The sequence below is a fragment of the Centrocercus urophasianus genome, unplaced genomic scaffold (genome assembly GCF_019232065.1).
Source record: "Centrocercus urophasianus isolate 14NV4802_14NV808 unplaced genomic scaffold, USGS_Curo_1.0 seq_10, whole genome shotgun sequence".
NCBI classification, from domain to species: domain Eukaryota; kingdom Metazoa; phylum Chordata; class Aves; order Galliformes; family Phasianidae; genus Centrocercus; species Centrocercus urophasianus.
This window is the reverse complement of record NW_024884142.1, coordinates 63,519,563-63,661,835: the sequence shown is the minus strand read 5'-3', so window position 1 is coordinate 63,661,835 and position 142,273 is coordinate 63,519,563. Positions and strand designations below refer to the sequence as shown.

Genomic DNA, 142,273 nt, shown 5'->3' with positions numbered 1-142,273 from the left:
CTCTTGAAGTCAGAATGTCTGAAAGTACTCTATTTTTCATGAGGCATCTGGTTTTCATCACTAATGTGGAGGAAGAGAGATCATGCTGTTCTGTGATGCTCCAAGAATGCTGTAAAATGTGGCTTTCTGGGTAAGGGGAATTCAGAAGATTCTGGCATAACTGGTGCACAATACATGACTCCAAATCCAACCAATTTTCAGCCAATGATCATTCAACTCTTAGGCACCATCAGACCAGATCAAAAAGGGTTTTTAAATAAAATTGTCAGGAGTCCCAAGAAGAATCAGAGAAGCTAAATAAAGTGACTGGTACGTAGAAATGTGTGTATGAATAACAACTTCTCCAATGAAGGCATATTCCAGTCAGCAGTAATGTTCATGTAGATAAGTTTTTCCTTTTTGTTCATGTATCATAGAATCATGTAATCATCTGAGTTTGAAGAGAACTTTAAAAGTCTCCTAGTTCAAATGCTCTGCAGAGAACAGGGACATCTACAGGTAGGTCAGGTTGCTCAGAGCCCTGCCCAGCCTGTCCTTGAATGTTTTCAGGTATAGGGCATCCACCACCTCTCTGGGCAACTTGTTCCAGTGCCTCACTAAATGGCAGCTAATCTAGCCTGAGCTCTGTTCCCTCTCTCCTTTTCACAATGAAGATTATACAGATTTCTTAAATAATTTATGCACTGTAGAAAGCAGTGATAAGCAGTACTGAAATCTGAAGAGCATGGTGGCAAACAACCAGTTGCATTTCTGCAATCACTACGAGTAATTCCTCTGTCTCAAGGATTTTTTTTTACATTGTAATCCATCACCAAATGCTATGGGATTGTGTTGTGGAAAGAAAAATAATCAAATTCCATTCTTTTATAGCAGAAATTCTGGTTTAGGATTATGTAAGGATCATGCTCAGGATAAAGAAAGACTTGATCTGATAGTAATATTGATGGGAATTAAGATAACCACCATTTTATTTTCATGATAGTGTTGAAGTCTGTCTTGTTCGTGTTTCTGCTTAACCTTGGCTCATACTATCAATCTTCTCCACAGTACATCACTCTGTGCTCTGCAACATTGGTTTTAAAATCTCCTTGCTCTGTCCCCTCACTTTATTAAATTAGATGTAACAGCGTCAGTCTTTTCTTCCTACCTCTCCAGTCTCATGAATTCTTTCCAACTGCATTAATTCTAGCAGAAAAGATTTGTCTCTTAGGCTACACCAGCTTCATACTGTTTCCACATCCTCATCCTCAGAATTTCTGATGCAGTTAGCAAAGAGAGTATTTCATATGGATGTTTAAAGCAAATCCAAAACGAAATGAGAAACAATGGTGTGTTGTAGGAATTAATTACTGCAGTGTTATTTGAAAATTCATGGCAGTGAAAGATCGCAACAGAGTTTTATGGGATAGTTATGTCATAATCTGGCCTCGTGTCCACGGCTCTCAATGGTGCTGAACATCTTCCCTTAATCTCCTTCTTCTGTGTCAAAAATATAAAAGAAACTAAGGATTTCAAAGTGCATTTTGATTCTCCCCCACCTACTTCCTTTGAGCTCAATGTAGTTCTGATAAGCTTTGGGCTAAATCATTTGCCTCTTCAAAATGGTGGCTTGAGGGGGCCCTTATTGCTACTCTGCTGTGCATTCAGTCTGTTAGCCCCGCTACAAAAGATTGCTTTCTCCAAGCATACAGACACAACTTACAGTAACAGCTTTCCGGAATCTGATTACCAAAAGTAGATAGCCAAGGGATCAGAGCTACAGGCTTTAAAGGTATTTGTCCTATTATCCCAGTGACACTGAGCAGACTCTTTCCTTCAAGTGAGATCTGCATCGGGGTCAAACCTGGTGGATGCTGTTTAAGCTGTGCCAAGGTCATCTGAGGTAAAAGCAGCGGATGGCCTAAATACTAGGGCAAAATTGCAGGGCAGAAATGAAGTGCTGCTGATGTGCAGAAGTAGCAAGAATGATTGGGGCTTACAGATTGCAGAATACTGCAGATTCCCATCGTCTTATCTGCATTTTTGAGTGGGGAGTAGTAACCTATGTTTTTTTTTCAAAAGAATTCAAAACGTTCAGGTATAAGCAAACATGGAGTTAACTATCATGTTCAACTAATGTTAATAAAGAGATCATATCTCTTGCTTATGTGTTCTTCATTCTTCAAAACACAAAAATCTGGTAGACAGCACATTTCCATAAGAGAGATGCAGATTGCACTGTTCAGAAGATAATTTTTTCTCTTCAGCTGTGAATGGGTATTACATTTGCTCATAAAGAGGTGTGATTTTATAGTGAGATGTAACTGTGCTCCTGAAAAATGACCTTCCTCTTCCACAGATGCAGTTAGACAGATTTGTGCTGAATAACAAAACGCATAACTGAAACCACAATAAAAAAATGTAATCATCTCCTCCAGTTAAGGTAGGCCTAATCCTGCTGTCACGTGGCACATCAGGCCTGCACTAGGCTACAGCCGCCGGCTGTGTGCAGGCCTCAGAAGGGAGAGTGAGGAGCTGATGGCAGCTCATCTTCCCGGCAGCTCAGGCTGCATGGAGCTGACGAGGCTGAAGCACACAGCCCAGAACAAAACTCTGCTGCTGAGTGGTGGACGGGCTGAAGTCTGCATGTATCCTCAAGTGTCCTTCTGTGCACCCGGGGCATTGTAACTATTACTGAAATTGAGCCACCTCCGAGGCAGGATGAGGGCAATAACTTAGCAGTGCACAGCATTCTTTGTAAGTAGTTTAAAGGAGAAAAGTACTCTTTGTAATTGAAAGTTCATTTAGGTAGATAGAATGTAATTATCTGGCACAGTTAGAGGAGCAAGGCTATTGTGAGTCTCTGATGAAAAATGTCATCTGGTTATTTAATGGCCAACAAGCGATTAGAATTTTTGTTTCATACTTCATACAGGAACAGCACATTCAGCAGCCTGGTGACCCCTCAATTCAATGCAGGGCACTGAGCAATTACTGACTCAGAGGCAGATGTTCCTCTGGCTGAGCTGTGATCATTGCTTTTTGCAGCACTCCGCTATGTGGCAACAAGGCTGAGCCTTATTTAGTATAGGAAATTGGCTTTTATAATGTTATAGGTAAAGGTATAACTCTAAAATACAACCAGGATTTTAAACTGAAGTATATTCCATACAGCAAACATAAAGCTTGAAAATAGCTTCCTGGCTTAAGTACCTGTGATACCAGATTTTTACCTGAGGCAAACCTGTCAGAGAAATGCCATCAAAGCAGTTTACATTTCAAAACAAATTCACCTCTCTTTTCCCCCCCCCTTTTGCTATTCAAAGTGTGCCTCTCAGGCCCTTCCAACCGACTGGCTGCTTCTCTGACTCTATCCAACAACTTCATCTGAATGCACCAGGAAGGAGCTCTCCTGCTCCACAGCACAACCCTTCTTGGTTTATTGAGTGCAGGCAGGTGTCACTGTCCCAGACATATTCCTGTCTACAAACATCCACAGTGCTGAGGCTTCCAGGGCTTAGATAATTTCACCCTTGTGAACTCTTCTGGCTTCCTTTGCTTCTCAGAGTTGTCCTTCCTTGTCAGAAACACTGGGGAAGAACAGTAATGGCAACAGGCAGAGTTGGTGAGATGTTTTGGAGTGCAGTCATTCTTGCTGATACCTCAGGCAGCTGTGCTATTGTTGGAGACAACCCAATGTGCAGCAGGATCAAACCACATGATAATTCAATAATTTCCTTCTTATGTTACAACAAGGTGCTATCTGAACATCTCACAGAGCCTTAAAAAATAAAATAAAAAAATAAAATAAAAAAACATCCACTGTATATGTTAAGGTTGCAAAAGGAAACAAAAAACTAGAACATAACAAAAGATAAAAACCTCTCCAGAAGGAAATGTGATAACAAACATATACAAAGGAGGGAAGCTGTGGAAACCAGACGTCTGTGCTGGAAATGCAATCAGATCAAGCCAATCACTGCAGCACTGATTAGTCACTGGCAGGAGCAAACAGGTGTACAAACAAGTTAGAAGGCAGGAGCATAGATTTTTGAAGTATTTTGGCAAGACTGGCAAAATAAGAATCATTCTGTCAGGGCAGATATGGACTTAAAGAGTCTTTGTCTTTCTTTGCTAAATTGGCCAAGGAAGACTGAAGCCTACAGATATTGCATGAATAGGAATCATCAGAAACATGATTGCTATCAATGACAACTCCTGCCATGAAAACAAGTTTCTGATGAGGAGACATTGAACAGGTTCATGGCTTCATAGATTTCATGTTTATTTATTTCTGCATCAGTAGCTAGTAACTTCGTACTGATGTATTATTGTTTTGGAGTGAAATTCATTCTAAAATTTCATTTTAGGGCTCAACGATGAAGCATGGTTTCTATATCACAAAAGAGCGCTAATGAGGCAGACGTGCTGAAAATCTTTTACAGCTCTTGAGTTTACAGGTCTGAGAGGCAAAAGGAGAAATGTGCCTTCCCACCGACCTTTCTTTCTCAGTTTCTTTCTATCCTGTGACAGAATAGAAACAACATAATTTTACAAGGCCACAAAATCACTACAATGTGAGAAATACGGTGTGGAATGCAAGGCATACATGCTTTGAGTTCACCATTTCATTTTTATGTGGTCACTTTTTGGAGTACAATTGATTTTTAATTACGAGTTTTCAGAACTTTTTGGAATACCAGTGACCTGAAATAACTTTAATATACCTCATAATTTTTGTCAATTTTCAACTGTAAGCAAAAAATAGGAAGATCTAGCTCTTTTATGTTTCAAAAGTTATGAAAGTGTTCAGAATAGAATTAGCATTATTCTGTCAGTGCTGTGAGAGCAGCTATGTGCATCCTGAGGCACTTGCTCCTTTGATGAAGTTGTTTATATTTACAATCTCTGTTCTTGCTGAATCATTCTTTGCTCTCATACTGCTTTGAGACAGCAAGGGAGATCAGATGATAATTTTATATAACTTTGGTGAACTGTTACGGATCAGAAGAAAAACACGTAATAACTTCTAAATACCATGATTTTTTAATAATTTCATAACTTAAATTTCTAAAGGAATTAGCTGAATTGGTTGCAGAACAGCCCTCCATCACATTTGAAAAGTTGTGGCAGAGTCTTTGGTGACTAGAAAATTGAAACATTACTCTCATATTCAAGAAAGAAAGAAAGACCCAGGGAACTACAGGCCAGTGAGCCTCACCTCTGTGCATGGAAAGATCATGGAGCAGATCCTCCTGGAAGAGATGTTAAGGCAAATGAGGGATGAGCATATGATTTGAGACAGCCAGCACAGCTTTACCAAGAGAATGTTGTACCTCGCCAATCTGGTGGCCACCTATGATAGAGTGATGTGAGCGACTGATGGGCAACTGATGTCATCTACCTGCATTTGTGTGGGGCCTTTGTCATGGTCTCACATTATATCATTTTCTTTAAATTGGGGAGGCACAGATTTAAAGGGTGTGCTATTAGTTGGATAAAAAAATTGATTGGATTTTCGCAGCTGGAGAATGTCAATGGCTCTATGTCCAAGTGAAGGCCAGTCATGAGTGGTGTTCCCCATGGATCCATCATGGAACCTGTGCTCTTTCAATATCTTTATCGCTGGCAGTAGGATTGAGTGTACCCTCAGCAGGTTTGCTGCTGACACCAAGCTGAGTCATAAGTAGCACTCTCAGCAGTGAGAGGGATCTGGACACACTCAAAAAGTGGGCACATGAGAATCTAATGAGATTTAACGAAGCAGAGTGCAAGGTGTTGCACTTGGTTTGTATCCCAGATATGAGTACAGACAGGGAGAAGAACTCAGGGAGAGCAGCTCACTCTGCAGCGAAGGATTTGGGTATCTTGATGGATAAAAGGTTGGACATGAACCAGCAACGTGCTCTTGTACATCGGACGACCAACAGTATCCTCGGCTGCATCAAAACAGGGGGGACCAGCAGAGAGATGGAGGTGACTTCTTCAATTCTGCCTTTTTGAGACCCCATCTGGAGTACTGTGCCCAAGCCTGGGGTCAGCAGTACAGGAAGGATATGAGGCAGATGGAGTGGATTTAGAGGATGCTGATCAAATGACTGGATCACCTCTCCTATGAAAGTTGAGGGAGTTGGGTTTGTTAAGCATGGAGAATACAAGGCTTCAGGGAGACCTCATTGTGACATTCCAGTACTTGAAAGGAGCTTACAAGCAGGAGGGAGACTGACTTTTTACACAAATAGTGATAGGGACAAGGGAGAATGGCTTTAAGTTAAAGGAGGGGAGATCTAAGTTGGATATTAGGAAGAAAATTTTTATTCAGACAGTGAGATGTTGGAACAGGTTGCCCAGTGAGGCAATCTGTCTGTGGGGGCATTCAAAGCCAGATTGGAGGAGATCCTGGGCAACCTGATCTGGTGAGTGGAAGCCCTGCCCATGGTAGGAAGGTTGGAACTAAATGATCTTTGAAGTTCCTTCCAACCTAAGCCATTCTATGATTAAATGATTAAATACATTTCTGTCTGTTCTAGTCTTGTTTCTGAAAATGAACCACTTGTGAATCTCATTCATTTGATGAAATATCAGCATAACCATAGTTAGTTAAAACTGAAAGAAGTGTGCAATTTAAAATAATTTCCAAGACTTTGCTACTATTTTTGGAGACTTCTGGCATTCCTAAGGCAAGCCACACACAGTCTGATCCAAACCTTGTTAAAGCCAGTGACAACTTCTCTGCTGACTTCAGTTATAGAGGGAGCAAAGAGATGGTGGCAGAGCTGGAATAATCTCCCCATAGAGGCCCTACACATGTTCTGCTCATTATGCATTTTTTCCCCAACCTCAAAGTTAAGCTTATGCAGGCTTTTAATGAAGGCAGTGTCCTGATTCTGCCCTCTGCATGTGGGTGCATTTCACTGTGGGGCAGGCAGAAGGGTTGTTTAGTGTTGTGTGGAAAGGGAGTGGACAGGTGATTTGGGACAGGGCTGAGGATGCCCAGCGGAAATGCTGATTGCACAAGGCATAGCTCATTCTCTAGCTGGTGCTGTTTAATAGCTGGGCAACCTCTGAACAATCCTCTCAGAAGGATTATGCAGCTGAGGCGTCCCGAAGTATTGAAATACTGTAACTGAAAGCAGGGGAAATATCAGCCTGCTATACCTCCTCTCTTTCAGTCTGTTTGGACAAATGTTCTCAGTTTTTCAAAACTAGATTTATAAATACACTACAGAGGCTAAGTGTAGCTGTTGCAGATACACTACTGTTATTTTTCTTAGAGTCAGAGTAACTTGAGTGTGAACATGCTGTATATCAAGCAGCGTGTGGTCTTCTGGAAAAGAACAGGTAGAAAATGTCAAATAGACCACAGTACCAGCAATAGCATCTGAATTACAGATGTTTACAGTGCATAAACACAGCATAGAGACAAACTGGTACACATGGAGGATTTTTTAACCCAGCAGTGAATGCCATTGTATTGCCAAGGGAGGCAGGGCCTCTTTAGCATCTCATCCTGAATTCTACATATTCCTGAGCCATATCTCAGACCATTCTTGGGAAAAATGAGCTTTTGAGGATCAGCACAAACCTGCAACATATCAGTGTGAGATATGTGCATGCAGCCTTGATGTGCTTGGGGTTCCTTCTTCATCTCTGGAATAAACAAAGGCAGATGGAGCTGAACAGAGTTGGTCACACTGAGCACTGTGTGACCATTCCCTCAGCCATTAATCCCTGATCTTAAAAAGTAACTGAATGTCTGCAGTGTCTGAATGTTATGTTTCAGATGTAATTCAATCAGTTTGCTATGTTGCCCTCTTACCTTGACCTAACAGAGCTGAGAGCTGAATAACAGGTCACATGAATAGAGAACAAGAAGAGAAGGGATTTTGTTGAACTAAATGTTGGTGGAGATGTTTCATCACATTCCACATGTATCCACTAAAACGTTTGTTGTTGTTTAGCTGAGGGCAGACACTTGCAAACGGCAAATGTTCCTACTCATAGTACCAGTGATATGAGATGAGCTGAAGGATTGCAGTGACCATGCCCTAGGCTGTCGTTATAGATAGCATCACTGCTACTCTGCCAGACTCCCAACTGTGCAGATAATCTGTCTTGAGCACAGTCCTGACTGGTTTTCAAGCTATTACTCCTTGCTGATACAACTGAGTGCACCTCAACCTTTCTCAGTTTTAATCTTCTTCAGCTTTTCTTCTTTTTTCTTTTTTTTTTTTTTTTTTTAATTGACATATTGCAATATCTTTAACACTGCAGACTGGTTTGAAACAATCCCTCCTTTTCCTCAAAACTTGTCCCAGAAGCATTAAGTGTGCTGCCATATCCATTTGACCATCAGCGCTGTGGGAATATACAGCAGGTTGCATAATGCACTTCTCTAAATCAACTTGAGCAGATGGGAAGGCAAATAGCTTGAGCCAGCAAAGTGCAACTCCCCTTGGGCACTTCTCAGATGGCAGTGGAAGTGCAGACCAGCAGTGTCCTGCTGTCTTAATTTTGTCCTCTCAGGTGACAGAGCCAGCCAAGCCTGAAGAAAGCTTTATCCCCCTCTGGCTTTTCCTCTCTTCCCAGTCTACAGCACTGCACAACTACATTCTTTTAAATATTACTTGTATGCTATTTTTTTCCCAGTCACCATGCATTGCTTCATTTTGACTGGTATTTAGGTGAAAAAAAAAAAAAAAGTATAAATAAATAACAAGCCACTCAATTAAACACACAAGTGAAATGTAAACAAGAACAACGTAGGTTCAAAGATGACTAAAAATAGTGCTATTAGTACATCTTTTCATACTTCATGCTCATGAAGTAGGGAGCCCAGAGCTGTAAGAGAAGATTAGACCTTGTTTTTTCCTGTGTTGTTGGTTTATCAAGAAGCTAGCACCACAACTGATTAATTGATCAGAACCGAAACATAAATATCAGAGGAAGGAAGCAGTACCAATCCAGGCTAAGCACATCACTGAACAAAACTCTATTGAAGTCATACTGGAATAAATTTCTGTTCAGCTGTCATCATGTTTCTGGAGGAGAAGCAAATGGTTATATAAAAACAGTAGAAAAATCTAATTAAAACTGAATGTGGTAATGGGCCTGTGGAGAAAACAGGCTGCATGTAAATACCATTGAAACTGAGTCCATTGACTGAACAGGAGTTTCACCTGCCAAATAAATTGCATATATGAATGTCAGCAGTGGTATCATGTGCCTTTGTAGACTGGGTGAGCTAGTCAGAGAAGAAGGGTGTAGGTGCTGTGCATTCACACTGCCTCACACTACAAGGCAGGAGATGTTGAGGCTGTTTCACATCCTTTGCTCAGACAGAGCCATGAATGACACCTAAGAACCTGTCTGAGGACTGTAATATGACAGACCATTCTCTTGTCCCAGCTTTAGTAAGACAGAAGCTGTATCTGACCACTTTTTCTTCTCAAGCTACACCCAAGGATTGAACTCATTTCCATCCCACTTTTCTCATATAATTTATTTATGCGAGTGGCTGGGAAATTGCTAACTACTTTAAGATTTTAGGATTTACAGAAAGACTACAGCCTTGTCTGCAATGATATTCCCTTATGAATGTCCTCTGCAACTTAAACTACGCTAGACCTACTTTGGGATGACTGCAATATGGGTCAAAACACTAAGAAAACTGCAGAGGGTTGAGGATGTGAGACTTTATAGTCTAAGGACAAGCACTGAGAGAGCCCAGAGTGTCAAGGTGCCGAGACAGACTTCAGTCTTTCTCAGCTTCCTTGGTTCTGATTGCCTACATATGCAACAGCTGAGTTAACTTTGAATTTCTGTACTCTAATTCCTCCCTGCTTTCTGTTTTTGCTGTGAGGTTTCCAAAGTTTTATACTACCCTGTTCTGCCTTATCTTTGCATCTTAACCCAGTGCTGTGTATTTCCATGGCACTCCTGAAACTCCTTTAAATGAATCATTCTGGATCATTTTGCTGTATTTGCTTGTCTTGCAAAGGTTGAATATATTTATCCCCGTCTTTGTGAAGCCTCGGTGTAATGTGAAGCACCAGGGGAGCCATTCTGGCTTTTATTTTCTCTGTGGGAGTCCATGCTCAGTTTATCATCTTTGCAGGATGCCATGTGAACATCAGAGTTCATAACAGACACGGGAGGCTTGAAGGGGCTATCGCTATCGGTGCAGGTAGACCCTATGCATATTTCATCAGTTTGGCAGGGATTTCTGCAGGTCTTGTGATCTTTGCAGGGTTCCTTATGGCAAATGCAATGAGGAGAGTCTCAGGAGGGGTTGGAAAATGAAAAACATAAGGACAGCTTTGTGCTGATTTTGTTGGTGGTGGAAAAGAGAGAATGGCATTGAAAAAGAAGTAGTGAAGAAGAGATAAGAAGAACTTCTTCTGAGGGTAAGGATTCTACAAAGAAGAAGGAGCTGTGCTCAAAGAACACTGGGGCTTTGGCTGGAACAACAAAATGGGGAAGAACAAGGAAACGTCAAGTGCTTGTTGAGGGAATATTGCCCCAGTAGCAGGGTGAGGTGTGTAGCAACTGATAATGAGAGAGAGGTAAGAAAGAAAGATGTGCCAAATGAAAATGAAAACTTTGCTGGTGCTGAGAAAATAGGATGCTCAAAACAATTATTAAATAAGGTCAGCAAGACAGAAAGAAGCCAAAAGAAGGGGGAAAAAAAAAAAAAGAAAAATAAGAACAGTTATGCTGAAACACTTAGGGGAGAGAATGCACTCTGATTCTCCTATTTCTTCCCGAATTTCAGTAAAAATACATAATGAACAGCTTTTATTTTTTTCACTCACATCTCTTTGTATCTTTGCACATACATTTTCCATAGTTACCCAAGTCTACATAACTTCCTTGCCACCATCCTGGAGTGTTCCCTCAGAGGCTGTGGCAGGATGCAGCTGCCAGAGCCCTGTGATGGCTCACACTGTGAGCAGTCTGTGCAGAGCACAGACTGACAGACATCTCTGGCACTATGATACTAACACGAAAAGTTCCATGAAGCATTCTGATCAAAGGTAAGGCTGACACATGCTCCAGCTGCAGATCTGCCAATTTGCTTTGAAACTGTGAGAAGAAGAAGGTTTTCACCACTTTACTGTGCTGCTAAGCAGGCGGGCAAACAGGAGTGACAGGGAGTTGTGGGAGCTGCATCTATACTTCTGGCTGGACCTCTGGCTTATGAGACCAAAAGAATCACCTCTGTCACTGACAGCTGGTTGGGGCCTGCAAACCATGTGCCTGGAGGTAATAGGCTGTGGCTATATAGTGGACCTGGTGAAGACATCTTCTGTGTCATGCTTTGGTCAGGCCAATGCAACAGACAGGCCTTGAGAGACAAGTCACAGTTCTGTTTTGTTCACTGGGTGTTTGTCAAGAGGAACATGGAACGATTGGATAGACAGGCTTTATTAGATTGTTTTTTCTGGGAAATGCTGTGTCTTCTGTCTGTGAAAAGGAATGCATTTGGAGATGTTATTATTATACTATCTATGTGTAGTAGGTCTGAAGATTCTTGTAGACAATGCACCCTATCTGTCCATAAAATTAGTGAGTAGGTACATGTTGGTACTGCACAAACCCAGCATCTGTGTCAAGAGCTCAGCTCTCCATTGACAAGCAAAGCACAGCTGATATTTGCACAGGTCTTTGCAGAAGCTCCTCACACAATATTACATAGATTGGAGAAAGCAGTCTCTGGAGAAACAGATTCCTCAGGGATTACTTTGTGACAAGACTTCAGTACATGTCAGGGAGCAATGTGAAGTGTCTGTATCCAATATTCAGAAAACATGAGCAGCTCTGTTGCCCAAGGCACTGCAGTCACAAGCGGGCAGCCCGCCTCTGTGCAGCTGGGTGGGAGGGGGGAGAGAGTCAAAGGCAAACCCTGACATTTGGAAATTAGTCAGCTGCTCCCTGTCACTCCTGCTTGCCCGCCTGCTTGGCAGCACAGTAAAGTGGTGAAAACCTTCTTCTTCTCACAGTTTTGAAGCAAATTGGCAGATCTGCAGCTGGAGCATGTGTCAGCCTTACCTTCGACCAGAATGCTTCATGGAACTTTTCATGTTAGTATCATAAAAAATAACAGCCTGTCTTATCATTTAGCCCCACTCTTCCTTGTCTTGCTCCCTCCCCCAAGGAGCCTCCAGCACCTCTGCTGATGGGGAGGCAGATTCAATCACACATCTCACCAACCACACACGAGGACATCCTGGGGCTTTTACTTACCTCCACTGGCACAGTCCCACCTCAGAATTCTCTCAGGCACCCAAATGATTTTAAGGACAAACCAATTCCCACCCTACAATTAATTTCATATCCCTATGTAGTCCAAACAAGAACTCAGGACTTGGTCTTCTCCAAGTCGTTGCCTATCTCCATCAAATGCTACATTTGCAAAAATACTCAGATAATCCATTCCTTCCCTATCCCTGTCCCACTCCATTCTTTTCCCAGTATCACAAGTAGCTCAGGATCTCATCCTCAACTCAGGTCCCTTTCCCACGAAGGGCACAAGTCCTCAAGCAGGAGGAAGCTGCTGCTGAGAGATGAAGAAATGCTGAGAAGCATCAAGCCCTGTTCACATGAGGTGGACAAGGCTCTTCGTGGCTCTCTGTATGCTTTCAGTTGTGTTTCTTGTCAGTCTCGCAGCTCTCAGGAGTAAGTGAGAAAATGCTTTTTTCATCTTATTTAGTTCAGGCAACCAGATAGTCAGGCCGTGCAGATAAAAGTCTGATGTCACCACAGTCAAACTGCACAAAGCCAGAGACTGACTGTGAGAGAGTCATCAGACAGCTTTGTGCTATGGCTAATGCTGGAAAATAGGCTTTTGCCATTGTTGTATTCTAAATGTTGGGCTTTGACAAATGCATCTTTCAATTTTCCATTTCTTCTTTCTTTAACAGAGCTCTCCCTCAGTAAGTCAAATAAATTCTCTTTGGGAGCTGCGTTTCTGTATTGAGATAATTGGAACTTAAATTATTCCTATAAACTGTTAGACAGTGCATTATCAATCCTGTCTGTCAGAAAGATTACTTCTACTGTAAAAGGAAGACTATTGTCTCAGGAGAGGTTTGCAAGAGAAGCAACAGATAGAGAGAGATATAATGCTTTATATTAGAGCAAATGACACACTTGAAGAAAGGCCTTTGCATCAAGAGCTGTCCATTTTCTCCAATTCCACAAGTTCTTCTAATAAAAAACACTGCTTCTTCCTGCTAACCTTATGTTGTCTACAGCACCTGTGCTTTGATGAGGGTCTGATGCTTGCTTCACTCATCTCCCAGGACATTTTCTTGTTTTAATCACCACTGGCCACCTCTTTTGCTATCAAAGGAGTTCCTTTTGCTAGCTTTTGATATGGAGAATGCATTACTCTGTAATCAAAGTGATGTTAACTCGTCCCTGAGCATCTGGAAAGAAACCTTGAGCAGCAGTTATTGGCTAAATGTAAAATACATATTTATTAACAGCTGTGCAGCCTGAGCTCTGTGTGTGTGTATAGCTTATACAGATAGCCTGTATGTATATGGTTCATAACATTTTATTTTTGTTGCTGGAGTATGAAGGCAGCTTCTTTTCTATATTCCAGATTCAAGGCATAATATCTTTACTTTTTAAATACAGATGTAAAATTCTGAATTTTAAATGTAGGAAAAAGTTTGATTTGGAAGTTTGAATTTCTTATTCTATTCAACTGAATGGTATTGCAACATCTTGAAAGCATGCTTTAATACTTCCAGAGATGTTGTGAATATTGTTGTAGGTATTAGTAGTGGACTGACAAATAGCACAGTCAAGGTAAATGAAAGAAGCAAGTAGAAGAAAAAGATCATCCTGGTCTCTGTTGGTCACCTTAACAGCCTCTTCCAGGATTCCTGTGACCCAATTCCTGCCCACCTTCTCTAGATTGTGGTGAGGCTACAAAATCAAGCTGAAAAATGCTCAGAACTGACAAATGAGTATTTCTTATGTAAACATACTTACATAAAGAAGGTACACATGATAAAAAACAAAACAAATTACTACCAAATTGAGACCTGCATAGTCTCAGATAATGGCTTCAGTGACGATGCTACCACAAGGGCTGCTCAAAAAGTAATACCTTCTCTTTCATGATGTCAGCCCATGACATCAGAGGTGGATGTTGGTGATAACTCACTAGAAGTTGAATCTTTCCAGCAATATTCTGTTACATGTTGTTGCTGTGTGACCGATGGCAGCAGAGGGGCATTCTGACACAAGGGCATCTGACATGGCAGTGCAGATGAAGCGCAGGTGTGTCACTGAATTCCTCCATGTGGAAAAAATGGCACCCAGTAACATTTATCAATGCTTGCTGAATGCTTATGGAAACCAAACAGCAGATGTGAGCACAGTGAGGCGCTGGATGGTGCGTTGCAGCAATGGCGGCAGTGGGTCACCTCCACTGGTACATGTATTTATGAGCACAGAATTCAGGCTCTTGTTCATTGCTGGTGAAAATGCACAGCTTATTGTGGTGACTATGCTGAAAAATAGTGTTTTGTAGCTGAGAATTTTCTCTATCCAACGGTGTTATTGTGCTCTTTGTATCTATTGCTGCTCCTGGGCTCATGCCCAGGCACACAGCAGGGCCAAGTAGACCTGCACCCTCACATACCCCTGGGCATGAGACCTGAGGGGTGCTGCAGACACAGTACATGGACTATTTCAGTGTGTTTAAGGCATGGCCCTTCTTTGCTCAGCCCTGTGTCCTTGAGGGATGAGAGCCATTTAAGCTCAAACCTGCTACCCCGAATAAACATACATATATGCATATGTACATATGCATATACATACATACTGCTACCCCATGTATACACAGAAATGGCTATGAGCAAGGCCAGAAACAGTACCAACTGGTGTTTTGACAAAAGAATAACACACCCTACTCCTCTAGTACTCATAGCATCTCTCCAGCTCCCAGCTGGGGCTGTCGCTGTCACCTCAGCAGGCAGTCCGAGGGGGAGCACTGGGGTGACCCTGAGTCTGATGGCTGGTGTGGGGTTGACCTCGTCCTCTGGGCTCCCTCTGCTGTCAGTGAGAGGCACGAGCCAAAGGTATATTATACATTATACATGTACTTACATATTATACTGTATACATTTATAAATGTACCTATAGAAACGTACAAATATCTGCAGGGCAACCAAGGTACCTATGTGAGTACTGACACCCTTACCACAAGCTACAGCTGGTGAAATGCATCCCACCCTCCACAAAGACCTCCAACTTGCTAGTCTGTGCTGTGTGCACATCACAAATGGGAAGAAAAAACAAACAACCAAACAAAAAAAACAAATTAAATCAAAATGAAACATAACAACATTCAAATAGGAAGAATTCCAATTATTACAAGCAAATGTAAATCACTGTACTGCCCTCATACAAAACATTTCCTGTGCTGCTAAATGAGCCGCTGCAAACATTTTCATATTCCACTGAATTATGCTACTCAGCAGCTACTGTGGTGGTTCAGCAGTGAGCAGGGCAAATTGCATTTTCCTAGCATAAAAATAATGAAAGAAAATGGAAAGAAGGAGAAGGAGGAAGGAAACGATGAAACTGGTGCCAGAACAGGAAGGAAATGAGGAGCAAATGGGAGCTCAGTGTTCTGAAAAGGTTAAGCTGCAGGCAGAACACCTGGAAAGGGATCAGGGGTCACCATCCTATGAGGAGATCAAGTGGTGAAGCAAAGCAGAATGACTATAAAGAAGGAGCTTGAGAGGGACAGGTTCGAACAGCACATTGTACTGCCAAGGCAGAGATGTGTTGGGCTGGTGACAAAGGATTGTGGGGCAATCCCAATCTTCTGACCAACTGGGTGATTATAGAAAGATGCCAACACATTGAAAAGACATGACTTCTGCTTGCATTTAAGGCTAGTTGGGGAAATAGCTCAAGAGAAAAATAAAAAAAAAACCAAGCACCTATGACTGGCAGCTCTGCCAGTCAGTCTCCCTTCCACAGCCAGATGACAGAGTGCCTGCACACAGTGGAGCTGATTTCTGCAGGAGCTGATGCTGCATAGATATGTGCTCATCTGCATGAAGGGAGTCTTGCACTTATAGGATACTCAGATATAGCTGCCTGCTAAACTGGGACTTCTTTTAGCTCTAGCACCTGCCTTAACTATTTTTACTTTCTCCTCATATTCTCTTTAGGATTTTTTTTTCTGTTTTGTTATGCTCTTATTTTGTATTTTTCCCTCAGTATCCATTACTGCTGCTGTTAAAACAAAGCAGACCAGATTCATCTTTGGGCTGCTGGCTGCAGCCTTTTTTATCTTCTTCCTTTAGAAATGAATTGCTAAAAATGAAATCATTTGGTAAAAGGATAAGTGAAAGAATGGGCTGGGGTTCTTATTTTCTTAGGGTAACATGAAAACACATATGTTTTATTTTGTTTACATTAAGGCTCTAATCATATACCCACTGCCAAAGCTGTTATGTTTCTTAAAGTGGCCTCTTTATTTCCTGCACATTTCTCTTTGTGTGCGGAGCTTTTTCTTTCTGTTAAATTGTATATCCATAGAGAATTTTGGGGCACTCAGCCAGTCAATCCAATTTGGAGCTGGATAGTGGCTGTTGTGGGCTAAGTCTCTTATCTGTCCCCTTCAGCTGTTACATTTCTCTGCTATTCACAGAAACACAAAATTAAAAGTGGAATCAACTCAGAGGCAAGAGCCCAGCAAGACACCTGGGAGGAACAAGTTAAGGGGGGAGATCCTGACTAATCTCTCTGCAACTGGAGTAATGTGCTGGCATTTGTTTTTAAATATGCATGCCATAGATTCAGTACTTCACAAATATCAGCATTTCATTTATCTTTGTGGGTAACACAGCAAGTATGTGAAGAAAACTGAAATCAGGTTGGAAACAATTTTATTTATTTATTTATAAGGTTGGAAACAATTTTATTTATTTATTTGATTGTTTCTTTATTTTTTGGAAGAAGGATTTATGGGATTCTTCGTTACTACATCCTGTGGGCTGAGAAAATCGTTGAACTAGAGGAATGAATAGGGTCCTGAAAACAGCTTAGCCATTCTTATAGGGCTAAAGAAGAAGCAGAAATAGGAACTGGTTGGAACATATACTTGATTTTGAGCATGCTCCATGTGATGTGCTCACTATGGTGAAAATGCAGATCATACTATTGAAATCAGCTGTTACAATAGCATAAAATCAATGTAAATAAGAATTTAAATATAAGGGACCAGACCTTCTGGTGTGCTTCAGAGCTATCTTTTCATCTTCTGACTCTGGACTGAAGAAGGCCCTGCTTTTCTTCTAGTCTAGTGCTTCCCAATAACATGAATGACAACAGCTTCTACATCCATCTGTGGCCAGATTGCAGGAGATGCAAAGGGATCAGTCATACTGAAAAGGGAAGCAGCATCTCTGCTTATTTAATAATGCTAAAAGACACTACCATAGATGAAAGGAAAACATAGCAAAGGGAAAGAAAGAACAAAGGTAGGAATAAGCTGCTTCTCAAATCAGAAAATATAATGCCAAATGAAGCAATAAAACCTGACACAGCGCAATTGATCTGGTTGGCTTCCACCTCTTCCCTCCTGCAGAGTACCTCAGCCAGCTGCTAAGGGAAAGGGATGTGCAAATCTCAAGCAGATGAGACACTGGACTGCTGAAGAAAAGGTATGCAGGGTTCATAGTTTACAGACCCTATCTCCCCACCTGACTGATACTGAAATCTCAGACAGACAAGCCACTCTGTTCCTTGTACCATGCTCAGTGCTGCTGGAGGTACTGAACTGCTTCCCCCCTCCTGTCCCTGGTGAGGCACCAGCACTTTCATTCAGGAATGCTGGAAAGCAGCCTTTTTGGGGTGGGTTAGTTCTTGTGAGAACAGGTGGTGTGGTTGTGGCACAAAGGCACCTCCCTTCACAGCTGTGGTATGGATTTACACCAAATTACAATGCCCATGTGGCAACTGCGGGTGAGATGTGAGTCCTAGTTGAGCCTGGTTCTGTGCTCATGCAAGGTCTTCTCTATCTTGAGTCTATGGTATGTAATTATTTATGAATTCTTATTTGTTTATCAGAAAACAAGCTAGGAGAGAAGAGGAAGCCTAAGGTAACTCTTGCTTCTGCAGCCTGCTCTGAATGTACTCAACCTAGGCCTCACTTGTGATTATCTCCTACAAGTCCTCCTAGTAATCCTGCTTTCTTGACTCTTGCACTTTCTTTCTCTGTGCATCTTCTAAGCCTAGAGGTCCCTTCCACCCTGTGATTTTCAGTGCTTCTGAATGACGCTGCAGGGTGTACAGGAGGCTTTGGTCAAACCCACAGAAGTCTTGTCCTAGTAGCTATAGCCAACAAGTTGCACAGGTCTCTAGGCCTTTCTCCAATTTCAGGAGGCCTTGTGGTAGGTTCTGATCTCTAAAACAAATAGAAATAGAATAGAATACAAAAACAAAGTCTATCTGCTAGGGTGTTTATAGATCCTTTAATGGTTCAGGGAAATTTCCTCAGTATCTGTTATCTTTTGCTAAACAATGATAACATTTTCTGTCTTCTCTTATGTTTAGCAGAGCTGGAGAAAAGCTACTTAGACTTCTCTTCTTGATAAAAGACCTTTCTCAGATAGCCACAAAGCAATCAGCTACCTCGTTCAGTGCATAGAATATTGTCTGCTCTTTCAGGGACAAAAATTCACTACCTCATTTCTGTATTTTCTTTATGTGTGGAGAGATTGCCACACGGTGGCAATTTACATCCGCTTTATGACAGGATGCATAAATGTCTAGCCTGGTTTCATTTTCAAGGCTTTTTCCAAGGTGTCTTTCAAGCCTATCTTGTGTGTCTTAGGAAATGTTACCACTTCAGTGTTAAGATAATTCACTTTTTTTTTTTTTTTTTTTTTGTCAAAGGCATTTGTCCATCTTCTCTCACTCTTGCCTCCTCTTATGCTTTGAATATCGTCATTTTATCCTACCTCCTCCCAGTCTACCTGCCAAAAGCAAATGTAAGAACAGGTTTGGATTTTACATACTTCTTAGCTATCTTTTTAGGAAGCCTGACAGACAAACTTCTTCTCTTTCTAGTGGTGTGACCAGAGGGGCAGCAGAGCAGGGAGGCAGGGCAGGACCAGGGCTGAGTTATGACTGACTGCAGGTCTGTGTGCAAGACAGCTTTCTGTAGCCTCCTCCTCAAGTGAGCATGGTGAGTGCAAGTTTGTGAGCTGAGTGCAGTAGGCTCGTGTGCTATGGCACAGGGATCCCCAGTGTTCCCTGATCAGACTGTTTGTTTGGTCCTGGTGATAGTGAAACACAGAGGTTGTTTGAATTCAGAGGTGCTGTTGGAGGATACAAATTGGAGAGACATGATCTGATCTGACATAATACCTACTGAAACACAATAATCTCTCTAAGAAGTTGGCACACTAACTCAAAAAAAAGAAAAAAAAAAAAAACACCCAACAACAAAAAAGAACAGCAAATGTCATAATAGCTCTCTATAATAATCATATTATGAAGGTGCTGATGATAGTTCCGTAGTCAATTGTGATCTACAGTAGGTTTAAAGCAGGGCACAATTTCTTGCTCTCCAATACATGTGCGGATGCATGGTCCACTGCTCCCTTCTCACCTTTTCAGAGTTCTGAGTTCTGAATTTTAATAGTAGGAAAGGCTCTTGCTCCTGAAACAGCAGCAAAGGGAGGATTCCTCACATGGCAGAAAAGCCAAAATATGCCTAGAGTTATTCTGGAGGCTTTCAGTCTGAAGGATTTTTATAATGCCACAGAAACATGAGATTTATAATCAGGACTCTTGGAAAAAAATAAGATTAGTGCCTTTGATGAAAGAAAATCACAAAGAAAGCATAGATACTTACTAAAAGTTCCTCAAATGGAGCACTTACTGATATTTGTGTCAACCTATTTTTTTTTTTTTTTTTTTTTTTTTTTTTTGCCTATATGTTTAAAGCAATGCTTTTCTCTATATAAAGTTTAATTCGCAGATTGCTAGAGCAGTCCTAGGAGTGCATTTGTCAATAAATGTTTAGGATCAAACATTAAGTTCTGCCACTTAACCATAATAATGAACATTACAATACTAAGCAGACAGTCTGAATAAATTTCCACCCTATAGAATTGTCCTCTGTTGTGAATTATATTTTTTCCTGGTGGATTTAATCCTCTGACAGAGAAAATTCAATATGTAGATGCATTTGTGTTACAGATATAGTCTCCTGCTAGCCAACAGATAAGCTTGCTATCAGCAGCCGTGCTTCTGTGACACACTTCTGGGCTGCTGCCAAACTCTGCCTTCTCTCATGAACAAATCAATGTGCAAACATTTAAAAACCCTAAATAACATAATAGATACTTGAATGCAAGCTGAAAGGAAAAGAACTTTCGAAACTGTTGCACTGAAATGATGTAGCTAATGCAAATCTCTAAAAACAAGGAAATAAGGGAGAACAGTAGCACACAGCTACCATTTCCAGAGCTGCCCTGCCTCACAGACTCCACACATCAGCTTTTCCTCTAATCCCCAGTGCAGCAATCTCCTGTGCCACTGCCACATCACCCCCCAAACAGAGCACACAGCACCAGTGATGCTGGAAACAGGACTCTGGGTAAAGACTGTGTGGTGTGTTGTTTGTTATAAGAGCAATGCAAAGATGTAACGTGTATCTGTATTCACTGTTTAGAGCTCTCACCTGTTTTGTCCTCTCTGGTTTTTGTGAACTCTCTCTCTCTGTAGTTCTTACTGCAATGACACAGGCACCTATAGAGGAAAGATCCTTTTTTTCCCCCTCTGCTACCTCTTAAGCTACAAGATGCATGCTTTGAGTGATGCCTGTTAGTGGGAGCGGTGCTGGAGCGCTGGGATCAGAGAGCTCCCCAGGGGTGGGCAGACAGCTGTGGTAAAAGAAGAGAGCTGAAGAAAGCAAAGTGACCTCAGTGGGCAGCTTCTGAGGAAAAAGGCTGAGGGAAAAAATAAGGGAAAACTAATTGGGAAGAGGTTAATATGTGAGGGCAGGAAAAAATATAAAATAAAAAAATAGAAGAAATGAAAAACATGGAAAAAAAAAAAACAACAGAGAAACAGAATTAAAAAGTATAAACAATAAAACAAGAGAAGCAAAAAAGATGAATCACATCTCTCTCCTTACTGAGAGTCTGCTTTTTTTTTTTTTTTTTTTTTTTTTTTTTTGGTAAGTGTATTTATAAACTTCATTAGCTTTTTTTATTATTATTTTTTTTTTCTGGCTGGAGGATATAAAAGATGCTAATGAGTTCTTATGCAGGGTAAATAGTTTAAGGGGATGATATTAGTGATACTGAAGTATTAAAATAAAGATCAAAGCAATGACTGCCAGAATAGGGTTTCTAGGCTATCCTATACAGTTACAGCTCCAAGAGATTAAAGACTCATTTGAACATGAAAAGAGGAAAAATCATCGGGTTCATAGCCACTGTAAGAATGGCTTGGTTACAAAACATGATAAAGGCCCGATTCTATCAGGTTGAACAGAGCTTTAGGAGTAACTCCATCGACATCAGTGGGGCCTCCTCAGTAGGATCTGATTCTCAGCAAAATGAAGGGTGACCCCAAATGAACCAGTGGGGTCTGTAGAGAGCACTCAAGCTTGGTGCCAAACTTCAGTGCTTACCTCAGTTTCTGTTCTGGCCTCCGGAGAAAGAGATTTGACAGTAGTGCACTGGACCGCACTGGGCAGCTCTTCTTTCTCTCAAAGCCAAATCTCTCTTGGGTGTAAAAGTTTATAGCAAGTTTATGAAGTAGGTGAAAAACGATCTTGAATGTCATAGAAGTCACAACACAGGACAGAGAAAGCCAGGTAAAATTTTTGTCTCTGTTGCAAAGATCATCATTTATGGACATGTGCTCTTAGACCACATCAAGCTTTTAGAGAGGAGGAGAAAAGCTCAGTTTGGCTGATCATAACGGCACTTCAAAGATGCTGTACTTCTTGCCATTTCCCTCTGTAGACAAGGGAAAACAGTACTACATTGTAGTGCAAACCGTAATGTTTGAGATGGAAATCCAAAATTCGCTGGGTTTCAACTCCAGAACTTGTCAGCCATAGCTAAAAAGCCACTGTAAATGTGTACTCTTAGGGTCTGGTGTTCATACCTATTCATTTTCATCCCTTCCTGTCTGATATATCCAGCTCTGTTTATATGTCTCAGATCTGCTATTATCAATGTGTGCTTATGATCACTGGCATAAGATTGGTAAAAATGAAGCAAAAGTCCAAAGGAAAAAAGCTTATAATGCCTTCCTAATTACCTTAGGATTATGGCTTCCAACATATACTTGCACACTGTCATTTGCATTCACCTGTACATACGCAAGAAATCTTTATTATATATCACTCCCACTGCTGACAGATGATAAAGTAGAGAATAGAGGTTACAAAGGTAACAGCACTCCACCCACAGTTTTTTCTTGAGATACAGTAGCATAAGGTATTTTTGAAATAAATAGTATTTCATAACCTTTCTTGTACTGCCGAGGCTTCCAGGTGGAGGCAGCCCAAACACAGACCTTCTCTCAGCTTTGAGTCTTGGCACAGAGGTCACATGAAAGAAAAAGATTCCTGGGCAGCAGACAGGCAGTTTTATGTGGGTCATTGCTTTTGATTTTTATGTGCCAGGGGACAAACCTGCCTCTCTCGACCCTACACTAAGGAACACAAAGCTTTAACCCATTTGGGATTTTCTTTTCCTTTAGCTTGTCATGAGGATGTCCAGGCAAGTTGCAAGTAGGAGAATTGCAGAGAGGAAACAATGAAAACAAAATGGAAGCTTTAATATATTCATGCTCTCTGTCCCCATCCCTCCTTTTCTACGCACCAACAGTTTAATAACCTTGCAAAAACAAATCGGAAACTAGAAGACCCTTTCCTACCCAGTGTCACAAAATGCACATCGTGGGCTAAGAAGTGTTATGAAGAGGGGTGATTTTTAAAAATGTTTATTTTTCCATCTGACATGAGTTAGGACTGCATCTTAAAAGCTGCTCTGACACAATAAGCTTGTATTTAGAAGTAAAAGAAAAAAATCTGCTTATGAAGCTCAAGTTAAAACAGACGTGGCATTTAAAGGAGATACATGAACAGAAAAAAAAAAAAAAGAAAAAGAAAGCAGTGAAATAACTTGTATAATCTCTTCACTATGAAAATAAACCACTGTTACATCCACGCTCTTCCTATGTAGGGTAAACAAAACAGATGGGGGATTTCCCACTGCTGGTTGCTTGCTCCTGAAAATAACTGTCCTCAGTTTACAAACTTTCAGCTGTCATCCCCCGTTTATTTTTCCAGCAGTTTCTGTTGTGTTTATACAGTGACGACAGAGGTGATGCCGCACGTCTCCCTGCTGCTTACCCCTTTGCCCCGTGTAGCCAGAGAATTCCATGCCGGGATTCCCTTTAACTCTCTTCCATTCTTCCTTCAGTGCCTGACGTTTTGTGCGTCCTTGTCACGCTCAAGTAGGGTAAGGCACGGGTGAAAGATAAACACGCTTGGTTCATTAGTGGGAGATTCCTCCTTTCTGCTTTCCTTGGGGCGGGGAGAAAAGGCTCCTACGGATAGCGGAACCCCGCCTGCGTTCATCCCGTTGCCTAAACAATGGGTTTACTTGAACGTATAAAGACATCGCCGTAGAGAGATCCTTTAAAAAAATGTTTTTGCTGTCCTCAGCCGTAGGGCGAGCGATCCCTCATTTGCTGGAGAGGGCTCCCTCCGCCCCTTCCTCCTGCTGCCCCCGCCTCCCGTGCCCATATATCACTACTCCCGGCACGACCACGCACCCTGCCCAGCGCTCCACCCGCCCGCCCGAGCGGGGAAGCGGGGCCGGAGCTTCCCCTCGCCCCGGGCACCGCCGGCTCCCGGACAGCGCCCGCATCCCGCCGGCTCCGCTGCGGCCCGGAGCTGTCCGCGCCCGCCGGGTGCTGAACCTCCCGCAGGCGCCGCGGGGGATGGAGGCGCCCGGCGGCCACGACCCCGCGCCGCCCGCCTGAGCCCGAGCCCGCGCACGCGAAACCGCGGCCATGGAAGAGGAGCTGAAGTGTCCGGTGTGCGGCTCGCTCTTCCGCGAGCCCATCATCCTGCCCTGCTCGCACAATGTCTGCCTGCCCTGTGCCCGCACCATCGCCGTGCAGACCCCGGAGAACGAGCAGCACCTGCCTGCCCTGCTCCAGCCGCGGGGCTCCGCGCCGCCCGCGGCCGCCGCGGCCGCGCCGGGGCCAGGCTTGGGGCCGGGGCCGGCCGCCTCGCTGGACTCGGAGTGTGCGGCGGGCGGCGGCGTAGACCACGCGGACAAGCTGAGCTTGCACAGCGAAACTGACAGCGGCTACGGCTCCTACACCCCCAGCCTGAAGTCTCCCAACGGCGTGCGGGTGCTGCCGCTGGTGCCCGCACCCCCCGGGGCGACGGCGTCTCAGAGGGGCGCCGGCCCCGCCGGCTCGTCCCTCACCTGCCCGCAGTGCCACCGGAGCGCCTCCCTGGACCAGCGCGGCCTCCGCGGCTTCCAGCGCAACCGGCTGCTGGAGGCCATCGTGCAGCGCTACCAGCAGGGCCGCGCCGCCGCCGCCGCCGCCAAGTGCCAGCTGTGCGACCGCAGCCCTCCCGAGCCGGCGGCTGTGCTGTGCGAGCAGTGCGACGTGCTGTACTGCGCCGCCTGCCAGCTCCGCTGCCACCCTGCCCGCGGACCCTTCGCCAAGCACCGTCTGGTACCGCCGCCCGGGACCCCGGGCCCACCCGGAGGGGGCGACGGCGGAGGGAAGGGGGCGGGCGGCGGGCGTAAACTGCCGACGTGCGCCGAGCACGACCTGGAGAACTACAGCATGTACTGCGTGAGCTGCCGCAGCCCCGTGTGTTACCAGTGCCTGGAGGACGGCAGGCACGGCAAGCACGAGGTCAAGGCCCTGGGCGCCGTGTGGAAGCAGCACAAGGTAAGCACGAAGCACGTGCCAATGGCAAGGAGGAGCTGGGGGGCCAGCAGGACTTTGTCTCCCCACTGTCAGTTCAGAACTTCTGTGTCCATCAACATCCCAGGTGTTTTCTTCCTTGCACGGCACTCTTTGCTCTTCAATGTTCTCTCCAATCCACAGTCTCTGCTCAGAGTCTTGTGGTGTTGCACAAACTCCTCCTGCTGCTGCCTTCCCTTACCTTGGCCAGGCTGAACCAGGCCTGGACGGGCATCTGGCTTTAGCCAGCCTTGCTGTGCTCTGGACCATCCCATGCAGGCCTGTGGGCAGCAGGAGGAGGAGGGGTGGCCTTTCTTTCATTTCTCACACCCCTTTCACCTCAACAGGTGCTGCCACAGATGTTTTTCACCATGACTTCTTATCCACCTGTCAATGAGGGAGAGTAACCCTCAACCACCCAAAGTTTTTAGGTGGAAGGCATGACAGGAGCTGTCAAGAGATGTCATTTTGTCTTCTGTGCCTCAGAAAGATCTTCACCTCTCCTCAGTTCTCAAAGCATCATAGAAACGCAGAGCATCCTGAGCTGGCAGGGACCCACCAAGATCACTGAGCCCAGCTTCTGGCTCCACACAGCACCACCCAAAATCCAAACCCTGTATCTGTGAGTGTTGTCTAAACACTCCTTGAACTCCAGTGCTTGGGTCTGTGACCATTGCCTTGGGCAGCCCATTCCATGCCCACTGCCCTTTGGTGAAGAACCTTCACCAAAGAGGCCAGAAGGGATGGTTGGAGGGACCTTCATGACATGAGTAGACAACAATAGAGTGGGCTCTGGGGACAGGTGCAGCTTTACCAGATTCCCACTGCATTGCACTCTGGCTTGCTCTTCCCTTCCCTGGTGCTCTGTAGTTCTGGAGGCCCCTGGGGACAAGTCAGAGGCCACTGCACAGCACAGGCAGCAGTTTTTGTAGATCTGCTGGATCATGTGGCAATGCCTACCTTGCAAAAGTCTTTGCAGCCATTTGAATAAAGAGCAAAACGTGACCATAACAGTTTAAGAAGTATGTGATGTTAGCTCATTCTTATTAAGAATGATGGACCCTCTAAAATGATTTGTTACGACAGATGCACATACAGAGGGGAATATACATCTTCAGTGCTGACAGTGGTACTTTGGAGCTTCCAGATAGAGGGAAAAGGCTTTTCCCACAGGTCATGTAAAGAACACTTGGCTAGCTTTGCTGGCCACAGGATTCCCTTCCTCTCCTGCAGTTAGCACCATAGGAAACCCAGAGAAATTCTCTTATCCAGGGAGAACCACGGGTGGGGACAAAGGCAAGAATGGTCTCTTTGTTTTCCAGCCATAGAGTGGGAGAGCACAAACCTAAGACTTTTAGTAAGAGAAAATTTTGACTTTTGATTTTAAGAATTCCCAAAAGAGGCTTGGAGTGAGCATGATAGTTTGTGGATCTGAGAGTCCTTCAGTATGCATGCCAGAGTTTGCATGCTCTTTGCCAAAGGCTCTGCCAGCTCCTCCCTAATGTGACTGTAGGGGAGTTGTTCTCTTGGTGCAGAAGGAACAGATCATCACTACTGCTAACGGCAGGATCTAGGTCTGTACAGAATTACTCAAACGAGCAGTGACTGAGCTCACTGTTGAAACATGGTTAATGTTCTCTGTGCTGTGAGAGACTAGCTTGTGTTGTGTTACAATTTACTTTAAGATTGGTTGAAGCCTTTCTGAACAGTGTGATAAACTTTGGTGTAGTAAGTGTGTGCTGACAGTCATTTTCCTGTTTTCCTGTTGTTGAAAAAATGAACAAGAGCTTGTTGGTTTGTCCACTTCTTTTTTTTCTGGAAGTACCTTATCACAAAATGTGATTCCTCTTGATTTATAGACTCGTGGTGGAAGATCTAGTGGAAGCTTAAATAAGCTTCAGAATTAACTGATTTGGGGACTCTGACATTGAGCTCTTGTAGCTACTACTTTTCCTAGAACAATGTACTTGGCAGAAAATAAACGTAGTGGAATCATAGACAAATAGCCTAAATCATCAGCTCACATTCATTTGGATAAATTGCCCTAGAATTAGATACTTACGCTTCGTGATAGTTCTCACATACAGCAATTTCTACTGGTTTATTACCTGAAGTGACTTCGGCCAAGCCATAAGTTACTCATACTGAAGTATTACTGCATGCAGTGAGCCAAATGGAATTCAAGCTGTGTGTGTTCTCCCCAGATAGCCTGGCAGAGGTGGTAGAGCAGCAGGTAGAAGGGATTCTCCATGAGCCTGCTCAGGTGGCAGGTCAGCACCTGTTCCCCACCAGGTGATAAGCACCTGCTTATCTTATCCTAAGGGAAGGGGCAGCATTCTTCCCCTGTAAAGAGTTCCACTGCCATGCCCCCTCCTCTCACAGCTCACAGTTCCATCCCATAACAGAAAATTAAAAACTAACAATTTTCGTTCTTCTGGCCCTAGAATTGTTTTTCAAGTATCACTGCCCATCTTCTCCTTCAGGATCTGTTTTCATTCCATTTGTGCATTGTCCTTCTCTTCAAATTGTTTGACTTCCCCTTTGCTTGAGTCTTACACAGGGAAGAAAACTACACACAGTAGAAAACTACAGACTTTTTGGTGTGATGTCTCAGACCATGCAGTGAGAAGGGCATTTACTCCCAGCTGTGCCAATGGCTTGATGGCTGTGCAGGAATTTTTGGCCTTTGTTAATGGTACAGGTTTGCCCGTTGCCCTGCTATATGTTTTTCAATAAAATAAGAAATGGTGGAAAATATAAACAGGGCCACAACTGCATAAATCAGCTGTAAATCCACTGACATAGATGGTCTTTGTTACACTCGATTACACTACTTGCCTATCTGGACCAACAACTTTTGGTTAATAAGTAAAACTTTGCAAATCTACTGCCAGAGAAGTTGGTTTAGGTCTTCACAGAAAGAAGGGATATATGTTTGTAGGCCTTTTGACCTATGGATGTGAAAACAGATGGTGCATACTTTTCACAATCTGCACACTGGTTTTATATGTATAGAAATGCCAAAACAAACTTCACCTGGACAGGTGTGTGAAAGGCAGTCAGGCAGCTGAAGGCAAGTGTTGGAGTCTGCATGCCTGCTTTGATTTGCTGGTAGGAAGGAGTTGTGTTCCCAAAAACATGAGGGCTCTTTCAGCTTGCAGCACCAGGATAAGCTTGTCTAATCAATAGCTAATCTGCTGCTGAAGAGAGATGGAGGGAAAACAAGTTAAATGAGCATGAACTGCTCGGTTGAAAGAGGGCATTGGCATTATCTGGTTCATTTTCTAAAATCAAAGGAAGCATCAGTCTTCTGTGCCTATCTGGATTTAATTACTCACCCTCATTATCTCTCTGTTCCTGTCTTTGATAGAAGCAGGAACCTTGTGTCTACCTCCAGAATCTTTGCTTTTTTTCTTGAAAAACTAGTATTGAAGTAAAGATAACTGTAGGTAGAATATTGCTTGTCAGGAATCATTAATTGTTGTAGTCAGTGGAGCTCGTAACATTTCAGTTTGGCTTCAAGTGAATATTCAGCAGCATGCGAGATCACTCTGAGTGTGCAGGGCATTTTTTATGGTTTGGTTGGTTTACTGAGGGCTTAGTCATGTAGTTCTGTTTGGTTTTAATGGGAAGTGCATGACTAGATTTCACTGCTTTGTAAGGTATCTTTTACAAATGCTTAGAAAAACAGGGCTATTACCTCTAAGTGGGTTTCATAAATAGAGATCTGATCTTCTCCCTGGTTCCACACTGTCGTCGTATTAATGCAACCACAGTTTTTAATGAGCACAGAAATTCACTTTAGAGTCATCTGATCAATGATGTTGTCAAGTTTCTATTCCAGACTCTTGGAACGGTAGAATGCCAGGAGCCAGACATTACTGCACCAGTTGATAGTAGTGCATGTTGGTTAAAATTCATTGGTGTGATTTTGGATTTTTACCTGATGACCATCTGTAACTTTTGGCTCTTCCTTTCTGGTGAAATGCACCTCGATTTGAGAGTAAGGGCTGATGTGGGAGAAGTGTAAGCTTTACTTTTGTTGGGACCAATCCTTGAAACACTGGTATGTTTTTGTTGGGCCAGTCACTAACAGAGCACATGGTGCTTACATGCCCTCTTTTTTTCTTCTGCGTCTCCACTACTTTGTCACATGCAAGTTCCACCTTGTCATACATCAACTGGACAAACCAAAGTCCTTGTGGGTGGAATGGGAAGTGCAGTCAGCAAGGGTGGGCTTTAAACTATGGAAAACACATCAACCCAGAGAAAGAAGATCCAAGTCCTGATCAGTTGTGTTGAAGGAGAACAGGACCCTTTTAAGGAATTATTGTTTGTTTTTGTGGCCTCAGATAGCTTTCATAGCAAACAGAATTGCTTTACAGTTTTATGATGTAGCAGAAGTTTGTGCAAGAGACTATTAAATGTTCAAGCATCTAGCACTGTGATTGTTGTACTCCCCACTACATTTGTTACAAATTAGTTGTAGTAAAGCATATTTCATTTTCAAATATAGCACTAATGGAATGCCTACTAGTGGGCATAAAGAGGAAGGTCTGTGTGAATATGAGGGGAAAAAAATACAAATATGACTTCATTCTTTATAAATCAGTTCTGCTTCCAGTAAGGGTGTGCTGGTGCCCCCTGCCCACACATCACTGTAGGGCTGTGACCTCAGAGCTGGGGCACGCAGTGCGCACAAGGAGGTGCTGGTCCTGCTCCTTTTTGCCCTGAGCACCCAAGTGAGTCCAAGGACAGACTGTCTAAGGGCATTCGGGTGGGAGATAAGCCCCAAACTTTGCATGCATGAGGAATTGATCTGTGCCCTTTTCAGAAGTGGAACAATTTACTCTCCTTCAGGAAAAAGGTGGAAGCAGGGAATGAGTGGTGACTTGTGGATTACAGTTGGGTCTCCTGTAAGAAATTCTCATAGCTTTTGTGCCTTCCTATGCACAAAGTTCTGTCTCCAGGCACCCTCTACTCCTATGGAGTCAAGAGACTGCAACCTTTTGGAAACCTGACTTTAGCAAGGAAGCTTCATTTTCTGTTTCTTTATGTCAGTTGAATGTCTGTTTGATGAGGATAATACTTGGGCATTGGCAGTCTGATAAATAGCCATTGTGGCAAAGAAGCAGACCCGTGAAAAGAGAATCTAACCAGTAGGACTTGGCATAGGAGCCCACAGCCCAGCATTAGGTGCATGCCCTGTGAGAAAGGTTGAGCATGACAGCAAAAAACATCACCAATGTCACTCAGATTGGGGTCCATCCCATCCCTCCATGTTATGCTGGCAGATACCTAATGCTGGATTTGGACTGGCCACGGGCTGACGGATGGAAAAGCATGGTTTCTGTAGTCTCAGTCAAAGAAACTGTGCAAGGACTGCACCTTCAGGTTCCTCCTCCTTTCTCCAGACCCTGAATGTCCTTCAAGAAGCTGCTTGTTCACTGTAAAGATCTCAGTTGCAAGCTAAGCAACAGGAAGCTGGGTCTTCAGTATGGGCTTACAACAAATGAACTCCTCGTCCCTCACCTGCCAAGAGCAAGGGGAAGAGGTTGTTTTAGCTATTCCAGAAATACTCACCCATTTGTTGGATTGGAGCACAGAAAATTGAAGCCCTAAAAGGACATAACAGTGAAGTCTAAAAACGCAGATTTATCTCTACAGTCATAGGTTTAGTAGAATGTACTATGCTTATAAAGATTTCAGGCTTTGATGAACAGAAGCACTATTTCGGAAAGCACTTGAGAATTTCACAGCACGACAGATGTATCTGTGTAAGACCATTATTTCCTTATATATGTGGGTAGTAGTCTTGTAAAAAGTATTTTGACTTACAGAATCACTGCAATAACGGGGAATGTGCAGACACAATACTTAACTGCCCCCACATGCATATTTCTCCTTTATTAAATCTTACTACAATTAAAATCTTAACTCTTCTCTTCTAGCATAAGCAGCCTGCATGTCTAAGAATATGTGTGACAGCAAGTAAGCCTTTTAGGTCATTGTTACTTGTTAAAAGCAAGGATTAGTAAGAAACATATTTACATTTTATCTCCAATTTTTCCTTTTATTGTTTTGTTGTTTGTTTTTTTTTCTTTTCTCTTGCAGGCACAACTGTCTCAGGCTTTAAATGGTGTTTCAGATAAAGCAAAGGAAGCTAAAGAATTTTTGGTTCAGCTGAAAAATTTATTGCAGCAGATACAGGTAACTGTAGAATGTTGGCTGTTTTGATGATATGTAATCAATAGAACTGAGTGAATAATTTATCTGATGGCTTTGTTTCCTTCACTGTTCTTCTATTTCCTGGAATCATGTAACCTTTCTTGGATATAAGCATGCTAGGCAAAATTACTCATCAAATAATGCCTATAAGCCTGTTTTAGCTTCTGGATTGCTGTTTATTGCAAGAAGCTGATACTCAGTACTGGACACCAGAGCTGAGTCGATTTGCATTTGATTGAACCCCTCTGCCATGCTTTCAGCATCCTTCCTGCTGGCTCTTCCTTGAATTGGACATTTAGGATAAATTTTCCTTTTTACCCACTCAGAATTTATTAATCGTTTTTCATCTAGCATTTTTAAAAAATGTACTTGTTGCTGGATAAAATCCAGTCAGCCTGTTTATTAGACGATTTGTAGGAAGTCAAAAAAGAGGAAAGAAACACATGCTGCTAAGTCAATTTGATTGTTTATTAAAGGAGAAGTATTTCCATGCACGCAATTGCGCAGCTTGAACAGTCAGAACAGGGCTCACGGTGAGTGCAGTAATTGAGGGCACAAACCCCAAAGGAAGCAAGTTCTGTTTCCAACCAGATTTGCACTCTAATCAGTGCTGGAGGTCATATGGTCCTCAACTCCCTTCTTGCCATGCAGAGTGGGGCTGCAGACATGCTGCTGTGCTCTGAGCTTTGTGGTGTCTGGAAGGAGATACTTCCTATCTGCAGTCACATTGTCTGCTCTACGATATGCGTGCTCTTCTTTCATCAACAAGCAAGTCTTATTTCTGTTGCTAACAGAAAGCCAAAGCAGAATTTCAATGATCTGCGTTTGGTTTAGGATTAAATCATTTCAAAAATGTCGCTTAACACTGCAAATTATGGATTTGTACTGCAAGTGCTGCCAAAGCTCTCAGATTGCCACAGAGCAGTACAATCACACACCCTCTCTGCCTTCTGCAGCATGGTGGGGAAGAGAACAAAGAAGGATGAAGAACCTGGTAAAAAAAGGGCACATCTAGCTGAAAGAAACCAGTGTGAAGACGCTGGGTGGTGCCTGTAACGTGCTGTGTTTTGAACACATTGAGGTTTTTCTCAGCTGACCTTTGCTATCTGAAAGTTAAACAGCCCATCTAGCCTAGTCACCTGGGCTTCTTTCATTGTCCAGGAAGGATGGACACCTCTAAGCGTACCGGCAGCTTCCTGTGCATACTGGCAGCTATTTTTGGGCTGCAATAAATCATCTAAAGCAATAGCTTGTTGCCACTCTTTCCTTGATTCACCTAGCTCCATTAAATAATTTTTCCCCCTCTTAAAACCCAAAGGTTTTTATTAAGGTCTATTATGACTATTTATGACTACGATGTAAAATCTCTTAATGTGTTTCAATAAAATCACTGGCAAATTGTGTGCAAAGCAGCACACAAAGCTGCATATGTGTGCCCAAGTGAAACAAGACTAGGGTGTTACTCTGGGTGCTAGGTGACAATCACTCACACTGTCTGGCTCCTGTGGAGCTCCTTGGCATCATTTTGTCTCATGAGAAATTGCACTCTTTCCAGGTGAAGGAATTGGTACAGGGATTGTTCCCATTGGGCAGATTTAGTGCAGTCACTTTGTTTAGGGGAAGGGTTTTAGAAATGTCATGAGCTGATCTGTACCTTTTGGCTGTTGGACCAAAGAGTAGTTCTTGGATTGTTTTTTTTTGTTGTTGTTGTTGTTTTGTTTTATTTTTTATTTTGGCACGGGGACAGATAAACATTTATACATGTAGATTCATACCCAGAACCATATATCTCAGGTTATCTCTATATATCTGCAGGTTATTTCTAATAGGTGTTTTCTGGTGGTCGCCTCACGCATACATACAGACACTTACTCCTCAGCAAAAATGCCTTATAAATTAATTTTTACACAAAGGAATGAGCCACACGTACATTTTATTATCTTGTTTCAGTGCATTCCAAACCACTTAGCCATCCGCACTCTTTATCTCCTCACTGTGAATGTCAGAGCTATGAGGAGCAGAGCTTTTGTCTTACCCGGGGCAGATTGCAAATTCATAATCTCTTTTTCCTTTTTCCTGTTTTGCAGAGCTGTTGCTTTCTCCTCTTCTTCCTTCCCTTCACCTTTTTGAGGTCACTTCTACATCTTATAGTCTCTTTTCACAAACTTCCTGTTCCTCATCACCCCTCTTGTTTCCTTGCTCCTCCCTAATGCTCTCATTATCTGATTTTCACATTTTCCCATCTGCTGTAACAATTTCATCCTTTCTCACTTGGAAGAGGCATATTGCCAAGCACCCTGTTTAATGTGTGAACAGAGAATTAAGAGAAAAATGGTGCACCACCGCCATGTACAGACTCACACTATATACGAAAACAGCACATCAAGAGAAGCTTGATAGAAAGAAGCTTAAGAGAGAATCAGGTGTGATAAAAGCTGAGGAGGGAAAGATACAAACAGGAGGTGTCTAGGATAAACTTGTATACAGTAACCAAGCTAGCTGGTGTCTCTCCTCAATCCCTTCTTGCTGGCAAAGGAGTAGAAAAGAGTGGCATAAACAAAAGAGTTGAGAAACAGTAACGAATTAGAGATGTGTGATGGCTTTCCATTGACATGCTTCTCCTTAAGCAGATGTTTAAAGTCTTTTTTTTCTTTTTCTTTTTTTTTTTCCATGATTTGGGAACTGGGAGTAAAGCTGATAGGACAGCAGAGCATCTTGTGGTAATAGGACCTTGAAAACTTTTTCCTGATTTCCTCACCAGCAGACGAAGTGAGGGAGAGCTTTCCTTCAAATGGGTGCTGCAGCACCAATTCCTCAAGCAGGGAAAGTTATCACCTGCAAGCAGAAGTCATTTTTGTATCATTCACCCAGATTTCTTCAGCTGTACTGGGAGCTGGTGGTAGCACAGTTTGTTCCTCATTTACCCTATGGAAGTTGATGGAGGGCTGAGTGATAGCCGGGCTTTGTAGGGGGTACAAGTTGTGCACCACACTTGCTGACCTCTGCCCACCAGGGTTTACCACACTGTCAACAAAAGACTGTGAGTACTAGCTAGTGATTTCATAGGAGCTAAAATGGGTTAATTATGCAGAGTGGGACAGACTCCTCTTATGTATGAGTGTGCAGTAGGTTTTGATTTTATGTTATGGTGTACTACATCTGCAGTCTGAAAAGTGCCAGTAAATCAAGGTTTTCATAGAAGCCCACTTTGCAGCATGGCATCTTCCTGTTTCATCTTATAGCATGCAGCTATTAATGACACGGCAGTAATGAAATCAGAAAGGCAATAGGAATGAGAAAGCCTTGAAAGGATATCTCTGAATGGAAAAAAAACAGGTAAGAATAAACAATAGTGTAGCTATAAAGCATGTTTTCTTTCATGAATATGACTCTTCTTCTAGGAGAATGGATTGGATTACGAAGCCTGTCTTGTTGCTCAGTGTGATGCCTTGGTTGATGCATTAACACGACAAAAGGCCAAACTGCTCACAAAAGTGACCAAGGAACGTGAGCACAAACTAAAGGTAAGTGCAGCTCTAAACAGCTTTAAGTATTCAGCTCAGTGTGGCTGTTGATACCTGGTATTACTGTGCATTTTGCCAAGTCCCCAGCCATTTACACAGTGCAAATTCCTAACGACCCAATCCTGAAGTTCTTCAGCAGGTTCTGTTCAGCAGTTTAGTAGAAATGTGCTTGTACACTTAACATTAGGCATGTGTGGATCCTTCCAATGGCAAAAAACACTTCTGCTCAGGTATAACCTTGGGGATTTTGGTGTCTCTTCAAATCTTCAAAATTCAAGCAAGCCTCCAGATGCCCATGTGCTACTTAGAAGATATTAAAGAAACACTGTAAAGGAAGGAAAAGAAAGCTGTAAGTGGATGAACAAAGTGGAAGTGAAAAAATGGATAAGTTTCTTGAAATGTGGAACTGTATAAGTGATTCTGAAGTATTACAGTGTGGGTAACATTAATAGTATCTAAGACAGGAGGAGATATAAAAGTGAAAAACAACATGAAAAGCAATGAATAAAATCAACCTGAGATCAGCGTTTGGAAGTCTCCATGCTTAACAAGAGCCAACAATAAGGAGATGATTCTAACAGTATTGCTTATCCCACTGTTTGTTGCTGTTATCCTGGGGTAACTGAGGAGTTGTGCTACTGAACACAATGCTACTAGGCCTAATTTACAGCAGAATAAAGTCTGAAATCTGAAAAAAAAAAAAAAAAAAAAAAAAAGAGATGCCTTTTACAATTCTTAATTCTAGCAGTGCATCCTTAAGCTGAACAGGATTGATGATGAATTGTGAAGAGAACAGTAGAGTATAATCTGCAGTTATCCTCTGTAATATTTGTCTTTTAAGGCAAAGATTTTTCAAAAGCTCAAATTTTTAGTGAAAGCGCAATTGTAAATGTGAATATTGCAAATGCAAAAATATGTTATGTGCTCCTTCTGCCCCCAGCAAACCTGAGCTTTGAGCAATTAATCTGCTCTGAAAATTGAGATTCCCCGTGCGCAACATTTTGCCAAACTAATTATCGGTATTTACAATACGGAGCAAGCGAGCGTAGCTGATGGAGTTGTGGCAATGGCCATATGGCAGCTAAATTAAGCACTGCTTTTACACGCTCTCCCATTTGTTGCCTCTTCTGAAATAATTTTATACATTTCACTGTAAGCTGAAGCAATTATCAGAACTGTGCTGATGCCTGTTTTCCAGGTTGTTTGGGACCAGATAAACCACTGTACGCTGAAGCTACGTCAGTCAACAGGGCTTATGGAGTACTGCCTAGAAGTTATCAAAGAAAATGATCCCTCTGGGTTTTTACAGGTATTTTCCTTTTGGGTGAACTGGGGTAAAAAAGATCTAAAAAAAAAAGATTTAACACGTAAATATAGAAGTATACAGCTTTGCTAATTAGTGTCTTCCCCTTCTAAGACAGATTCCTGCTGATAACGTCTATAAGGCCTAGCCAAAAATCATGCCAGTTACAATTTGAATATCATTAAACCTTATGGTTTCATTCCATCCTTTCTGCAACAGACAACTTATTGGAAGCTTGTGCTAAGGTCTGAAGAGTTTTCAAATGTGTAGAAGCTCCCTTGGAGTCTGCCTCTGTAAATATATTGAGAGAGATTTTATGATTGGATCCCATGTAAGCCTACATCAAGGAAGACTGACAGTATCTCTTTGCTGTCTGACTCCCTCTGGCTCATTTGCAGGAGCTGTGCAACCCAGGTCCCAGGGAGGAAGCAGGATGAGTCTTTCATGGTTATCATCACTGAGACGAGGGAGAAGATGGAGCAAGTCATGAAAGGGTCAATTGATGAGAAAAAATACGTGTTTTGTTATCCAATCAATTACTTGGCCTAACTAATCGCATTTTATTAACTATTTTCCTTAATTATTGTTTTGCCATATTAGTTTTATTGCCTTATTATTATTAGTTTTATTGCCTAAGAAGAAATGGCTCCAAAGAAAATGGCCAATATGTGACTGTCAGCCAAACAGGGCATGCCACACACATGAATGCATGAATGCAAGGCCTCTCACAGTATCCCTGAAAAACAGAATGAGAATTATCCAACATAAACCCATTAGCACTCCAGATTGATGGTTACTGTCACATCTGGTCTCAAACAAGAGTTAAGACTGTGTGATGTATGTTAATCCCAGAGACTGTGTAGCATTTTAGCAGGCTGTCAATTGGATACTACAGGACAAATGTGGCCTTTAGGTCTAACAAACATACTTAGGTACTTCAGATGCTTTGTTTACCACTCAGCTTACTTTTCCTATAAACTTTGGGTCTTCGTTCTTGGCACTCACCTTTCATATAAAAATGTACTTTTTTTTCTTTTTTTTTTTTCCTGTTCATTTTTCTGGTTTATCTGACAATAATTTCAAGGTAACCAGCAAACACTGAAGTACTGCATTACTCAGAGCAACTGCTCCTGCAGACAGTATATAGAAACACAGCCAAGAGACCCAGCAGCCCTGTAAGTGACTCCAGGGTTACAGGAAGGCTCCTCCTTACCACACAGAGTGGCTGGGACTTTCTGGTACAGTAATCCAGACAGAAGGATCTTCCAGTGACAGTAGTGAGGAAGGATATCTGAACTCCTACAATGAAGGAAAACCCACTCTGACCTATCCAGAAAAATTTTACTCTCTTTGATTGACAGGAATGTCACTCAAAAGGATTACAGGTACTCAAATGGCATAACTGAACTCAAGGAGGTTGAGTTCAATGATTTGTGTGGAGACAAGATCTCACTTACAGAGGACATTGTGATCATCTTATTCTGACTTGTGGCCTAAGTGATTATAGGCTGAGCAAGAATGAAGATTTAAACACAAAACTGTTTTTGATGTAATGATAGTGAATCCATCATGTTCTTAGGAAATCTGTGCGACAACCTATCTCCCTTATTGTGAGAAATAAACACCTTCTCTCCCATTTGATTTTTGTATTTCTTTCAACTGAATCATCTCTGCTAAATGGAGAGAACCTCTGACATGTCAGCCTCTCTTTAAGCAACTGGCTGTTTGAACAGGAGAGCAGAGCCATACAGTGCAGATCAGAACAGAATTCTGAAGTGACGAGGCATTCAGAGATGTGATCTGTAACAATACTAATGGCCTTTACAAATGCAGTTTTTATTTTTGTACTCTAAGATGAGAATGTTTTTTGAAAGGAGGAGACCAAAGGATGTAACATAAATGGAACTCCCTTCAGAATTACAGGATCCCATCTCAACTCTCATGCTGTCGTACTCCTGTTTCTTTTGTGCTGCATCTCACAGCTGTTCTGTCACTTCTCATGTCTTCTGATGTGCTTCTGCATCCGTAGTTTCATCAAAAGCTTGATGGTCTCTTTCAGATTTCAGATGCTTTAATCAAACGTGTCCAGGTATCTCAGGAACAGTGGGTCAAAGGAGCCTTGGAGCCAAAAGTGTCTGCCGAGTTTGACCTGACGCTGGATAGTGAACCCTTACTGCAAGCCATTCATCAGCTGGATTTTATCCAGATGAAATGTAGGGGTGAGCTCTTCTGATTTTTATTTATTTTTTTTTTTTTCATGCTAGTGTTGAAATTGTGCTGGAGAGAAGGGAGGTGCAGAGGAAGGAAAGAGAAATGGCTTGAGATTTCTGGGTGTTTTTAAAAAGTTTTCAAGCAAATTCAGGTTATTGGGTGTTTCCTAAAATGGTGTACTCACCTGGTATGCAGTGACCTTGACAAGTGATGCCAGGGCTAGTTAAATATTTGAAGAGATAACAGAAAGTCCTACTGTGAAAAATTTATCTTTGATTAAGAAGAATCTAGATGCGTGAAACTTTACTCCATTTTACAGCATTCAGTAGGTTGAACACAGCTAATTGAAATGCTGGTCATCCCCATCTGATCAGGAACAGTTAAAGTAGTAAATAAATATTTCCCTCAGCACACGTATGCTGGAATAGGGAAATAAGCACTATAGGGAAATAAGCCCTATAAACCCATGTAAAAACTGTGTCATGATTAAAATAAAATTGGGAGACAGAAGGAATGTAGTCCAATTGCTAAACTGTTCCTCGATTCCAGGTGTCAGAATCATCCTGAGGGACACAGAAAAAGGAAAAGGAGGTAAAGGAAATTACTTAAAAGCAGAAGCTGATAAACAGCAGATGCTAAGGGCAAAAAAATATATATTAACAATCACATGCTTGTAATGTACTTGGTTTATACAGAGTAGATTAGAGAGATACATAGACTATCTAGATGTTAAACCCATTGTGATCCCTGGGAATCATGCCATGATCTTCACTCTGTGGTGATTCAAGCCTTAGTTATGTGAGTAGATGATAGAGTAGAGGCTTTCTGAAGTTAATGAATGAGTTATGGGCATTCATGTTGTGATGTTGGATGTGGTGTTTTGTATATCAGCTTTTGCTGTTCTTGTTGTTTTTTTCTCTAAATAAGTATAAGGATTTGTGTTCAGTTTATCTGTTCTCTCTGGGCCTAATTCTGGACACGTGATACTCAAGATGGAGTAATTAGGGTGGATCACTTGGCCGGTGAATGTATGGAGAAACAATGGGTAAACAGTTAAAGGCCACAGTCTGCTCACTAGGAGTGGCCTGCACCTCCACAGAAACAGCCTGTGCTAAGGAAGTTTGTCAAAAACTGTCTGAGAGTTGCTCCTCTGAAAAGCAGACGAGAGACTGAGTAATACTGATAAAACTTCCCCGAATACTCTCTGCATTTATCTGTTTAAATCAGTTTATATCTAATGCTGGCCATATTTATTATTAAATATATTTAATACTAATCTTGCACCACTCTCCCTCCCAAACATATAAAGAATTTAGCTAAACTATCCACTTAAGTTGCTAATTAACCACAGGTCACTTGAGGTGAGAACAGCTTAGGCATTTGGCTTTTGGATGTTCATCTGTCAGTAAGCTGGAGGACTTAGAGATTTTAACTGAGCCAGATTCACTGGAGCTCTATGAGAGCTGCTGCAGTCTGTTGACATCCTCATTTGATGTAGAATCACAGTTAAGCTCTTGCACAGAGCTAGACGTAGCCTGAGACGCAGAGGACAGGACTGGACAGCTTCTGCTCAAACCTGCAGAGAGGTTACAGACCAGGTTGAGTATTGCTCCCCAGTGGCACTTAAAGAGTTATCCCTCAGAAAGGGCTTTTCCTGGGGCTATCTTGGCAATGACCAGGGAATACGCTTCATGTCCCACCAGTTTTGTCACCAGCTGGTGTACATGAAGGCCAAGCCTGGCTGCAGATACTGCAAACAGCAGTGGAAATGCCATTTATAGAATCATAGAAACAGAATCATTTGGAAAAGACCTTTAAAAGTCATCTAGACCAACTCCCCTGCAATGAACAGGTACATACGCATCTAGGTCAGGTTGCTTAGAGCCCCCTCCAGCTTGACCTTGAATGTCTTCAAGGAGAGGACTCCCTCTACCTCTCTGGGCAACCTGTTCCAGTGCCTCATCATCCTTATCATAAAAAATGTCTTCCTTATGTACAATCTAAATCTCTCCTCTTTTAGTTTAAAACCATTTCCCCTAGTCCTATCATAACAGACACTACTAAAGACGCTGTCCCCTTCTTTTTTATAATCTCCTCTTTAGATACTGAAAATCTGCTATGATGTTTCCCTAGAACTTTCTCTTCTCCAGGTTGAACAGCTGCAGCTTTCTCACCCTGTTCTAGTAGAAGAGGTGTTCTGTTTCTTGGATCGTTTTTGTGGCCTTGCTCTGAAGGCACTCCATCAGGTTCACGTCTCTCCTGTATTGAGGACTCCACATCTGGATGCAGTACTCCAGATGAGGTCTCACCAGTGCAGAGTAGAGTGGCAAGATCTCCCTTACCCTACTGGCCACACTTCTTTTGATGCAGCCCAGGAGATATGGTTGGCTTTCTGGGCTACGAGGGCACATTGCTGGATCATGTCCAGTTTGCCATCCACCAGTACTTTCACATCCTTTTTGGCAGGTCTGTGTTCTATCCTTCTGTTCCCCAGCTTGTACTGGTAGTGGTGGTTGCCATCACCCAAGGCCTTACGCTTGGATTTGTTGAACCATCTAAGCCCACTGCTTGAGCCTCTCTAGGTCCCTCTGGATGACACACCACAAAGCTTGGTGTCATCTCTCACATCTTTGTGTCATTTTTCCTTTACCATTGCTACAGAGGCATAAGGGACTGTGTTATTTTCTTTTGCACCTCCATGTCCCTGAGCAGCACAAGCCACTGACTAGTCCAGAGCCAACATCCATAGGTACCAAGGACAATTTAGTACATACGGATGTATTTATATTTTCCAGCTTATGACTAGAAATCTGTTTGAATTACTCAGTCTGATGTGTTGGCATTTTTGTTTCCGAAATTTACATCCATTGGCATCCTTTTGGACATATTTACCTCTATGGACATCAACCAATGTTGTGTTATCTTCTTATGCATTAGTGGTCTTGCATCTCAAAATACAGGTAATACAAAGGAAGCATTGGAGTAGGGGGGGATTCTCCACTAGGAGAATCACTTTGCAGTGAGAAGAGCTGGTGTTGCAGGGTGCTGCAGCAAAATCACTGGGACTTCTGAGCCTCCAGCTTCACACACAAAAAGATCTGTCTCTTCACCTCTGCTCCTCCTTCTCCAATCTTACCTACTCCAATCTTAGCACACCCATGTGTCATCACTCTTTGCCAAACACTTGGTGGTGAGTGGGGAGTGTTATAAACACGCTGTACAGATTGATCTGTCAAGAGTAGATGCACTACAGGCATCAGAGAACATCTGTAAAGGGATTCTGGGGAGAGCCGAATAGAACAAGGTCAGTGCAGCTTTCCCAGCTGCAGGATGTTTCATGACAAATGCTTTGTGAACCAAGGTCAGTAATACTGTTATTGATGCTTAGTGCATGACTGAATTTCTAACTTTTTTTTTCAAACTCTGGCCTCATTCAACCTCAGTGCACTTGCATGGATCATTTAGAATGAAAGCTTGCTTGTAAGTAAACATTGATTCACTGTGTTGAACAAAGAAGAATGAAAATGAGAACAAATCACATTAGATTTGCTCTGATGACTTGTTGATGTACCTTACTGGTGGACGCTGTAAGCCCACATCTAAAGCCAATCTCAGCAAATAAAGATCAGGGAGCGTTTTGTTTTTTTTCTTTTTACAAAAAACAAAAGCAATTCAGTACCAGATTAGATGTGCATGGGCCAGAAATGTGATAGATGCAGAAGTGATGCTCAAGCAATCAGATTGACCAAAATGTCTCACTGACTGCTTTGGTAAGAGTACCACAGTCCCCAGGCTGGCTGACCTGCTGAGACACATGAATGGCTCTACTATTTGCTGCTTTGCTGATCTTTCTGAGATCTTCTTCCTCTGTCTGAGTGTTTTTCTCTTTCTTGCTTTTTCTCAGTGCCTTGGCACGTAATTCCTCTTTCTTCAATGAGTGGCACATTGTGTACCAGGCATTTTCTCAGTTCAAGCTATAAACAAAGGCAAATAATATGTGTTCCTCATTTTCTTTGTTCAAATAGCTGGAATGGCCATGCAATCTTGATTTGTTGTAAAAGGGAGACTAGGTATAACATAGGAAAGAACATTACTACCCTTTGCTTATCTGCGCCACCTCCGAGAAGTCGGTTGTATACTCATTGTCAGGAATGGCTCCTTCCCTCTTCCACAGAACAGTCCCTGACAACTCCTCAGAGACATCTTCAGCTTCTGCTTCTCCAGCCACTAGTTGCACAGCTCTGATAATAAAACAGTAATGCTTCATACTAGGTTTTATCTCTGGCTCTGCTTATTCTGCATCACAAACAGGTCTTTGCCTCTGGTCTTTCCTTCTCTCTTGATGACACTGTTTTTAGTGCTCTTGCTACAACTCAGGGTATTCTAAGGGTCTCACTCTCCCACTACATTCATGTTCTTAAAACTCAATCTGGGAAGGCAGAGGGTATCATTGCACTACTTGCTTTGTCAAGATGACAAATAATAAAGTCTTAGAACAGCCCTATTCTATTATGAAGCGAGATCAACTTCACAAAGCAATGTGTTTTGGGTTGACACAAGGCACATTTTTTAGCTAAGCATGACCTCTGTGAAGTACTTTCAAAATAGCAGGATGTTATTCAAGCTCATTAATAGGTCTTGCTGTGCCAAAGTAGTATCATTTCTCCCTTTATATTTTTAATCTTTTCCTTCAGAAACTCTCTAGGGGACTTTTAAGTTGAGCAATAAATGGGACAGTGCTGTTATTTAACATCTGAGACAACTTCTTTTCTGGTAGTTAACCTATATTTGTCTTGTCTTTGTGCCATCCCATGGCTTTTTACTCTGAAGTGTATCCCAGCGTCCCAGTTATTCAACACCTTCCATATTTTCTATGACTTTCACAAGTGTTCAGCCTCTTTCCTCCCTGAGGAAGTCTGAGGTCAGGGTAAACCTCTGCCCATCTGTGTCCGGCTGCAGCAGGAGGGAGACAAGAGGGCAAGCATGGCAAGTCTAATCCAGCAAAGCTGAACACCTGCTCTGTGGGATTTTTTTACCCATGGACTTCTGAGTGGCTGTACAGCTCAGAAATTATGGTGGTTTTGTACTTTACAAGCTTCAAGAATGAGTTTTTCATTTAGTTCTGCCAGAGGAAGATTTGGAAGTTGGAGAGACCCAGTCAATGTCTCTTGAGAGTTAGTTAGCCATCTAGCTAACCATTTAAATGGTTAGTTAATCAGCCTTTATCTCTGAATTCATTGCCCTCCATTTTTTGGCTCCCACAATGCCACATTTATGTTACCTCATAGTGCCTTCCAGAGAAAAATCTGAACTTTTCATGTGTAAAAAACAAGTAGATGTTTATTTATTTATTATACTCTTTGAATCATTCTTGAAGACTAAGAAAAAGCAACAAGATGGGGGTCTTTTTTGCCTTTTTTTTTTCCTTCTCTTTCTGCAGAAAATTCTTCAAGAGCTGGTTTATAGAGCTCCTTTGTAACACACCACGCTCATTCTGTTGGGCTACCAACCTCCTGGGTTCTCTGCAGTGATGGGTAATGCCAGAGGGTAACTTCTGTATTATTTATCACTAGTGGAATGTTGATTTTTTGCCCCAGTTCCAATGTGGGGGTGAAGCGTTAGACCCTTGATGCAATAAGGGGCATTTTCCCTATTTTTCCACAATGTTTGTTACATGAAGAGTGAGCAAACCTTTTTTTTACACTCAGGGGTTAAATGGGATGAAGGGAACTGCTCAAGGGCTTAGCTCTCATGCAGGCAGAGGAGGAAAATAAACTAGAGGCTCCAAGTGGAGTATATAAAAGAAGAGCAAATTGACATAGTTGAGAGCTCAGTCAATGAATGCTCAGAGCACTCAGCTTCATGCGAGACGTCATGCAGCTCTGAAGAAATGATCTTAGCACTGAAATTCAGCCTTGGGCAGAAGAACAGACAGGGTTTGTACGTCACGTTTATCCCACTTATCCTGTGTGATTTCAATCGTGCACAAGACGTGCCAAATCTCTCTAAGAGATGGATATTTCTCATTATAATTTCCAGCAAGGCATGAACAGGGAGGGTTTAGGTGTGCATAGTAGGGAAAGTGTGGTGGAGGCCTCATTCCTCACAGGGGCATGGCTGAATGTTATATTCTGTTTACTTTTATTTTGAAATGCTTCTCCATAGTCCCTTGGTGCTTTTCCTATGCCAGTCAGTAAAAAAACATTTCTGTAGGTAGCATTGCAGCTGTAATTTCTGAAAGGACAGAGCTACAAGCAGTCTCCTGTGATACAGATGTTCCTTTTGCCAGCTGAACTTAGAGAGTTAGATAAACATTGCAACTGGAATTATTTCCAAATATGTTTGAATTTACATATTTCAACCAAATGGTTTGTCTAGCTAAATAATGACATTTTGTTATTTATTTTTTACTGGGCTTTGTTTCAAGGGCTCTCTTCAAGTGTCGGACTACATCAAAGATCCCTTCCAACCCAAATCATTCTATAATAACATTGACTCCCATGAAGGGAAAGAAATGAGTGATTGTGGTCCTCCTCCCGGCACAGACCGAGGAGCTAGGACAGAGCTACACTAATCTGTACCCAGTTCCTGTTACAGTGCCACCCGTCCCACTACTGCAACTGGAGAAGTGTTGCACCAGAAACAACAGTGTGACATTGGCCTGGAGGATGCCACCTTTGAGCCACAACCCAGTGGAGGGTTATATCCTGGAACTTGACGATGGAGATGGTGGCCAATTTCGAGTGAGAATTTAATTCAGCATTTATTTGTATTTCTTTGTATATAAGTTTCCTCAGGAAATAGATTCATGTCTGAGAGGAGGGTGAGAGGAGCCAGGGAAGGTACAATTTATCAAAGCATCCCTGCTTCCGTCAAATAGATGTAGAAAGCCTTGGTTGTGGTTTCTGCTCATTAGAAGTCCCGGCTGTGATAGGAAGCTTGGTTGAAACTTTTCCTGGGTACTGGCAAAGAGGCCTTGTGGATTTGAAAGATAGAATTTCAAGTCACTGCCATATCTACTGCATGTCCCTCCTGGAGAACGCCCCTACAGAAAATCCCATACCAGCCTGTAAGATCTGAAAGTGGCTCATGCCACATATCAAAGATTTTTTTGTGGTCCTTCCTCTTGCCTGTTCATAGTGGCCTCTTCTGACAGATGAGATTCTTGGTCTGGAAGTGCAACTCAGTTTTTCCTATTTTTCTGAGTTAAATTGGCTTTCTGTGTAAAAAATATAGGTTTGCTAAATATTTTTTCTGGAAGGGAGACAAGGCTGGGGGAAGTGTTCCTCGGGTATGCTGCAGAGACATTGGTAAGTATGGGAGGACACCCCAAGTGCCATTCTCCCAGAACTCTGGTGTGATTCCATGACTGCTTGCTTATGCCTGAGGGTACTGAATACTTCCAGTCTCCCATCCTCTCCCTCTACATCCCAAAAAACAAACCACAGAAATAATTCAATCAGCTTTCTGCCAGCCATGTCCTGCTGGAAGCAGTGGTCTGCAGTGCTGTGGCTTGCTGCTGCTGTTCATGCTTCTGTTACTTCAAGACCATGCTAAACCAATGCCATCCCTAGAGGCTAGTGCCTTGAAATCATTACTGCAGAGCACATCTGCTCTCTTCACAAATGGGAAATCATGCCAAACCATGGGATGTGATTTGTCCAGGAGCTGTAAACTGACTTCCCACTTGAACCCTGAAGGTTACTAAAGGTGAAAGTGGCCTGGAACTGGCCTGCCTGACCTCCCTCAGTTGCCTTCCTGTGCCAGACTGCTACATCCACAGCCAGCAGAGACACCTCATTTGGATGCTCCTCATTAGAAAAAACAGCAGTGTTGGTACTGCATTTTGAGAAGTATGCAGTGTTTCTGGAATTTCTTGATTCCTTGGTCCAAGAACCATTTGGCATATATTTGAAGAGGCTGGTCTCTTCCACTGGAGATGTGAAAAGGTTCCTTTGTTCGAGAGCTGCTGACACAGTCAGTAGGTAAGAGTGGCATAATGAATGAGGTGTTAGGGGTGATGTGTGGCACATTCCAGCTTCACAGATAAAACATTTCTAGTATTATTCACATCTAAATAAATACTTGTGAAATAATTTCAGCCTGCTGCCTAAACACAATTGTTTCCTTTTCTCTCATATTCTATTACTTTGTTTGATTTTCCAATAAACGTGAGGTTTCTAGGCTACTTACAGTCATCACAAACTATCATCTGTCTGATCCTCTTCATTATTTTGCCTAGCATTTCCTCCTCCTGCAATATTTCACATTACACCAATGCTTGCTCTTTAACAAATCCTTGCAGACTCTTACTGCATCTCTGCTGTCCAATTGCTGTTTCATCAGGTGATGCATGTGGTCCTAACCTTTAGGAGGCTGGCTTCTTCTGGCCCTGTCTTAGCAGGTTTCAGAATCATATATTAATGCAGGCATGAGGAAGCCTTTCCAACAGAATGAAACTGTACTTACTCTTTTTTTTTTTAATTCCTCCTTTCCCTGTTTTTATGGTCCTATATAAATATTAAGAAGGGCTATGGTGGTTAAGGTTCTGGGACTACTCTCCAAAACAGTTTTGGAGTAAATGTTTTGAAGTAAAAGTTATGGGCAAATAGGATTAAATATATATATATATATATATATCTTTATATTCCCTTTAGGTGCTGTACCTTCTCAGCTTTACCTTCACCTTAGTGTCTCCACTGCTGACCTTACCTCTTGTCTTCACTTCTGTAGCTGTTCATGTTATAACAGCATGCACACTGCATTCTCTGAAGCCATCATAAGCTATTTACTTATGATTTATGTTTACAAATCTTAATGTGATTATGAGGCAGAAAGGAACAGTTGTGTTTTTTGTTTTGTTTTGTATTTGTGTGTGTGTGTTTAGGAAGTATATGTTGGCAAGGAGACTCTCTGCACTATCGATGGCCTTCATTTCAACAGCACCTATAATGCAAGAGTCAAAGCTTTTAACTCATCTGGAGTTGGTCCATACAGCAAGACAGTTATTTTACAGACATCAGACGGTGAGTTTGATGTTGAATCCAAGCTGCATGCGAATGACTGATGTTGTCAAGTGTCAGTGCCAATACCACAAACAGCTGTGGGTGTATTCTGATGTATTCTGATGGCTTCTGTGGTGCACTTGGGCTGCACTGAGCCTGCCATTTCTGGGGGAATAACCTAGACTGAAATCCAGTAATGATAATGGTCAAGTAGCCCGTTTCTTTAAACCTTAGGGAATTTTCCATTGTAGGTAACTCTTCAGGTTTCAAATAAGTGCAATTTTACTTTTGGGGTCTAATTAAGTTTTTTATTTGTTTTAGCATATGGAGGCCATTAGGCACTGGATATTTATATGCCACTCCGCCTCCACTTCTCCATGAATTTTTGGATTTTTTTCCTCACTTACTGCTTCAATTTCACAGCAAGGTTTGATAAGACAGAGATGGGAATTCATGCTTGTTCCTCTGTAATTATAGTTGACATCCATGCGGGCATTACAGAAGTTCATCTTCAGTAATGCTACCATAATGAATTGGGAAGTACGAGCTGTCCTTACATGCACTTTTATGCTGTTGCCAAAATAGGCCAGTATAAAACTTTTATACTTTAAGTGCTTTTTCTGGTTGGATTTCTTTTTTCCCCCTTTGATAAACTGATGAAATTTGTCCTAACCACTGTGGACACGTTGATCCTCCTTTTCCATTAGAGGCAATCCTGAACAATTCACATCTGCAAATGGCTTTGTTTCTTCAATGACTTTCTTCTTACTGTGTGAGAACAGAAAGTCACTCTCCTTAAAAACCTACACTCTGATATGCAGGCACAGATGACACAAGACACATGAGTAATTTACACTTCATAGCACCTTCAAGATGAATGGACTGAAAGGCACATTTCAGTTATTACTGGGCTATGCAGATTGCACGAAGCATTCTTTCCTTTCTCTCTCATTCACCAAAGGGCAGTCTGAGCTGGGTCACAGTGCAGAGCAATCTTGTGTAACTGCCTTTTTTAACAAGGAAGAACTCCTTGTTATTCAACAGTGCCATGGGATCTTTAGGAAGTCTCAGTCTCATTTTCCTAGTGGAAATAAAGTGGCTGATGGGTAGTGGCAGCCCATTCTGCTGTAATCTTGCCTCTCCTTTTCCCTCACACAGTGGCATGGTTCACTTTCGACCCCTCCTCAGCTCACAGGGACATTGTGCTGTCAAACGACAACCAGACCGCCACCTGCAGCAGTTACGATGACCGCGTTGTCCTTGGCACGGCCGCCTTCTCCAAGGGTGTGCATTACTGGGAACTGCACGTGGATCGGTATGACAACCATCCTGATCCAGCCTTTGGCATTGCCAGGATTAATGTTGTCAAGGACATGATGCTAGGCAAGGATGACAAGGCGTGGGCTATGTACGTTGACAACAACCGCAGCTGGTTCATGCACTGCAATTCTCACACCAACCGGTAAGCACTGTCTGCATGTTTCTCTCCTTACTGATTGCTTTTGTTGCTTGTCATCAGAAGAAGAGATCTCAGTAAGCTGTAGTCCATCTCCTTGCCAAATAGAGTTATTTTATTCCTAACAGAAGTCTGCATCACTTGTTCTTACAAATCACCAGTGATGGCAATGGCATCTTCTCCCCTAGCAATCTGTATCTGTGTACGTTATCCTCTCTTAGCATGTTTTTCTTGAGATCTGAACTGAATCTCCCCTGCTTTGTTTAAGCCCACAGTTGCATGTCTCACCCTCAGTGTCAATAGATAGGAGTGCCATGCAGTCATAGATGCAGGATTTATTTCACTGCTGGAAGAACGCAGGGAGAAATGCGATCCATTCTGTTCTTTAGGAAGACCTTTGGCTACAGGGTCATTAGGCAAACTCACTGGTGATTGCTTGGCAAAAATGTAGGTGTTTGTGAGTCCTGAAAGCAGACTAAGTGCTGTGCTGTAGGCCATGACTGAGTGTGATGTGGACACTAGGGCTGTGAGGGTGAAGTGTCTGCCTCCCTCGACTGAGTCATTGTGTTCAAAACCTTTGGAAGATGTCTCAACCATGACAACCAATACTGACAAAGGAGGATTTGGGGATACCCCCAAACCATAGTTACCAAACCCCATTTTGTCTCCTGACTAAAAGAGAGGATCTGCATGCTCCATACAGCAGAATGGTGGGGATAGATCTAGCTGAAGCTGGTTCCAGGGCTGAATCCCTCAGGGACATTGCACATTAGCATGGATTTAGTGTTGTGCTGACATGGAGGCATGGCTCTTAGAACTTGCATAGCTAACTCTGCGAAGTGCTGATTGTTTTCCTTGATGGGATGCTGCCCCATGTAGAGGAAATACAATCAGCTTCACATGAGGGCCCCTGGGGTACCACCAGTGCAAGAATGCACTGCTCACTCTGTGCCCAGAGGGAGGGTCAGGCCCTAGTTGAAGCTTACCTGGGTATTACAGGGACGGAGGCCCTTGAGAAGATCTCAGCTAAAGGCTGAGATTCAGGATCCTAAATCCTGTGTGTATTTTGGGAACAGTGTTTTTGTGTACCTACTTTACCATGATGGGAGATGGATGTACAAAGTGACTGACTGGGGATATACAGCAGGTCTTTGGCAGACTGGGAATCAGTTTTGGTTTAGTTTTCCAATGACTGTCTCTGCAAGTTTTCCATACTCATGAGCTCAGACATTGTTTCTGTTATATCACATAATTAAAAGGGAAGTCTGCAGTGTTTTTTAAAATGCTCAAATGCTTGTGTTATCTTCTTAGAGAGAGAAGTTCATGCCAGTATTCATGGCATCCTAAAGCCGCTTGTAATGTCTCCTGTTGAATAGTCACTCATACTCGAAAACATACTTGTATTTTAAGTGAGTAAGAGAGTAATTTCTGTTTGAAGTAGTTGGAAGAACCTTGTAACTGGACCCAAAGCTATCTGAAGTAAAGGTGAATATTTTCATTGGCCCCAAAGGCCTTAGATAATGTCCTAAGTAAATATGGAAACCATGTCCTGAGCAAACGTAGAGTAAAATAACATCAGAATAATGAATGTGTCCAAAGCTTCTCTGTTCCTTTAATATCTTGATTTGATTTGATTTGATTTAGGGTGGAAGTAATGTTAAGCTGTGTTAATTTTAATGCTCTATGAAACAGCTTATGCTTTCTGGAAAAAAGCTGGCAAACACTGTGTGTGCTGCTGTCCCAGAAACCTATTTTTTTGATTTGGTCACAGATGTGCTCCTTCCCACAAGCAACACATGAGCCAAGCAAAATCTTTCCTTCTGAGAAGCACAAACAGTGGAAATACTTTGAATTTCCAATCATCCTGCTTAAACAGGAGAGCAGAGTACTTTCTGTTGACAACAGCTTCCCTGTTTTTACTGGGGAAAGCCCAGAGATTTTGCAGGCGTATCCAAGGAATGAGCAGACCAATGAAATATTCTTTCAAGTGAAATACACTGACAAAGGGCATGTAGTCTCATGGAATCACATGCGCTTCAATGAAATTAGGTCTAAGCATTATATTTTTAACTGTGGCAGTCAAGTAGGTCAGTTTTTTAACTCGTTAGCTGTGGTAGTCTTGTGAAAACAGTTGTTGCTGCCTCGCCATTTTCCCACTGGAGACAAGGGCGTGAGAACACACTGTCACAGTTCAAAGAAAATTTCTTGCCAACTTCTAGCCTCTCAGATGCTCCTGTATTGGAGACTATATCTTAGTAATCGTATCATTCATTCAAATCTGCTCAAAGTTAAATTAGAGTGACAAATTAATGAATGGCTTCAGGGATAAACTGAGGTGGAGCTTGAAAGACCTAGGCATGGGGCCTGCCAGGTTTAGAGCACTTTCCTGTTCTTTTCACTCACAATATGCACCATGAGACCTGTCTACATCCTTAAAAACTGACAGTCTTCAGCAATGCTAGAAAAAAAAGGCATGAACAGATGAATCTAATGCTATCAAACCCAGAGAGACCTTTGAAAATAGGTTGAGCAAACACCAGTTTAGAAGACAGCTCAGGGACGTAGCCCTGTGAGGCACCTTTAAGCCTTGTTGTTCCTGAAGTAACCAGCTCACACCAGAGACCTGTGCCCATTGCTCAGAGGCACTCATGGCAGTACTTGTTCCTCATAATGTTCCCAAAAGCAGGAGTATCCTGTGCTTTAGGCAATAGTCCAGCCACTGCATTGCTGCATGAAGAAAGTGATTGAAATCGCACTGGAATGTTTTATATTTTATGCTGGAAGACATGGAAAGTCAAAATCTAGAGATAATCTTTAAGCTCCCTGCATGAAGAGAGTCTTCTTACTAATCGTGGAGGTCTTAAGACCAACTTCTCATCAAACGAAAATGTTACAATTGACTGAAAAAGACTGTTCTTGACAGTAGATGCAGCAAAGTTCCTGCAAACCTCACTATATAAATGCTGCTAGTGCAGAGTTAAACTAATTCTTCAGCATATTAAACAGTGCTTATATATTAAGATTGATTTTTCAGTGATAGTGAAACTTACTGCTCTTCTTAATTCCCCAAACCATTTCAGTCCAGCTTTGCAAACTGCCCAAAATGCTGCTGAAACCATCCTGGGAAGGTGAGACTCCACTGCAACAGTCAGTTGCACTTTTCAGGGCAGCCAAATTGGTGTATCCGTACTTAGACCTTCCAGCCTTCCACACAGTGTCAGAGTCAGCACTGAGCCTTGTGCACAGAGATGAATGTTTGTCAGACTGTGTGAAAAGCTGTGTGAGAACTGGGATTTACTTGGAATAATGAAAGAGTGGCGCTTGTCTTCAAAAATGGATCGTCATTGAAGAAACACTGTAGCAGGTGGCTGTGCTTTCCCTTTACACAGCCTGCAGGCTGTCAGGAGACTGTAGCACAATGATCATTATCAGTTTAAAAAGGCATTGCAGAAAGGACTCAGCTCTTGGAGGTGCTGACACAGGCTGGGCCGTGTGCCCTGCCAGCAGCAGCTCCTCTCCAGCACGGCATTCCCTGTGGACTGCAGAGAAGTCACTCAATGTCACTGTGTAGCACACGACTAATTAGCCCACTAGAAGCAAATTAGTTTATTATATTGGAAAGAGCATCGTCATCTCAAAAAGGCAAAGCTGTTTCCCCAAGAGAACCAATGCCATTTAGAAAGATGTCATAAAATCTGGTTTAAAACACTGCTTGATATAAAACGTGGTGCACTACAATCAGAGCTGTTCCCCACTGGAGAAAAAAAATAATGTAACCCACATGTAGGTAGTTCTGAATTGTGGTGCTGCCACCACCCACAGAACCATTATGAATTTTATGATGCATTCAATACAAACATCCTATATACTAAGATCCTGAGGATGGGCAAATGTCCTAACTTTTGTTGGAAAATAGTATGTTTACAGTTGTGGAGAGGAGCACAAGGACAAGCGTATTAATGCTTATAGTACCAGGAATAAATTTAAGGGAGCTCAGAACTGCATAGTTATACGTCTTACATATCTGAAAACTTAAATGGTGATTCTCAACTGTTTTGTTATTGTGTGAAGAGCTTTAAGTGGAGATGTCAGCACACTATTGCCATCACTGTCATGGATAAAGCTCCTGTTACCTTTAAAGGAAATATCATATGCCACATGTAGTTTGAAGGAAACCCGTTTATGACACCTAGTGGACACGATGAAAATGTCTTACCCTGCGCCATGTTTCTAGTTGCATTTGAATTTTTTTTATATATATGCCAACTCTTACAATAAATCTTTTGTTAAAACTGCATTTATCTTGTGAATTTCATGTGCCCAGGGCAGCTTGTGATAGAAAAGACAGTCACTTCCTTTCCTGATGCAAATGATTTGAAATCTGATTTAGCCTGAACAAATTGTGTCAGGCTGTAAATCCATCGCATAGCCCCTGTGACATTAGTGAAGCAGTGGTGCCTGTGGCCAATCTGCATATGTAGCAGATTTCTTGCTCAACGCTCTTTAAAGCGCTATTGGATTTGACTAACCCCCGAATCAAAGTGCGTTAGTGTCAAATCGTTCATGCATGTAATGGCTGGGTCTGCCCTGGCAAGCTCTGACACCATGGTAGCTCTCAGCAGCTGCTCCTGACACAGCCAATTAGCACCAATGTTAATAGCTGTGCCCCAGCTCTTGAAGGAGCTTGGTCATGGACCTGTGCTTGTCCCTAATCTGCCCTACCTTCCCTTCCTTCCCAAAACCACTGCCTATGGACCTATGTGGGCCCCCCAGACCCTGGAAAATCAGGTCCCCTTAGAGACTGCCAAGATAAGCTTCTAGCTGCCAGCAGGTAGAGTGATTCAAATGAGTGCCAAGGACACTAGCGTTCTGCTTTTACATTTTCTGCTGTGCAACAGTATTCTACAGCAGGGGCACTCTCAGGAACTCTGCCTCCAGAAGTCCTGCCTTGCACACTGAGCAATGGACTGATCTACTCACCTGCCCATTTCTTGTCAGCCTAGGGGATTTGGGCGCCATTATCATCTCTTAGCTTACAGCTGGAGGAGAGATGGACATCATTTCTCTTTATGACACCCCTTTTAAGCTCTGATGAACATCTCTTTTGGGTAAAGGTGTGGCATGGTCACAGTCAAAGTGCAGTGGGGATAAGCACTGTGCTGTGCTGCTCCATTCTTCCCTTGTTTTTTGAGACTGCATGTCTTAGAGGGAACAGCAGTGGTGCAGCACTCTGTCTACATTAAACCTCTTTGTGTGCATTTGTACTTCAGGACAGAAGGAGGAGTTTCCAAAGGTGCCACTGTTGGTGTCCTCCTGGATCTAAATAAGCACAGCCTGACTTTCTACATAAATGGGCAGCAACAAGGGCCTCCAGCTTTTGAAAACATAGAGGGTGTCTTCATGCCTGCACTAAGCCTCAACCGAAACGTTCAGGTAAGTCTTCTATAGTTCAATGCAACCTAAACTGTTCAGGTAAAGGGGGCTATGTACCCCTAGCCATTTCTGCTGTGACTGATAGCATCATAGGCAGGTAGTCAGTGTGGATATTGGCTCTTTCCTTGTCAGACATCCAGGCTACTAATGCTTTCTTGAAAACTGATTTCAGCCTTCTGTCTTGCCTCACAGATGCAAAGGGTAGTGTTATAAAAACAAGTCAACATGCCTGCATGCCTTCATCATTCTGCTGCAATGCTCCACTTAGAAAGCAGCAGTGCTAAGGCTTCCTCTGCCAGTTTGACAAAAACAACACAAGGATGTGAATTCCTCTTAGATCTTACGTTGAGAGATAATTAGCATTGGCAACAGACAGAAATCCAGCAGCATAGCAGTTAGTTGAGCAAAGTCAGCATAGGTCAGGGGATTAGTCCAGCAGAGAAGACTCAGTCAGCACATCACTGGTGAAGTTCAGAGACTGCTCTGTTCTCAAGAGGATCTCCTCTTGGAGAAACACTTCAAATATTATGTTTTTTTAACTTCAAAACCATGTCATATGGCTGAAACAGGAGGTAATGCAACAAGAGGTGTAGCATTGAGGGATATGGTTAGTGGGTATGGAGGGGGTGGGCTGACAGTTGGAGTGGATGATCTTAATGGTCTTTTCCAACATTTATTGTTCTATGGAGAGCCAGAGCCTTTACCTGTGGAAAGAGCCAGAAGCCTGAAGACGGTGGCATCTAAATCTTTCAGGAAAGTTTCATAGTTTTATTGTATTTGATGCACAAAAGTAGAAGACACAGGCACTTCCCTGCTATTTTCAATAATGGTTTTCAATTGCAGCTTGCCTTTAATACCTACATCTTGTAAGCAGCTGGCAAAAGTTCTTTCTATGACCAAAATAAAACAAGGCATGGCCAACAAGGTGTGAGGAGGAAGCTATGAATTCGACTTGCTGTTGAATGGTGCTCTGAAATGTCTGTGTGGGAACTCTGAACTTGTAGAAATATTGTCATATTGTAGAAGGAACTGTGCTCTGCCCTGCCAGAACAAGGAAGAAAGGATTTTTTATATATTCAGTACATTGTTTCAACAGTGTCATTGTTTTCCTGAACTACTCTAGAGTCCCTCACACAAAAATTCTGACCACCTTGGGCTTGGGAGTACTGTTGGAATTCTAGAAATAGTGGCTTACTTTAGGAAGAACTGTTGGCACTTGGCTTCTAGGCCCCAAGGTGCTCAGCACAGAGGGGTTCCTGGTGATTTTAGGGGCTCAGTATCATCCCATAAATATAGTTAACTACTTAATCTTGGATCAGAAGCTCCACAGCCCCACTCTTGTCATTTGCTTACTCTGGGCCTTCACAAATGCTTTCTGCTGGAGATGTTCCAGTTTTGATAGTTGGTGTTATTTCTTTTTTATGTAGGTGACACTGCACACAGGACTGGAGGTTCCCCAATGTGTAAAGCAGCCAAAGTTGCCCAGCAACTAATGACACTCCTGCCTGACCCTGTGCTGGATTCTGTAAGCTGTCTCAGTGTGATTTGGCACATTTCAGTAAGTCAGTAAAAAAGCACTCTCTTCCCTAATGTGGAATGTTCTACACCATTGCTCACTGAGCACTCTGCTGGTTACAACTAGCCCACTCCATCTTTAGTTTAACAAGCCATAGCAAGCATACCCACAGAACTGGCACTGGATTACAGATGGGTACCTGAACATATCTGCACTGCACTCATGTGCTCACACACGCATACACATGTATATATTTATAAGGTGAGAAGTTAAATGAGTTTATTTTCTCTCTTGTGGCTGGGATTTGTGCTCAAAAGATATTGTGCATGCTGGAAAACACAGGCAAGGGGAACTGGGGAACAATGGCTGCTGGAACAATTTACCAGTTGGTGAACGAGATTCCTTTGCCACCTGCAGTCCTTAATTGAAGACAGCATGTGTTCTGGCAGCTGAAGTGGAAGCTGTGTGCTCAGTTAAAGAATTCACAGGCAAGATTCTGTTATCTGTTACATCCAGGGGCTCAAATAACACTTAACTATTCCTTCTGGCTCCAAATCGCCATAAGCTCTGCACTACATTCCCCTCAAGTTCAGTGGCAGAACTTGCACTTATCTTCAACAAGAACAAGAACAGTTTCCAGATGCTGTTGTGTAATAGTTGTGCTTATTTGAGCTTACAGCATGGTATGTGCAGAATTCAGATATGAAAAGTGGAGAGGAAAATATTTCTGATACATTTTCATGTATCTTACTTAACTGTGACTGTGTGGACTACTCATAGAGAAATCCATTGATGATTATCAGCACATCACTTGAAAAATGAAGCAAGAGGAATCTTTTTTAATTTAACTAATAAGAGTTTTATTTAAATATGGTACGTGCAAAGTATCCCACATAGAGAAATACTGCTTTCCAGCCTTGATCCCACTAAGTCCTACACAGCTGTAGTTCCAATGTAGCTTTGAGATCAAAAGCCTTAATTTTCTATTAGATTATGATCATGTAACTAATGTCTTGGTCTCCATGAAGCATTTAAACAGGAGAGATTTATGAGATAAATGCTAAATCAATTTTTAAGAATTTTTCTGGAATGGGACATAAATCCTTTCAAGACTTGGATGTATCTTGCATATCCCGTGAAAGCAAGAGGCCGTGTCAGGTCCTGTCCATGACAACATGAATCTGACCACCACAGAAGTTCCCAGCACAGAACAGAGCTCTCACCTGCATGCTGGTGTCCAAAAACACATTGATTTGTGTGTGTTTCTTTTCTTCTGAAACAAGTTAAGATATGCAACTGTGTGTATAGAGGTGATGCATAAGAACAAGATGCAGCAGACTGTGTGTGTCCATGACATTCTGGGCTTTGTTATTTCAATCCTACGTAAGCGTGGTGATATCAGACATGAAAAGCACCAACTCTTACATCCTAGTGATGTACTAAACCCTCTGTTTAATGCTTCTTGTACAGATTTTCCTACCCAAGCATACATATACGCACATGCATATTGTTCTCAGCCAAGCAGGTATGAAGCCTGAAAAAGTGTGCTCTAATAGCAATGCAGCTTACTGCCTCACATTATGCTATGGCCACAGGATCATCAGCTCAGGCCTCTCTCAGAGCAGCCAGCTGCAGGTGTGCATTCAGTCTCAGACACATGGCTCAGGTGGCACAGAGGGCTGCACTGAGACACAGCAGCCAGCACCTCACTGGCAGCATCCTCTTTGCAGCCACTGCAGAGAGGGAAAGGCAACCCATTCTGCAGTAGTTACAGGCGATTTCACAGGTGAATCACAGCCCGTCACCAGTGCCCATACCTGGCAGATATCTCATGGCCACCTCTCCTGCAGAACAGCTGTGCACCTCTAGTAATGTCAAGACTGAAATAGGAAACAAAACCAACAGCAGGAAAATATAACCTTAGCTGTTAAGTGGGAAAGCAACTGTACCATTATACTTTCTTCACTCTGACATGGATTGTATTAGTAAAGTTTTAGACATAACTGTGCTACACTCATCTTCATTTCTTAAAGAATAGCAAAAACCAACTGAGTTTTAATTTTCAGTTTCATTTAATGCCATGTGAACTCATGCACGATTTTCTAATTTAGTGGGTCTGCTTTAACCTACCTCGGCTCAAATGCTCCTGGACCCCAGACTTCTTCCTGAGTGTGCTCATTGCAAACCTGCCTTCAGTGAACACAAGAGCTGTAATCACAGCATTGGCTTCAATTATTGCCAGTCAGAGCAGTGTGTGGGAATACTGTACGTAGGCTGCACATAGATTTTTATATTGGGAAACATCCTGTGATAATTTTAATAGACACTCCCCTTTCACTTTTCTTATTAAAAGCAACCAGGTGTTGTTTGCTTTGGGACTGAACCTCTGTCTTTACTACCAAATTCTGTGAAAGAAATTCAAATGAATTTAGATCTTTCCACTCTTCACGCACCGCCAGGCATTTAAAATTAATTCAGAATGGGTTTTAGAAGTGTTTGCAGTACTTGGTTTTGGTTATCATAGATGCTTTGGTATCGGTTCCTAGTGTTGTACCTTGGGGAGAATGCAGCGAGTGATACAGGTTACTGTGTTTTAATGCAAACAAGGACACTAGGTGGGGACATACTTCAGATCTGTAGAGAAGCATAGAGAAGCTCATTTATTATTCTAACACCTGCACAGATACGTGTGAGGTACAGAATAAGTAACTGCCATTATAGTCTCTTTGTAACCTAGTGGAGATGCAAATAAAATAAAAGGAATACAGTTAAAAGTAGGTATCCTGCATTAGCAACACCAGGTCTGCATCTAAACAAAATTGACTATATGTTGGTTGTGTACACATTCAAGGACTTGGATTTGGCATGATCCATAGCAATAAGCCAAGTAACCCCATAGAGCACAGTCTCATGACTTCAGCTGGATCAGTTTTAGTAGTAGTGTAACAGAGTAAATGCTTAAGTAGTTAGAATTCTGCTAGGAAACCCGTTACTCTATGTGTACTTATGCAGAGCATCCAGGTGGCAGCAGAACTTTACATAAACCACTCTAAACACAGACCAGAGCAGAACTTTCCTTTTACAGAATAGCATTGGGTGGGGAGAAGTGTGGCACTTACTTTCACCTCTCTGCTCAGGCTGGAGATAGCTTGTTTCTCTGCAAGTTAACTCTCCCATTTGGTTATAAGCCCAGCTGTCTGCATGTTCTTCATCTACAGCATCACTTCTGCCAGCTTTTGTTTCCTCCAAATCTCTTCTTTAGAAGGGAGCCAGCCTTTAGTAGTATGTTCCTTGCAGAAATTGTGTTACTAACTATTCAGACTGCTTCCCAGTCACCTAGGTAAGCACAGAGATGCCTTTCATGGGACGCATCTGCCCCTGGAGCACAGGCTGATCCTTGTAAACAGGAGAATAGAGCCTTCTGAGCTGGGATGAATCTTGCCCCACATGGCGCAGAGTCCATGTGAGGCACCTGTAAACCTAATGTTTAAAAAAGTCTTGTTCTACTAAGCACAATGAAGCTTGACTTCTGCATATGTCAGTTTGGAGCATCTGCCTCTGTCTAAGTAAGTACAGTAAGCAAACTTTCTATCCTGCAGGACAATGAGGGATGCTTAGTTTTCATCTATCCATGTGAACCCAAATATCATCCTTTGTGAATCCTTGTCCCAGCTCTTTCCTCTGCAGATTTCCCTGTTGAGTTCAGTGGGACCAAATAGAAGAACTGTGCCATCAGGGGTATTGTCAGACTCCCAGGGCGTGCAGTGCTGTACCATTGCCTACACTTGTGTTTCCCTCATCAACACAAATAAACTACCACAAAGATATTTTTACAGAGAAGTAATGTCAATATGGGCACAGGCCTAGGTGACACTCCCTTACTTCTTCTGAGATTGGAAGGTGTGCACTGTAAAACAAATGTCAGTGAGGATAGTAGGAAACTGTGATGTATCTTTAATTTGGAAAGCAATTTGGCTTCTAAAACAAAGAAGACAGGGAGACAGCTCAGTCATGTCCCATACTTGCTACGTAGTTGAGACACAGTGAAATACATTGGACTAAAATGAAAAAAAAAAAAAAAAAAAAAAAAAAAAAAAGCACAAGGTTACATATACAAGAACTTAAGAGGAAAAGTATCAAATGTGATTTATTATATGCATAATGTTCCATTGTGTTGTAAATAAAGCCATTAAAGTGTATTGCTGTAGTTTGTTCTTGGCTGGTGGTAGAGTTCTGTCATAGTGCTGTAGAAGTCTGTTTTTCTAATTTTTCTTTTCTTCAAAGTGTAATTAGTAAAGATGGCAGAGAGCACCCAGTCCTCTACTTTCCTAGTTGTTCTAGAGCAAAAAGAAATGTGATACGCAGTTTTTGTTCTCCTTTCTTACATGATAATATTTATAAAAGAGGTAAGAATGAGAAGGTCAAGGCTAAGCTGCCTCTACCACCACATGGAAAAACACTGTCTGTGATTGCCAATGAGGTGGTGCATTCTGGACCATAAATAAGACAACCTGTCCCTGTTAGAAGGGATGAAGAGCACAGCAACCTGCTAACAGCCATCAAGTACATCTTCTGTTCACAAAGGGAATGACAAGGAAATACAGTTGTTAAACCTAATCTCAGGCTTTACCAGCTTTGTAGCATTCTGCTTAAATAGCATAGGAAACAATTAACCTTTGAACCAGGCAAAATAATACGAAAACCCAAGTATCTTGGCTAGCTCAGCTTTGCAAAGGAGATTACAGTTACAAGTCCACCAACAGGTTATTGCAACAAATGCATCACAAATGCAAACAGCACTTGTCACGACAATTACCAAACAAAGATCATCTTAGTAACTTTTCATTTTTGAGGGTTTTTTTTCTTTTTTTCTTTTTTTTTCCTCCTTTTTCTTTGAAGCGAGCTGCTTGTAGTTTTTACTGACAACATTTCTGGTGATTATCTTGTAGTACTGAATACTGTGCACATGCAGGTGGCTGGAGTGGCAGCTTGAAGCACAAACCCATCATGGTTAAGAAGCACTCAGTCTTCTTATGTGCAGAAGCCCATATGCAAGCCACACAAACTAAATGTGTGGGGCTTCTGCAGCTTTGCACAATACGGGAGACAGATGTGCACTGACTGCAATAGGTACTCAGCACCACGTTCCCCTTCTGCCAAGCAACCTTCCTTTTGTTCTGTTTGTTATTGGAAGCAAATACAAGCAGAATATCACTTTTTCCCCCCAATTGGAAGATTTCTATTATTTTTCCTTAAATCAGTAGATATAAATATTTATGGATCCGGATTGCATCCTTTCATCATGATTGCTGATACCACCTCCCTTAAATGTTGTCAATAAAAACACTGACCTTTCTAGGTAGCATGGTGAGAAGATATTATGTGATGAATATTAAAATAAATGCATGAGGTAAAACTGCTGTTATTTCTGATTGTTATATGAAGCATGAATAACACTGATTTAAATGTTGGCAACCAAAAAACGTGCAAAGGAATAACATAACGGTGTTCACTTCTGGTTAAGTGAAAGACGAGAAGTTGTTTCTGTTTTCTTTTAACCATGATGTTCTTTTCTTCAGCATCATCTCCCACAGCTTATATGAATTTGGAACTGGTGAAATATACATCTCTTCTGTATGTGTCTGTCACCAGATCGAGAGGAAAATATAAACTTTTTATAATTTTGTATCTGTAGCAAAGTTTGTATTTTTTGAATTGGAAACAAACTGCTTTTTGTCTTTTGGTCTGACTAAAACTTTGTGTATTATTATTATTACTCTTTTGGAAAAACCTGACGTATGAGTTTATGCCATTTTACAATTTCTAAATAAATTCTTAAAACATTGCCAACAAATCCAACATCAGTACTCTGTTCGTTATTACTGAGTAAGCTGTCTTGTGTGGATGTGGCACTCGTGCAGGACACGTACCAAACTGCTGATACCTACTTCATTACCACAGCCAAGAGCAATTCAGAGAAAGCCAGTCTCTTACTCAGATAAACACAGAATCACAGAATCACCCGGGTTGGAAGGGACCTCGAGGATCATGTAGTTCCAACCCCCCTGCCTAGCAGGGCCACCAAACACACACATTCAGATCAGGTTGCCCAGGACCCCGTCCAACCTGGCCTTAAACACATCCAAGGTCGGGGCATCCACAACCTCCCTGGGCAGCCCGTTCCAGGGCCTAACCACTCTCCTTGTAAAGAACTTCCCCCTAACATCCAACCTAAATCTTCCCTCCTTCAACTTGGATCCATTTCCCCTAGTCCTGCTGTTGTCAGCCCTTTTGAAGAGTTTACTCCCCTCCTGGGTGTAGGTTCCCTTCAGGTATTGATAGGCTGCAATGAGGTCACCCCGCAGCCTTCTCTTCTCCAGGCTGAACAAGCCCAACTCCCTCAGCCTGTCCTCATAGGGGAGGTGCTCCAGCCCCCCTGATCATCTTAGTCGCCCTCCTCTGGACCCTTTCCAAAATCTCAATGTCTTTCTTGTACTGAGGGCTCCACACCTGGACACAGTACTCCAGATGGGGCCTCACAAGAGCCGAGTAGAGAGGGACGATCACCTCCCTGTCCCTGCTGACCACCCCTCTCCTGATGGAGCCCAGGATCCCATTTGCCTTTCGAGCTGCCAGAGCGCACTGCTGGCTCATGTTCAGTCTCTCGTCCATCAGGACCCCCAGGTCCTTCTCTGCCGAGCTGCTCTCAAGGACCACTCCTCCCAGCCTGTACGGGTGCCTGGGGTTCTTCCGGCCCAAATGCAAAACCTTGCACTTTGCCGTGTTGAACCTCATTAGGTTCACCCGAGCCCAGCCCTCCAGCCTGTCGAGATAAACCATCCATGTCTCACCTTTACACATATGCCAGATTCAAACACCTCTCTCTTAACACCGCTCCATTAGCTCTGACTCGCATGTTCCTTAGGGCCATGAGGTAAGAATACAAGACAGAAAAGGTAAAACTTCATAACAGTTTAAAATTACATGTACTGCTGATGCTGCAAACCATCATCAAGCAGATGCGTCGAGAGGGACCGAGCACGGCTCCAAAAAAAGCGCATTTAAGCTAAGCAACCCAATGAATGCTTGTTGATAAAGAAGAAAGCACAGTAACACACTGGGAGCAGTGCTAGGGAAAGAACAGAGGCCCATCCAAACCAAACAATTGGCAGTAATCAAAGATAAGCATACAAAAACATCATCCATCATGGTGATAGGGTGTTTTTAAGCAAGAGACAACTTGGCATCAGCTCCTTCACTGCATAGACTTCTATTGGGAGGGGAAAATAAATAAATAAATAAATAAAATCAATGGCTTCAGCATATGGGGAAACAGTAATAAAGCTTAGCGCAGTTAGAGGCATGAGAAAACACAGAAAGAGGCATGAGAAAGCACAGATAAGAAACATTTAAAGAGATCTCCTTTTCTCCCTCATTCTGCTACTTGACTGCAGACAGGACGCAAAAATAAATGGTCCCTGCTTCCCCTTACCTATAATGAATCAGTTATTTTGTCAATACTGGTTTCATGCATCAGCATATGTCTCCAAAACAACTGTTTGCTGGTTGAACACACACTTTCATACTCTGTTAATTAATAACACATTCTAGTTCAGAGAAACAGTAAATGCATAAATGTTTCTCAACAGTTGTTAGCCAAATTGCAGTCATTATAATTTTTGTTAGTCATTATAATTTTTTGTTAATGTGTCCAGTTACAAAACTGGGCTAAAGCTATCATATTTTACTGAGAACATGATCCTGCAAGTATGTAGTACGGCTAACTGAAATCACCTCAATGATTTGATGTTAAAAAGACACAACACCACATAACAAAAAAACATACACACCAACATTACAGGTGTGAGAAACTGTAGCTTCTTGAATAAGCTTTTAATTTTTCCAAGTTTTTTGTTTCACTGTCAAATTAGCATTCCAATTTTCTTCTTTTTATTTTAAGAACTGAATTTCATTCAACTCTAACTCTTTTTCTGGTCTTTTAAAACTTGACACCAGGACTGCAAAATTCAGATGCCTCCTTTAGACCAAGTTTCACTCCCAGAAACATTTTGGCAGTTGTGGAGGTGGGAAAAGAACTTAACCCTTTAAATTACCTAGGCTGAGTGAGGATGAACTCCCACAGCACATAATACCCAAATCCAGATGAACAGAATTTCATGTAGAAGAGAGCATTAAAAATAAACAAACACCAAACTCAAGGATCAACCAGGAATTAAAAGATACAGGTTATTCCATAACATCCAAAGCTCATCTATTGCCTCAGCAAGTTTTGATGCTCTCTACACAATTGGGCTTGATGATTACACCGTCACATGCAATCATGATTTGACATTTCTTAAGTCTGCATATTCAGTAACTAGTTAGGATTGTTAATTCCAGTGCGAATTTGCAACCAATGCTGATTAAGCAATTACAAAGTGTGATAACAGCGTTTAGCAATCCAGCTTAGAGCCATGTGGGAAGAGCGTGCAGAAACACTCCCTTCCTCTTTTTACCTCACTGTTTTCCTCTGGGCTCCCTCCCTTTGAGTCCCTTTGAGTATTGGCACAGTGCTTCTCCAAGACTTGAAAGTAAGGTGAAAGGTACAGGGGAAAGATCGTGTGAGAAAGTATTCCATCCTGTGCTGTAGTTCCCCCACATCAAGATAATTTCTTATCCTGGGAAGGGAGCAGCTTCTGGTGTTGCTGTTCTCATTGCTAGCTGCAAGCTGGCTCAGACTTCACTGTTCACTGAGGTTAGAGATCAGCTTATTCAGGTTCCCACGAGGCAGCTAGGAAGCATGTTTTCAAATCCTCATAGGTAAGCTGAATTTCACTTGTACATTTAAAGAAGCATCTCCAATAATGGCTATTTTCTTTCTCATGTATATCTGCTTCATTGCCACAACTGCTCAATAACCTTAAATATAAAAAAAACAAAGCATGAACTTCTTTCCTTTGCTTTTATCAGTAGGTTAACTGTTAAATGACAAACAAGTTAACCATGAACAATGTGTAGCTACTGGATGTCTGTACCTCATCTGGCATTCAGCTCAGGTCTTGAACATTGCCTGTTTTTGTATACTGTCTTACATCATGATCACCCCCACAATAACCATCTGAAACTACTTATTTGGTGTTCTCTGTAGACATACAAGTTCAGCCTCTAACTCTTACCTTCAGAAGAATCTCATTTTTCATTCTTGAGAAGATAATTCTGAAACTTTAAAAGGCTTTGCTGGGCATGAAAACTGTTTTGTAGTTCCACTCTCCACTAACAACTCAGATAAACACAGAAAAGATGTATGCCTGACATAGAACACCTACTTCAGGTTAAGAGAAAATAAGGTACAGCTTTTGCCATATTTCTTCCAGATGAAAGCAAAGAGCTATACATTTTAATATATAATTCACTAGGTGGATTAATTTTTCACTTAGCACCAATAAGTTAATTCTAGAAAGTAAAGCACTTTCTTTAGCACATATAAAAACAACCCATGTAACCTTCTTAATTATCAAAAAGTCTTTCTTTTATTTATAACATGGTAAATTGTCATATTCTCCCAAGAATAAGAGATAGAAAACCCTGCAAGAAAAAATAAGGTAAATGAATTAGGACATGGTGGCAGGGCAAGGCTTATGTAAGTCTCTTCTGGTGGCAACAGGAGTTCTGTTTTAATGCTTTTCATCCATTTCATTTGGTATCATAAGTTCATTTGATAACTTTAGTTGATTTAATTTTCTTTATGTCACCGCTTTGTAGAATCAAGGTCCCATCTCTGAATTTTCCAACTTGTCCTGCAGGCCAAATGCTGGGCACCGATCTCTTCCTTTTGGCCTTTCTGAAATAGTAACGAAGGAAAATGAATCAAGAGAAACACCAGAAACTCATTAAAACATTCAATACATTGAAAACTATCACCTATTTATGCAGTCAGCATTCATATTATGGAATACCAAATTATAGCATGTATTGGTCCCAAAACATTTATTACCTGTGTTACTGGTCAAAACTTGCAGCACATTACAGAATGAACTACATTAAAAGAAACATTTGAAAACAAAGATTTTCAGATAAAGAAGATAAAGAGTCTCACATTTCAGCTAGCCTGCTACACTATAATTAAGAATGTCACTGTACTTTTCAAGCCTCTATTTGCTGTACCTCGTTGTTTTGCAAAAGTTGTTTCTCAGGGCAAATGCTCTGAGCAAATGTCACATCCTGGCTCCCCACACAGGGATTTCCATCCATCCTAGCTGTCATCTTAAACAGGCCAGGGCAGAACTGACATCTTTTCACTGAGGCTGCATAACTAAAGCCTCTGAAACTGCTAAACATGGAACAAAGTCACCATTTTGTAACGAGAATTCTGCAGTTTGAAAAATTCACATATGGTATTAAATTGTTACACATGGTTACGTAGGGATAATACACCAGCAAGACTATATCAAAGAAACATAACAGCATTAAAAATTTCTCACCTCTCCTTCAAGTCTTTTTTCTTCTTCTTCTTCTTCAGAGAATCACCTTTTTGTACCTGTGTTTAAAGATGCCTATTTTAATGGCAAAGGAACAGGTTTTTTTGGCTAACCACCCCCCCTGAACACACAATATCCAGTTGTTTTTGCTTCACTGAACCAGATGCATGAAAACAGGTTGGGATACCTTTTGATAGGACAAATGATGCAATGCCTCACAGGGCACTATGCCCAGAGCTCTTCCTGTCACCTTGTGGAAAGCACAGACCACCCACGACCAAAATGCTACCCCTGCCACGTAAGGGCACACAAATCCAGCGACACAAGGGGTACAAGATAGATCCTTGAGTCAAAACATCTACTTAGTAGCAGGCAAGTACATCTAGCTGCCTGACTGAGCACACTGTCAGATGACAGGGTTTGCCAGTGTTTGGTCATAAGCTGGGTGTGCTTTAAGCCACGTGATAAAGGAGAAATAGGTCCCCTGAAAAAGAAGGTGGCAAAAGACAAGTTGGTGGAGCAGAAACCTGCCTGGCAGCCTGCTCCCACCCACAGCACAGGCAGGGAACAGGCTTGGGGCCAGATGGACCATGCTAGAGGATGGATGCAACACAAACCTCACCCTCGCTTTAAATAATGAGCAAGATCCTAGATGGAATTGCACTGATATAAAACCAGCTGAACATCTGGCTTCCTGTGGTTAGATAAAATGCAACAAACATTAATTGGAGACCAACCAAAAACCAAAACACAGAAAAACTGCTTATTTTGCATCATCAATCTACCATCCTCGACAGATAGGGCACTGAAACCCACCACAGCACAGTTTGAATTCTGTACCCTTCCTACTGCACATGAAAAGCTCTGACTGGTGAGATGAGTTGTGCTGGAGTCAAGCTCACCTCATGAGAGCAGCAGGTGTCAAACTCAGGCACTCCTCCTGTGCCTGAGGCATTATTGGGCTTTTGGGCTAGATCTTACATGTTGACTTTTTATAGACAAAATGTCACACAAACCTGTCCCTTATCATCATCCTTTGTTGTTTTCTTCACCTTCATTTTCTCCTGGTATTTCTTGTAGTTGATGTGTTCCTTTTTGGGAGGCTGTAATAAAGATTGGGAGTGATACCTCTGCTGAAATTTTCAAATAGATTCAGAAATATTCACATACTTGCATTGAAATTATTTTTCAAGTGGTGGGTAAGCAGAAGTAATAGTTTATTTTCCTTAGGATGAGAGGAAAGGGACTTAAGGACTGTAAAGCAGATACATGATAAAAATGTATTTCTTGGTGGGAAAGATGTTTATATTGTGTAACAGATCTACAAGGTTTCCAAAATAACACCACACCTGGAAAGTTCATACCCTCCTCCCCATCATCAAAGAAGACTTAGAAAAACTATATTTTCCCCCTTTTATACTGCTGGTGATAAACAAAACTGAAAAATTCTTAATTGTCAAATCACTGGGAAAATGGATCTTTATAAAAGCAAGTCTATCCTCTTAGCTGTTCAGTTTTGAAAGGTCTGTAAAATAATCAGTAAATGTTGTTTTCCACCCCAATCAGTCCTATTTCACCTAAATATCTCTGAGAACACAAAAATATTAATTTTCCAGATGTTTACAGAAAACTGACCAGACTGGACAGAAAATGTAAAAGTAAACATGAGGTGAAAGAAGGGGTGGAGAATGGCATCTTGTGTTTTAAAGAAGTGATACCAAAACCTCAGTGTTTCTTACACTTTCCCTGCATTGTAACAGTTGGGTCACCTCCCAGCACAAAATGAGCAAGAATTACCTTGGCTCCCAGCATGATTGCACGTTCCCGTTCCCATAGACGCTGTTCCTGCTTCTCATAGCCAGTGATTCCAAACCTGTGCACTTCCAAACGAGCCTAAAACATTACAGAAAATTGCAAGCATTTTGTAGTTGTCCAGTCTGTTGTAAAATAACCCTTGACAGACCACAGCGAAGTCATATTCCCAGAGACACCTTAGCTAATATCTGAATTCAGTATGCTATAAAATAATGGAAATGGAGTTCTGTACTATACTGCAGAACAGTTGACCACTGTTCATCTAATCTCTGGACAGTGAGGACTAACAGAGGGTCAGTAACTGTTTCTGTTCATTTCACATAAAACTGGATACTTGGGAAGGAGGTGCTTTGCAGAAAAGTGAGTTGTGTTGTGCTGTACACACCAAAGCAATACAGCATGCTACTCACAAGATCTAGCATTTACAGAGCATTCCAATTCCTTGGCTGTAAAGCCATTAACTAGTGAGAAGCACTTTTTTTTTTTCTTTCCCCATATGAGATCAAAAATTCATAACTAACAACATAGGCCTAAAATAACATATGCAACACATTATGGGTACTCACATAGCTTTACACAGCTAACATGCAGTGAACTTCCTTGATTTATCAGTGAAAGATCAGAAAGAAAAGCCAAGGAGCCACAGTACGTTCTCTAACTCGCTCCTCCTCCAGCACAGCACATTACACCAAAATTACACATTAGGAAATCCTCACCTGCAAAAGACAAACTTTTCCAGCAATGCTTCTCAGTAATTTCACTGCAGCTTTCCCAAGCATATAAATACATGCACACCTGCACAATGAAGCACTGAGATTAGGTAGGTGCTAGTGACTTACTTTTTCGAAGTTAAATTCTTGCTTGTTCACATTTTTCTTTTCAGCCACTGTTCTGGTCTGTGAAGAAAACAAAACATTTAATTGAATTTTACCTGGGTGTCCTGGTGGACGACAGGTTGGCCATGAGCCAGCAGTGTGCCCTCGTGGCCAAAAAGGCCAATGGCATCCTGGGATGCATTAAAAAGAGTGTGGCCAGCAGGTCGAGGGAGGTGATCCTCCTCCTCTACTGTGCCCTGTTAAGGCCTCATCTGGAGTATTGTGTCCAGTTTTGGGCTCCCCAGTACAAAAAAGACAGGGATCTCTTGGAAAGAGTCCAGCGGAGGGCCACAAAGATGGTGAAGGGCCTGGAGCATCTCTCCTATGAGGAAAGGCTGAGTGAACTGGGTCTGTTCAGCCTTGAGAAAAGAAGACTGAGAGGGGATCTGATCCAGGTCTATAAATATCTGAGGTGTGGGGGGCAGAATGGCGAGGCCAGACTGTTTTCAGTGGTGAGTGGAGACAGGACAAGGGGAAATGGCCAGAAACTGCAGCACAGGAAGTTCTGCACAAATGTGCGCAAGAACTTCTTTACAGTGAGGTGACGGAGCACTGGAACAGGCTGCACAGGGAGGTGGTGGAGTCCCCTTCTCTGGAGACATTCAAGACCTGCCTGGGCACCTACTGGTGCAACCTGGCGTAAGGAACCTGCTTTGGCAGGGGGGTTGGACTTGATGATCTCTGGAGGTCCTTTCCAACCCCTACAATTCTGTGATTCTGTGAATATAATAAATAAACCCAATTTGAAAGCAGTGAAATGCTAAAATGGGTGGCAAGGAAGAGTACTAAACCTTCCAGACATGTTTTTCCAGCTTCCTCTTTTAATAAGTCAAGGTAAGAGGGTGTCAGTAGCATTTTAAATATGAAGATAAGGTCGTATTGGAACGGCCTTGTAAAATTTACGGGGTGCCATTATATCACAGAACATACATAGCTTTGTCCCGCACTTCATTGTCTACATTATTAGCTAATGCTTTCCAAGAGTTCCATAATTCAGACAAAAAAACAGACAAAATAATAAATTCAATTAATTTTTATAATTTCAAGTTTATACAACGTTTTTAAAAGTGCTATGCATCATGCATACTTCCATTTCAAAATCTCTCCTAAAACTGCTAAAGCAGGATACAATGTGAACTTGAAGTTATTTTGCTTTGGACTTGGAGAAAGGTAACTTTGTGTACTGACAGCTGGTGGCAACACTCAGTACAAAGTTTCTTTTGCTCTCTAGAATATTTAGTCACATTTAGTCCAGCAATGAACTCAGGCTACATCAAAGCACAGCTTCCCTCCGCATACAACAAAGCCAGATGTCTTCTAGCTCTGCAAAGCTGCATGTAGTCTGGCAATCTATATCATAATGAAAACTGGTTGCCTACAGAACATTTCATTAACAGGCCTAACAGGTCTGCTTTTACAGGCAGAAAAACATACAAACAAAAAAAAGCATAAGAAAATGAAAATCTGGAACAGTTTCTGGAGGAAATCATACTGGAAAAAGCACATGCATGCGCACACACACACACAAAAAAAAAGAAAGAAAAAAAAGAAAAGAGTTCAACCAACTGCTCAGTTCACTCTCTAGAGATCCCCAGTCCCACGTCAACCTTCCATAGTGGTGAGCCTCATCAAATGCCCATTAGAACTTATTTTAGAACTGGGCTTCTGATGTTACGGCTATAAGTGCAAATTAAGGCAAACTGCCAGAGAAACACTACAATGCTGACCCATGGTAGACTTCTACCCACTGTGGAAGGCATGGTAACTTCCAGCCAGGCCCATAGAATCATAGAATTGCTCATATTGGAAAAGACCTTCAAGATCACCTTTCTCTTCGTGCCCTGGCTTTTGGTAGTGTAAGGACACTGGGTGCCCATAAACCAATCAGGAGCCTGAGACCTAATGCCTACAAGACACTCCCTCCATAAGATACCCAGCACAAGCCCCTCAAGGTGCTCCTTGCTTGTCGGTGACCTGCAGGCCCCTCACACCCACGAGGTGAGGGCAACACATGAAACATTGAGGCAGAGGAACAGTTAAGAGGCTTTTCTGCCTGTTTTATTTGTAGGACACTGCTAGAGGCTAAGCCTTGTGTTTGGCTTGAAGTAATAAACATATTTATGTAAAAGCATAGCCACTGGCAAGCTGGTGAACTGGCAAGCTGGGTGTTCACGTTTTGTACTGCATTGGCAGCCACATGGATGGGTTTATTTATGTCGCTGGGATTTACTTTTCTGTTTCCAATGCAAAATACTTAATCAGAGATCTTTTGAAATCAGAAGAAAAAGCCATTGGTCATAGAATCCTAATTGTTGGAAAAGGCCACTAAGACAGCCTAGCCCAACCACCAACCCATGCCCACCATGATCACTAACCATATTCCTCAGTGCCACAGCCACGTTTCCTCAATACCTCTAAGGATGGTGACTCTATCACCTCCCTGGGTAGCCCCTTTCAGTGCCTCACTGCTCTGAGTGGAAAATTTTCCTAATATCTGACCTGAACCTCCTCTGGCATAATCATTACCTCTCAGACTGCACTTACCCCTGTTTAACCTGCCAGCAGGGCTGGCTGTCATTAGCTGGGTATCCGGGGAGGGGTCTGGGACTTGTAGGCACCTGTACTGGTGGAGGGGAGATCCTTGGAGCAGGAGTTACTGCTTTATGATGGCAGAGGGCAGAGACAACAAAACCAGGCAAGCACCTAGGGATCTTGCTTGCTTTCTGCTGTACCCACAAAGGCGCATCCCTGTCCCTCAATGTAAAGTCTCTGGCGTGGCTTTAGGGGGAGGGGAAAAAAAAAAAAAAAATCTGTGCTTTAAAGAACTTTCACCACCCACGCTCCTGCTTAAAGGAGGGCAGCACATTTTTGTTGGTAGCTGAGGTTTTCTCGTTTTGCAGCAGCACCAACAGAGCAGGGCAGTTTTGGGACGGAGCCCCCAGCCCGGAGGTTCCCCCGCCTCGGTTCTACCTGGGTGCCGCCGCCGGGCGCCGCCGGAACGGGGTCGGGCCGCGCCTTCCTCTTCCTCTCGCGGAACACCACCACCTCCACCTGGGCGGGGGGCGGCGCGCCGTGGTGCGGCGGCGGCGGGGCGGTGCGGCACATCTCCTCCCGCAGCCCTCCGAAGAAGCCGCGGGCGCCGCGCCTCCCTCTCTTCGCCCCGCCAGCATCGCTCGGGGCTGTCGGCTGCGCTTCCTGGCTGTCCTCCTCTTCCTCCTCCGCTGCCGCCTCGCTAGCATCGCCGTCCCCCGCCGAGCCCCGGACGCCGGGCTCATCACCTGCGCGGCAGAACACGTGCGCGGGTCAACTTCGCGTCGCAGCGAGCGGCCCTCCCTCCCGCGGCCCCTTTTCCCGCAGCCCTCCCTCCCGCAAATCTCCTTTCGGCTCCGCTCACCCACCCAAGTCGTAGAGAGCGCCGAGCACCGCCTCCAGCCGCCGGCAGGGCTCCCGCGACCCCATGGCGCTCAGAGCGGAAGGCCGCTTGAGCCCGAGCGGCTCCCGTCGCCCCTAAGATGGCGCCGCCTACGGCGCTGTGCCCCCGCCCTCCCCCGCGCCCGCCTCAGCGCGCCGGGCAGCCGGGCCGGGGCGGCGAGGGGCCATGGGCGCCGCAGCGAAGGGCGCCGCAGCGACGGGGTAGGGCGGCCGAGCAGGGCGCGGCGAGGCGCGGCGGCGCTCGCAGAGCCATGGCGGCGGCGGTAGCGACGGCGGCCGGGCGGGCGCGGCGAGGGACGCCCATGTTCTCGGTAGGCGGCGTGGGGAGAGGGGCCGCCGCCTGCACGGGCCGCATTCGATCTGAAGTGGGGCTCGGGCGGGGCCTGCGGGCGGGCAGCAGGTGCCGGGCAGGGCGGGAGGGAAGGCCTGCGGCTGTCCCCGGATTCGGCTGTCGGAGCGTTTGGGCAGCAGCGTGCTGCCGCTGGCGAGTTTTCGGCTGAAGTGGCTGTTAGAGAGCTGTCACATGGATGAGTTTGACAGAGCGGGCTGCCCCGTGTTGTGTCACTGAAAGTGAGTTCGCCGTCCTCGTTTTTCCCTGAGAAGATTGAGGTGTGGGGTGTTAAACCTGTCCTCTCGCTAGGATTGGGGCGAAGGATTGAAAAGAGGGATATGGCTCGTAGTTCCAGCTCGGGTTCTTGAACGGCACTGCTGTATTTCTCTGGCGCTGTGCCGCTGTCCCCGGTGCACCCAAGTGCGCTCCTGTTGTGTTCTGAGGATCGTGGAAAGTTGCGGCATCCCCACTCCGCTCCGTGCTTTAGCCGTGTGGGAATAACCGCGTACAGAAGCGAGCTCTCTGGTTCCAGGGTTCTCAGCTGCGTATCCTATAAGTGTGTCTCTGCCAGCCTGCAGGTGAATCCAAGCAGCAGTTTGTGCGGTGCGAGAGGAGCATTTCTTTCCACTCCCTCTGTGCCACGTTAGACCGGGACATGAAAGCATGGAAGGGTAGCAGTTGTAGATCAAATCTGGAAATGTGAAATCAACGGAAGTGGCAGACAGGTGACTTCTCCATTAGCTGTGGCTTTGTACAGCCTCTGTCATCCACAACGTGCTCTTGTATTAATGGCTGCAGAAGCACAGCTGCTGCTGATATGGCTGGTGCTACCAGAGCTGAGTTTCTCTTCTTATTTCTTCCAAAAGTGGTTTGCTTTCTTCTGTTTTATTTGTATTTAGAAAGGTTGCTACAAGCTATCAAGGCCACAGATGATTGACACAAACTATCTCCAGACTCCTTGTCAGCTTATGGCTTCCTTGGCACTTGTGTGACATCAGCTAGATGAAAGCTGTGGAAGAAGAAAGATTGAAAACTTTAATTCTACACTACATAGGAAAAAAAATAATAAAGCTTTTAAATGGATGTGGGCCTACATTTAATATAGCATGTATGAGCTTAAACCTATGACTTTTTAAAAAGTCTGTGTAGAGGGTGGTTTTGCAATTACTATGGGACAGCTCTCTGAACTATGATACTGGAGAGAAAAGTGAGATGAACTACCAAGTACTGATATAGTAAAGGATGGTACCAAAACCTGGCTGTAGCTTATGGGGGAAAATATAACAATGTCAGGCGTTATAGTAGGGGTTTGTGTTCTCTGATAAAATGAAATTGGCTCTTGATTCATTTGGGGTTTTGAAGGGCTTTTTTTTTTTTTTTTTTTTTTTTTTTTTTTTTTCTCTTTAGCATTTCTTCTAATAAATGCTCTTAATCATAACTGTTACCTTTATATTTATGTTCCACTGAGTTTTGCTTGTCTGGTGAATATTGCTGCTATTTTGAGGTTTGGAAGGACACAATATGAGTTCTGGAAAGACTGAAGGGTCATTCACATAGACTGTGCTGTTACAGAAGATAAGAGGAGTCATCCCTCTCTAACACAGACCATGCCTGGTGTCTGGGGGAGAAGAGTTTTGTGAAAGAGATTTCTGCAGTGGGATGGATCCACAGCTAGTTCTAGATGCTTTCTTGCTTAACAGTGACATTGGTTGTTCAGAGACTGTGCTCTCTTTATAACTGTACTGTGCACCGTGTTGCATTCTGATCTTCACATGGCTGGTACTTTGCTTTTTGTTTTGTTCCTACCTGGCTATGCTTTCTGTACCTTTGTATCCAAGCTTGTTGAAAGCCAGAAGAGATCACCAAGGTCGCAGGTGCAGCTTAAAGCAGCAGGGATACTACTGTCTTCTGTTGATGACTGTGTTCTTATAATGTTGTTCCTGTTATTGTTTTCATGCAGCTGTAAGAGGAGAGATCAAAGCTGCTAATACCTATTAATCATGAAGAGACTGGAGGCAAGGCATTTTAGCTTTAAAGCCAAGGTGTTCCCTAAACCTCTTCCTGTTGGGCAGAATTGAGCAATGTGACATATGGTGATCTGGTGACCTTTGCAGTTGGAAACATTTGTTGCTTTTGTTTTGGTTCAGTTATTTATTTTTTTAAGTTTCTAATTGCAGCATTGTTCCAAGCAGTGCATTGTTCATGCGCTCAGAGTATGGAATGCAGACACTACAGAAATATGAAAAGAAGAAAAAAAGAAAAAGTAAAGCAACCAAACAGTGCAAAAGTTTTGCATGTAATGTATTACTACTGCATCCAAGCAGATCACTGAATCACCCCAAATGGTGTCTCATTCTTTATTTGTATGTTCCTAGCAGAAAGAGCTCATATCAAAGAAAAGAGATGAGTTTGAAGATATCTTGGAGGAAAGACGATTGTCCAGTGACTTGAGATATGCAATGAAATGTTATACGCCTGTGATCTATAAAGGACTTTCACCTTGCAAGCCAAATGCTATTAAAAGTGTTGTTCTCCAATCAGAGCAGGTTCAATATGTTATCAAGCAGGTGAGTCTGAACGCTGAGCTGTTAAACAAACTAAATTGAACACAGACAAATTCTGTGTGGCAACAGGAAAAAACAAATATTGCTGGCCTTGTCAAACCCCATAGGTGTAGTTTGGTAGGCGGTCCATTAAATCAGTAACTTGAGAGCCACTCTCTTCTGGCAGGAAAGACAAGTACTGTTTTACCACAGGGTTGCCATTAAAGCTGTTAGGTATCTGGTTTATATTGCAGTGTTTTGATTTTGCTTATTTGACACTTCACCATCCAACTTAACCAGCGTGCTTGACTGTTTTTGTCCCTTTCTCCACTGTCCTTGACACAGAGCAGCATTATGAAAGACACACTCTGCTTAGTAGACACTTCTGTACTTTGAGGATGTCTTGTAGCAATTTTACAGGCTAGCGATGTGTTTATGATGAAATCATGAGTGCTACATTCCCTAAAATGAAAGTTTGATTTCACACAGTTCTTTGAAGTAGAAATAGTAAGATGTGTCCGCATCTTTGTTTTAAGATGAGGGGCACCTGCTACGTTGTATTGAATAAAATATTTTATATTCAACTGACTCGTATTTGGAAATGGCTGGAATAAGGAATACTTAGCAGAATTACCCATTTTCAGTATTAAACAAATAAATAAATTTCAGGCTAGCAAATGCAGGTATAAGATATTTCAGTTAGTTCAGAGTGGGTGGCTGCCATGTTATTTCTATTTTTAAATGGTCAGTGTCAGGTATGATACATCAAAGCTTGCTATGAGGTTACAAACTGAAGCATGACCTACATGTTTCAGTCTTACTGCTATCAGGAATTGCTAAGTAATATTTAATAAAAAAAAAAAAATGAAACCTTTCAATTTGGAAACATTAAAGCATTATCTGAAAGAAAGTATTTTGCATGGTGTTTGTCAGGAAGATGCTCGTGTGATGTTTTCTTCTTAAGTGCTGTTTTTCTGATGGAAAATGATTTTGATAGAAATTTGTCAGATGAGTGTGAAGTGGTTGAAGGAGGTTTGCAGTCTTGCCATTGCAGCGTGCTCCTCAGCTCCAAGCTAGAGATTACTGCAAGTATTGCTGGCCTCCAAATTGAGCCATGCTGCTTAGGAAGCTTTTTATTCAGTCGTTCTTCCTTTTTCTTCCTGTTTGATGTTCAGTAAAAGGCACGTTCCTCATTTCATAACAGCAAAAGATGAACTTTTCAGTTAAATATTTATTTAAAAGGGAATGTAAACTTCTCTTAAATAAATAGATGATTTTTAAGTCTGTTTAAAAAAACAAAACAAACACTTCAAAATGGAATGTGCATAAGAACAGGAAAAAAACCCAACACATTGACATGCAAAGCTGGTAGAGACAGTGCTTTGTTTGCATTTCAGCTAGCCATTGCCAGAGCAGTAAATGAAGTTCTTTGGTTAAGTCTTAAAGTCCAACCCAAATGCACTTCTGAGATCTACTGGAGTATTTCTGCAAGCTTAAGTTTCATTTTACTAATTAAAGAAAACTGCACACAACCATCTTCAGACCAATAATGTAGGAAATATTCTTAGAATTTAAACCTCCTCTGAAGTTGCTACAGGCTAAAATATTCAGATAGTATGTTTTCGAGGAAGAAAAGTTGCTACTCAGCCTCTGTTGACAGCTCAGCTTTAACGTGGCTTTCTCATGCTGTTTGACGCTGAACAGATTCTGTAAGATTAGATGTATGCCTATCAGATAAAACTCTAGAATTACTGCTGCTGTAACTATTGTGGCACACTGAATAGTGTGTGTGGGCAAGGAGAAGGGGGCAACATCTGATTGTTCTTTTGTTTGCTTCATTTCTCTTTAGTTAGCAAAAGAAATGGGAGAATCGCCTGATATTATTCAAGAAGAAGCCATGGAAATCCTGGATGAGATGGGTCACAGTATGCAATTAGGAACTGTCAGATTTTTTGCCTTTACTCTGAGCAAAATATTTAAACAGCTATTCCAGAGAGTTTGTGTGAATGAAGAAGGAATGCAGAGAGTGAGTACTGTTCAAAAAAACAAAACCTGTAGTATTTTCCTACTGATACTTAGGCAGAGGCTCCAATCTTCACTTCTGGGAAAGAATACAAACGATACACGTCTTTAAAAAAGACTGCATTTGTGTTTATTGCTCTTTTCTTAGTAAAGAGGAGAAAATTCAGATGATGTGTATTTGAGGCAAACATTCAGAGAAATATTTCAAATTCTTCTGATGGTAAGGAGACATTTTATATAAAGCTTGCATCTTATGCAGATTATGGAGGCCTTCACTTGAGATGTATTTGGCAATAAGGAATAATATTTCTAAGGTTTTAAAATACATATTATTCATGCTATGCACTTTGATGCTGAGAAAGAACATCCCTCATGCAATGATATGGCCCTGTCTTTTGAGTCCTGTGGTGCCTTTAAACAACAGGGTTCTATTCTGGAAAATATTACTCCACATTTCCCATGGTTCCGTGTTGAAAAAGATATAAAGTGAACAAAGGAACTATACTCAACAAATGAGCTTCTATTCTTCTTAAGCTGTGTGAAGATCTGCATCTGCAAGTTTCAACAGCAATTCTGTAAATACTGGAACAATATAGTTTGTTCTTATTTCTTTTTCCAGTTGCAACGTGCCATTCAAGAGCACCCAGTTGTACTGCTGCCCAGTCACCGAAGCTATGTAGACTTCTTGATGCTGTCTTATTTGCTATATACGTATGACTTGGCTTTGCCTGTCATTGCTGCAGGAATAGGCAAGTATGTTCTTTTAATGGTGTTTTCAGGATTCGGAGAACCAGTAGCAAGGATCAGGTAGCTGCTACTATAAGTAGTTATTTAATTTCTGTTGCGAATACTCTTTGTTAAAATGTGTTTGGATTAGATGTTTGCATAGTCATGCCCCCTCCTCTGTGCTGAGTCCAATCCAAAGTGATTTTTTTTCGTAGCAAGTTCATCCAGAAGTACCTCACCTGTAACCCAAGGCTGGGAAAAGATAGATGTTGTGAAGCAGACTTCTCTATTGTTTTCTTTGCCTGGATACAGACAAAAGCTTGGCCAAGAGTTACTATATACACAGAACCTTTTGTGACACTTGATACAGCTTTAAGTGCCGTCACAGTAGCCTGATATGAAGTGCCAATTATCTCTTGCTAGTTGGTGGTGTGACTGATTCCTTGAAACTGATTGGTGACATCAGGATTAGAGGCTGCCTGAACTGTAGTGACCTTGCAGTGATGGAGTTCACTCTTGAGAGATATTGGACAGGCAGAGAATAAAATCAGGAAGCTTAATTTTAGGAAAGCCAGCTTTCAGCTCTTCATGAGTTAGTCAATAAAACCCCCTGGAGATATGTCCTCAGGGGCAAGGGAGCAGAGCAGAGCTGGCAGATTTTTCAGGAAGCTTTCCTTAGGGCATGAGAGCTCTCCTCAAGGTGGAGGAAGTCTGGAAAGGAAGGCGAAAGACTGGCATGGCTGAACCAGGACCTGCAGGTCAAACTGGAGAGCAAGAAGAAAATGCACAGTGGAATCAAGGATAGGTAACTTGAGAGGACTGTAGTGGTGCTGCTGGGCTGTGTAGGGATGAGTTTGGGATAGCCGAGGCCCAACTGAAATTGGATTTGGCAAGGGGTACGAAGAAGGATAAGAAAGACTTCTATGGGTACATCAACCAGAAAAGGAAAGTTCAGGAGGGTGTAGCCCTTCTTGTGAGCAATACAGACAGGCTTGTAACAGCAGGCAAGGATAAGACTGAGGTACTCAAAACTTTTTTTGCTTCAGTCTTTGCTTGATACTGTTCTGCACACAGCAGTTGAGTGGCTGGTTCAGAAGGTGGGAACTGGGAGAGTGATGCCTCTCCAACCGTAAGAGAAGGTCAGGTTTATGGCATGGACCTGAGGACACCTGAACATCCATAAGTCTATGGGTCCTGATGAGATGCATCCCAGAGTCCTGGGGGAATTAGCTGATGTAGTTGCCAAGCCACTCTCAATGATGTTTGAAAAGTCATGGCGATCAGGAGAAGTCTCTGGTGACTGGAGGAAAGGCCATGTCACATTCATTTTTAAGATGGGTAGAAAGAATGACAGAGGGAACTACCAATCTGTCACCTCATCTTTGTGCTGGGGAAGGTCATGGAACAGATCCTCCTAGAAGCTATGCTGAGGCACAGGGAAGAGAGGGAGGTGACATGGGATAACTAGCGTGGCTTCACCAAGGACAGGTCCTGCCTGACCAACCTTGTTGTGTTTTATGATAGTGTAGCTGCATAGTGCACAAGGGAAGCCAATGATGTCATCTGTCAGGACTTCAGTAAGGCCTTAGACATAATCCTCTATAACATCCTTCTCTCCAAATTAGAAATATATGGATTTGATGGTTGGGCTGCTTTGTGGTTGGATAGATGGTTATCAGATCATACCCAGAGAGTAGTTGTCAGTGTCTGAATGTCCAGATGGAGATCAGTGACAAGTGGTGTTCACTGGGGGTCACTACTGGAACTAGTGCTCCTTAACATCTTCATCAGTGACATCAGCAGTGGGACTGAGTGCACCCTCAGCAAGTTTGTAGATGACATCAACCTGTGTGGTGCCGTCAACACATCTGAAGGATGGGAAGCCATCCAAAGAGACCTAGACAGGCATGAGCAATGGGCCCAGGTGAATCTCCTGAGGTTCAACAAATCCAAGTGCAAGGTCTGTCACCCAGGTCGTGGCAACCTCTGCTACCAATACAAGCTGGGGGATGTAAGAGTGGAGTGCAGCCCTGCCAAAAACAACTTGGCAGTGGTGGATGGCAAGCTGAATATGAGCCCAGAAAACCAACCGTATCCTGGGCTGCATCAAAAGAAGCATGGTCAGCAGGTCAAATGAGGTGATCCAGCTCCCTCTACTCTGTGCTGGTGAGGCTTCATCTGGAGTACTGTGTCCAGATGTGGACTCTTTGGTACAGGAGAGACATAGGCCTGTTAGAGCACCTTCAGAGGAGGGCCACAAAAATGATCCAAGGGATAAAACACCTCTCCTACAAGGACAGACTGAGAGACTGGGGGTGTTCAGCCTGGACAAGAGAAGGCTCCAGGGAGACCTGAGAGTGGCCTTTCAATATCTAAAAAGGGGCTATAAAAGAGGAGACAGACTCTTTAGTGGAGTGCAGAGCTGGTGGAATAGTGTGGGCGTGAGGCAAGTGAAAAGGTGCTTTTGAGTCCCAGTTCCTGGTGTGGCAGTGTGCAGTGGGGAAAAGTGTTGGTCATGGCAGCTGCATCCTGGCTGGGGGATTGATTGGGCAGTAGGAGGATGGAGGTAAAGGAGGGGATGGAGTCTGTTCTGTGGTGAGGGAGGGAGGGTAGTAGTAGAATAAGGGAAAAAGAGTCAAAGCTCTTACAGCAGCTATTGTTGGCCAGGGTCTAATTTCCTTTTATCTTTTTTCTTCATATCTAGTGACTGAATATCCATTCTCAAATGTTTTACTGATTGAGGTAACACGAAAGCTGAAGCAGCAAATGGCCAGTTGCTATGTGGACTCATTTTGAATACTTCCCCTAAATATTTGTTACTGCTGAGCACTTCCTGGTTTTAACGATCTAAGCATTGAAGGATTGCTTGAAACTAGAAAATTATCAAAAATTTTGTCTGGCTTATGCTACCATTCCCAAATTGATGAGTTGGGCTCTTATATGATATACCGTAACGTAATTGGTTAGTTTATTGCTGGGGTTAATTTGTGTCTTCTGAGATGCTTTCAGTGGTAACTGATCTTTCTGGAGATGAGTGAGACAAAGTACTTGAAAAAAAAATAATCCTCATTATGGCTGACATCTAGATGTCTGAATTATAAAAATAAACTGATATGAATGCTATTTACTTACATATATATACATACATATATATATAATTGAAAGCTTATCATAACCTACCAGTCATGTCTTGCAAGCATTGCAAGCAACAACAGAATCCTTGAGAGAGATCTCTGTTATTGTGGTAATTAAATGAGTTTATTACAGAACGTAGTTGGTTCTGCTGGCAGATATTATTAAATTCTCTGTGTGTGGATTTGATTTCTGTTTGATTGTATTTCAGATTTCCTAGGAATGAAGATAGTTGGTGAGCTGCTACGAAGAGCAGGTGCCTTTTTTATGCGACGTTCTTTCGGTGGCAACAGGCTCTATTGGGCAGTTTTTGCTGAATACGTAAAAACTATGTTAAGGGTAAATACATTATTGAGCTCTCAAAATGTACGTTTAAGAAATACTCTATTGCAATGATTCACTTAAAATAAGTGTGACGTCGTGGGCATAAAATTTGAAGTCTTTGCTGATGGAGGAAATGCATTTTACCTCATGGTTAATGCTGGTGAAGAGCATGCACGTGCTGTTACTGCAGTTCAGCAGTGGGCAGTTAACAAATTGCTGCTCATCAGTTGCTTTGGATTGTGTACCCATATCACATGACAGACAAAATGTTTTTGTTAATTAAACTACATAGTTTGGCAAATACAATAGATGAATACAGATTCGAAATGTCTGAGGTTATAGGTGGCATGGCTTCCATTAAAAAAAAATCTGCTTATGTTTTAAGTACTTTAAATTATTTGTAAGCAGTAAGGAAGAAATGTTTTTGTTTTTCTGACCAGCTTTTTGTTTGTTTTACTTTTGAAGAATGGCTATGCCCCAATTGAGTTTTTTCTTGAAGGGACTAGAAGCCGCACTGCTAAGACTCTGACTCCAAAGTTTGGTAAGTTTCTTAAAAACTTGGAACCTCTTATGGTGATCAGTGTTTTCATTAGTGGCTGTGTTCTTCTTGAGTTCTTCAGCCAGGAAGAGGTGTTGAAGTGGTGGGAAACTGGTGAGGTCTGTGAGCAATGGAAAATACTACAGTTGAAGTTCCAAAGCTATATAAAGAAGATCAATACGTGTCTCTTGCATTCTGTTTTCTCTTCAGTTGTGTACTTAATTGCGTAATTCTTCCCGCTTTTCTTTCTGGAAAACAGGCATTCCCTTCCCACCTCAGAAAAACTGTAGGTTAACTCTTTGTAAAAGTCATAGGGAATCTTTAGAAAGAGATGTGCAAGAGCAGAGCAGTACTTTTGAAAAGAGCACAAATAGCTGTGCAAATCTTCTGTTTTAAAGCTTGGACAGTGTCTTCCGCATCTGCTTGCTCAAAGAGGACAAAAACAATGCACACCTATCAGTAGTTTCTGAAATATAAATGTATCTTTTTCAAAGTGAAATTGCTGTTGCTCTTCTTTCCTCGAAAAAAACAAGGGACTCACTTTTTTTTTTTTTTTACTTTTTTTTTTTTTTTTAATCTAATTTGCAGGTCTTCTCAGCATTGTGATGGAACCATTTTTAAAACGTGAAGTCTTTGACACATACCTTGTTCCCATCAGCATCAGCTATGAGAGGATATTAGAAGAATCTCTTTATGCATATGAACTCTTAGGAGTCCCAAAGCCCAAAGAATCTACATCTGTATGTCAGTTCCTTAAGAACAGAACATAAGTGGTTGTATATGCATCATGTAGCTCTAAAAATTTGCTTTTTACACTTTCTGTGTCCTTAGGGGTTGTTAAAGGCCAGAAGAATCCTCAGTGACAATTTTGGTACCATACACATCTATGTTGGCCAGCCGGTATCACTTCGAACATTGGCTTCTGGGAGAATCAATCTATGCCCATATAATTTAGTACCCAGGTACCAAATATTGTTATGGTTTATGCAGGAAAGCACTTGTTTAATTCTCAAAAATATTGAAAAAATTAAGTAGCTCTCTGTTTTACTTCTGTTTCACTTTCTCACCTCCCCATCATCTTCAGTGAAGATGTTCTGTCTGAGCGCAGGGTTATCGTGCTTCTGACTGGCTGTCTCTGAAACAAGTTGTTAATTCCATTGCTTTGTTTTAGGATATCCTATTTCAAAAGTTTATTGTGATATATGACCTAGGCAAAGCTCTATTTTCTGAGGATTCAGTAGTTCTGTTACACAGAAACTCCCCTTTCTTTCCCTTCTGGCTTATTATGTGATCGTGCACTTATGTGATCGTGTAGGAAGGATGATGGAGCTACGACTGGATGTGGTGATTGTGTAATTTGATACATAAGATGTAGTTCTTTAGTTTGTTTATTTTGAGGATAGCAAGTGTACAACATCAATACAAAGTTCTGATTCAAATGTTGTTGTGAATCTACTGATGTTTTGCTCTGTACTACATAGTGCAAAGAACTGCCCTGCAGATGTTAGGATCTGGGAGCGATACATAAGAGAAATAAGGAAGAGTGTGGTATATATTCTAGATGTTGAAGCTTTTTAACCTTGAACTGCACTGTTTTGTGGTTGTTTGTTTTTTTTTTTTCAGGCATCTTCCACAAAAGCCAACTGAAGATATTCAAGAATTTGTCAGTGATGTAGCTTATAAAATGGAACTCCTGCAAATAGAAAACATGGTTTTGAGCCCGTGGGTGCTAGTTGCTGCTGTTCTGCTCCAGAATTTGCCTGCCATGGATTTTGAACTTCTAATAGAGAAGACTGTGTGGCTCAAAGGCTTAACTCAGACTTTTGGAGGATTCATTGAGTGGCCTGGTATGCATTGAAAGTGTTATTTCTATTCCTTTTGTTGTTTGTGAAGGATAGATAATATTTTCCTGAAAGCAGTGTATGGTGATAACGTTACAGATTGTTTTCATAGGTGCTGAGTGCTGCTAAAATGTATTTTAGCATAAGCCAAAAATGACACAAATGTATAAGGGGCTCTGTCTTGGGCTGTAGAATATGCTACCTTGAAAGACAGTTAGACTGATGCAAGGGAGGTATTTTACTGTTATTTCCATAACTGTGGAATAAGGGGGAAATTGTAAGCTGTTTATATTAAGCACTAAGGTTTGCCTAGTATTGTTCTGAACCCTATATGATTCACAGGCAGTTACCTGTTCTGCAAGGGTAACTGAGTAAAATGCAACATTTGTGGCATGACATTGACTAAGAGTTGATACTGTGACAAAGAACTAGCCTGAACAAACATGGGACATAAATAAAATCCAAACTTTCTTCTTCCTTTTCTGAACAACTGTTTTAAACATCTCTCTGTGAGCCAAAGTGTGACGCAGATGATGTGGAGCCTCAGGACATAAGTGAGAAAGTCAGCAAAGAAAATGTGATGCAAATACATTCACCTTTTCCACTGTCGGTATATTTCAACTATGGATCTTTGCTTCTGTAGTCATAATCAAGGATTCCTCTCAGTATTAGATAGAGAAATAAGAGCACACCAGAGTAATAACGGAACTCTGACATTTCTGCAAAAATAGCATTTCTCCTTTCAGGGATCTTCATTGTAGTGAATACAAATGAAGTCTGCTCCTGCCAGACTGTGAAAGGAAGAATTTCATGGTGATGTTAAAACACTATTCCGATTGAATAGAATCCGATTGCACAGTAAAGCAAAAAAACATGCTGAGTTCATGTTTGCTTATTTATTTTATTTTATTAGCAACAATGAATAAGCTTTTGCTTTAGTAGAGTTTGGTGTAGTCAGGGAATGGAAAATGGGCAAAGCATTGAAATACAGACAATAATTGTGAAGATTTTATTTGAGTGTGCTGGCCATGCAGTAGGTATTCATTTGTGTCGAAACAGGATTTGCTATGTGTGTGGGTTGGCTTTTCTTTGGCAATAATTTGAAAGAATAAATGTTTTAAAAGTTTAATTTGAAGGCATCACTAAGACAAGCAAGTGCATGCATCCAGTCCATTCTTCCATCTCCAGACAGCCAGCTGTTTCTCCTCATATCATGAGGGCTGGTTGTTACAGGCAGAATATTTCTTTATATGTTGCAATATATTAAAAATGGGAGCTGCAAAATAACTCAGTCACACCTCTGGTTCTTATTATGCTGAGAGTCTTGTGAAAATGATGGCAAAGCTGGAATACACTAGCCGAAGGAATGAATAAGGTGCAAGGAGGTTCTACATGAAGGGCAGTGGGAAAGAATTTGAAATACATATTTTTGTGAAAGATGGCATTGATTTGATATGCCTGTATTGCTGTGATGGTGTAAACTGTATTTTTGTGTTCATTTTAGTTTTTATTATTTCTTTACTTTCCAAATGCTTTGCGTTTAATGGAAGTCATGTTTAAAGAAGATAGTTTAAAAACAGAAGTGTATTTCAAGACTTGAGATGCTGTTCTCTGTCTGTGATGTGTTATTCTGTCAAAAGGAAGTCCTACCAAAGTATTGCAAAGCTCATATCTGCTTTTGAAGGACTTTATTCCTTAAAAAGAAATGAGAAAACCATGAAATCCACAGAGTTACTTGCTTAAGGCATCTTAAAAGAATTTTAATAGAACTTGGGTTTAAATACCAACTTTTCTCTTTGAGCAAGTTTGTCATGTAATGACACTTATGTTAGGATTTTTTGAACTTAAATTGGTATGAGGAATGCCTTGTATAAGAAAACTGTGGAAAGACTTGATAAAGACTTGTTCATCTGATTGAAAACTTATGGTGCTAGAAATGCCTAAACAAAAGTATTTCTCTAAGGATGAATGTATCCATCAGACAGTTCTAGCCTTTTAGTTGGAGGCTCAGAATCTTTGCTCCAGAGACAAAGGAATTTCATTTTAATGTTAGAAAGTGGAAGAATTTAAAGAGTTCTAATTACAGAACTATCTGAAATTTATTCTCTCCATTGTATACGATGCCTAGGCTGAGAGCGTTTTTCTAACTGAGTGATGTCATAGTTGTCCTCTGTGATAAAGCTTAATGAAATAGCGGTGCCTTTTAGGCAGTTTCAACTGAAACTGTTGTGTTTTCCTGATAGATAATCTGTGTGCCAAAAAAGCAGTTATGTCGGGCCTCACCCTGCACTCCAACATTGCGCGCCTCGTCGATGGCCACGTGGTCCTCAATGACAAAGGAGTAGAAGATGGAGCTGTAGGGGAAGTAATCTTTAAGAAGGCTTTGGTCATCCTCATGTGTAGTACCTACAGAAACCAGTTACTGAATGTGTTTGTACGTCCATCTCTGGTGGCACTCGCCTTGCAAATGACACGCAGCTTCAGGAAAGGTACGTTTGGGTAGCATGGAGAGCCCAGCGCCTTCACTCCCTGCTCTGCCATCGGCAGGAGGAGCAGGAGGTTCCCGTGGCTGATAGGGGGAGGTACTTGAGAAAGTTATGCCAGGACTCTGAATAATGTCTCATGGCATAAAGCGAATGTGTTGAGGGAACAGTGGTATTTTGCTTGACTTTCTTGTTTGTTTACCCCCTGACACTTTTGAAAGTAGGAATATTCTGCTGAGAGAGCAGAGTTATGATGAGATGATCCCCATTCTTGTTTACACTGTTCTTAAATCCAGAAGCAATTGGGTTTAGAAGCTAAGTGTCTGGGAGTGTTTGGGTTTCTTCCCTTGCAGTATGCATTCTGAAACTCCCATAGGGTCAAACGGCCCTAAAAACACCAAACATCAACCTTCATATTTCACCTATTGAAGAGAGCTATGTTTCTCTCCTGCTTTTATAGCAAGGCTTCATTTCATGGTGGTAGTATAGTGGTTTATTTGCTTGTTTTGTTCATGTTCAGCAGGCCTGCTTTTTAGATTACAATGTCACGTATGGTGCAGCCAGTTCTCCATCTTTCTTCTCAGTACTCTTCCTGAAGTGTTTCAGTGTATTCTAGAACTTATCTCATTAAGTAATATTTCAAAACATATACCTTGACTTTGTGCAGCATCTGATTATATGGTATTTAATGCATGTTCTGGGAATCTACAGTCCCCTATTACTTCCTTTTAATAACAACTGAATTGAGTACTTGCTGTTCCACTGTGATGCTTTCAGTTGTACATATACGTAGTGCTCTGAATGACCAGTCCAAATTTTATCTAAGGTGGGTATTGCCTCTAAAATAAGATTCAAATGACTTTTCAATGGCATGTTTTTAATTACATTTTTAAACAACAGTGTATCTTTTTTTTTTTTTTTTTTTTTTTTTTTTCCAGAGGAAGTCTACAGCAGCTTCAGCTTCTTGAGGGATATTTTCTCTGATGAGTTCATCTTCTTTCCTGGTATTTCATTGAAGGTAAAAGCATCCCTTCTGGAGAAATAATAATAATAGCACAGACAACTAAAATGGCATCTGATTTTGGATCTCACCTTAATGTGTGCTTTATGATAAATACCTGCAGAGATAATTGCTTGATCTGTAAGAGGAAGAGCTTAAAAGAAGGTCAGAGCATAGGTATTCATTTGGTTAGTTGCAAATTATTGTCTAAATCCACCAGGTTGCCACTCCTCCCCTCCCTTCCAAGAACCAAAATGCCCAAAAAAAGGCAGTCCACAGAACCAGAACATTAACTCTTTAACTCCCGCTGCTTTATATGATGTTATGATGTGGAATATCATCAACAGAAATCACAAAACCACGACAGCTGGGCCTGGTGCACCCCAGGCTATAGTTGGCTTTTTGGGCTTCCAGGGCACACTGCTGGTTTGTGTTTTATTTGCTGTCAGCTAGAGCCCCCAGATCTCTTTCCGCAGGGCTGCTTTCCATGTGCTCAGTGCCCCAACTGCATACATATTTGCAGGGTTGCCCATCTCAACTGTAGAACCCAGCACTTGCTCTTGTTAAACTTCATATGGTTGGTGATTGTCAGCCCTCCAATTTGTAGATCTCTCTGTAAGGCCTCTCTACTCTATTGAAAGAGTTGACAACTCCTCCCAATTTAGTACTGTTTTTAAGCTTCCTTAATGAACCTTCAAGTCCTGCATTGATGAAAGCACTGAAGAGGGCTGTCCCTAAAACAGAGCCCTGCAGAACCCTACCAGTAACTGATATGATGCCATTTAGTGATGCAACTTGCTATAAATAGTGTCTTGCTGTTGTTTTTGTTATGGTGGGTTGGTTGGTTTGTTTTTGGATAAAGCTCTCTGCGCTTGTTTAGATGCAGTAACAATTCAGTTGTGCTTCTGTCTTCCAGGATTTTGAGGAAGGATGTTTTCTTCTCACAAAATGTGATGCGATTCAAACAACTCAACAGGAAATCTACCCTACTGACAAAGGAAGTGTTGTAGTATCTTTCTTGTCAGCTATGTTCAGACCATTTGTGGAAGGCTATCAGGTACGATGTTTTTCAGAAACTGTGGGGTTTTTTTTATCCTGAGTTTTGTAGGAAAGCTACAAGTGCAGTGATACTTGTGCACTAAATGGCTGGGGAGTGGAAGAATGGAGAAACAGTAGTAATGTGCCCATTCTTCAGAAGCCTGATTACAACTTTGGCTGAGGATTTTCAAAATGAATAAAACAATAAACAATCTTGTAATCTAATAAGCTATTGTGGGTTTACAAGCTTCAAAGGGAGTGTGCTGCTGGCAGGCTCCATTGCTCTTTCTTACTGGGAGTTCTTACTTCATTCCTTTTGTGGGCTGTCCTGCTTGGTTCAGAAATGAGTTTGTATATGACAGGTTCTTATCTCTTTAAATTCTTTTCCCTAAGATTTTAATACAGCTAAATACTTGCATTCCTGTGACTAGTAATGTATACATAAAGAAGAGGAGACTAAAATCTCTGATATATTATCAGTGTAATGCTGAGAGGAATGCAGATGTATGAAACCTAGTAGAGGAGGGAACTGTTAGTGCTCTGGTGTCTGACTTAGGCTGATTGGTACTGACTTGCATGGTTTTTCCCATCTGCAAAACAGATAACACTCTAATAAAATTATACTGCTTTAGATTTCAAGAACAGAAACATTGAATTAATGTCCAAGGTAACTATTACAGTAATACTGAATCTTATTTTAATATCTCACACTTGTTAAACAGTAATAAGAATTTCAGGTGTGCTATTTAATAATACCTTGTAAGTTCCTCTGCTAATTTTTCAAAGTGTAACAATATTACGACTTTGTAAGGACGTGTTTGTTTGTACTTAAAAACCAATTGACAATCACAAGGAAGTGCTAATTTTTTTTTCTTTAAATCTTAGTTAATTTTCAGATATCTATCAAAGGAAACAAAAGAAGCCTTTACTGAGAAGCAGTTTATACCTGGAGTCCGCAACTTTGTTTTTCAACTCCTTGAGAAGGGTACGTATGGCTGTAATGCAGTGTTATTTTACGAGTGTGACCTGTTAATGGGCAGTGATAAAACTTTTAATTGTGTTTCTGCTTTTTTTGTAGGGACTACACAGTGTTACGAGGCGCTGTCTTCTGACATGCAGAAAAATGCCTTAGCAGCTCTTGTGCAATTAGGTGCAGTGAAGAAGAAGAAAATGTGAGTCAAATTGGCTCTGTGGTATATAAAAGACAAAGTGTGGCCTTACTGGAAATTCTTAATGACTGAGCTATTAGTATTAAGCAGAATAAGAGCCATCCAATTTCTTGAACAGCAGCCAACTGAAGCATGATTTGGGTGTACTTGGGTTGCAGTGAAGGCCTAGGTACTTCTTTCTTTCTGTACAGGTTGTGGGAGCAGGATGCCACCCCTCAGAGTGCAAATGCTCCATGGGCTCCAGCAACAGAATTTAATAACCCATTAGTGGGCTTCTTCTGACTCTCCTTTCTGTGCTTTTTGGTTTTCAAAGTTTCTGTCAGGGGCTTGATATGCAAATAGAACAATCCTGCTTATTTTTAATGAAGGAATAGTTATTCTGTGTTTTATAATAAGACTCACCAGGCAGTGCAAGTATTAATTGGAAACACTTTTCAAATATTTTGATTTTCATTTTCAAATGTCACTGCGCTACATGGATTTTTTTATTCCTTTTCTTCCCCTTTTAAATAAATGGAACAAATTGAGTGCAACAGATTTTGAGATCAGCTGAAGATTTCAGATATATGGTTTCAGAGATAGAGTCTTGAAAATAGTATTATTAAAAACAAACAAGCAAATGTTCTTTTATTGCAGTTATCCTTAATGAAAACAGGAAGAGAGACATGGGGAATGTAACCATGAAGAAGGATAGAGAAACCAAAACAATCCTTGAGCACAGTTTGTTTAAAAGTCTACCATGCCCTAACAATGAATAATTTTGCTGGCAGGATGAAAAATATGATGAATTTATGATTATTTTAGTCATTTCTAACAAATAAGAAATAATCATTGAAAAAAACAGTTGTGTGGTTTTGTTTTTGAACCATAGGTCCAATGGATTCTCCTACAGTGTAAATCAGGAGGCTATCCATAAAATCCTGGATGTGTTTGGTAAGTGATGTCTGATTTGTTTGAAAAGCTTCTTGACTTGTACATGAATTTGGACAATGAGCATATGCTGGACCTAGCAATATTTCCAGCTGTTCCTTAACTATTTTTCCTAATAATTTCTCATGTTTATCTGTACAGAAATACAGGTGGTATTTTTTGCGGTTCGGTTTCTTTTTTCTGCAATAGTACTTCCTATGCAGCTTTGAACATCTGTTATAGATCCATTAAGGTAGTAAAAGACCATTAAGGTTGGAAAAGACCCTTGAGATCAAGTGTAACCATTGGCCTAACCCCACCATACCCTCTAACCGTGTCACTCAGTGCCACATCCACATCGTTCTTGAGCACCTCCAGGGATGGTGACTCCACCAGCTGCTTGGGCAGCCCTTTGCAGAGCCTCACAGCTCTTCCTGAGAAGGACATACTCCTGATATCCAGCCTTCTCTATTTGAAACATCACACAACCCAATGTCTGAAGAAAACAGACCAACAAATAGTTTTATTATAGTCTTTTGTTCTGAGCTTTTTGCTTTCCTTGCCAGATGCCAGAACACCTGTACAGAAGCCCATGGCTGCACGGCTCTGAGTACCGAAGCTCCACCCGCCCGCTAAGGCAGCACCGACCGAGGCCGCATCCCCTCAGTGCGCCCAGAAGCCCTGCAGGAACGTGGGGCGGGCCGTAGGGAATGTGTGTGTGTGTGTGTGTGTGTGCGCTTCAGCGGGACTGCTTCGTGCTGCCATTGAGAGACGGTGCCGCTGAGGGTTGCGGTTGATTTGTATACTCACTGTGTTTTGTTGTTTCTTAAATTGATTTTTTTTTTTTTTTTTTTGATACGTATTTAAAGAGAAGTGCACGGGAATGGAGACTCGAATCCGTTTTCTAGACTTGTAACAAGGAACGTGACTGATTGCTTTCAACTATTTCGCTGACGTGCGGACTGTAACGGGGGCCTGAAGGCATTAACATTAAAACTAACGTTCACACAAGTACTGTCGCCGTGTGACTGCGCGGAACAGACGCCGTGTTTTTAAGCGCCCGGCACCGCACCGCCGTTCGCGGCCGTAGGGCGGCGCGCGGCTCGCCTCACTTCCGGCGGTGGCGGCGGCATGGCGGGCGGCGTGGAGCTGGGCTTCGCCGAGGCGGTGGGCCCGGGAGCCGCCTGGCGGCTGCGCAGCGCCCACTTCCCCAGTAAGGTCGGGGGGCGGCCGGCGTGGCTGGGCGAGACCGGGCTGCCGGGTTCCGACGCGCTGCGCTGCGGCCGATGCTTGCAGCCCCGCGCCTTCCTGCTGCAGCTGTACGCTCCGCTGCCCGACCGCCCCGACGCCTTCCACCGCACTCTCTTCGTCTTCGCCTGCCGCGGCGCCGCCTGCTACCGCCTGCCGGGCCCTGGGGGGCCCCTCTGCGGTGAGCCGGGGGCCGCGGGCGGGGAGAAGCGCCCGCTCCGCTCGCCGCCGCCGCCGCGCTCACCCGCCGCTTCTTCCCCGCAGCGTTCCGGAGCCAGCTGCCGCGCCGCAACGCCACCTACTCCGAAGAGCCGCCCTCCGAAGAGCCCCCGCCGCTCCCCGAGCCGGTCCCTCGGCGGCTTCGCAGCGGCGCCGCTCTGTGCCGCGTGTGCGGATGCCTGGGACCCCGCGCCTGCGGGCGCTGCCGCCGCGCCGCATACTGTGGCCCCGAGCACCAGGCGTTGGACTGGCGGCGCGGACATCGCCGCTCCTGCGGGAGGGGCGGGGACGCAGGTGGGGCCGGGCCCGTACGGGGGCGCGCGTAAAGTTGGCAGCAGCCTTAACTGAGGGGCGGCCGTTGGTAACGAGTCGATCTGTGCCGGTCAACGGGTCATACTTTTGAAACGTCTAACAGAAACAGTGAGAAGTAACAGCCCGTAATTAATACCATCGTTATAGAAGGCATATCAGATGCGTTTGTGACAGCTTTTCTACTCGTAGTACGCAATGGATGAAAAATGGTACAGCCTGTCATTAGTATTTATGTTTGGTGTAGCAGTGGTGTAGCTTGTATCTGCCTTTGCAACGTTTGGGCTGTATTTTTGTTTCATAGCACACTGTAGCAGCTACTTCTGGGAAGAAGAGCATGAAACGTGAGCTGACATTGTGAAGTTGTGTCTGTTTTTTTGTTTTATAGATGCCACTGAGGACGCAGAGCCAGACCACAACGAATTCCTTTTTCCAGAATATGAAATTTTGATAGAACCTGAGGAACCAGAGTTTCCTGCTGACAGCACTGTGGATCCTGACGATGAGAAAGGTGCTGGGGATGCATCAAAGAAACTGGAAAAACAAGAGGAAAGCAGAATCACAAGCACTACAAGTAAGAAATACGTTAGCAGCGAAGCCTGTGTTACATCTTTAAAACGTCAAATGCTGTAATTCTTAAGTGTTCTTTGTAAACTACTGGTGACCAAAAGTTACAGCTACAGTTGTTCATGGTGCCTTTTAGTATACATCCCATAACAGAAGTTGCTTTTGTGGGAGAGGCTGAGCTGTGGCCACAGGAGCTGCTGGAGCAGCTGTTGCTGCAGTGAAGCATTGGACATTAGGGTGCATGCTGTACCCTGCTGTGCTTCCCTCAAGAAAGAAGAAACTTGAGTGAGATAAGAAGAGCCCTGAGCATCTGCCATCATACTTAACAAATCTCTTTGTCTGAGCCAGAATAACATCGTTCTGAAGTAATTCTAGTTGAATTAAAAAAAGTTGAAACACAGGCTGTTTCTGCCCAAAATCATTATTTGTAGTTACCTCACAGGCTTTGTACACACCTGGGGTGGAGAGTTTATAGTGTTTAAGGGGAAAGCAAGTGTGTTCCCAGCTGTCCTTTATGGTGTAAAGCTTCCCAGGGATTCTCCATGCTACACATTGATGTGAACATGGGAGGGCTGTGGCAGGGTTGTAACTCTTAGTGATTGAAACTGAAGTCTAGTCCCTGTGCAGTGTGGGTGGCCTTTTCCCAGTGTCACACTCTGCAGGTTGAATGCATTTAACGATCCCTTCTGGATTACTTCCTTCCCTTTCTATTGTTCACTACTGGCATCTATGGCTAAAATGCTACTAACTCTAATGAGTGGATGCATGCCAGAATCTTACTATGCCCCAAAAAGAAAAAATAACGTCTTAAGAGTGATGTATACTGGGATTGACTGAGAGTCAAATGCTCTTAGGGATGCAGTATGACTTTTAATTTTTGCTTTCTTGTGTTAACTTGTAATTCTTGTGTGTTTGTTTTCTTGCTTAGGTGATGCGTTAGATGAAGAGACATTGGAAGCAATGGCAAAACACGAGACTAAAGAAGACAAGATCTTCCAAACATTTAAAGATCGAATAACTGTTGAGCCAGAGCAGGTCAGAAGATAAAGCAGCCTTATAACTTGCACAGTGTTGTGCTCCTGTAAACTGTTTCACTTTCAATCCCTTCATTTCATTCATACAATTAGAAATGGTGATGGGAATGCCTCATCATCCTCTATGCATCTCAATTAAGCTTAATTTTCCATAGATTTCGGCTCATATAAAATGTTGACTATTTAAACAGTCCTGGAAGGACAAACTTTTCTATGAATATGACTTAAAGGAACAGACCTTTTTCTGCAGCCATCTTAAAGCTGTGTCTACATCAGTAACTACCAGTTTTATAACACAATGAAAGACAGCATTAACTTTAAACTGCTTAATTTCTGCTTTATTTTAGATAATTAGATACTGCCGAGGAGGAGAGGGACCAATCTGGGTATCAGGTGAAAATATTCCTGAAGAAAAAGATATCCCAAATTGCTTATGTGGTGCCAAAAGGGTATTTGAATTCCAGGTATGTAAATTAATTTAAAGATAATAGCATTAATAGAGTACAGATTTAATGGAATCTAATTGTGGGGGCATACACTTAGAGCAAAATAGTGGAAATTGCTACAGAATAACAGTGCTGACTTGTACAGAACCCATGTTTACTCTTTCAGGTGCTTTTCCCTATAGGACTTCTTTCACATACATGAGGTAGATCCCCATCTTGTTAATTTGCACCATGCGTAAAATGGGGCAGTTGTGAATATGGAACTGACCCTTAAGTCATAGGAATCTGGTATTGTTTGTTCAAAAATACACATTATAGAAGCATTTGAGATGTGAATTGGAAGTAAACTGAGCTGTAAGCATTCAGCTGTACAATTCTGCACGCTAGAAGCACGTGTAGATTGAATACACTTCATGTGATGCAAAGATGAGCAATATAATCGTGGAGATAATAATTTGAAATGGAGAGTAGCTGCTAAATTTAACAATGCTCACCTACAGAATGACTAGACTTCAGTAGGGGCATGCTTTTGCTTCCCTTCGCCTCTAGTACTCTGTTTCAGGAAGTGTAAACTGTTACTTAGTGGTTGTAACCTATGTTTTTCCCTGAAGATAATGCCACAGCTCCTGAACCACCTTAAGGTTGACAGCCTCGGGGAAAGCATCGACTGGGGAACACTGGTGGTTTACACGTGTGCTGAGAATTGCAGTGCAGAAAACAAGTATGCTGAGGAGTTCATATGGAAACAAGACTTCTCTGTAGACTCTACTGAACTTCCATTAAGTTCCTAAGTTGAATCATCTATATATCACACTTATCTTGTTCTTCAACGCATCTGCAGGAAACTGAACTAACATCAGTGATACCAGTCTAACAGTTGTCTTGTTGGGGATAGGAGCCCTCAGCAACTTCATTCTTATGCTCTTGAAGTTGGTAATAAAGCCAAATGCAATTCTTCATTGAATTTCACTTCAAATCTAAACTCTGAATGTTTATTTAAATAAAGATTAAATGCTTTTGGACTGGTGAAAGTATCTTTTTTGGCAACTGAATTTGAGAATCTTAGATGATTGCCTGTCAGAACTTTTGCTTTAAAAAATTGACAGTAATTCACAGAGAAAAGCAGATTGCTCAAAGCTCACTTGCATCAGCAAGTTACAGCAATCATAGCTGTGTTGAAGCAGCATAGCCTTTAAACAGGCAACTTAATTATGCTTTGCTCTTCCAAAAGGTACACTGGATCTTGAAAGGCAGTCGTTAGGTGTTGTGATTAATGGTAATTCAGGATAAAATGAACAAGTAATTGTTCTATTTGACTTAAAAACATTAACTGAGTCGAACAGTTTCTGCATTAGACTATTGTAAAAGCAGTTTAAACAAAGCCTGCCGTGTCAGAAGATGTTTATCTCTGTTGTTTACTGTTCATAACAGCAGATTTTCAATCTGAACTGTTAACTCTGCCATCCACCTTCAGTGAAGTTTAAAAACAGGTGCCTTCTGTGGGGACTGTTCTGGTATTTGTCTGCTGTAGAACTGAGGGAAGAGCAAAAACATAACTGTAATGCTTAAGTAACTGGGATGGTTGCTTAACTACTGTGGATATAACTGCATTTGCAAGAAAGGAGAGTAGGTGGGTTGTTTCTACCTATAATACAGAATTTACTTAAGTTACTTATTCCCTTCTCCTGCTCAAGCCCTCCATGTCTGCTTACCAGTAATTCCACAAGCGATTTTATGAAAACACTAGAAGCCACTGCTTTTGTGTAGTTTAGATGCTGGGAATCCTCAACTGAGCAGGCAGAGAATACCTTAAGTATAAAGCTATTTACTCATCACCATACTTCTAAAAGGATCGTTTCCTGGAATAGCACACACCATCTTAAGTCACTACAGCACAGATTGGAGTGAAAATCATATGATATATGGCTTAAAGTTTTCCTGCCATAGTTAGCAGTTCTGCAGATGCTACAAAAGGATGATGGCAATACAGCTGAACATTGGACCAACTTACCTAAATACTACATCTGCTGTGTGCTGCGTCTCATTTAATTATGTAGCTCTGCCCAGCAGCATATCAACTTCCTGGTAAGATCAGTGAAACCAATTATTGAAAGACCTGTTGATAGTGGTGCATAGTGTGCACCACTATAAGCATTGGCAAAGATTAAGAATTAAGTTCACTCAGGATTTGCAAATGGTATGGTAGCAAAGCCAGCCGTAACTACTTATCTGGAATGAAATATCATTTTAATTAAGAGACCGTAGTTACATGTGGGTTAGTTTTAGATAAAAGCTGTTTGAAAGAATGTGCAAGTCATAGAAAGGTTATTACTGGAAATGTACTGGAGAAAAAGTTTATTTTTAGTTCTCAGCCCATTAAGCTTCAAGCACACTTCAAAGGGGAGATTATGTACATGCTGACTCTAGCTGGAAGGGCTTTGACATTTTATAGGAACACTAATATAGTGAGACTGTCATAGTTGGTAAAATACAAAAGTGATTTACAAGAAATATTAGAAGCTAAGCAAAAAATCTTTTGTTCCAGTTCACTCAAGTGTAGCTATGTAAGACTTGCATAAATCCCATCTGTTGAATGGGAGGCAGCACATACTTGAACACAAACTCCTGTAACCAGTCTTCTCTTTCCTGTTAGTGTACTGGAAGTAATCAGGCTGGATGTTGCCAAGGATATGACTACTGGTAAGCAAGCCAGAGCACTGTTAAGATTTTCTCCAAATGAGAAGTCATTTACAGTAGTGCATGTGCTATTCAAAAGTCCAGATTAAATTAAAAAGAACTTCTCAATATATTTCACTTTACCAGCTGTGTAATTTTAAAACTCATTAAGACAGTTCCCATAATTGTATAAACAGGGTTTATTGTACATGTGGAGCTGAAGGAGAAAAGAGGAGGAATATATATATTATATATATATGTACAGTGAGCTGTTTTCATTAATAAATTTATTCTGCCTTGGTTAATACTGGAAAGAGGGAATGTGTCTGGCACCAAAGAAATTTAAAACTGAAGAAATTTAAAAGCTTAACTCTCAAAATTATAAAAACCACAGTCTTAATGGAGGGAAATTAAAACATATATACATGGCAACTTAAGTGGTTTATACACTGAGTGACACGGTCGCATTCATCTTTTAAACCAATTTATGAATTTTCTATTAACAGAACTGGCATTAAAACTATTTAAAAGCTAGAATATAAATAAAACTCGGAGGAACTGCTCCAAGAGCAGCCCAACAAAGCAACTCACAGTAACTCAGTAGACATAATCATCAATAAAACAATTCCCCTTGAGCATCAGGGAAATAGGCACTAACTGGGAAATAGTCCAAGTCTGGTGTTGCAGTTTCACTGAAGTCCATCTCGTTACTGCTGTGCCATATGCAATGCCTTTTAAAATGTACCCCCAATTTCTCTGAAATATGTAGAAACTGTTACGTTGTCTTCCGGAAACCCTTTAAAATAGGATAGATGTTTTCAAATGCTTCGTAGATTTCTGCTCGAACTTTAGCACCTGCAACAAGAGAGAAATTGATTTCATTCCCTCTCTTTCCAGAGCCAAATGGTTTATTTTAATTTTTAGAATGTTTATTTGAATGCAGCTTTATATACATCCACCTCTATTTCTATATGTAATTCTTCCTTTAGATAGACATTTCCTATATAACATACATTATCAGAATTAACAGAAGGCGAATAAAGTCCTGAGAGTTTGTTTCATTACCATCTTCGTGCTTCTGACATACTTGCAAATGAGATTTTCTAAACATACTTTCTCAGTACGCCCAACTGCAAAGCTTTCAATACAGTAAGGCTTAGCAGAGGGGAAAAGGAAAGGTGTAGGTGGAGTGCCTAAGGTTAAGGAAGCCCCAGAGCTTGGGTATCTCCCCTTCTTTGGCTGCTGCATCAAAGGAAAATGGCAGCAGCCTGCAGGCAAGCTGCTATAACGCAGTGAGCTCAGTCGCACGACCTAGTGCACAGAAGCAGACTTTCAGATTTTGCTGAAAACATCACCTGAGCTCTTATTGGGCACCTGCCATTCTTCATTAGGATTCAAGATCGCTGCTTATAAGGTTTAACCAAATACATGTGGTTTGCTTTGTGGGTTCTCATCCACAAAACACTGTACTGTCTGTTCTTTCCCAGTACTGTCATTTCTAAAGAAGAGCAACTAATAAATTGCATACTTGTGGGACCATTGTTTCTAATGCAGTCTAAATGTAGCCTACTGGAATAAAATACTTGACTTACCAGTTAAAACCACTTTTCCAGAAACAAAAATAAGCAGAACAATTCTTGGCTTGATCATTCTGTAGATTAAGCCAGGAAACAATTCCGGCTCGTAGCTGTAAGAGAAGAGTCACAGCGTTTCAATGTGCCAACAAACAGATGTCCTAGCCCTTCATCTGCAGAACTGCAGAGACAGACAGTGCAGATGTAGACAATTTGGGAAGAGTAGCAAAGAATTATTGCCCAATATCAACCCATGAAAATTACATCAGTTACCCCAGAGGCACAGCTAGGATAGGAACGAAGATGCTGGCTCCTCTCTGGTGTAAGGAAACGATCTAAACAGACACCACTCTCTAAGATAGTCACTACACAGCAAGAATGAAAGGTAAGCAAACCTTCATTTACCTGCTGAACTGCTGGTGTGTGAGTACCAATCCTTCTAATCTGATAGGAAATTTCACATCACAGCTGCCCACCATGTTCTGAATTTTAAAATCCAAAAATTTTGCAGGAAAACCCAGTTTCTGAACAACTCTTGCGTACTTCCTTGCTGCCAGTCTGGACTGTTCTTCGCTGAAGGGAGAAAAGGATAGCCAGCTTATTTCCCCTGTTAAGCACGACTTCAAGCAAACAGCACCAAGCCACAAATATTTAACTGGGAAAGAAATATTGTGTGTGTTGCAGGAGAGGAGAGTTGCAAAATGCTTACATCCAAAATTAACAACTATTACTGGTTTGCACACTTAGTTGGGGTACTGAAGTCCTGAACACTTTAACACTGCATTCACTGTTTATGAAGCAGAAAACTCTACTCTGTAACTCCATGCATTTCCACACCCTTCAAATATGTACCTGACTCCCTCTGTAAAACATTAAAATTGTTACTTAGATTTTCAATCCCACTACTGCTACAATCTACAAACTCCTATAGGAGCCTGTAAACTGCCAAAATCCTCTGCTTGATGTGGCCCAGGTACTCAGACTCAGACCTGGGTTTAACACAACTACACAGCCTTACTTGCTATTACAGAACTCAATTTGCTTCAGTTTTTTTAAAACAGAGGAAGATCTGGTTCCTCCTGAGGCAGAATAAGACAACTTGAATTGCGAACATCACCAGGCAGAGGAAGCGTTTCCTGCACATCTTTATTCATCATTGATCATCAGAGGACTGGAGCATCTCCCCCACAAGGACAGGCTGAGAGAGCTGGAGTTCTTCAGCCTGGAGAAGGCTCCAAGGAGACCTTATAGCAGCCTTTCAGCACCTGAAGGGGGCCTACAGGAAAGCTGGGGAGGGACTTTTTGTACGGGTATGTAGTGACAGGATGAGGAGAAATTACTTTAAAATGGAAGAGGGTAGACTTAGACTAGATATTAGGAAGAAATTATTTACTGCGAGAGTGGTGAAACACTGGAACAGGTTGCCCAGAGAGGCTGTGGATGCTCCCTCCCTGGAGACATTCAAGGCTTGGCTGGATGGGGCTTTGAGCAACCTGGACCAGAGGGAGGTGTCCCTGCCTATAGCAGGGCATTGGAACAGGATGATCTTCAAGGTCCCTTCTAGCCCAAATTATTCTATGATTCCATGATCTCTGCTCATTAGCTTATCCTTTCTGGATTCCTAGAGGACTTCTTCAGGGCACAATTTCTCTCCTGTTCACTGTAGCTTCCTGCTCATGTTTAGTTTTTAATTCTCATGCCTCAATGATCCCCGTACGAACAGATCAGACTACAGGGACTGGAAACTTGGAGCTCTTGGCCCACTCAGATGAATGAAACAACTCAAATACCAAATTGCTCTTATCCTGCCATTGCCTCTACAGTTTAAACAGTTTCAGTGCATAGCCATTCTATGTCCGTGTGCATATACAACATATATATAAACACTGTATAAAAGAAACAGTGTTTCTCAAGCATCAAGGTTTCAAAAGAAAAGATGACCTTGCTTAGTTTGCTCCTAACAGCTGAACGTACCTTTTTGCTCCTGTGCACACCATCTTTCCAGAGCTGAATATAAGCGCAGTAGTACGTGGTTCTCTTATTCTCATAATAACAGCAGCAAAACGCTGAAATGCAAGCATTGAAATTATTAACGAGACACGGATGTAATTACATTAAAACCAAGTTTGCATAATCTAAGTAGCCACTGCAAAGAAATAACTAGATTCAAATATACATACAGAACACTCTTCATTCAAGCATTTCAAGTAAGTTTTACTTAGTTTCAAACACACAGGTAGAGTTGAGCAGGAAGGATTTCTAGTACTGCACTCCTCTTCTACTAAGCTCACCTCTGACTACCATGTGCATAACACAAATACTACTAACAGCTGCAACACAACCATAGCGACCATCTTAATACCAAATTTTCCTCCACATCTTGAAATTCAATCTGTTACAAGCAGGATGGAAGGTTATGCAAATATTTTATGGTTTACTTTGGCTTTGTACCTTAAGCATTCGGGTAGCATTAGAAAATTGTCAAACAGAACTGCTGGGAAGTCAGAAGCCATATTCCATGTAAACTGAAGTCACCTTAACTACCATAGTAGAATACACCTGCATTTATAAATTCTTAAACTCTCTGAAGCAACTGCAAACTGTTCTGGGCATCACACGCAAAATCCCTTTTTTGTGCTATATTAGACTTGGACCAGTTCACTATACAGTCTCACACACTGTTCTGCTGACATAATGAAGGTAGTAGCATGAGCTACCCAGTAACACATTTGTCAAACTATGGCTTAAATAACAGCCAAGCAATGTCTTTGTTTCATAAAAGGATGCACTGACTATAAGTCAGGAGTGTGTTACATAACCCTTCTTTTCTCTCTGCTGTGGAAAAACAGCATTTCATATTGATCATTCTAGCCTACAAGTTTTACACAGCCACCTACCCTACCATAAGAGCTACCATCGCCCGCTCAAATGTGAGCTGCACGAGCATCTTACTCACATGCAGTTGTTAACAGCATCACTGCTGTAACTGACACTAACAGTCAGTACTGAGGGAAAATGTGAAAGAACAGAGCTCAGAGGGGGAGCGAGGCCACAAAAACCCCGTAACTGCACTGCTGCCACAGGATTTCCAGGGCAGTAGTCAGAAGGAAGAAACTCTGGCACACACAGTATAACCAGGGCTATTACAGAGGCCAGAAATTGAATTCTCTCTTCCTTTCTTCTTGTTGGAAGATGGGGAACAAGACTTGAGCACCAGACATTTTGCAATAACACAAAAAAGGAACTTTGTAAGCAAAAGCAACAAGGGTGCCATATAAACAGTAACTCAGGACAGCTCTACAACAACAAAAACACTTTCCCAGTATATTACAGTAATTATTCACACTGTTCTTTCTAATGCTCCCAAATCACATCTTCACATAAAACACAGCTATATCAGTATAAGAATGCTTTTTACTGATTCAGAAAAGAAATCTTTAATGGACTTAGATAATTCTATTAACTCTACCATAAAACTGTTTCTGAATAAAGGTTTTTCAATCTAGCTACTACAGCAAAGCACACTCCAAACCTATTCTGCTGACATACCTGTTATTGGATGCATTCTAACATACTTCTCTTACCTTGGGATTATATTCAGCATTTCGGGCACGAAGAGCAATGGTTTTTAGGTCAAGTTTGCAACCCAGATTCACTGTGGACACAATATTCCTGAAAATAGTTCAGAGAAATACATTTTAAAAAGTAAATTAAGGAATTAATGCATCCTATCCATATAACATGCTTATTAGTTTCATTTTTTTAATTTGTTTAACCAAGCAAGCTTCAATGACATCTCTCATACAGACAGGAAACTCCTCTTTTAGGGCAGTACCTCCTAAGGCACGACTGCTATTCCTCCTTTCCTGCCAACTATTATGAAATGTGTCCCTTGAGAAAAATATTTCAGTTGGGCAGGAAAAAAACTTTGAGGTTGTGCTGTGAGCACTCACCACAATCCAGGAAGCTGCTGTGAATGGGCAAAAATGTAGTAGCAATGATACTGTCCTTGGGATGCCCTTCAAGGAGGAAGACGTGATGCAGGACTAAGTGAGAATGCCCTCACAGATAAACCCATTGCTAGGTGTTAGGAAAAAACAGTCTCCAAAAAGTTTAAGAAAAGTCCAAGGAAATTTTGCATTTAGTAATACTTGTTTACTTAGAAAACACTGAAATCTAAAGGTCTTCCATAGGTTTTAAAAAAAATTTAATATTGGAGACTATTCTTTTGGTGCAAAATTCACTTTCTTTAACACCTATTTCTCCTTGGGCCTTCCATAGATTATTTAAGTCTCTATAAAGCTACAGTTCAGTGAAAACGCTTTCATGCCTGAAACTCAAGAAGCTCTACGTTGTAGTAATTGACTAGAAAATGGAGCATGGAATATTAAAGACTACTCAGTACTAGCTTCTAGACTATCAGCCAGTATCTTCCTCTCAACCCTTCCAATTCCATTACAGATGTTATAGTTCCTGTGGTCTGCTTTAATATCTCACTACCAACACAGTGGTATACTCTGCACAGTGAGGTGGATCTACTCACTTTTTTGGTGTAAGTTACAAATAAGTGTTTCAAAGCACGTGTATTTTGAAATACCAGATCAGCAACTCAGACAGATTCATAAGTAAAGCAAGACAAACTCCTACAGCACAGAGCTTTAGCACTGTATTGCTAAATGACAACATGATTGTAGAATCATAGAATGGTCTGGGTTGAAAAGGATCACAATGATCATCTAGTTTCAACCCCCTGCTACGTGCAGGGTCACCAACCACCAGACTAGGCTGCCCAGAGCCACATCAGCCTGGCCTTGAATGCCCCCAGCGATGGGACATCCACAACCTCCTTGGGCAACCTGTTCCAGTGCGTCACCACCCTCTGTATGAAAAACTTCCTCCTACTACCTAACCTAAACCTGCCCTGTCTTATATCCCCTTGTCCTATCACTATCCACCCTCATACAAATAAACATTCAAGACCACCTTTCCCATCAAAATATAGGACCCAATTCCTTATGCGGCTTTGCTCTTGGGTATTTCGAGTCAAAGCACATCCTGAGAGAGGTCATGCTATACTAGCACACAACACACTCACTGTAGCTGTGGCACTATCCCAGAGCTCTCAGATGCCGGTGTTGCAGGAGTTATAGGAGTCATCGGAGTCATTGGGGAGGGGTACAGAGGCGTGGTTCCCGGTAAAGGGGCTGTGGTAAGAGTCTGTGAGTGGAAGAGCTGGGGAGTTTGACCAGATGTTCCCTGTGTCGCTTGCTGTGATGTAGACTGCTGTGCTGCCTGTTGCTGCTGCTGCTGCCGCTGCTGTTCCTCAAGGATGGACAGACTGTTGGTGCTCTGGACAGGCTGTGGTGTCAGTCCTGTGCCGTATGGCATCATTGGGCTAAAAATCGGAATTCCAGGAGTCATTGCACCCTGCAGAAGAAAGCATGAAAAAGGAACCACAGATCCTTTGACTTAATCTCATTTTAAAGAGAAAAAGCTTGAAGTAGTCGTCTAAGAATAAATCATCTTCGTTGGTCACATCAAACCTGTGCCATATTAGTAACCTGCTAAAAACAGAAAACCTTTGGAAGATTCAGTTCTTCCACAACCTCAATCAATCTATCAATTCCAACATTGCTTGGCACCAGTCAGTGATATCAGAATGTTTCCTACAATACCTGGAAAGCACGTCTCAACTTTGACCCACAATTTCCACTTGCAATCATTAGAATGCAAATGCATTCGCAGCACAACTGTAGTCCATTACGTATAAGAAAATTTAAAGGATTCCAAAAGCAAACGAACAAAGTTAAAATGATAGAATGGCTTGAGTTGAAAGGGAATGCCCACCCAGTCCCACCCCTTGCCATGGGCAGGGCTACCACCCAGCAGCTCTGGCAGCGTAGGGCCCCTTCCAATCTGGCCCTGTGTGCCTCCAGAGATGGGGCATGCACAGCTTCTCTGGCCAGCCTGTGCCTGACTGCCCTCTGAGTGAAGAATTTTCTCCTAACATCTGATTTAAATTTCCCTCTTTTAGTTTAAAGCCATTCCCCATTGTCCTATTGCTATCAGACCATGTTAAAAAGTCAGCTCCCCTCCTACTTGTAAGTTCCCTTCAAGTGTTGGAAGCCTGCAATGTGGTCTCCCCTTCTTATTTCCAACATGTCAGTTATGTTTCAGCTTCAAGAAAACCATAAACATATCAGTATATGTCTTAAACCTCTGGATATATAAATCAATGGTTTTTCAACTCTGCTTTTTACTAATTATTCTATATGCAATATAATTTTTCATATCTGCAAACATACAAACAAAAAAGACACAAAGAAATTACATACAAGAAACAGAAAACACTTTCACAAAGAAATTCAGACTGCAGTTGCATATTACATCACTCCTTTTTACCTGAGGGGAGGCTAAGCCTTGAGCGTAGGGTGGCAAGCTGTTGTTCTGATCCATGATTCTGGTTATTCTTTGGTGAGGCCAGAAATATTTCCTTCAATTAATTTAAATTACTTTAAAACCAAAAGGGTTTTTGTTTCTCTAAAGCATTCCAGCAAAGCAGCTTTTTAGCCAAGCTGAAAGCGTCAGGAAAACATCAGCTCCAGAGAAAACGTATTGCAAGTCTAAAACACTAAACAGAGCCTGAAAAAAAAAAAAAAAAAAGTAATATATTGAGAATAACATTTAAACAAAAGCACACCTATCAGCTGGTATGTTAGATAAGAAACACCCACATACAAATATATGTGAGAACACGCATACGCACGCACACACCCATGCACCTTATATAAAGAAATCTCTTTCTACAGCACCTTACAGCCCTCTGGATGCCCCTGGTGAGCACCCACTGCATGTGAGCAGCCGCCTCCAGAACTACACCCTCCTTCACACGCAGCTCTAGACCTTCATGCTCACTGTACCATATGCTTCTCTTCATCTGAGAAAGCACTGATTTTCAGAACTGAATTCCACCAACTACTGATAGACAGGCCTAGAGCCACACATTGCTCACACATCTCCTCCTGGGCAGAGTTAAGGCCTGGCTTCCAAAAATGTTTTTTTCTGCTATGGGAAAAACACTGCTGGTCAGCTCAGCTTAGGAAGCCTCCTTCCATCTACTTCCATAAAGCAAAGCACTAATGCATTTTGAATTGCAGTGACGTACTTCACAAGGGGAAAAAGAGAAACTGAAAGCCAGTTTTATACACATGAAATGAACGCATGCTTTTGGGTATTGTTGTTTCACTTACTGTTTGTTTGTTGTTTTTTAAACAAAGACCATACCTCTATTGGCAAGCTATGGAAAGAAACAACACAAATAGAGAATTGAAATGCTTTCATGGAATTGTAAGTGCTGGAAGTGACCTCCAGAGATCATCGAGCTCAACCCCCTGCTAAAGCAGGTTCCCTGCTGTAGAAAAGTGTCTGGGTAAACTCTGAGTACCTCCAGTGAAGGATACTCCACAGCCTCTCTGGGAAGCTTTGTCTTCCTCTATTTGTATGGAACTTCCTGTGTTGCAGTTCGTGTCCAATGCTCCTTGTTCTGCCTTGAACTGGAGACCCCAGAACTGGACACAGTGCTCTGGATATGGTTTCAGCAAGGCAGAGCAGAGTGGGAGGATCACACCCCTCGACCTGCTGGCCATGCTCTTTATGTTGCACCCCAGGATTCCATTGGCCTTCTGGGCCATAAAGGCACACTGCTGGCTCACGGCCCACCTGCTGTCTGTAAAAATACTCAGGTCCTTCTCTACATAGCTTCTTGTTATGAAATGCTATACCTTTTTAAACAAATACTTTGCCATTAGTTTATATAGCTTGCTTAACTCGACACTTACACAGAGAGCTTCAACGTCATTTTTAGGCAAACCATACGAAAATTTGAAGAAAGCCTGCCCAGCTTTTTCTTGTCTTTAAGGCCCAAGAGCTCAGAATCGCATTAACATAACACTATAGCCGAAACAGCATCCGCTGTTTTCCCCGAAGGCGCTCCCACGTTTCACGCCCTGGAAAGAGGTGGCCCCTCGGCCCAGCCGTTACCCAGCAGCAGCGGCAACCCATCCGCAGCCCGAACGCCGGGCATGCCGGGACGCGCCGCGCGGACAACACCTACATCCAACCCATCCGCAAATCCCCGCCTGCGGCCCGATCCCTCGGTCAAGGGTCGCGGTCCGCCCCTCCGAGCCCCGGTACCGCGCCCACGTGCACAACACGGAGCGATTATAGCTCGGGCTGCTCCTCCCGCCGCGCCCGTACCAAAGCGAAGGCCGCCGCCGCCTTCCCCGCCCGCCGTCACGTGGGGGAGGCGGTGACCGCCGCCCGCCGCCATCACGCCCCCGGCACCAACGGCCGTAGCGGGACGGCTCCCGGCGCGCAGTTCGGCCCGGGGCCATCACACGCCGCCCATCCCATCCCGTCCCTTCCCTCCCCGCTGTTCAGACCTGCCCGGAGGGCCCCGACCCTGCGACGGCGCCCACGGGGAGGCACGGATCGGGCTCGGCCCGACCGGCCTCTCCCGTCAGATCCGGCGCAGTCCATGCCATGGCGGGCCCGGGCCGGAGCGGGACACATAACAGTCGGTACCTGCCGCGTGCCGCGCCCGGCGACGCCACCACTGCCGCCGCACAGCCCCAGCGGGAGCCAAGCTGCGCCCCGCTCCCGCGCCGCAGGCGCGCGTCGATTGCGTCACTTCCAGCGCGCGTCCACCCCGCCCTCTCTACCGCCATCTTGAGTGAGGGCGGGGCGGGCGCACGTCCTGCTGCTACCCGCGGAGTATTGGCTCTGCTGGCTCCTCGTGCCGCGGCGTCTGGCACCGCGCTCATGGCGAGAGCATCGCGTGCTTACCGTCCCTTCCTCCCGAGGTCTGGTCTGGCTCGTGCGGCTGTGCGGTCGCGACGGTGGGGCGTGGCACCTCCTGGGCAGATGAGACGAGGTGCCCGTGCCTCATAGAGCGCCACCTCCTCGTTTCCGGTGCCGCCATTTTGCCGTGAGACAGCAGCGAGCAGGGCTGTAGGGATGCTGTCTGCCGCCGGATACGCAGAGCTGAGACCGGAGCCGGGCTGCGGGGTGGGCGCACCCGTGCAGTACCGCTTTTCGCCCTACACCTTCAACGGCGGGTGAGAACCGCGGGCAGGGGTGGGGCGGGCTGAGGCTGAGCGGTGACTGGGCCGCGTCCTGCTCGTTGTCGTCTCGCTGGCCCCGTATGAGGAAGCCTGTACCCTGGGCAGCGTCTGTCGGTAGAGTGGTGGAGGAGAGCCGGGCTTGGCTTCGTGCAGGGCTGCGTGTCCCGCTGATCGGTGTTTCTCTTCTGCTTTATTTCTGTGTGCTACTGGGGATTTTGTCAGACTGCAGACCGCTGAACTCTTAAGGGTCAAAGCAAGTGCTTTCCCTTACCCAGGGGCTTGTTTCTTTCTAGTGGCCAGGAAACGTGTCTAGTGGTGATTTGTTTTTAAGGCTGCAACTGAGCCACGAGCGACTTTGTCATAACTGTTACAGGTGGTGATCTTTTGCAGATGCGCACTCTGAATTGACAAGCATCTGGGCAGCTTGACGTTCTTTAGATTTATTTCTTTTTTTTCCTGATGACTAACTGCTTTATAAAGGACATCTCTTAGCTGCTTAGTGGTAGTGGCAGTGAAGCAATCACAGAGTAATTATTTGGAAATTAATAACGTAGGTTAACATTAAGTTACAAGAATGATGCTAATTCCATGGTAGTGGTGCTAAGTGCTTGGCTGGAGTGTATTTGCTTGGAGAGCCAGCCAGTTTTCTTTATCAGACATCAGCAGCTTTCCTTGTCACACATCTAAAATGGGAGTCTGTTGTGTCTTGACCTTAATAAATTTCTGTACGGTTTGCAGTCATAGCAGAGAATCACGTACATTCTCTTTAGTGTGTCTAGCATCATTTTTCTTCCAATCTTGTTATGTGTAGTGAGAAACATCAAGGAATGTTATAAGATTCATGACACAATGTGAGTGTAGATAGAGAAATTTTATCTTTTCATCGCTTGTCTAAGAACCAAGTTGTGCCAAAAATTGTGATTGTATGAATACTTTTCTTCAAGGACTGTGTTGGCGATTGCTGGAGAAGACTTTTGCATTGTTGCCTCTGACACACGACTGAGTGAAGGTTATGCAATTCACAGCCGGGACAGTCCAAAATGCTACAAACTGTAAGTTCGTACCTTATAAGAAGTGAAATGGAGGGATGACCCTGTGTATTGATAAGTGTGTTGCCTGAAGTTATCTATCATGTTCCTTATATAGAAAGAACTCTCAGGAGGAGAAAAAAAAAAAAAAAAAAAAAAAAAAGTAACAGAATTGGAGTTTTGGAATTATGATGACTTTTGTTGTAATGTGATGCTCTAAATGCAGTCAGATTTCTTATTGCATGCTGTTGGATGTTTTTAGCATGGTGCCAGACTTAACCTGTTACATAAGCTACGTGGTTTTTTGGCAGGATAATCAGAAGAACTTTTGTATTAACTTGTGTAATAAGTAGTTCTGCTTTGTTAGGCCACAAGTTTGCTCACTGCTGTCAGTTTTTTGCTTATGACTTGTGATCACATAAACTTGTGTTTTACCTGGCTAACTCTATGCAGTATCTTTGACTCAGTTACCTTCCAAATGGAAATTGCTTTAGTACAATTAGTGTAGAGCTCATGATGGCTTTGGGTAATTGTGGTGACAGAAACTGAGATTATCTCAATTTAATTTGTCTTGAAGATGACTGCTGAGTGTTAAGCCTATAAACATATGTTGTTTTAACCTTGTAAACAGCTAAGCGCTATGCAGCTGTTTGCTCACTTCTACCCAAACCTTGCAGTGGGATGTGGAAGAGAGTTGGGGAAAAAACAAGGTAAACCAATGGGCTGATGCCAAGATATCTTAATAGGTCAGGAAATGAAAGAAATAAGAATAATAAAAGAATGTAAAGCACGAGGCAGTTGTTCTCTACCTGCTGACCAGTGCCCGGCCAGTTCCTGAGCAGCAGTTTCCCCCTCCACTTTGGTTGACTGTCCCACTTTATTGTTCCAGATGATCCTGCATGGTATGGGACATCCCTTGGCAGGTTTGGATCAGCTGTCCTGGCCCTGTCATCTCCTAGTTTCCTTTGCACCTTCAGTCTCCATCACTGTCAGGGCAGTGTGAAAAGCTGAAACATCCTTGGAACATCCTTGGCTCTGTGCAGCACTGCTCAGCAGCAGCCAAAACATCAATGTTACCAACAGTTCTCATCCTACATCCAAAGCACAGCACTGTAGCAGCTACTAGGAAGAAAGTTAGCTCTGTCCCAGCCAAAACCAGGATGATGTGTTAATGTTTGTAGGCTCTCATAGAAATGTGGGTTCCCGTAGTTAGTCTTATTAAACGCTTGCTCTGAAACTGTGCAAAGAGCAAATATTGTATAACACATCAACAAATAACTGCTGTTATGCTGACAGAAAATATCACCTACAGAATAAGATTACCTCACCAGATAAAAGCAGTCCCTGGCCAGATGGAATAAAACTGTATTGAATAACATGATTCAGCTTGTTAATAGCTACATTTAGGGGTGCTTGAAGAATTTTTTTTTTTTCCCCAAAGCTTTGCTTTGGAAATCAGTGGGTTGAAGAGTGACATCTGTGTGATCCTGCACTTAATGAGTCCTTTCCAAGATGTAAGCTGCAGTTAGCTTTTATTTGCAGAATACCTGTTACTACTACATTTTAGACAACTGTTTCTGATAGTGTTTGAGAAGCTGGAAATACGTTTGATATTTTCATAACTTACTGTGTAAGAAAGTGATGTAGCTCATACTAAATCTGAAATCACAACAAAACTTTGTTTTACAGAACAGAGCATACAGTCATTGGATGCAGTGGCTTCCATGGTGACTGCCTTACACTTACTAAAATTATTGAAGCAAGATTAAAGGTAGCTAACTATCTTAATATATTTAGAAACATGTATATTTTTTGGTATCGCGTTTGAGACCTATTATAATTTTAAATATGCTTTTTGCTGTTTGTCATCAAGTGTTCATATTGTAACTGTAGCTGTATTGCTAGTGAAAGATCAAGCAGGATGAAATTGAGGCCGTGTTCTTGCCAAGGGTAACATCACAAGATTAAAAATTGAAGTGCTGAAGAGAGTAATGAGGCAACATCTGTTCTTTGCTAAGTCTCAGAAAAATACGAATTTTGACATTACTGTTAGACCAGTGCTGTTTTTATAATTATGTTAGTTAATGTTTGCTAAGCATTGTTCTCCTCAGTAATGATGTCACAGAAAATGTAATTTTGATTTGAGTATAAATTTGAGTGTGTGACTTTCCTGTTGGGCATGCTGTGCCATTTGCAGATGTACAAGCATTCCAATAACAAGACCATGACTACTGGAGCTATTGCAGCAATGCTGTCTACAATTCTGTATTCTCGACGTTTCTTTCCTTACTACGTTTACAACATAATTGGAGGACTTGATGAAGAGGGTAAGACTTGAAACAAATTTTGTTTGTGCCTTTCAGTGTGGTAGATTATGAAGTGTGAAGGTCAACGCTGGAGACAGGTTTTCCATGAAGACTTTTAAATGTTAACTAATCTCTAATGAAAATAATGACTTCTACACAGGCACTGTAAGTTTAATTCTCCTCTTCCAGGACTTTGTGTGTTCAGTGGTGTGGTTCAGCTGCTAAAATACTGTATTCTCTGACTTTGAGCAGGAGCTCAGAGGTGGTCTTGCTTAGATAATTTCAACCACTCCCCACGGTTTGCTGTTAAAACGAAGTTATAGTGCTTCCCCAGTCTTGCTGAGATGTCTGCAATATGTGGAGTGTGAGTCAGTCTGTCCTGCATAATGGGGAACGTCAGACTGAGGGCGCAGTAGCGTGTGATAAGAATGAGAGCACACGTCTGCACACGTGGGTTTGATTTGGGCTCAGTGAGTTTGATTTGTTCTGATTTAATGTTACTCTCTGGATCTGTGCCAGAGCTGCTCAGCTACCAGTACTGTGTGGCCAAGTGTGCTGGCCAGCTTATCACCTCAGGTGCAGCCTGTCTGAACAGAGCGAATGAGTGTAGCCAGGCACTGCATTTTCGCCCATATTCCCTTGTGAAACCCTGTAGATGCTACAGTGCACTTCTGATGCACTTCTGACTTTCTACAGTGCGTTTTTGATGCTGGCACAAGATAGCTTGCTTTGTGCAACCTGGCCTGACTCCAGAGGGAAGCACATAAGAGCCCAAAGCACCATCCCTGTTTACAGGGAGGCACTGCAGAGGCAACCAAGCACACGCTCTGGAAGCAGTTCCAAGAACTATGCACTTTTGCTGACTAAACTTTCTGCTAGTTGTTAAAAAAAAAAAAAAAAAAAAAAAAAAGTAGAGCTCTTTGTGCAGCACTGTGCTCTAACACGTTCTTCTGTTTTGATTATTCTTCATTAGGACTTCTTCTGTGGTAAGTACTGTAGAAAACATCTGCTAGAGTATGGGTATAGCTTAAATCATGCAGATAACCTTGCATATAGGAGGGCACCATAATCGCAGTGAGCCTGCTGTGAAAAGTATTGTCTGAACACAGTGCAGTACTATTTTGTAAAGGTTTTTTAGGAGATTCCTTCCTGGTATTCTAGAAACTGCTTATGGACAGAATTGGTTTTTTAATGCAAATCTTTATCAGTATTAAGAGTCATTCTGGATTGCAATTACATACTTCTTTTTTTCTTTAAGGGAAGGGAGCAGTCTATAGCTTTGATCCAGTAGGCTCATACCAGAGAGACTCTTTCAAAGCAGGTGGATCAGCAAGTGCCATGCTGCAGCCTTTGCTTGATAACCAGGTAAAATAGTTCTTGTTTGTTCTTTGTGTTTTGGTTTTGTTTTTTTTTTTTTTTTTTTTTTTTTTTTAACAATCTCAGTGAAGATTTGCAATATTCAAATTGATGTGACCTTACTTTTGAGAGGTATTATTTGAGAGAAAGTTTGTGTATATTACAGGTAACATTGTCAATCCATACATTTAAAAATTGTGTGGTTCTACCTTCTCAGGAGGTCTGAAAATGTTGATTTCAGATTGTGTTAAGGTTGGACAGTGGACAGTGGTTACTGTAGTTAAACATTTTAATTGAGAAATTGTTTCCCACAGAAACCGATTAGCTGACAAGGGAGGCAGAAAGATAATGTAAATGTTCCTAGTACTTAGCATTAAATAATAATAAATTAAGAAGGCAGAATATATTGTATACTCCCAATTAGTTTGATCAATTAATGTATCACAGAACTGTAGGAGTTGGAAGGGACCAAACGAATCAAAGGATCAAAAAACCGTATGGTTGTCTGAGATTCTAAAATTTTCTTCAAGTTGTGACTATTTTCATGACATTCTTTACATAACTGCTGAAAACTTATTTAATTAAAGCTGGGAAAACACTTGACTGACTTTATTGAAGCTCTTATTGGATGAGTAAAATCTTCACAGTTTTTTTAACTAATTTTTCAGCTTTGATTCACTTTTAAGATTCATTAACTGTAGAGAATAAAACATCTTCTGTTGCAAGTTTTTATCATTTCTGAGTCTGAAGCACAGTAAGTGACCCTTTGCCCTCCTTTTTCATTTTGGACACTTAAGTAAGTCAGCAAGGATACACTAATAAAGCCCATCATGTTCCAGTATGAGCTGTTGTTTTTAAGTTGTAGGTGCACTCGTGTGCAGTTTTGATACTGGTAACCCAGGGAGAAATTTCTGAAGAAATAGATGAGTGTCTCGTATGTGCTGAATGTTAGTACGAGAGGCTGTGCTTCACTTCAGTTGTTAGTGCTGGTAAAGTTCTGACCATGCAGCTATAAACTCTATGGAGAACTACTTCTGCCAACTCTGGATTTTAAAACAGGCTAATCATTTGTGTAAATCTGCTCATCTGGTGCACAGACTGAAAATGCCTTTGTGCCAGATGGAAGGTACTTCCTTTGAAATGCTTTATCTTCCCTTAGATTGGCTTCAAGAACATGCAAAATGTGGAGCATGTACCTCTGACCCTGGAGAAGGCTTTGCAGCTGGTTAAGGATGTCTTTATTTCTGCTGCTGAGAGAGATGTGTACACTGGTGATGCACTTAAGATTTGTGTTGTCACCAAAGATGGAATTAAAGAGGAAACCATCCAGTTAAGAAGAGACTAATTCAGTTTACATACAAACGTGTAATCTACGATGTACAATGTAACTCTAATGTGAAGATGTTTGTCTTATTAAAATTTTTCAAGAAGTTTGACTGTTGTAATTCTGAATATTTTCTTTTCCGTGCTAGAAGTGATAGTGGTATTTTTATGTGCATGTGGTTGTTATTTTTTTCTGTTTTTAGAAAACAGAGTAATTCATGATACGGGACAGGTAAGTGAGGATGTGGTGGAACATCCACCCCGCAGGTTGTCTAGGGCAGTAATTCAGGCTGGCAGTGATTAAGTCACTGAGAGAAGCCTGGGAACTGGAGCAGTTAATGGGTGAAATGGGAGTACAGGTGGTGTTTTCCTCCAAGCGTTCAGTGTCAGGTTGTGATACTGAGAAGACCAGGAAAGTCCATCTGATGGACTAAGAAGCTAAGAGGCTGGTGTCACTGCAGGAATTTTATTTTTTCAACATGGGGTGAATGGCCTGATGGTGTCTCTCCCGAAGTCATGGGGGAAAAGGAACTTCCTTTAAACTAGGGTTGAAGGAGGAAGCAGGTGATAGTGAGCCTGCTCATGACAAGCTCCAGGATAGTATAGCTAAGAGGGAAGCAGTGAGGGAAAACCTCATATTTTTTCGCAGTCTTTTGGGAGGGCTTCTCTAAGAAGGTAATGCAGCTGAAGTGCCTCTATACCTATGCATGCAGTGTGGGAATTGGAAACTGTGGTATGTTTGGAAATCTATGATTTATTGCTATCATTGAAGCGTGGTGAGATGATTCATGGAACTCCCATATTCAAGGAAAGGAGAAAGGAAGACCCAGGGAACTGCAAGCCAGTGAGCGTCACCTCTGTGCCTGGGAAGATTGCGGAACAGATTCTCCTGGAAGAGATGTTAAGGCACAGGTGAGATGTGGAGGTAATCCAAGACAGCCAGCTCAGCTTCACTGAGAACAGATTGTGCCTCAGCAGTCTGATGGCCTTCTAAAAGGGTGGACAACCGATGGACATCTGATGTCATCTGCCTGGATTTCTGCAAGGCCTTTGATGTGTTCCTTCACCACGTTATGTCTAAATTGGAGAGAGACAGATTTGAAGATTGGGCTATTAAGTGAATAAAAAATTGGTTGGATTGTAGCCAGAGGATTAGTGTCAACTTCTGTGTTCAGGAGGCCAGTCACAAGTGGTGTCCTCTAGGGGTCCATCTTGGGACCCTTTTGTCAATGTCGCAGACAGTGGAATTGAGTGTACCCTCAGCAAGTTTGCTGCTGATACTAAGCTGAGTGGTGCAGTTGACGCAATAGAAAGGAGGGACAGCAGTCAGAGGGGTCTGGACACACTCAAAAAGTGGGCTCAGGAGAATCTAATGAGGTTTAACAAGGCAGAGTACAAGGTGTTGCATTTGGTTTGAGGCAGTCTCCAGAGAGAACTCACTGAGAGCAGCCCTGCTGAGAAGGACAAAAAGGTGGACGTGAGCCATCTGTATGCTCTTGCAGCCTGGAAGGCCAACAGTATCCTAGGCTGCATCAAAAGAGGGGTGGCAAGGAGGGAGACAGAGGTGATTGTCCCTCTTTACCCTTGTGAAGCCCCATCTAGAGTATGTGTCCAAGCCTGGGGATCCCAGCACAGGAAGGATGGGATGTGGAGCTGTTGGAGGAGGTCCAGAGGAGGGCTATGAAAATGATCAGATGGCTGGAACACCTGTGAAGAAAGGTTGAGATTATTCAGGCTGGAGAAGAGGAGGCTGCAGGGAGACCTCATTGCAGCTGTTCACTGCTTTAAGGGAGGAGGACAAACTTACTACACGGTTTGATGGTGATAGGACCATGGGGAATGGCTTTAAACTAAAAGAGGGGAGATCTCAGTTGGATATTAGGAGGAAACTTTTTACTCAGAGGGTTGGTGAGGTGCTGGCACAGGCTGCCCAGAGAACCTGTGGATGTCCCATCTCTGGAGGCATTCAAGACCAGGCTGGACAGGACACTGGGCATCCTGAGCTAGTAAGTGGCAACCCTGCCAACGGCAGAGAGTTGGAACAAGATGATCTTTAAGGCTCCCTCCAACCTAAGCCACTCTAAGGTTCTATGATACAATGCTAAGAGTGATGCTAAAGTTTTGTTGAAGTCATTTTGGTTCATCTCACCTTAATCTATTAATCTAATTACAATTTAATTAATTTAATGCTGTTGTAAGTATTGTATCAACAAACTTTTGTGATAACACTAACAGTTCAGCTTTGGTTTACTGAGAAAAGCATTAGCTGTGCTGCCGCTGCCTGAAACCACTTTCTCTGAAGAAGGAGGAAGGGCATTAAGTGGAACGTTTCAGAGTTGAGTTCTGAATGCTGCTTCTTGGCTCACCTCCACAGGTTCATGTTCAGTTGATGTCCAAACTAGGAAGCATCTTCTTCTGGCTGCCAATGGAAAATAAGTTTGTATGGAGATTCTTGGAAGCCTGTTAATGTTGAAAGTTTGGAGGGGGAGGGTGGGCTGTTTCCTACTACTGCTTTTGATTCTTGGGAAATTGCATCAAGCACAGACTGCTAGTTGGATTCCGGGAAATTGGCTTTAGTGCTTGGACCTTCAGAAAAGCAGGGATGTGTAATCGAGAGTAAAACTATCTTCTTTCTTAAGGGAATCTTTTCAGATATGTAGCCATGCTGAGAGGGACATGCAGAGTATCTTTTTGCTTGAGGTTACATGCTTGGTCTTTATAAAAAGTAATTTTGCAGAAGTATGAGCCTGTAGCAAGTTTGTGACCTGTTTGGAGATGGCCAAACTGCTGTAATACAGCATTTCACATGTCATACATTTTTCCTAGCTCTGGGAAACCTTCATGCGAGATGATAGTTTCAGGCTTTCTAGGCAGTACCAAGGTAACTGCTTCAACCTCAGCAGTAAAACAGGTACTGTGTTTAATATGACTCTGGGAGTGGTTAGGAATTCTAGTGGGGGAACTTGAACAGCTGTTTCCTAATATCCCCATGGCCGCATGGTGCCGCTGTTGGGCTGTGTAATTAGGGAACATCTAATCTCAAGGCAGATGAGCAAGAATGGAGCTCAGCGTCCCGAGTCTGAAGAACACAGACTGAAGTCACTTGATTATTCAAGTCAGAACTTCTAGGCACATTCAAGTATCTTACAGGGATGTTTACTATCACATGCTAAAGTCATATTAAATGTACACAGCTATATCTATAGGCTGTTTCTTATTGAGCATCCAACAGCGTGGTAGTTCCAAGAAAGCAAAGAATGTATATACTCAAAATTGCATATCAGCAATGCCAGATTAAATACACCCTATAAAATTTAATCAAAGTGCAGTCAAGCTCAGCTACCCTTGGAATTGTACAAGTATCTCACAATAGTTTAGTACAGAGTTGCTGAACTCTAATGAAAGTGAGTAGTACTTAAATTGCAGTGAGAAGCAGCGGATGGTAACAAGTTGGCATGCCTGCCTTCTGGACAGCTCCAGCCAATATACAAGATTTAAGCAGTTATCAAGGAAGGGCAACAAACAAGAGGAGCTATGTAACTTAAACTTGAATGAATGTAAAGCTGTTAATGGATGCCAAATGAGTAGGAGAAACACAAAACGATTTGAGTGTTCAGGTTGTTTGCAGTCACAGAATAGCAGGCACTGGGGTTGCAAGTTCCCTTGTTGCTGTGTGCCATTACTATCTGGTCAGAGCACTGGAGTAGGTGAGATGGCCGTTTTGTTATCTTCATTTTTTCCTGCAGAATACATCTGACTTAAGAATACATCTGAAGAATTGGCAGGGAATGAAAGCTTTTACACAGGCCTTTTGGACTGCAAAAAGCAAACTCATTTCTCAGAAGAAGATATTAATTGTTGTATTCATATCTACACGCGGTGGTAGTGATCTACGAATGTTTGTTTCCCAATGTTTTTAACTTCCATGGTTGTACCCTGCCTTCATGTCCTCACTATTCACGCTCAGAAAAATACATAAGAGGGAAAATACTCGGAGGCTGCTCAGCTAGTTACTGCTTGGTTATTAGTATTAAGATACATTAAAACATTATGGATGTCTCACGCAGATAATAAGCAGCAAGAGGCTTTTTAAAAATCCACTGAGCTATTTAGCTTTGCTTGCAAACATCACATCATCTTGTTAGGGCAGGAAGGTGGGAATACCCTGACTTTTTACAGTCCTCCCTAGTGTTGTGTCTGTAGTTGTTGTATATAAATCAAACCAGTAGCAATCTTGCACTGTCTACAATGTGTATTAATTTTTTTATTAAGCACTTTGAGCGCTATTTAGTTACAGAACTCTCTGGGCAGATATGCTGTACAGGTACAGCTGGGCAAAACAAATGTAAGAATACCACTTACCGTTTCAAGAAGCAGAGGGCCTGGCAGGTCTATTTGGCTAAGGATTAGAAGTCTCTCTTGCCTTTCTATGGAAGATAAGGGAGAGGGAAGATCTTTATCTCACAATACCTTTTCTTAATGCTAAAGAAGTAATATGTATTTCAAAAACAAGCTGTTTCAGAATTGTTTGGTTAATCTTGGTGTGAGCATTTCTAACCACCTTGGTCAAGTACTTGCACGTGGTGGAGGGGGCATAACTGGAGGGCGCTGCAGTAGCCAGCTCAGCTTCCTCTGCCAGCAGTGCTAAGCGATACCTTAAGATGGCAATGCTTAGTTACTGTTGCAGATTTCAAGGCAGTTACACAGGGTGTGGGTAAAAACAGTCATACATACTTTACTGGTTTCCCACTGTAATGTGCTTTGCCGTAGTGTTTACTGAGGAGACGGGAGGCTTTATTTTGATCTCTGCCAAATGGCAGCACATTGTTGCTTATATAAGGGACTGCACAAGGTCAGAATCAGCCCCGAAGAGTAGGTTTGTAAGAAAGTAGGCCTTGCTTTATTTTAGACATATGTTTTCAGCAATATTGTTTATGTGTCAAATCCATTTTGTGTACAGGGGAGGGGGCTTGTTATTATGGAAAGTGGAAGTGCTTGACAGGGCATATATACTGCATATATGCTTCTAGGACTCTGGTTCACAGTGTCATTCCTGTGTCAAGGATAAGTTTAATTTTCCTTTAGCTAAAACTAAGATGATCTTAAGGTTGACTCATAAAATGTTGTTTTATAAACCAATTACTGGGCTTTCTCACCCCAGGAAGGCATTTCTCCTGTTTACAATGCCTGCAGCGCTACGTGCTTCAGTGAGGTGGGAGGCAGGAGTGGGCTATGTCTGTTTTACTGCTATTTCCTAGGGAAAACCAACGAGTTGGGATTTATAAAATTTAATCTGGAGTATAGCAGTTTGAAGTGATTCTACTGTAATTTGCTCCTTTACACTGATTATTTACTCCAGAATTATCTATACTGGAAACCAAGAGAAAGCAGGCTTTGTATGGGCACTGTTTAATGATGATAGAATCACTAAGGTTGGAGAAGACCACTAAGGTCATCTTGTCCAACCATCAACCAGGTTTTGATGCTACGTTTTACAAACCCAAGCTTGGGAGAAGTGGCAAGAGCAAGCAGGGATGATTAAAAAAGCACTGGTATGGATCTGAGCAAAGTAACAGTGTTGTTTTTCCCCAGACAAGTAGAAGACACTTTTAGGAGCAGAGAGTAATTTCTGCCTCCTCCAGGGTTCCTGATCTGGAGTCAGGAACCAACTTTTGAGTGATTTGGAGATGACAGCTTTCACATTCTTTCTTTCAGTCAGCCTTTGTTTAGCATGAATGCCCTTTGCTTTTGGGCCATTTGGGGCAGTCATAAACCAGACAATATGGTGCATGGGCCCGGAGTTAACTAGGAGTGTTTTCCAGAACTGCGTTCTCAAGCCAAATTCCTTTTGAGAAGGGGTTTTGTCTGTGTGAGTGCAGCACACTGAGACCAGCTTTATATTCTTTCAACTCTAATATGTAGTTAGTTTAATTGTGTGGACCATTTTATGTGCACTTCCTTTTCTAAGCAATCTCAACAAAGTGTTCATAATTACAAAAACATGGTTTAACAGAAAAACAAACAACAAATCCTCAGTATCTTTCCTGTTCGGCTGTTCTTGGACCTTTTCCTAACAGTTGCTGGCAAAGTTCAACTTCAGTGTTCATCTCAGAGGCTCAAGTGAGGGTAGAAATGGACTCTGTCAAGCAGTTCAAGTTCAGTGTAGCCTGCAATAATTAATATTCTTTGGCACAAGATAAATTAAAGGGATACTAGCAAGAATCATAGAATTGCTCAGGTTGGAAAAGGCCTTAAAGATCATTAAGTCCAACCGCAACCTAACCATACTATCCTAACTCTAACAACCCTCTGCTAAATCATATTCCTGAACACCACATCCAAACCATTTTTAAATGCATCCAGGGGTGCCTGGGGAGCCTATTCCAGTGTTTAACATCCCTTTCTGTAAAGAAGTTTTTCCCGATGTCCAACCTAAACTTACCCTGGTGCAACTTAAGGCCATTTCCCATCGTCCTGTCACCGTGAGAAGGTGAGAAGAGACCAACCTTGCTCTTGCTGTAAGCACCTTTCAGATATTGGAAGAGAGCAATATGTTTTCCCTTCAGCCTCCTTTTCCCCAGACTAAACAGCCCCAGATCCTTCAGTCTCTCCTCTTAATGCATATTCTCCAAGCCCTTCACAAGCCTTGTTGCCCTTCTTTGGGCCTGCTCCAGCACCTCCATGTCCTTTCTGTACTGAGGTGCCCAAATGCAGTGAGGTCTCACCAAGGCTGGGTACAGAGGCAGGGTTACTTCCCTAGTCCTACTTGCTACTCCATTCCTATTACAAGCCAGGATGCCATTGGCCTTCTTGGCCACCTGGGCACACTGCTGGCTCATATTCAGCTGACTGTCTATCAGTACACCAAGGTCCTTTTCCATCAGGCAGCTTTCCAGCCACTCCTCTCCAAGTCTGTAGGGTTGTCTGGGACTGTTGTGACCAAAATGCAGGACCCAACACTTGGCCCTATTGAAAATCATACAGTTAACCTTGGCCCATTGATCCATAATATAACCAGTGCTTCGAACTTCAGCCAAAGAACCATGAGAGAAGGGTTAAAAACCAGGATTCTTATTCTTGGTAGAGAAATGAGATGTAGAAGACTGGAAGTAGTAGTGCAGTGCTATAGAAATTCACTGTTGGTGTATTTTGTTTACCTGAGCCCTTAAGACTCTGAAATTTAGATATTTCTGCTGCTTAGCTTTCTGCAGCCACAGAGGTATGGTGATCTCTTTGGTTCTAGTACAAGAAGTCACTGATGTGCTGATTTACCAGGGAGCCCCTCAGAGTGTTCTTGACATGTGCAGTGACAGTCCTGCTAATGTGGGTTAGCCTGGCAGGATTACGGCTTCTCTGCACTGATGCTATGTTTAACCATAGCTTTGTGGCTTTGTGCGAAAGGTCTGTAATCAGCTTGGTGGCTGGAGCTGATGAGTGATCAAGCTGCTTACTGGGTTCTCATTGCACAGAATCATAGAATTACAAGGTTGGAAACGACCTACAAGATCATCTAGTCCAACCATAGCGCTCTTGTGTTGGAGACCTGGGCAGCTCAGCTAGCCACCTCTTCTCTGGGGCCAATGGTGGAGCTGTACACAGGAGCTGGTGATGCTGCTGAGTGTGTCCCCTACCAGGAGCCCGTGCGTCAGAACATATATCATCTGTTTGCAGCTTGCTTATGTGACCTTGTTAGAGAACTTCATGTACCAAGATTGCAGGAAGTTTGAAGGCCGGATGAGGAGGAAAAGAAAGAAGAAAAAAGAAGATCAGGGAAAGCTTTTTCTTAGGTTTCATATAAGAATCCATTCTGGAAAAAGCCACATTCCAGTGTCACTGCCTTATGCTTGATCTGAACTTTTCTTGACATCTACCCCTGACAGCAGAATGGTTAACACAATCTCCATTAAGTCCCGTGGCAAACAAACATTTTGGTGCGGCTGGTATTTGTTTGCTACTTGCAGACAAGTCGATCTCATTAGAACTGCATTTACAACTTCTGCCAAGCATTTTGAAACCGGTTGACATGCTCAACAGCTGCTGGAGCCGGAATGGCATTTCATTCCCCGCCTCCATCTTATTAGCACAGGAGATGGCTTGATTAATGACAATTAGATGGGATTTTTAAAAATGAAAGTTTTTCTTTGGAAGAGTTGTGCAGAGTGTTTTCATTCTCTGATTTAAAATAAGCCACAAAGCCTGGTTTTTTTTTTTTTTTTTTTGTGCTCTCACAAAAGCGAAGAGAAGCGCTCGTCCTGAGCTAACCCACAAAATTTGAAGTAGAAACATCCTAAAGGATGATGCAAAGTGTTTTCAGCTGGTACTTAGTGGGGCTTTTGCACCAAACTGCTCCATAACAAAGCATGACCAAACAAGATTTCCATGGTGACACTTAGACTTTTCTTGCACAGCCCCAGCCCTGTGCAAGGTGGGGGAATGGAGTTCTAAATCTAGACTGCCAAATGTGCTTCATCTGGCTATGCAGACTTCAATATTAGGGGCTCTGGTAGCCTTCAGCTCAGTTAAGGTGTGACATTGTCAAGGAGCAGTCTTCACCAGACTTGGTGAAGCACAAGAAAACCAAGATGCTCTTTTTTTGGCAGCTAAGAAGTTGCAGTGACCAAAACAGCACCCACCATGCAGGCAATATCATCCCTCATTTAATCCATCAAACTCCTCCACAAATGTCTTGTTGACATTTCTGGCAAATTAAGCTGTGTTGGTGTAATACAGTTTACACCAACAGTTAGTCTCACTGCAGAGTGTGATGATAAAGATGGTCTGGCTGATTGAGCTTCACCCCAGAAGTGGGGGGTGAGCTCACAGAAGCAGGGTCCTGTCAGCCTCTGCATTCACTTCCCAGTCCATATGCAGGCCACGGCGCTAGCCACAGTGTTGGACTATGGGATTGCTGCCTTGTAAGCTCTGACTGCAAATCTTAATGAGACAGCCCAATTAGATAGCTTGACAGACCATCACAATAGTGATGCAACAGAGCTCAAACCCCCTGGCAGGAGAAGGAGAATTTCAAAGAACTACTTTAAAAGAAAAGTCACAGAATAGCTCGCACATAGCCTTGCGAACAACATCACCCAGAGGGCTGTGCAGAGTAAGGAGAGGGGCTGTGATCATCAAGACAGAAACAAGACAAGTCATAGGAGTTAGCTGAAACACTGATTTCCCTGGCTGATACTCTGTGTGGGCACAGCATGGGTTTCAGGTACTGTCTATGGGACATAACAGCTTTAGATAAGTCCCTTAGTATTAATCTAATGCTGCATACGAAGAGTTACAACACAACCTTTGTAAAAATGTGCATGTACAGAATAGGTCATGCCAGGACAGGTGTTACATTGTCCCACAGATACTCACAGATGCACAGGGCTGCATTCACTAATTCTCCCACACCCACAAAGCATTTCTTACCCAAAAATTCATATTACAAAGCTCTTCTCCTTTCTGAAAGAGCTCCTTTTGCTTGTGTTCACATATGTGTCAAGGAGAGTCCAAAATTAATAAAGAAGGGAATGTAAATTGCTGGCTACTAACAGTGTAGTGGCAGGTCAGTGTTATTTTCCCTAAATTAAAAACCCATGCACACATCCTGCTTGAGCTGCTTGGATGTCAGGAGAAGCACAGGCGTACTCTGTAGCATCATGAACTGTATTTGTTTCTGCAGAGCAAAATACGCTGTCAAGCAACAGGTCAGTAGCACAGTAGGTAAGTTTTTAATAAGCTCATGCTCAGCTACTGCAGTATTAAATGATAGTTCAGTGCCTAACAGTTTTAACTAGTGATAGGACAATAGGGATTGGCCTCAAGTTGCACCAGAGGAGGTTCAAATTGGGTATTAGGAAACATTTCTTCTCTGGAAGAGCGGTGAGGCACTGCAAGGGGCCACTCTAGGAAGTGATGGGGTGATCATCCTTAGAGGTGTTCAGGAAGTATGTGGCTGTGGCACTGAGGAACATGGTTAGTGGGCATGGTGGGGATGGGCTGGTGTTTGGGCTAGGTGGTCTTGGAGTCTTTTCCAACCTCAATAATTCTGTGATTCTATGAGAGGCCATAAGACAGGGCGGTGCGGCAGCTGTAGGTGCAGTCACGCAGGGGCTGTCAAGGAGACAGGCAGCTGGGGCTGCCCGAAAGCACCCTTCAGATGCACAGCATGGCACAACAAGCTGAGGGGGACCAGGTATAGCAAGCCACTGCGTGACACCATGTTGTGGCACCTCAAAATGCAACACTGCGCTTGCCCATATGTGTCACCATGGGTGCTGCAAGTCAGAGGCTTGCCCTCCTTGTTCCCTGTCACCACAGAGGGCCACTCAGCCATGTGCAGTGGAACAGGGCAGCAGCCCTCAGCTTTCGCATCTGTAAGGGCTGGAGCCCAGCCGGGCCGAGGTGCAGGACTCAATGGGCTGGCAGATCAGAGGGCCCGGCTGCGCTGCGCAGGATCTGCTTCGCGTGCACGCACAGGGGCCGAACATCTGTCAGGCAAACAAAAAGCAACCCAAGCGGAACAAAAGAGAGGATTATTTTCACTCAAGTTCTTCTTCAGTCGCAGCAGGCAACGCTCAAGCCGTTCTTGCATTCAGACTCTAAGGCCTTATGGGGTACGGGCTGTCCGGGAAATGCCAAACGCTGTTACCAGAAAACAAAAGAGGGGGGAAAGGAGAAGAAAAAAAAGTAGATATGGAAAATGCGGAATGTGTGGTTGGGTCATATTGTGCAGGAGGGCAGCAGAAGGGGCACCGGTGAGGGAGCAAGGAGAGGGAGGGGAAAAGAACAGGGTGGTCATGCGCTCAAGAGAAGGTGACAGAAGATGGTGACGGTCCTTGAAAATACTGCTGAGCACATCAGCTGTGCCACAAGGCACTGAATGCTGTTGCTCGGCTCTGAGGGGCAGAGGGCGCAGAGGCAGTGCCTGTGCCTCTCCCTTGTGCTTGGCACTAGGAGCACTCACCTGTAAATAGCAGCCCACAGCATGCCATGTATCCATTACTTTTACTGCCTCCCTTTCTCGTCCATTCCTTTGGTCCTTATCAAACTTCTGGAGGAACACTGTGCAGCAAGAACTGGGAGGAGATTGCTGTAGCAGGAGGTGAAAGATACCGTCTTCCCTTTTTTGTTGCATAACACGCTATACAGGTCCCTTGCCATAAAAGTTTCTAGGAGGATACTCTTATGTTTCTCATATGAAAGTTTTCTCTGCTTTAAATGATAAACTTTATAGTTTTTTTTTTATTAATATTATTATTTATAAACATATCAGCAAAAACTCTTTATCTGCACCATCCCCTCAAGCCAGAGTTATAGAAGTGTGAGCTTTTATGGCTTAGGATGCTACCTTCACATACCTCAGGAATTGCAGAGAATAACCAAAGCAAATGTGACTGCTTTAGCTTTAAGGAAGAATATCAACTATGGACAAATGTTAGCAATATCCTAGCCATAATAAGGTATTGACTTGTTACTGATGACCTATATGAGAACTGCTTTCAGAAGTTAAATAGGGGACTTCTGAAATTCCTGAGACATGACCAACTAAATAAATCTCTTATAAAAAACTGCAGCCTGGGCAGAGCAGCAGCATCCTGGGAAAGCTGCAGGTATGTAACTGCGAACCAAGGACAGTCAGCAGCAACCCAGGCAGGGCAGGAGTATAGCAAGGAAACAGGCTGTGGTCCAGAGTCTTTTCCCCAGGGCAAGGCTGTGTCAGGCAGCTCATAGCCCAGCAGAAGCTGGCAATTCCTGAGAGCAGTAGAAAGTGCAGGACTGGCGAAGCTTGGATATGATGTCCAAGGCTAGCTTATGAATTACTTTGTTTTAGCAGGAGAGTTCAATATTTCTGACCCCCTGTGAGCCCTGTCAGTATCCAGAAACAGAGTCCAGGTACGGATGTGATCTGTGTAGGACACATGCAGAGGATTGGATATGCTCTCCATGCACAGACCTGTGGTGTTGCATGCCAGCTATGGCTGTTGCTGCTTGAAACATCTACTCCAGCAACAGTAGGGAGCCTTATGGGGTAAATGGGTCTGGCTTTGCAGCATCCATGGTTCTGGCGTTTTTTCCAGTTCCTGTGAGGTTGATCCACAGAAAAAGACTGTTCTGGAAGACATGAGTCAGGAACCTGCACAGCAGAAGGCTCTGGGTGACCTGGGAGTCAAGACAGGCAGAGATGTGCTCGGAGACCAGACCTGACTTGTGGGCATAATGGTTCCTGGTTTTTCTGGAGTCACAGAGCACCCACGCCTCTCCTGCAGTCTGTCTCTTCCCTTATTAAAGAGCTTTTAACTGACACGGTAAAGACACATCACAAAGACAACAGCAACGTACAATGTTACTTTGAGTTTACAGACTACTAACCTTGGTCTTTGAGACTGCAGTCTCAAAGGACCTCCTGCTCTGAGTGCCTAGGAGAGGAAAAGGATGAGCTGGTGGCTCTCAGACAAACAGCTGTGACGCGTGCCATCACAGTAAGTTCATGGTGGCTTCAGTTTTGACAGACTAAGTCAAAACAGAACCGAACAATCAGGGAGTTTTTGTCTTGTGGCTGCAATGAATTCCCTGGTGGCTGCATGTGGCCACTGTTATTGTCTGTGGGAGTCACTGCCCTAAGAGAAGAATTCTTCAACAAGTGAACAAATAACTCAATTAGAAATGAAAGCAGTACATTCCTGAGCAGAGCTCAGCAGCCTCTTCTCCCAGTAGCAACAGTGGAAGTTCCCAGGCTCTGCATCTCTCAGCCCTCGACCCTGAGCCATAGCTCCTTGCTACCCATCAGCAGATGACACCGACCAGGGAGTGCGACCGACTGCTTCACAATGACATGCCAGCTTGTTTCTTTTGGGTACCATTTGTTGAGATGTGGCAATGCACTTATTTTGGTTGGTCAAATTTCAGCTTAGAAAAATAATCCAATTACACACAACAAAATGGAAAGAGCAGGGGAGATGAGAGCAGATTTATGAACTGATGAATGAGCTTTTTTGTTGAGAAATAATTACTGAGTACTCACTTTGTGGGTGAGCTTGGTCTACAAAGGAGAAGGAAAAATCAGCAGTCTTGGGATCTAAAAACAGACAAGAAATCAAACTCAAGCAATTAGAGATTGGCCAATCTGAGTCATGGAATGAGTGCAGATAATGATGACTTTCCTCCAAGGTATGAAAGAGAAAGAAAAGTATTTTTGTTAAATGTATTCAGTGGGTATGGGAAGCAGGGACCTCCTGCAAGGAAGAAAATATCCTTTGAGTGTATGTCGTGGTAATCTAGTACTGAAAAGCAGAAGGGGTGAAGGAATTGTGAACAGCTGGTAAATGGCAGCCCTGTGCCGAAAGAATAAAGTGTGGAGGAGGGGAAAAAGCAATTAAAAAGGGGAGAAAAGGGGAGGGGGGAGGGGGGGCTAAAATGGAAACTCCTAATTTCAACAGTAAAATAAAACCAAAACAGAAAAACAAAACAGATGTGTTGGGAGTGTATTGTCAAACACCAGATTCCCGTGGATCCTAAGAGCTGCAGAAGCCATTGTCCTCTGTTGGGGATGGGGGCCATAAAAAACAACACGCTGGGCTGGGAACGTAACTGCTGTGTGCTCTCACTCGCAGTTCTCAGCTGAACCCAACACAACTCTCTACTGATCACAAAAGATGCTCCAGAGAGAATGAATGAAGCTCTGACTAGCTGACCTGTGAGCGCTCACCTTCCTTTCTGTGCTCCTAAAGCTGCACTTCTGACAGCGGGAATAGAGGCCTATCTCAGCCTCAGGCAAGGCACGCTGACTTTTCCCTGCCTTCTTCAGGTACCACAGTAACTGACTGAGGATGTGTCTGTGGCCAGGGTGAGTGCAGCACACGCTGCTCACTGATACACCAACCCGGAGAGCAGGTGAAACGTTGTGTGCTGGTGCACAGCAGGAGAACCTGAGCTGCTGCCTTCAGTTCCCTGGTGAATGTACTTCTCTCACTGCTGGTTGTTGGTTTCAATCCTTCTGAGCAGACAGATGCCAACACTTGCCATGATGGTACATGTGGTTGGTACTTAAGCCGTCTTAAGCCAGCTGGTCACTGACTTTTTCAAATCACCTTTCATAGACCTCTACTTTTCCAAATGCTGCTCAGGAATCAGGTGCAGTGTTCATTCTGGTTTGGACACAAGTAGGTATGTCCATAAAAACAATTCAACACCAATACGTGGAGACAACTTCACCTCAGCAATCCTCAAATCACAGACTATCCAAAATCTGGAGGACTTTCATTTTTTGCTTGCCCAATTCTTGCACACTGCTATTGACCACTGTTGGAAGATGGATACCAGGTGGGAAAGATCTTCCCTGAGCCCATGGGTATGGTCTTGTTTCCCTGTATTTTTCACCAGCCCTTTGCACATCAAGTGATCAAAATCAACTTGTCTTTGAAATAAATGCATTAAAATTACATTTATCCAAAGCTCTACATTAATCTAACAGCCACATACTTCAATATGAAGAATATTTACAGTTCTAAAAAGAATTCTGCTGATGGCTGCACTCATCATTTTTAGGGCATGATTGACAGGGATCTATTTCAAGACACCTCCCCTTAAAAAAAGAAGAGAAAACTACCTTAATGGTGAGGCAGGGAGTGACAGCAAGAGACAAAAGGTCACTGCTTTTTTGTTCTCCACATCTGAAGAAAATACACAGAACTCCATTGTATGACTTTTTCACTCACAGCATTGTCTCCCTTGACCTCATGCACATCTGCAGCCTCTGTTATCTCTGGATAACAGCTGTTCCATCGCTGATTATGCATCAGCTCCTGTTCAGTCTGCCTAAGGTGCTGTGAAAAGCCCCCAGGTTGCTGCGTTTATGAATGCGAATTCTAGATGAAGCCTAAAACTGTTGAAAAAGAAGACAAAGATAAATAATGGGTAACTCTTATTTGACAGTTTGTTCAGTTATCTCTAACAAGTGAGCCTATATTTCAGAAGTTTGGGGATCTTTAAATCCCCACAACTCTCAGCTAAATCCTTTTGTTTTAAAGTCAGCTTTTGACAGAAAAAAAAAAAATGCACTCAGCACTGAGGAAAGAAGTTCTTCAGATACATGATTCACAGGAGCAGAATTTGAAGAACAATTAATTAATGAGGATTTTGAGTTAAAAGAGAGTGACTGAAGGGATGGGATATGTGCAAAACTGATCTCTTTGAATGCAAATGATCCTTGATCTTTATTTGGGGCAGAGGAAGTAACTTCTATTTTCTCACGCTTGCTATGAGGAGCACAATTCAGCATGCACCCCCTCCCCAGGTAATTCATCTTCTGAGCCTCTCTACATCCCCTCCCCATCTCATTTTCCACCTCTGCCACTCCCCAGTTACGGATGCTCACATTCCCACACGGGTGCTAAATCTCACCAGCCCCTCAGTCAGAAGGATAAGGATGGAAGAGGATTTCTTTGATCTCCAGGGCTCTTTCATGGGTCCTTTTGGAGGTGAAGATGGAAGAAGGTGAGGATTTCCAGTTTATCAGCAAGGTGTTGATGGCCACTAGATTGCTGGGAGCATAATAGAGGACAATCCTGCAAAAAAAAGAGCTGCTTTTGCAGTTCAGCACTAAGTTGCTAATGAGCTCCTGGTGTAAATGCATCGGGTGCAGGGGCTGTACCTAAGCAGGTGGCTCTGCAGTGACAAGGAGCCCCAGGTTATCTACCTAGGAGTAAGTTGTACACCTCCTCTGCATGGTCACTGTGTGAATGTAGGGCAATGCTGCAGATCCCACAGCAATGAGGTGTATTTCCAGAAGTGTGGCCCCACTTTACAGACTGTGGAAGCACAGGCTATCCCGTGGAGCTGGCCCCAAACCCTGCTACCCACGGCCCATTTGTCCTGTGGCCATCTGTAGAACAGCTGCTCAGAAGGGGCTACTTGTTGATTACCATTGTAAAGGTGCTATGCATGCACAAATGCTGAAGGCAGCAGCGTGCCTATCACAGCACAGAGCACTGCACCTCATGTAGGATGCAGGCACGCAAGCCTACTGAAATGACAGAGGGACAGAGATAGAGGTAAATATTAAACCTTTGTCCCAAATTGCCCAATTTGATTGCAAAACTGGCTTTTTTTCATGCTCCCAACTTTTCCTTTATCTCTTTGAGTCCATCTACATCACATCCCTTGCAATTACATTACACTCCCTTTGTCTGCGAGCCAAGAATTTGCCAAGAACTTGCAAAATCCTCACCCCTGATTGTTTACCTGTTTTGTACAGCATTTCTGCCTTTTTTCACAAAGCACTTCTACTATAGCTGCCTTCTGTTAGACAAAATTATGCAAATTGCATAGATTAAATTGCTGTATAATGGTTGATCAGCTTTTCCTTATTGTTTGCCATTTGTTACACAGGATTTGCGTGCATTTAAGAGTTTTATGTGTTTAATAGTTATTTAAGAGGCTTAGCATAGCTAATACCTTCAAGCAGTTCTATCCCCTCAGACTGCAGAGAAGTAAATGTCGTCACTGGCTTTGACTCTGGGAGTTTGTAAAAATTGTTTTAAAAGTCCAAGTGGCAAAGGAGCTGGGGAGAAAGCAGTGATGTGGTGATGCTGGCATGCTGCTGTTTACTAGAAAGAGCCCCGTCCTCTGCTGATAAAGGGAGCTATGGAGCAGCCCCAGCCCCAGCTGGAGGAAAGGGCCCCACAGGATCCATGCCATCCTGCTCATCCCCAAATTCCACTTCATTCAATTATAGCCTGTTGCCATTCACGTACATGAAAAATCTTGGATTCGCTTTCACGCGAGCATAGGCTCATAGCCCTGCTTGAGGCTGTTTGCAAGAGAACACAGAGGCATTTCCTCCAGGTTGCCAGATCCTGTTCTCATTAACATGTTGCCAACACATTAATCATATCTCAAACCTCATGTGCCCCTGAGCAGGCCTTCCCTCCCACATGCCTCATCCCCATTCCTTGACAGACGTACTTTCATCTCTCTCCCACTCCTTACACACCCCCGATCTCCTCTGAGAGCTGCAGCCCAGGCAGAGCCAGCAGGCCTGGGGAGGGGGGCAGGGGGCAGGGAGCAGCTCGCTGCCATGCAGCTTCCACGCCAGCAGCCCAGCTGAGGTTGCTCGGCAAAGCACACACAACTGCTGCAATACCTACAGCTTTTCTGTAAGCAATTAACTGAAGAAGTCAGGTTCGGTTTTCTTAAACAAATTAGCCTTTTAGAATTGAGTTATACACACCGTTGAGAAAACAGAGAGTAAAGTAAATACGTGTTTGAAAAGCCACCCTTCTCCCATGCAGCCCCAGAGAGCAGTACTCACACATTTGCCCACTGCAAACAGATGGGCCATTTTCTTGCGTCTCTATTAGGTAATAGGCTCAAGCTGTGAACAAATAAAGCAGAAAACACCCAATATGCCACTGTGTTAATTTCGTCTTCCTGTAGGTGTCCCTGTCGGTTGCAAAAATGAGTCAGCCCCAACTTTTTCCTTATTTTGTTTTGCTAACAAAGAGGAAGACAAGTTGCAACCTTGTTCTTGTGCAAAACAAACTCTTTTTCACAATAGCACATAGCTAAGAAGCAATGACTAAGCCACATGCTAGCCCTGCTTCATAGGCCATTAGTAGTATACAGATTCTTTTTTTAGACTGCTGGATTCTCCTTTAAATCCACATCACAGTACATGTTACTAGTGACCCTGGTTTGAATTACACATGCAGAACCAGTTTCCCTAATGTACATATCAATACACACAGTACATCATTGGCACGGCCTTTCTTACTTGAGAAAGATGGAGCACTTCAGTTCAGGACAGGTTATCTTAGACATCACAGACCTGATAAACTCTTGTCACAAGTTGAATTGTTTGTCATTGCTTTTATACCCAGGACTGTTTCCATGCTTGCATGAGGATTGTCAGGGGACCAAAATGAAAGGAAACCACATCTAAGTAGATCTAACTATTGACTAAAACACTGTAGTGTGGAGAAAAAGATTCAGTATCATTTTTCCGAGGTCCTTCTGGTCCAATTTTGCAGTTTGACTTTTTTTGCCTAGGATGTCTTTGTTCTTGCAGGGCTGAATGCTTCAACCCAAGGAGGAGCAAGTGCTGAGCATCAGAGAGGGTTGTGCACTTCCCAACACACACTGAAGAGTTTTTAATGCAGTCAGGCCTATGCTCAAGAGATATAAAGGTTCTTCTCTTTCTTTAAAGTCTAACCTGATTAGAGTCACTCCTATGACTCTTAATTTACCACAATCGAACGACCTCTCCTATTGTTACAACCTTTCTTTCTTTCATGAGAGCTCTTTGGGAGCTTTTCACGTAGTTGTTAAATGCTCTTGGTCACAAAGCTTGCTCAAGGTTCCCTTGATCGTGTCATCGCTATGGTGTAAAATTGAATTACTTTTACAATGCAAGCTGTACCCTAGCAAAGGGAAGCCTTTTCCCACAGTTAACAGGGGTGGAAGGCCTCAAAATAAATGAATAAAGGAGCATAGGGGGGCGCCCCCCCCCCCAAAAAAAAAAAAAAAAAAGGTGAATTTTCATTAAAAGGAAAAAGATTTTTTTCTCACCTTTTCTTGAAACATGAGGAAGGCAAGCTCAAAGGGCTCTCTGGCATGTGTCAACCAGCCCTGCTTTATTTTTTTGGTGGTGGTTATAGAAGAAACACCAAAGTCTTATCTTCCTCAAGGAATCAAGAACACAAACAGTTTCTCCATGGCTGATGAGGGATGTGGGATACTTACAGAGCTGCAGGTCACAAAGTTAGTTTTCATCTTGTGTCCTTTTTTGTAGGATTTGATACCAAAGGACTGCTGTTATCCAAAGCAGAAATAAGTATTAAAACTAGACAAGCCTACACGACTAGACAAGAGCATAATTTGGGGCGTGAAGTAACTCCTAAAAAATAGAGTCACTCAGAATTTCTTTTGTATACAAAGGTATTTTTATACCTTGTTACGCTCTATAGCCTTAACTGTGGGTATGGTCTTCCTAACCCCAGTAGAAATCCATCCACATGCTCCATTCTGGCAAATACATCAGGCTTTTTTGTTCCTATTGCACTGCCTAGATCTCGATCAGCCCTGCTTTTTCCAGGATGTCATTATACACTTGTAACGCCGTACAGCACCAAGATCATACCCGCACTCCACTACTTCGTGCTGGAGATAGCAGATGCTTGCACTCATTCTTCTCTTATTAACTCAGTCCCAGTTTCAAGTGCCCCAGAATTCCTGATTTAGTTCAGGACATTTTCAAGCAGTTTCACTCGTGTCTATTCTGTAAAAAGGGCTGTGCTGCTGCATCACCGCTGAGCTACCAAGTATATACTGTGCTATACACACTCTGATGAGAGCTTGTTTCCCACCTGCCAGGGTGACTTGATTGTACTGCTAATGCCAAAGGCATGAAAGTTGTTTGTGGGAGCTGCTTCTACACAGGCAGCACTGCCCTAGGATGCTGGCAGAGTGCATGTGGGAAGATGTGATCTTCTCTTCTAAGAGAGACCCTCAGTCATCCAAGCAGCAGGAAGAACAATGGGAGCAGCACCTTTTGACTTGCATGGTTTTCATGTTTCTTTTGCATCCCCTGGATTTTCTAAGGCAGGCCGTGCATACTAAAGTGTCACCACTTGCGCTTAAGGACTTAAGGTGATAGTGCTGCTTGTTCACATCAGTGTGAGAGGGACCCCACAGCAGGAAGTCAGCTCTTTCAGACCTCTTTAGAAATGTGTGATAATCTTATAGCACACTGACACTTTCTCCCTCATCTCTCCCCCAGCCTCTAATTTCTCTTCAACAAGGCTGTGTTAGTATCTACATTTTGTTGCTGCTGTTGCTGACACAGCTCTCCTTTCTCTAAATTTGCCCTGTTTCACACTTCACTGTTCCATACCATTGCACTCTTCAGTGTTTTGTAGAAAGGTTTACATGTCCACTTGACACCTAGCCTGCTGTGCAGTGCTCTTCATGATGCTTTTTTCCGTATACTTTAGAAGAGACACATTTGGCGATAGATATGCGTGGCTTTTTATGTTTCTTTCTTTTCTTCTTTTTTTATTCCCCTCTCTTGTAAAGATTGCTCTGTATTTACATTTTGCTCTTATGTATCACATTCCTCTTGTTCTTAATACCTAAGTTTAGAGCCAGATTTATTTTCTTATTTTATTTTAACACTTTTTTTTTTTTTTTTTTTAATCAAACATCCCAAATATGAAGAATTTACCAGGAAAGGAAAGCCCCAAGTTCAAGTCCCTCTATGAAACTCACATTCGAAGTGTGAATCCACATCCCATACGAACACACCAGCAAAATGGTGTTTGTTCCATGTACATGTTTGTTTCAATTACAAATCTACCAAACAACTGCTGAAAGATTGTTTTATCTTGATGTGCAATAAAGTTGAAGGATCTGCAAAGAGTTTCCTGCCCAGCTCTATTTATATCATTGCAGTATCTGAGTGCCACTCAGAGGTTGATTAATTTGCTCATGCAAACCTGCAAATGAGGCAGTAATAGATCAAGCTGGGTTTAGAGTTAGGAAATAAAGATACAGAAAACAGGTTAAGCAATTTTGCTAAGGTAATACTCAAAATATCAGTGTGCTCTCTAACAAGATTCTTTCTCATGCCAGTTTTATCCCAAAACCCAACATTTTTAGTTAAGAAAGTGGCAATATTTATTCCACTACCTGATACCAGAGCACTGAGACTTGTTGAGCTTTTCATTAAAGCTGCGTACAAGCACTAACGTCTTACAGGGTTCATCTGGAGTAGTGGCCACTATTTTATCTCTCCTGTAGGCTGTGACACTGAAAGACATGGTGGACAGGCAACGAGCCCAAAACCGTGCTGAAGATCAGCAATGAAAGTCCTCATCCCACCACATGCACAATTGGGTCCCCTGTGGAGGACACCAGGTTTCCAGGATCCTTTTAATTTGATTTAAACATTGGATGCTAATACCTCTGTGTATATTATTAATCCTGGTGAAGATCAGCATTTTCCTCTTTAGTGCAACTGAGGTACTTTAAAACCCACCAGGATTTACACACCACATGTGGGCCTCTCTTAAGAAGCTCAGCTGTAAAAATAATTCTCATCACACATTTCAAAGTTGACTGTGGTGTTAAAAACAGCAGGCATTTGGTGAAGTGTACTCCTGGACAGGACCAAATAGTTGTTAAGCGTGCTAAGAAACTGTTCTCTCATTCTTACAGAGGCCACCAAAGTTTTGAATTAGAACTCACAGGATTTTCTTCAGTCTTTCATCTTGTCAGGAAATCTCTGTGAACTTCCCTCCTCTCCATTTGCTTTCCTTCCCTTTTCTCTGCTGCCATTTACCAGGCGGGCTGTTTTCTTCAAAGTACCCTCTAAATGTCACTACCACCGAACAACCGCAGCAAGTAATGGAAATGCCCTAGTAACCCTTCTCTAAGCACTTACACACCAGCACTGAATAATGTGACCTGCTCTTATTCTTGGGATACATATTTCATTGTAGAAGCAGAGGAAAGGGAACGGCTTCAAGATTTTGTTCCCTTTTCTCTTGGTTCTCTTTTGATGTGAGACAGATCTACAAAAACGAATGAGAAAAACCCTACAACCCAAACCAGATGCCTCTGAGAAGGAGCGTGCTAGCTGACACAGAATGAGGAACATTCCCATTTAAAGAGCGGTTGTACACGCTTCAGTGTGTCTCCCTGACGATAAGAAAATTACTTAGAAGTCCTTGGGGACCTCTGAAACAAATAAGCCATAAAAACAAAGGACTTGGATATAGCAAAGGTACATCTGCTTATCTGTGAACATAGGATTTCACCCGGGAAACAGTTTGTAAGACAGGATTTCAGGTAGAATGCCAGTTCTTAGTTTGGTTTTAAAAACCAGAAGCCTTTCAAAGAGCCATGGTTTTTGGCTGTCTGATTCTTTCTAATGTATCAAAAAACACTTACTCTGAAGGCCCACAATTAAGCATTTTACTGAGTTAAAGTGTGTTAAGATTCACTACTTGATTAATCTTGGGATTTCTGTATCGTTTTATTCAGTGTTGCTTAAGCTTGTCATCTCTCAAATGACTTATTTCAATCTGTCTCTTTGATCATTGATAAGTATGAATTTCTTGATAGTTTGTCTTTGAGATACGCCTGAAGCAAAATATCCTCAAACCAGCTTCTACTCAAGGTCAGAAACCAAATATTTAAATCAGCTCTTAAGCTTTGAAGGTGATCTTACTGCAGTCCCAACAAGACCTCTAGATCTAATCTAGAACAGATCTTTGATCTCTGCCCCTTTCTCTTTTACAGGGAGAGAACAATCCTCAATGTGGACTTTCACAATACTCTTCCCTCCTTCCCTTCAGGCTTTTCCCTATACTTAATTTGCCTTACTCTAAACAAGCAGCATTGGCCTTATCTACTGTTATTGCGGACACACTTCAAACCTAAGAGTTACTCACTCTGTCTTACAGATCAGGAGTGAGTAGAAAGTGTTCAATTAAGCTTTCAGAGGTGTGGATTTAGTGATATTCTTATCTATTCACACATACGGTCCTTCAGAAGTAAGTGCTTTGCATCTATGGAGAATACAGCAGCGGCACTGACAGCGCAACCAAAGCAAAGCCAAGGAGTTTCCCTGGATGTGACTAAATGGGCACTAAAAGAAAGAAGGGGACACTCTTTACCAGGGTCTCTTGTGACAGAATAAGGAGAAATTATTTTGAACTAAAAGAAGGAAGATTTAAATTGGATATAAGGAAGAAGTTTTTTACAAGAAAGATGGTGAGGCACTGGAACAGGTTGCCCAGAGATGTGGCGGATGCCCTGTCCTTGGAGACACCTAAGGTCAGACTGGACAGGGCTCTGAGCAGCCTGGTCTAGCTATGGATGTCCCTGCTTATTGCAAGGGAGTTGGACTAGAAGACTTTTAAGAGTCCCATCCAACTCAAGCAATTCTGTGATTCTCTGGCAGGAATGTACAGGTGAAGGAAATTCAAAAGAAACAAATATGGAAGAATACCTCCACAAATTCAGCAACTTAAGTGATTATGTAATGAGGAGAAAAAAATGTTTCTGTATCCCACTTGAGGACTGACATAACTGTCCTCCTGTAGTGCCTGTTTGGCAGCCTCCCATCAGATCTGCACTGGAGACTCTTCCCAGACCACCTACAGCAGCCCAGAGTTGGAAAATACTCCTTCCGTTACCATAATTTTGCCAGAAAAAGCCCTTTCTTAGGTAGAACTAAGTCAGCAAAAGGGTTCATTGCTAATTCTGCTCAGCGAACTGACACTGAAGAGAAAATGTGAAGGCAAGCTGTTGGTTCAGAGAATGACTACATCAACATTCCCTGAAGGGCAGATGAAGCCTTGGCCCTTCTCACTGTGCAGCTGCAGGAGCTGTTTGCCTCCCAGACACCATGTGGCATCAGTTCCTCTTCTTAATTAGAAGCAGCATGAGCAGGAGATGTTTGCACACCCAGACAGCCCCCTCAGTGTCTTACACAACTGCTCAGGAGATGAGTAGGCCTTTGTGGTTGCTGGGACTGGCCTGCTTTGCAGGAAATGCATTGCTGCAATACCCAATCTACTTATATGCTGTAGCCCTCTGTCTCTCTAGTCTGTAGACCTGTGGCAAGGATTTTCTGGGAGTGCATGGTGCTCAGCACAACACAACACCCCTATCAGTTGTGGTTTCTAAACTCTTAAACAAACAGTTGCTAATGATAAGATGTCCCTTGTTCTCAGTGTATAAAAACAAGCAAGCAGTTAAAAGCTTTAAATGTTCAGCTCTGGCTTTCCCCCACGCAATGGCGAAGTGGTCAGTGGAGTTGGAAAGAAGAAAACCCAAGCCCTTTAGCAGTGCTCTCACTCACCTACAAACCTCTTCTCTATTTTTACTGCAGCCTCTTTGGCAGCACAGAGTTCTTCACTTGACTGTTAATACACTGAAGGTCATCATTTCCTAACCTGCCCTGTTGGCTTCTTCGTGGGATTTGCAAGCTTGCTCCTTCTGGTGATCTGATTTCCATGTGTATGAGATGAGGTGAGAGTTTGGCCACTTCAAAGCCTCGGAAATGGACACCCAGCACCGGGATGCTGAAAGAAGGCAGAGGAATCAGCATGAGAATGTTATCCTGACACCTTGGCAAGCATGCGAGCCCTCGAAAAAATGTTTATTCAGAGCTGAGGGATGGCCTAGCTGTGGAACATTTTATTTTTTACTCCTAAGAGTGTGAAAGGAGGACACACAAAGAAATTTATGACTTTCAGTTCCCCTTCTGAGACCCGAAAGATGCTACAGTTGTGGAAAAAAAAAGAAAAAAAAGAAAAAAAAAAGGGTGTTGCTGCTCATGGTGATCTTAAACCTGCAGCTTGTTCTTCTGATTGTATTCAGGTAAGATTCAGGAAAAATTTGATGTTAGCAGGAAGAGTATCAGAAAAGAGAAATGGGATTTTATCCAGGCTTTCAAAACCAAACATTACCCTTCTTTTCTCTGGCTGGGAACGCTCAAGGCACGATATAGTATGGCCACAGGGCTGTGGAGGGGGTGAGATACCTAACAGCTATTAGCAAATCTGGTCAAGTAATGAAAGTTGCCATCTGCCTAGCAAAAGCTGTGAGTACTTATCTGGTGTTCTTGAAAGAGCACATGGCATATTAATTAGTGTTAGACACTAATGAAAGGTTGGCCCAGTGATTATTGCTGAGACAAACCAGAGACTGGGCTGCTGCTGCTGCTCAGTGAACAGTGCAGAAGAATGCAGTACACAGATTGGGTATTTCTAAACGTTTTGTTTTGAAAAAGGCAAGCCTCTCCTGCCTGCATAACACCTCTCAGAAGATCATCCCATTAGTACACTTGGCCCTCATGGAATCATAGCAAAATGTAATTGGAACTACCTATGTCTAGAGAGGCTTATCTCAAACCCAGAAAGCCCACTCAGTTTTTCTGATCCAAACACCTGTGTCCCCTAGCCCATGGGACTGCAGCCCATTCGTGTGCACTAAGCAAGGCTTTCACTTCAGAAAGATGATAAATTGCTGTGCCCTGGTGGAGATCAAAAGCAGGTAAACAAACAGCATGGCCTTGACCTATTGCTCATACATTTCACACAGGTGAGTTCACCCAGTTTCTAAAGTTTACCTATCTGTCAATGATAAGCAGTTTACATTGAGTATCCTGTTTTAAGCACCAGTCACTGGCTACCCTAGAAAAGCATTACGGGGTGACACTTCTCCAGACCAACAAGACCTCTCCATAAGCAATCTTCTGACTGAAGCCAGACCTGTTGCGGAGGAACTAAAGTAAACAGGTGTCTTAGCACAGTAGTTCTCATTGCCCAATCTTTCAGGACAACTGAATGAAACTGATACATCCATCTGTGCATCAGAAGATGGTGGCATGATCATGCCAGCATGCCTTGGACCAATGTGGGGAAGACTTCTTCTATGGAGCACTTTTATGGGAAGTGACAATTCGTTACAATTCATTTAGTTTCCAAAATAAGAGCAGCCCACTACATTAAGTCCATGTGAATGAGTGTCCATGCTTGGTAGTCTCTGCAGACTGTTTTCCAACTGATACAATGTACATCTTGCCATCAAAAATTTAAAAAAAGCTGGTAAGTCATAATCTTTTTGTAAGGCTCAGATGGTATCATTTATAGATTGCCATATTCAGAAGAACAATAGGTTCAAGAGAGAGATTTTAAGAACTGGCAGAGCACAGGGGGAAACAGGTTATCTTTCCTCCTCTGGGAGTGATGTGGCTTATAGGGGATAACATTCATCTCAGGCCAACAAACCAACAAAAATCAGGTTTCTATTTGGACATAGCACTTCAGTCTTCCATTGCATTCAGAGACACAACCAGCACATGCAGGAGACCGTTTTCCCACATGTTTTAGGATGGGCTGAACTGCCCTTTGGAAGTTCCTGTTGTCTCTCTACTGGCAAAGGAAAGAAGACAATATTGATTTAGATCTGCAGCAGAGAATGTTTCAGACAGCTAATGCTGGGTGAGAAAGCTCCTTGGTAGGTCAGGTGTCTCCAATTAGTCGAGAGCACCTGGGCCAAACATCTTTGTCAGCTTCATGAAAGAAGTTTCATATTTTCAGTATTGCATCCCTTTCAAAACTGATCAGAGAAGAACCGCAGAACAGATGAGCACATATTTACTTGGACACTTAGAATTTTAAGTCTTCAACTGTGTGAAGGCAAAATAAGAGCAACCAGAAACAGCTGTGGTGATTTTGGTGGAAGGACTGAAACTTCCAGCCAGAGCTAAGATCTCACAGACATGCTGGCCACTGTGGCTAGTGCTGTACTCACCAATGTCTTGGAAGATCAGATGATAAGCTTGCACGCCCACATGGAATTTTTCAAAGCAGCCACAGGAAAAAACTTAATTCCCTGAATGAACCTCAAAATTCCTAGCAGGGCATTTTAATTCTCACATTACCGAAGACAGAGCACAGCTGCCTACTGCTTTTGATGGCAGTGAAATTGCACTGAAAAAACAGGTCGTAGGTTTAAAAAACTCCAATAATTACAATTAGAAGCCCCAATGAACCCCTGAATTCCATGTCTGAGTGGCAAGAGTCATATGGAAAGAACTTACAGGAAAACTGAACCACAGATTTTCATCTTTCTCACCAAGAAGTATTCCTGATTTCTTAGTAAATCATCAAGTTAAGCCTGTATCTGAAGATAGAGCCAGATAACCCAAACTGATAATCTGATCTGGTGCAGCAAATCCCTCTTGGTTGTTATTTTGGCCTCTTTTTTTTCCAGCATCAATAGTTATACTTGATACACAAGGCACATAATTATCGCATCTGTGTTCTCTATTACAGGCTGCGTTTTTAGCCATATAATCTCTTACAATTGGGTGGAGGATTCTCTGTGTGTTTACCAAAGAAGTCTACCGGGAGGCATCTGTTTCATTTAGTCTAGAACGAAAAAAATTAAAAGTCAAAATTGAGTACTTACCCTGGGCAATGCTAAAATTAAGCTACATGCTGAAGTTCAGGCCGCTATTCCATTAAATACATTTTTAATGTCTCCTTGTTAAACGTGCTAACCTCTCCTGCACCAGGGATGCCAATATCTTGCAAGCATCCTTGCCAATACTATGAAGCAACTGATGCTAACCAAGAATAAAATGCAGCAAAATTCAATTCCCAGACTAAAATGAGCTTGTATTTGGTGCTGTTATAATAAGTAAACTCTAATTAAATGTACTAAGCAAAGCTCTGGCTCACAGAAGCTCTGCACAGACTGCAAAAACTCTGAAGGGCAGGAGACACTTTATTTGACAGCTTCTGCTAAAGAAAATAAAAATAAATACTTACATGGAACATTCACATAACCCCTTGCTCATTTCAGAGTCTGTGGTTTGCAGATCACTGCAGAAGAACTACAATTGCAGGACTTGGCTAAGTGAATTCCCACATATCTGTTTCAAAGTCTTGTTGTTCTTTGAAGACGAAGGAAGTTTCAAGGATTAAGATCATATTTAAAATCTTTATGAGGCAGTGTGATAAGGTACTTTGCGTCTGTGTAGAGATGGAAAACCAAAGATTTATAATTTCTTCTATCTTTCCTTATGCTACTAGCAAAACAAAGCTAGCAGAGCACAACCTTGAGTTGCAGAGAAGAGACACCCACTATGTGAGAGATGGCACTTCCCAGGGTGTGGGCATCTCAGCTATGCTCTACACTGCACCATGTGGCTTTCTTGAAGAGCCGTGGCTGGGCTGTGTGCCCTGCATTCCTTGTTCCCAGGAACAAACAGCCACCAGCCTATGGTGAAGAGCTGGGCAGGCACAGGCAGAATTGGCCACAGCCTGATACTACCAGGAGGATGCACAGCTTTGCAGGACACAGGGCATGCACTGTGCCATCTGGCTCACTGTAAAAATCTCTGTCTTCACTCCCTGGTAAATTCCTGACTGCTGGCAATATTCTCTATTTCTGTACTTCAACCTCAACAAGGTTCTCTAGCAGCAAACAGAGAGGTATTGTAGAGCTTGGGACAGGATTATACTGAGGGTGAAGCCCTGGGTTACAGCCTCCCAGGAGTTGTGTCCAATGCTACAACACTGTGGACTTTGATAGGAGGGCAATGAAGAGAGAGGGACTTTTTCTGATGGTGATCACTTGACAAGAAAAGATCCTGAGAAACCTGATTTAATTGAATGAGTTTAAGCAGAGTGTGGGATTAAATGAGATCCAGAGGTCCCTACCAGTGAATTATTGCACGCTCCAGTGATTTCATCTCCTTTTTATTCCTCAATTTCCTTAATTTAAAAAAAAAAGTCACCTCTGGTTGAATGTGACTACATGCTAATTATATAAAGGCAACTAGGCAAGCATCCCTAGGAATTAAAAACCATCTCTTCCACTGGGGACACTCAGTTCATACGTGTATATGTCTTGTTGCATTTCTCTGGCACTGATCAATTGTTTCTTTCCACAGCTGCCTCCTCGAAGCTCCTTACCAAACAGGTTTCTGATTGCTAACATTTAATTGTCCAATGCAGAAGTTGTTTTGCACAGGTTTTACATTTGCACGAAAGCTTAGGGATGTAATGTGACTTCCAAATGGATCTGAAGCTATCTACCAGAGCTGTCAGTGTCAACTGATGTTAATAAAACACTGTGTAATATTTCAAGCACAGCTTCATGCTCATTTACTGCTATTTAGAAAACCCAACAGCGTGAGGTGAGAGTTAAATAAAAGCACATGTTCCAAAGTCA

The 142,273-nt window shown here is 42.6% G+C and overlaps 6 protein-coding genes across 8 annotated transcripts; 4 read left to right on the top strand and 2 right to left on the bottom strand.

Moving 5' to 3' along the window:
- The first annotated feature begins 24,066 nt into the window (after positions 1 to 24,066).
- Positions 24,067 to 55,637, top strand: TRIM67 (tripartite motif containing 67). The gene is made up of 10 exons (XM_042819734.1): positions 24,067 to 24,969; positions 31,099 to 31,194; positions 34,614 to 34,736; positions 35,935 to 36,045; positions 38,099 to 38,258; positions 44,848 to 44,993; positions 47,138 to 47,276; positions 48,414 to 48,717; positions 53,982 to 54,144; positions 55,572 to 55,637. The coding sequence occupies exons 1-10, from the start codon at positions 24,067 to 24,069 to the stop codon at positions 55,635 to 55,637; spliced, it is 2,211 nt and encodes a 736-aa protein (XP_042675668.1).
- A 9,530-nt stretch (positions 55,638 to 65,167) lies between these two features.
- On the bottom strand, positions 65,168 to 72,322 carry CUNH1orf131 (chromosome unknown C1orf131 homolog). The gene is made up of 7 exons (XM_042811422.1): positions 72,227 to 72,322; positions 71,799 to 72,106; positions 68,793 to 68,849; positions 67,936 to 68,031; positions 67,155 to 67,241; positions 66,142 to 66,197; positions 65,168 to 65,501 (listed from the first exon to the last, which is right to left on the bottom strand). Exons 1-7 carry the CDS (start codon positions 72,285 to 72,287, stop codon positions 65,372 to 65,374), a joined length of 795 nt encoding a protein of 264 aa, XP_042667356.1. The 5' UTR covers positions 72,288 to 72,322; the 3' UTR covers positions 65,168 to 65,371.
- An 18-nt stretch (positions 72,323 to 72,340) lies between these two features.
- GNPAT (glyceronephosphate O-acyltransferase) lies at positions 72,341 to 91,327 on the top strand. Of its 3 annotated transcripts, none has more exons than XM_042811389.1 (16): positions 72,341 to 72,571; positions 74,967 to 75,158; positions 76,984 to 77,160; positions 77,776 to 77,905; positions 81,226 to 81,353; positions 81,804 to 81,879; positions 82,465 to 82,616; positions 82,708 to 82,838; positions 83,500 to 83,723; positions 85,961 to 86,206; positions 87,139 to 87,218; positions 88,117 to 88,257; positions 89,124 to 89,223; positions 89,317 to 89,410; positions 90,279 to 90,340; positions 90,883 to 91,327. In XM_042811389.1, exons 1-16 carry the CDS (start codon positions 72,341 to 72,343, stop codon positions 90,924 to 90,926), a joined length of 2,208 nt encoding a protein of 735 aa, XP_042667323.1. In that variant the 3' UTR covers positions 90,927 to 91,327. The 3 variants fall into 3 exon arrangements, with proteins under 3 accessions (XP_042667323.1, XP_042667333.1, XP_042667340.1); XM_042811399.1 differs by having other exon boundaries at positions 72,509 to 72,571; positions 74,970 to 75,158; XM_042811406.1 differs by lacking the exon at positions 72,341 to 72,571 and adding an exon at positions 72,699 to 72,830 and having other exon boundaries at positions 74,970 to 75,158.
- Positions 91,328 to 91,447: 120 nt separating this feature from the next.
- Positions 91,448 to 95,161, top strand: PDCD2 (programmed cell death 2). Its single transcript, XM_042818648.1, has 6 exons — positions 91,448 to 91,745; positions 91,829 to 92,077; positions 92,481 to 92,666; positions 93,588 to 93,694; positions 94,041 to 94,157; positions 94,751 to 95,161. Exons 1-6 carry the CDS (start codon positions 91,448 to 91,450, stop codon positions 94,928 to 94,930), a joined length of 1,137 nt encoding a protein of 378 aa, XP_042674582.1. The 3' UTR covers positions 94,931 to 95,161.
- Positions 95,162 to 96,997: 1,836 nt separating this feature from the next.
- LOC122160269 (TATA-box binding protein) lies at positions 96,998 to 107,049 on the bottom strand. The gene is made up of 8 exons (XM_042818660.1): positions 106,973 to 107,049; positions 104,792 to 105,031; positions 103,485 to 103,816; positions 101,974 to 102,061; positions 100,364 to 100,455; positions 98,795 to 98,962; positions 98,408 to 98,502; positions 96,998 to 97,670 (listed from the first exon to the last, which is right to left on the bottom strand). The coding sequence occupies exons 2-8, from the start codon at positions 104,843 to 104,845 to the stop codon at positions 97,591 to 97,593; spliced, it is 909 nt and encodes a 302-aa protein (XP_042674594.1). The 5' UTR covers positions 104,846 to 105,031; positions 106,973 to 107,049; the 3' UTR covers positions 96,998 to 97,590.
- Positions 107,050 to 107,297: 248 nt separating this feature from the next.
- On the top strand, positions 107,298 to 113,635 carry PSMB1 (proteasome 20S subunit beta 1). The gene is made up of 6 exons (XM_042827258.1): positions 107,298 to 107,505; positions 108,456 to 108,563; positions 110,229 to 110,310; positions 110,737 to 110,866; positions 112,104 to 112,210; positions 113,361 to 113,635. The coding sequence occupies exons 1-6, from the start codon at positions 107,405 to 107,407 to the stop codon at positions 113,544 to 113,546; spliced, it is 714 nt and encodes a 237-aa protein (XP_042683192.1). The 5' UTR covers positions 107,298 to 107,404; the 3' UTR covers positions 113,547 to 113,635.
- The last annotated feature ends 28,638 nt before the right edge of the window (positions 113,636 to 142,273 follow it).

Excerpts from the sequence above, each read along its gene's own strand:
- LOC122160269 (XM_042818660.1), bottom strand. The coding sequence starts at position 104,845 with ATGGATCAGAACAACAGCTTGCCACCCTACGCTCAAGGCTTAGCCTCC. Across the intron at positions 98,503-98,794 it reads ACACACCAGCAGTTCAGCAG|CTACGAGCCGGAATTGTTTC; the intron begins GTAAATGAAGGT and ends CTTCTCTTACAG. Across the intron at positions 97,671-98,407 it reads TGGAAAAGTGGTTTTAACTG|GTGCTAAAGTTCGAGCAGAA; the intron begins GTAAGTCAAGTA and ends CTCTTGTTGCAG.
- TRIM67 (XM_042819734.1), top strand. The coding sequence starts at position 24,067 with ATGGAAGAGGAGCTGAAGTGTCCGGTGTGCGGCTCGCTCTTCCGCGAG. Across the intron at positions 24,970-31,098 it reads CCGTGTGGAAGCAGCACAAG|GCACAACTGTCTCAGGCTTT; the intron begins GTAAGCACGAAG and ends TTTCTCTTGCAG. Across the intron at positions 54,145-55,571 it reads GCCTCAACCGAAACGTTCAG|GTGACACTGCACACAGGACT; the intron begins GTAAGTCTTCTA and ends TTTTTTATGTAG.
- PSMB1 (XM_042827258.1), top strand. The coding sequence starts at position 107,405 with ATGCTGTCTGCCGCCGGATACGCAGAGCTGAGACCGGAGCCGGGCTGC. Across the intron at positions 107,506-108,455 it reads CCCTACACCTTCAACGGCGG|GACTGTGTTGGCGATTGCTG; the intron begins GTGAGAACCGCG and ends CTTTTCTTCAAG. Across the intron at positions 110,867-112,103 it reads TGGAGGACTTGATGAAGAGG|GGAAGGGAGCAGTCTATAGC; the intron begins GTAAGACTTGAA and ends TTTTTCTTTAAG.
- CUNH1orf131 (XM_042811422.1), bottom strand. The coding sequence starts at position 72,287 with ATGGGGTCGCGGGAGCCCTGCCGGCGGCTGGAGGCGGTGCTCGGCGCT. Across the intron at positions 68,850-71,798 it reads CGCCCGGCGGCGGCACCCAG|ACCAGAACAGTGGCTGAAAA; the intron begins GTAGAACCGAGG and ends TTTTCTTCACAG. Across the intron at positions 65,502-66,141 it reads AAAAAAGACTTGAAGGAGAG|AAAGGCCAAAAGGAAGAGAT; the intron begins GTGAGAAATTTT and ends TTACTATTTCAG.
- GNPAT (XM_042811389.1), top strand. The coding sequence starts at position 72,341 with ATGGCGCCGCCTACGGCGCTGTGCCCCCGCCCTCCCCCGCGCCCGCCT. Across the intron at positions 77,906-81,225 it reads TGTCATTGCTGCAGGAATAG|ATTTCCTAGGAATGAAGATA; the intron begins GCAAGTATGTTC and ends ATTGTATTTCAG. Across the intron at positions 89,224-89,316 it reads TTTTCAACTCCTTGAGAAGG|GGACTACACAGTGTTACGAG; the intron begins GTACGTATGGCT and ends CTTTTTTTGTAG.
- PDCD2 (XM_042818648.1), top strand. The coding sequence starts at position 91,448 with ATGGCGGGCGGCGTGGAGCTGGGCTTCGCCGAGGCGGTGGGCCCGGGA. Across the intron at positions 92,078-92,480 it reads CGGGAGGGGCGGGGACGCAG|ATGCCACTGAGGACGCAGAG; the intron begins GTGGGGCCGGGC and ends TTTGTTTTATAG. Across the intron at positions 93,695-94,040 it reads TAACTGTTGAGCCAGAGCAG|ATAATTAGATACTGCCGAGG; the intron begins GTCAGAAGATAA and ends GCTTTATTTTAG.